The following is a 132,902-nucleotide window of genomic DNA, read 5'->3' on the forward strand; positions in this document are numbered from 1 at the left end:
GCCCTGCCTGGTTGTGGCTAGTGGGTGACTTGCTTTGGTCTGAGTTGAACACCTTGAACATCAGGGTTTCTGTTCTCTCTCCTTCATCAGACTCTTAGATTCTCGAGAGTGACAATGAAGTCTTGTTCCTCCTTTGGGGCCTCCAAGCATCCGGGGAGTGAGCTGTGGGGCGTCTGTGACTGGCAAGGCCTGGCTTCCAGTCCTGCTCCAGCCACGCTGTGGGTCCTCAGACCGGCACACCTTCCTGTCCACTCAATGGAAAGGCCAGCTTCTGCTCACCCACATGCCTTATCAGGGCTCAGGTAGAGAGATTGGGACCTGTAAAGGGCTCTGAGATCCTGAGAAGAAATAGGCAGAGAGATTCATGGCCATTTCCAGAAAGTGATCAACACCGGGGGGAAAAACTCACAAAAAACCCCGTCTTACATTTTTCTTATATTTTCACCACTCTTACGTACCTTGGTCCTTTGCCTTTGCCTTTCCCGGCCTTCCTCCCTGTGTTTTAGACATTATGTAACTGTCACACATTTAGATTTAATTGACTCAAAGTGAATTGTTCCAAAATCTTTTACTGACTAGCACATGGTTCCCTGGGCCCTGACTCTCTGCACATTGGTGGTGGTGGGAGTGAGTGAGTGTGTGTGTGTGTGTACTAGTGGAACTGAGAGAAACAAACAACCCACCTGGGCCCCGACTCTTTGCACATTGGTGGTGGTAGAGAAGTGAGAATGTGTGTGCGTGTGTTAGTGGAACTGAGAGAAAGAAACAGCCCAGCAAATGCCAACTGGCAGCCTCTCTGGATCAATAATATTAACGATTTCAGAGACTTCCAAAGAGCTATTGCCAACTCTTTTGGCTTTTTTCAAGACTATTATCACTATTACAAGGACACCCCAAGGCCCCTTTACTTAAAGCCACGACAGAATGCCCCAATGAGAGCACTGCTGATTTCTGTCGTCAGGGCTGCAGCCCCGGTGCTTCAGAGAGGTGGGTGGTGGGGGCTAGGCTTGGCCGTAATTTGAAGGTCAGGGATTCAGAGGGAGGGATGGCATAGTCTCCTGAGAGCTCGTTTTGTGCTAGTAGCCATGTGACCACTTACTCTGTCCTACCCTGAGAATTTCCACTTGCCTAGATGAAGACATTGATAAAAATCAAGGGCTTCACTAGCAAAACAAAGTCATGTTTAAGTGCCTCTGCTCTGGCAGATGTCCTGGTTGCACTCTCTGCTCTGTCATTTACTGACTGTGTCCTTCTCAAAGCCTTCCATCTCTTGGGGTCTTGTCCCCTGTGACTTGGGGTATGGGTGCGGGAGGGTTGTCTACTGGTGAATGATTGCGGAGTCTGTGGTGATCATTCATCGCAGGGGTCAGGGAGCCTGAGGGAGGGCATATGGTTCAAGGGAGAAGACAAAGGCCCGAGAAATCCATGAAAATCATTCATTCATCATTCAACATGTACTTCCTGAGGGCCCACTCTGTGTCAGGCATTATTCTAGGTTCCAGACCAATGCTGCCTAAGAGAAATTAACCTGAGCCACATATATAATTTTTAAACTTTCTAGTACCTACATTTAAAAAGGTTAAAAAAGACACAAACAGGTAAAATTAATTTTAATGATGTTTGTTAACCCAATATATCCTAGGCATTATTATTTCAACATGTAACCAATATATAAAGGACCAATGAGATATTTTATGTTCTCATGTTTATCCTGGGGCTTTGAAATCCAGTGTGCGTTTCGCATTTCCTGCACATCTTAAATAATGGCTCTGTGGGCTGTGACACCTGAGGATCTGGACTCAGAAAGAGCAGGGACGGTTAACATTTACTCAGTTCTCATTAGGAGAGAGGCATCGTGCTAAGCACTTTCCGCACATGAAGTAATTCCATCCACGACTCAGCTAATAGGTATTGCTTCACACTATTTTACGGAGAGGAGATGGAGACTCAGAAACTCGAAGTTGCTCCAAACCATATGGCTGCGAGTGGTGAGCCAGGGAACCCGGTCTGTCTGATGACATGTACTTGGGCGGATATTTACTATCCCATTTACTGTGTCCCTGTAAGCCAGTCAGCCCATCTGAAGCTGTGAACATGTGGTGGTTTCTTAGCTCTCAGGGCTGTTGCGAGGGATAAAATCAAACTGTTGTAAGTGGTATGAGCTGCCAGCTCTACCTCACTTAGGACACCAGGAACGGTCCCATCCCTTGAATCCTTCCTTTTACATTAAAGCCACCTATAAGCTAATCGGCAGTGTCCCTGGGACTTACAGAGTCCTAAAGGGGGATCTGCCTGGCTCCACAGCCACCTGCCACTGTCCCCGTGTGCCATGCAGGGCCCCGTGGAGCGCTGGGCCTCTCCCAACTGGAGCTGTTGGTTCACATCGAACTTGATCTTAGGTAAACACCCCAGGACACTACCCTCCCCAGTGTGTTCTTCAAGCCACAGTTCAGGGGCAGTGAGTGAATTTAACATTTCAAACTTTTGAGCCCAAATTAAAAAATCAAGATATTGACATAAAAATCAACATTTATAGTCTCTCTCTCTCAAAAAAAAAAGATGATAGTCTGTATTCCTACATGGCTACCCCTGAGTATCAGCTGTCCCTTTCAGAGGGGTATGTGCTACAGTGGCTGCAGTCCTCACCACTCCCTATTGCCCCTGCCACTAAAGATTAGCGTCTTCATTTGCTATCACACGTGTGCCATTGCTCTCCATTGCAGAGACCTAGCTCTCCGTTTGCATGTCTCTACCAGACAGGCTGCACAGAGACAGGCTGTGTGCTTCCTACGACCAGCAGCGTTGCTGCTTTATTTACTCATTTCTTACCTGGACCCTTGCAATACCTGCCCAGATCCCAGGCCCAGTTCTTCAGCCACATACAGAGCCATTCTCCTCTCCAAGGACTCTGTGCAAGGGCAGTCTGGCATCCACCCTGTAGCCTCTAAGCCTCCTTCCAGTTTGGAAGACCCTCTGAAATGCTAAGCATTCATTCTGTTCTCTGATGGTGCAGTCTCAATGTGTGAATGTACTTCTGAGGGGCAACCATCAGAACCCGAAGGGTCCGTTCTCTCCTGCCAGGAGCTAGGGAAAGAAACCGTGTCCCCAGAGTTGCCTTTCCTGAGGCAAGCATGTGGCAAGGTGGCTAAGAGCACAGATTCGGAAGTGGGACTAACCTAAATCTAATTTGGCTTTCACCCCTCACCGAGTGTGTGAACTTGCAACATCCACTCTGTGCCTGCCCTGTATCAGGACCCGGCGCAGTTAGTGCTGTGTAAGTGGCTGCTGTCCCTCTTATAAAAGTACATGTCAAGTTTTAGCAGCTCACGCCACTGTGCCATTTCATGGGAAAGGTTCCTCTTGGAGTTTCTGGTTTCGCAGTAGGGACTGAGGGCACCTTATCCCTTTTCCACTCCTGTAAATATTCATGATGACATACTCCAAGGAAACGGGCCCAACCAAACAGTCCCTGGTCACTCTGCTGACTGCTCGACAAAGAGGGGGATGTGTGGCCCGGAGTATAGCAGACGCCCAGGCCCTTTGCACAGGCGAGGAGGCCCACTTGAGGCAGCAGGCACGGCTCCCTGCCCATCACATCCTCAGGGTTCAGGCCACAGCAAAGGTGTCCCCCACACAAACTGTGGAAGGAGCAAAGATGGATTCTGCTCCGTAGACAAAACACAAAGGGCAGAATAAGCATAGCAGGGGACCAGGTGAACTGGACACAGGGAAGGCTGCTTTGAGTGACAGGTGAGCAGGCTGTGGAAGGGGCTTCAGGTGGAAACAAGGACAGAATAGGGGATAGGAGTCAGGATACCTGAGTCCCAGGCCCACCTGGGCTGCCGACCGGCTGAGAGACCTTAGGCAAGCTCTCCATGCCGCTGGTCCTCAGCCCCCTCAGCCAAGGAGGGGGCAGACCTGGTGGGCTTACTATCCCTTCCGGCGGTGACACTCTGTGACCATTCCCTGGCTTCTCATGCTTGAGTGGCTGTGCTTGTTACATGCTCTGTCTGACCCAGTCCTGACACAGGTCCACTGTGATCCCCCAAAGCAAGAACTGTCTATAAGATCCAGGCTCCTATAGCAGGTGCCGTTAGAACCTCAGACCTAAACTGGGCTCAATAAAAGCTTTTTTTCCCCTTCATAGTGATGGCTTCCATGCTGAGCACTCAACACTTAATATTTACTTATCCCTTCTTCCATTAATTCAACATTTATTAAACTCCTGTCACTCATAACTGGGGAGAATGAGACAGCCCAGGGCATAAAATCCAGCAGTTCACCCATAGGGGTGACCTTGGTCCTCAGAGAACTGGTGTCGAAGCATCCTGCCATGCCCCTGCTTAAGAATGCACGCCATGCCCTCCCCGCGCCACCTTAGCTTCCTGAGGCAGGTGGGTGCAGGGGGTACCAGCCGGCCAAGCCAACCTCCAGCACCATTGGAAGCACCAGGCCATCAAGGCCTCTGGCTCTGGACCGAGTCACAGTCCCCTTCCTGCTACACCTTCCTTCTCTCCTCTCAAGGCAGTACTTGGTTTGAAATCAAAGCATTTCCAGCGATTTCCCCTAAACTGCACATATCCTGGGCTCTGGAGTCAGGAGCCTCTCCCCTCTCCTCTTTTCCCAGAAGCCTAGATGGCCTCCCACTGACAGAGCCTGATAATAAATGAGTTCATTACCCAGGCTGCTGGGGCCCATGACAGCCCATCTGCTGGCGTGATTAATTAAAACTATGACTGGCAATGGAAGTGCCATCTCAGGGCAAGAAAGCAATTAATCGGAGCATCTTCCAGCCCATCTTTTCTGATGGATCCTAGAGAGGGTGACACCAGGAAGAGAGGGCAAGGGCTTCCTGGGTCAGTCCCATCGCCTTCCCTGCTTAGGTTCCCTGCAGAGTCTCCTGCCTGGGAAGCCCGCTCTAATTAAGTGGAGGCGGAGTGATGAGCCAGATCCTCAAATCCCCAAATGCAGGAGGGGAACACTTCCTTAGAAGAGGCTTTTCCATTCCTCCCAGAGAGGCAGGGAGTGTTGGGGTTCAGAAGAGCATTTCCCCCTCTCCTTTGACGCATGCTCAGGCTCAGTGAACTCCCCACTTTTCCGTGCATGCAACGTGCTCATAGTTTTCTCTGTATTGCCAGCTGTGTGTGGAGCAAGGGTGCGTGGCAATGCCTCAGAGCTCTCCAGCCGGTGTACCAGCAGCCCTGCACTTGGCCGCACATGGAATCAGCTGGGGGTCTTTAAATACTGCTGATGCCCGCTCCTGCACTCTGACCCAGTCTGCAGGGCTGTGGCCTAGGTGGCTGGAGTTTTTAAAGCTCCTTGGGTAATTCTATGTAGAGCAGTCTGTGACCGGCTGCACCAGGAGCAGGGATGTGCAGCCCTGCTGAGCCTCCCAACCAGCAGCCCCACTTCTCACCAAGTGTGCGTCCCAGGGGACAGGACAGAGCTGCAGGGTGCTCAAAGGCGGGGCCAGCACACCTGCAGCCCTGTGGTTACTTGGCTCCATGGGACACAGGCAAAGGTGGTGACACAGACAAGAGCTCAGCAGGGGCTGCAGAAAACAGGAGGTGGCAGATTGGAAGCACTTTCCTGAAAAGGGGAAAAAGAGAGGCACGGCTGGGTCAGGAGGTAGAGGGATGGGTGTGTCAAGGTGGGGCAGTGAACAGCCAGGTGTCTTGCTGTGAGCGGAGAGCACATGACCTAGACTTTGGGTACTGGTTTCCCAAGACCTAAGGGGGAGGGGAGAGACAGACTGCCCAGCACAGAACAGCTGTAGGGGGGCTGAGCTCTCGGCCACCCCTCCACTGCCCTGGTTGGACCCTCATTCTCTCCCTGCATCCTCTCTGTACATTGCTGCCAGAATAACCTTGCTGCCCATCCAACTGAATTTCTTTTCAAAACATTTTCCCCATGATAATTGCCCTCACCTTTTTGCAGTCTAACTGATCACCATTTTCTATCACACAACTTGCCCTCCAGAAAAACCAGGCCGCCTGCCCTTCCTGGCCCTGGCCTGAACTCTGTTGTCCTCTATTTGAACGGCCCTTCCGCTCTCTATTATTAGATTCCTGTTCCATTCGTGGTACATCTTAAATGCCACCAACTCCAGAAAGCGTCCCTGGTACCAAGACTGAAATTGATCTCTTCAGTGCCCCTGCAGCTCTGCGGGGGCCCGTTACAGCCTTCCTTCCCTCGTAGACTGGCTGCTTGTGAACTGAGGACTCACAGCGTTCTTCCACTCCAATCCACAGTGCCCAGCAGTGTGCTCAATGCAAGTGTACAAACTTGAACTTTATAGACAAGGAGCCTGGGACACATGTCAGGGAATGGAGGGCACATGGACCTGCTTGTGGGGCAGCTGGAACATCGAGAGGTGCCCTTCTCGCCAGCCTCAGGGTTTATGTCCCCCACAGAAGCTATGTTGACATCTAGCTCCCAGTACCTCAGGATGTGACCTCAGTAGGAAATAGGGTCATTGCTGATCTTATTACTTAAGATGAAGTCCTACTAAGTACAGTGGGCTCCTAATCCAGTAATACCAGCTCCTCATGAAAAGATACCCTCAGAAATGAATACAGCAGCCTGCAAGGGACCGTGTGCATGTGTGCACGCTGGGCACAGGAGTATGCTGACTGTGAGTGAATGTACAGGGTGGACAAAAGTAGGCTAACAGTTGTAAGTATGCAAAACACAGTTTATTCTTATATTATTATTTATTACTGTATTATTTTCCATATGAACTGTAAACCTACATATACCCCACCCCGTATGTTAGAGGGTTTGAATCTGTGTGTGCACATATATTATGCCTGTAAAGTCAACAAATTGTTTTTGCCCCTCTGCCATCACGCACCCCCCCATTCAGCCCTGAGACTTCGAGTGTCCTCCTGGCTTAGACTATTGGTAAGAACTGTGCCCTCTGCTGCCTCCCTTTGCCAGTGGGCACACGCAGTTTATGAATGGTGATTGAACCTCTAAGGACACTAATCCAAGTAACCCATAAAAGACACCCAACCCTGGTGCTGGAGAGGACCTAGGGCCCAGGGGACTAGAAACAGCGGAGAAAAATCTTTGAACAAAGGAGCTAGGTGAAGTGACTGCTATGTGACCAACCTGCTGAAGCCCCAAGACTTGAAACACATACACACGCATGCGCAAACACATACAAACAAGCTTCTGCCATCTGGAACTCCAGCTGCCTTGAGTTTTCTGAGTTTCCCTTCCTCATCTGCTCTAACATCCCTGAGAGGCAGCTGTCCATGTTGCAGGAGAAAGCCAGGCCTCCAGGAGTGGCACACCTGGATCAGGGAAAGCTACGACAAGATGGAGCTGTCTCAGAGTTGTCACTGATTAGCCAATCCACATAGGGCTAGCGGTGTCCCTTTTTAGACAGGAGAGAAGGGCATTTTAAAGCCGGACGGTACCTACAAGAAACGGATTTAGAAATTACATGGCTACTTTAGTCCTTTTTCTCCCTAGCCTGTTAAACTCATTTCGTCCTTCAGGTATTCAGATAATTAGGTAAAAATGGTTAGGGAAGCAAAAATAACCCACTACCTACAATATAAATTTAAAAAGTATCAGAAGATCTAAAGGACTAACTTGATTCAAACATTTCCTGGTTTGACAGTGCTGCTTCCAAGAGGGTATTCCCCAAATGGCCAAAGACAAGGGTGCTTCTGAGGCCCACTCACTGAACTGAGTCACACGGCTGGAAGGGCCTCCTGAGTGATGCAGAATTTTAAGGACAATGTTTTTCCTCTTGATTCTATGAACTGTCTAGGTTTTATCTAAGTCACAAACATCCCCTGGGCTTTAACTGTCGGTTGGATAGGCATCCTCACTGGGGTTGATTTGAGTGGGCACGTGTCTGTCAAGACTGACTCAAGTGTGCACAGTATCGAGGGGTGTCCCAGAGCCCAGAATGACACACTCCTCCCTCTCTCCCTTCAGCTGACTGAAAGGTGTTCTGCATGGAGATCCATGTGCAGTCAACACACAGATATCTTTAATTCTCAGCACTGGAGAACTGCCTTGCACAGGTAGTAATGGGCAGCAAGCCACAGGAGGAGCAAGTCATTTATGCCTATACTGCTGTTTGCGAAACGAAGTGAATTGGTGGCCGCTGCTGGGGGTGCTGAGGGTATGGGAGGCTGTGCTCTACAGTTTGTGACGTCCAGGAAGGAGTTAGAACGTGGGTCAGAAATGAGGTCAGGAAAAAATACGGGTTTTGCTATTTTCTTATTTTAGGGAAGGAAACATCATCCAGAGAGAAAGGGAAGGAGACTTGGACAGAGATGGGAAGGACTGGGAAAGTAAAGAAATGTTCTAACATGACCAAACTTTCTCTCGGCGAGACCTGTAAACAGCATAATGAAATGCTAAAATCCTAACTACTGTGGTGAATTTGTTTTTTGGGGGGTGTGGGTTCACTAATGTGTCAGAGGCTGAGCCAAAAGAGCATCTTTTCTTCATGAGAACACCATAACTCACTGCTTAGAATGGGTGCCCAAGGAGACTGGGCTTCCCTCCCACCTGCTTAAGGCAAAGCAACGTGGGGCTAAAAGGCAAAATAAAGAGCAATGAGTCACATGCTGCCCGTGATTTCCAAACTCAGCTTTCCGTTGTAGGAAACGAAGGGCATTGTTGATCAGTGTGAGCTGTGGCCTCTGTGAGAGGCCCAGATAATGGACTAATCTTTTGGGAAGGCTGAGAGACTCACGGATGGCCATGCCACAGTTCTGGGTGAGAGAACTTCAAGAGGGCTGCCATCCTCACCAATACGCCAGGTCAGGAGGAAATCCACTTTCCAGAAACTTCAAAGCACGTGCGTTATATACGGAGATCAATAAGACCATAAGAGAAATAATACATCCATCAGAAAATAACAATGATTCTTTATAAACTTATATGGGGTCTAAATATCCCAAATATGAGTATATATTCATTACACAAAGAATCTAGAGATTCCTTCCACGTAACCGGCAGAGACCATCTCCAGAGCTTCCGGTCCCTTGAATGGCTTTCTCCAGGCTGTTCTGTGTAGAAATCCCAGCACGAGAGTGACGGTGACTCGTGTAGATTCCCCACACGTCCAGGACCTATATCATGTCCAGCTGCAAACAGGAACAACACATTCAGAAAGGAGCCAGGCCCACTTCAGTGCCCTGCTGTTCTGCTGAGAGTTTAACAGCAGCGGGTCTCTTCGCTGGCAGCGTACATGGGTGTGCACACTTACCCACCACTAACTACTTCAGGAGTTAAGCACCAAGTGTCTCCTCACCCTGATACTAAGAACTTCTCCCAGGAAGTTTGACAGTTTTCACTGGACAGCTGCCACATGTGGCTTAAAGGCAGAAAGTTTCCACACGTGGAAGATGGATACAAAGGCCAACACTTGTTTGTGCACAACCTCCAGGCATCCAGACAGTGGACGAGGGCCAGAAATCCCCAAATGCCTATCGGCCTGTTTTGTTTTCATTAAGTGAGAACATTTAAGAATTAGGCTTTTTAAAGGCTGCTTTTTATTTGTCAGCCCACGCAAACCACATGCTGTATTGCTTACTGCGGCTGAGGGCGATTTCTGCGAATTGGGACACTCTGCTACAGTGTGTCCCAAGCTCCTGAGCTCCCTGGGCCTCCAAGGAGGAGGGTTAGCTGGGCGGACAGTACACGCAGCCACCAGGCGCAGGAACCTCCTCAGGCAAGTACCTAAGTTCATCACGGTGATCAGTGACCATGTGGGGAGCTTCTGGTGTGTGAGAAGGGAAAACACACAAGAAACGAGTCTCTGATGAGAGCCTTGGTGCTGTATCTACAGGCCAGATGCCTTTGGCCACGGGGACACCCCGCATGTGTGAAAGGACTTACTAAGTCATCCACGTCGCCTTCTTCTAAGACGGCTGCTGGGTCTTCATTTGTATTTTCTTTGGGGGCCAGAAACTGTGAACATAAAGACAGTCATGACACCAAAATGACATTTCCCCTCCTCAGGTGCAGAAACAAACCTCTGGCATGGCCACAGGCCAACCTGAGAAGACCTGCTGCCCGTGGCCCACAAAAAAAATCATCTCGACATTTGCTCCTTCATTTGTCTCTGGGTGAAAAGACTAATTTGAGGTTGAACAGTCCACGCTAACTAGTCGCAGAGAAAGTTTCCTGTGTAGAGGGAGGAAAGGACGTGGCTGGCTGAGGCAGTGACCCTGTGGAGGTCCCAAGTCAGGCACTGAAGATATCTGATGTTCCCACTTGTGCTCCCAGAGCAGACATGCGGGTCATTAGGGTTAAGAAAAGAACCAAACTCCCCAAACCAGTACATCTTGGTCTCTTCTGAAGGGATCATAAGAATGAAGGGTCAGAACTTAAAGATTATGATCAGCTATTCTTCAACTCCTCTGTGGACAAAAGGAAGAACTTCTTGTAAATGATGTAAAACAAAAAGAACGGGTAAGCTTGGAGGTTGTTCAATTCCTTTTCCGGAAATCCTTCAGTGTGTGTTAGAAGCTGTTTGAAAAGAGGTGGATGAGAAGACTCCTGGGTACCCTTCTGCTCAGCAGCTACGCCCTAGACCTGGAGCTTCCAAAGGCAGATCCACAGCAAAGCCAGGGCCTGAAGAGAAGTCTGCAAGGATCTCCAAATACAACCCAGGCTTTAAAAGGGTAATAAGTATCTTGAAAATGATCTGAACACTCCTGCTCTCATCCTGTCCCTCCAAGAGGCAGCAGGAACGACTCTTTTCCTTCAAGGCTCGTGGTAACCGCATCTAAGAGCTAGGTTTTATCAAGCATTTATCTATCCTAACATGAAAAGTGATTTTCTGGTAGCATAAGTACTTAAAATGGCAGCATAGAGAGGCCTGCAGGAATGAGTGCTTTTAAAAGGGGAGGTGGGAGGCAGGGCATGCATCTCCCCATAGCACTCCTCAAGGTCAGTGTGCATGGAACACCCCGTGTGGTGAGCAAACCCCCCAGCCCACTTCTGCTCTCCTGAAGCTGCCTCCACTCGAAAGGGAAGAATGTTGTTATACTTCCCTCACTTTTCTCATGAAAAAATGCAAGAATGGCTTTCCCTGTACGCACATTCCTGTTATTTTTATGGTGCAATGGATATAGTCGAGGTCTCTGAAACCTAAAATTTACAGACTCAAATATGTCTCTTTAACAAGTTACCCTTTAAACATTAGGTTGTGTGCAGCAAGTCTTGGGAAGCAAGTGCTGCACGTCCTTCTATTCCTCACGGGCAAAAACTCAAACACAAGGCTAACAGAGTGGCCACAGAGCAGGCTGCATGTGCAGAACAGGGCAATGTTTTTGTTAGCACTGTGGACTTGCCCATGACGGTTTGTTTTTGACACAACCTCTCTCCTGAACTTTTAATCCTCACAGCCACCACACCATTCATTCATTATCTTCTATAACTGAGAAATGAGCGATTTATATTTTTCAAAGGACATTTATAGATCTTTCCATCACCCTTTTTGACCCTAAATTGGACTGTGTTCAGTGTTAGCATCAATAGAATGAGAGACAGAAAATGCTAGCAGTAGGGGTACAGTCTGCAGCAGAGCTGTAATGCAGCTTTTGTATCATTAATTCTATTTATTTATTGTGTTTAATTATTAATAAGGACATTTGAGGGCCAAATGCAGGTAAATAAGAAATCTACATGTGAATTTACATATGGTTTATGTCGAAAGATTAAACTCTGCTCTACCCTAGAGTCCCAAATTGATCTTTATTTATGATTCTCCTAATTATTATCACTATTAAAATGATTTTTACTTTGTTTCTTTTCTCATAATCATTAACCCCATCATGATTCCCCTTGTCAGGAATACAGTGGCTAAAGGGGAAGACATCCAGGTGGGGTGAAGAGAATATAAAGTAGATCTGTTTCTTGCTGTAAATCTCTGTGTAGCCACAAATGACTGGCGCCTTCCACGCACAGACAAACTGCAGGCTGAAAGGTTCTACTGGCCACTACATCTATTACCCCTTAGTAACCTGATCCAGGTAGGTACTACTGACGAATCTAGAAAACCCCTCATGTATTCTGGCACATGCCCCTAAAAGCCCCAATTCCCATTCCATCCCCACCTGCGAAGCCCCTTTCACACTGCAATTACACGATAAATAAGGCAGGGCTGTCTGCACAGTAGGACTGTGGTCTATGTAATTAAGCACAAATGGCACATCTCTGAGACTAGGCCAAATTTCTAGGAAGAGAGGAACAGCGGCAAACAAACTTTCATTTCTATCCAGAGCTGAGCATCTGCAGCTGATTTTCCTGATAGATTTGCTCAACATTTCCGCGTAAGCAAATTATGGCTAAGAGCTGGGCTGCCGTCCATTATCCTTCCCAAAGCCCCAGGCAAGGCTGATCTTACACATATCACTCCTCCTCATCAGAGGTTTTAACTGCCAGTAATTTCCAGGCTGCATGGTGGCAGGGAGGCAAGAGAGAGAGCAGAGAATTCAAGGCTGGGCCTGCTTTCTCAATAGAAGCAACAGATTCTCTGAAGGCAGCAGAAAGGGGTAGGAGCCAACTCTCATCTCTTCTTGTGCTCTTTCTTCCTGCAAGATGCTGAAAAGGTAGAAAATAAATAGAAGGGCATGTGCGTGATGCACTTCTCCTACCTCAGACCACCATCATTCACTCGGGACTACCAAGAAAGAGCCTCCTTCGTTGGAGATCTTTAGGGAATGGATAAACTATTACTTTCCAAGTACACGGAAATACAATCCTAGCTCCCAGCAGAGAAATGGAATTGACAGCCTGTGTAGGAATTTCCAGTCCTATCCCTCCACAGAACTAGAAACTGTCAACTTCTGCTCAGACCCTTAATACTCCCCAAATTAAAGACACATGGCTTCCACTGGGCTGATTCCAACACCATCATGTGATTCCAAAAACCACCATAATCTAGATGTATAAAAACATCAGGAAGAATGAAAGGCCACTTGTGTGTATTTTGTCTAAAATGACATACATTCCAGTTTCATTAATGCCTCCTCTAGCTTATTTCATGCTATAAAGGCACTACAGTGCAGCCAAGAAATCCTGCAGCCTAGTGCGGGGAACAGAGCCACAGCCTTAGCTCCCAGATCCTCAGCATCCCTGGGCCAGCACCTAACCGTTCTATAACCATTTTCCTCAAAAATAAAATGGGAATACCACTACTTACCCTCTCTACCTCACGGGGGTGTAGTGAGTCTCAGATGAAATAAAGTATGCAAAATGCTCTTTGGTATTAAAGGTTTTATGTTTCAATTCCCAGAAATATACCCAACATATGTCCACCAAATAATATGTATAACAACAGCCCCAGCATTTTTATTTATAACTGTCAATCAAATGGTCATCATCAGGAGACTGGATGAATAAATTGTGTTATAACTATAAAAGAGACTACTACATAGCTATAATAAAGAATGAACAACTCTTAACAACATGGATGAATCATAAAAGGCATGATTCCAATTATAAGAAGGTTAAGAACAGGCAAAACTCGTCGCAAGGGACAGATGTCAGAACAGTGGTTACTTCAGGGACAGGGGAGTTCTGACTGAAAAGGTACCAAGGAGCCTTCTGGGGTGACAGAAATGTTATATATTTTTATCTGATTGGTGGGCACCAAGATATATGAATGTGTAAAAATTCATCAGGTTGCACATTTAAGATTTGTGTATTTGCTGTACGTACATTCCATCTCAATAAAAAATTAAAAATTGTATCTTGCAAGTATCAAGCTCAAAACAAACCTAAGGTAACACCGTGACATTTTCATTATTGCTTTGCTTTTACTAGCACACAGAGCAGCTACACCAGAGATGAAAGCAGAAAAGGAAAGTGGAAAGAGCCAAGGAAAATATCATGGGGCCCAACAGGGGCAAGCGCTTAGAGACAACTGTTTTCAGGAAACAATTTTTAAATTCTGATCTTACAATCAGCCCTTCACAAGACTCTGGAGGCCTTTTACACACTCACACACAAACTGGTGCACTCCTGAAGGAGGCAATGTGAGCCTCTTTTCTGTATGTAGATGTGGAGGAGGCATTCTAAGGCAGAGGCGTGAGAATGGCGCCTCAGTGGTGGTGGAAAGGGGACTGCAGTTCAGGGGTCTGGATTCTAGTCAGTCCTGCTAGCCACGAACTGTAAGTCAACTTCACCTCTCTAAACAGCATCTGTAAAATAACCAGATCACTAAGCTCTGGGGTAAAAGTAGGTTCACAGTTGTGAGTACTTGAAACACAGTTTATTCTTGTATCATTATTAATTATTGTGTTATTTTCCATACTAATAACTGTAAACCTACTTTTGCCCCACCCTGTATAATGCTAAAGTGGAAAATCAATAAATGTCTACAACAGCAGAGAAAGTTAAATTAGGCAGCTACAAGAAAAACAAGTGCTAAAAAGATGATCCCCCTTACCCCCCATAGAGCTTGTATCAAATGACTATTTAGACTAGCTCAGCCTCTTTCAATCCCAAGAGAAATAATACTCCAAAAACCATGCGGATTAACCCTCTTTCCCCTCTCTGTTCTTAATGTGGAGTAAAAAGAATGGTCCTACAATTGGATTACTGGACAGATCATTTTATTTCTCAAGACCCTAAATTTCTTCATCTATAAAATAAGGAGTTGGCACAAGATCACTATTTCTCAGGTTCTGTCCCCTGGGCACAGGTGCTCTCGATCTGCCACTCCCACTGCCGATCACCTGAGGAGCACCACCTCATAAGCTTTCAGTTTTAAAAATAAAAACTCGGCTAAGAGATCATTAGGATTCTCTCCAGCTGGACAAAATTTTATACAACATAAGCCAATGTCCTTTGCCTTAGTTAAGAATCTGGCTTGTTTGGAGTCTTCTAATCCAGGGCCTCTTGAACATTGTCATTATCAACATTTTGGGCCAGACAATCTGTTGTGGGGCTGTCCTGTGCACTGTCAGATGCTTCAAAACATCCCTGACCTCAACCCACTAGGAGTCAGTAGCACGCTCCCTGTTGTGACCACTATAAGTGACCACTGACAAGTGTCCCCTGGGGAGCAAAATCTCCTGGTTGAGAGCCACTGTTCTTAACCCTAACACAGGTTAGCGAGAAGAAACTTGAAAAAGATAAAGAAGATAAATTTCAAGCCTATCCTGACCTTTCACAAGTCACTGACTTACTGACTGTGGATTGGGGCAAAGGGTCTCCCAGTTGCTCCCAGAAGACGCCAGGATAAACAGCCACATCTTCTACCCACCACCACGCCTACAGAATAAAGTGACAGAGGAAGGGCACACTGAGCTGCACAAAGACAACCAAACATCAAGGATCAATGGTGCCCTGGCCAGTGTGGAGCAGTTGGTTGAGCATCGTCGCATGCACCAAGAGGTTGTGGTTCAGGAGGTCAGGGCACATGCCCCGGTTGTGGGCTCAATCCCCAGCAGGAGGCGTCCAGGAGGCAGCCGATTGATGTATCTCTCTCATGTTCATGTTTCTCTCTCTCTCCCTCTCTAAAATCAATAAAAAAAGAAAAGGGGGAAAAAAAAAGTCAATGGTATGTCTAAGAATAACAACCAGAAATGGAAAAAGTTAATTGAAAGAATTGACAGGTTATAATGACAAAAAAAAATGAATGTAAAAGCGGTAATATTTATGCCAAGGCTTCAAAATGCAATGAGAGGTATTGGAGCAGTTAAAAGAAAGTGACTGCCTGTATCTAAATTTATGCCATGAGGGAACTTTCTATTTCTGCAGCAGAGCTGACTTATCTATATTTCTCAGAGAATCAAAACATCCACACATTTCTAGAATACACTGGGGAAATGGTTCTCCTTCAGATGTGCAAGTGTAAAGTTAGGATTTAATTTTCATTTAAAATGGACATCCCTGGGTAATTATTTCCTCTCAAGTCATCAACACTTGACAGCAAGCATCTAACAGCTTGCCAACTTTAAATAATCTGTAAATATCTTAAAAGGGTTTAAGTGCACTGTGAGGATGGTTCTTCAATCTCTCTGATTATAGTCAAGTTTCCTTAACTGATTATTTGAGAAGTGACCAAATTTAACACTTGTTTTAAAAGCAATGTAAATGACTATTTTAGTGCACAAAGTGATCACGCTTCCTAACCTAGCTAAGAAATAGTGAAGCAGGTCTCTCCTATCAACACCACAAGAACCAGCTGCCATGAGCCAGTAATTCTCAGTAATTCTCCCTGCTATCATCCATAAATGCCCTCTCCTGTCTACAGTTCCCGCCAAACACCAACAGGTGCAACTCAAAAACGTTTCTAATACATAGGATTAAATCTTCACCCTGAAAAACAAAATGAAGGTTCACGTGACACTGAAGCAGACGCAGAAGCGTAACCTCCCAAGTCAGATAAGCCAGTGTGCGCATGGGAGTCAGACACTGGGTTCTACTCTACTGTCTACTGTGTTCTCTCTCCAAAGATGAAGTTTTCAGAACTGTCTTAAATTACAGCCAACTGAAATCAGTTTTGCTGATATTAGAATCATGTAAGGACACCACCCCAGACATAGTCATTAACTGAAATTCCTCTCTATAGCTTAACTGTCAGACATCAAAATTCCTGATGGGTAGGCTCTGTGTCCTTAAATTACACGACATCTCATGTGCAACAGGGAACAAACCCTGGACAATTTGCAAGAAGCATATTATCCTCTTTCAGGTTTCTTTCCTTTTTAATGTACTGGATTCACTTAGCTGTCACACCTCTGGGAGGAAAACTACCTTTTAGATCACTGTTTCCCTCTTCCTCCAAAAACTGTAATATGTACTCAACTCGCAGCTAGATCACAGATATTTTAATGCAATAGTGACTAAAATTAAAGTGTTTGTGTCAACTTATTTTATTTGTTTAGCAAAAACTGACTGATAAGCCTTCACCCTCTGTGGTGGTTAATTTTAAGTGTCCACTTACGGAGGCCATGGTACCCAGCTGCTGCGTCAAACATGGATCTAGATGGTGCTCTGACTGTATTCCGCAGATGTGGTTAACATTTACAATCAGCTGGCTTTAAGTAAAGGTTCCTTCAATAATGTTGGTAGGCCTTATCCAATCAGTTAAATTCTTCTTTAAGACTGTAAATAGAAATCCTGCCTAAGTTTCCAGCTTGTTGGTGTCCAACAAGTTTCAGATCTGCCAGCCTCCACAATCCTGTGAGCCAATCCCTTAAAATAAATCAGTCTCCTCCGCACCACACAGTCTACTGGTTCTGTCTCTCTGCAGAGCCCTGAATGATATAACCCAGTTCAAGGGGGAAATACTATTACGCCATTGTATAAAGTAACAGGCAGAAATAAAACGCAGCAGCTAAATTACACTATCGCACGTACTGGCAGACTCACAGTACTGATTATGGCAGAGAGGGTGCAGGCACTGCAGAACCCCTTCTGAGGCAATAATCAAAAGGCTTTTGCCAAGCAAAGTGCTTAATAAAAATTCCTGCATATTCAGACTAACTACTCTCCCAAACAATATTACAGTTTCTGCCAAATGGCTCTATAAAAATTCAAGGCATTTAAAATTTTGAATTTAGCCATAAGATGAACATTTCTAGCCTTGTTCCTGCCATTCCCGTAACAGATTCCTCCCTGCCACCCCAGACCAAGCTTTCCCTTCACATGCTCATGTGCACAGTATTTCTTCAGTCTCACTGCCTCCTTCTGCTACCTGGGAACTGATCATTTGAGTTTCTAGAGGACAGGGATGCTATCTTACCACCCAGCACCATGTCTAGCAGACAGCAGAGGATTAGTACACAACTGCCAGCGGCCAGGCGCTGTGCTAGCAGGACTGGGCCAACCAGTGACTGAAACTGAGGATGAATGCTATGAACCACATACTTAAATTAAAAGTGCTGGGGTGACACTGGTTATGAGCCATATACTTTTAAGCTGTTCAACTTAATTTCATTAAAATTTCACCAAAAACCTAGGCATAATGAAGGGTTATGGAGCAACACAGCCATATTTTTTGACAGAGCCACAGCAAAGATTCAGTACCCACACACCAAACAAGGAGACCTTGGCCTAACTATTTGTGTTGATACAACGCTCCTGGGGTCTCATACATGGTTTTTTTTACTTACTGAAAACACCAAGATGTGCCTTATGCTAAACACCAGTGTTTTGCTACCTTGCTGCACATCACAATTTGAATTACAAATTCAAAACTGTGCCTAGGATCCATCTCAGACAAAATGTACCTTGGGGAGGGGTCTGGTCATCCATATTTTTTGTAAAAAATAGCTCCCCAGGTAGACCAATGTGTGGCCCGGGTGGGAGTCATAGGGCTACATGGATCTTATAGCCTTTACTGGGGTCTAGGCTAACTTTTGTGTGCACTATGGACTTCAGGAGCTTAGAGCTACTGGAGCTGGGATCACAGGCGAATTGTAGACACATTACCACAGTCTACAAAAACTGAGTGAGATTATAATTTCTCCCACAAGGATGCTGCAGCTGAGGGAATTTGCCTGTTGGCTGAATAAAAATGGGTACACTATATTTAGTTACCCTTAAAATGTAACTTCTTCAAGCAAAAATGGGTAGCAAGAAAATAATATACTCTACAATGATTGATCTAAAGACAGGGAGTTATCAATACCTTTTTGGCTTCCTCAGTTGTGACAGAGCTTCCAGAGGCTTCATCTTTGGTGATCAGAGTAATTCCATCTAAAAAGTAATTCAGAGAGTAAAATCCAAGTACAGAATCAACCCCAATCCCACCTTCCTTTCCACTACACCTCCTCCCATTTAGAAATGGAGAGTCTTTAAACTATGATGGTGCTCTTCTCTATAAGAAATATAAAACTACAAAGGCACTTGATTCACATTGTTCCTCCCATCTTACATTATCCCTTCTCCCATTTTTGCTTGTGTAAAATAAGGGCCACATCTCAAATGCTCCATGAAGGCTTCCTTGCTTAAATCCAGATAGAAATAATCTCTTCTTTAGAATTCTCAGGTCACTTTGTTCCTGCCTTTGAAATGGCTCTCATCATACCTCACCCTGTATAACTATTTGTATAAATTTTCTCTCTCCTGCCCGGCCAGGTGTGGCTCAGCAGTTGAGCATCGACCTAGGATCCAGGAGATCGAGGTTCGATTCCCACTTGGGGCACATGCCCGGGTTGCGGGCTCCATCCCCAGTGGGGATGTGCAGGAGGCAGCCAATCAGTGACTCTCTCATCACTGATGTTTCTATCTCTCTCTCCTTCTCCCTTCCTCTCTCTGAGATCAATAAAGATATATTTAAAAAAAAATTCTCTCTCCTAATGGGACTGCACACTTTTCCCTAGGGCATGTTTATTCACCTTTACATACCCCTCAATGTAGTATCCAGCAGAAGGTCAGTAAATGATAACTTAATGACCGTATACTTTGGTCCAAACTCATTAGGTACCCAATATGGGAATCTACAGATATTTTGACTTATAGTAGCGTTACTGGCTGTTGATGAAGGGACCAGAAGGCTAAGGTCAGGAGGAAATATGCTCTTTCAACGGCACGTCTATCATTTAGCACAGTACATCAATTTTAGCTCAGTGAGAGCAAACCAAGGATAGAAAAATCTACCCTTTACTTTTCTTGTCTTCCTAAGATTTTCTCCTGCCTCAAATGGATGATGCATGAAATACTTTCAGAAAAGCACATGCATTTAACATCCATTTGTACCTAGAAGTGGCACAAGTCATGTGTATTCTCTCAATAGGATATAAGCGCTCAAAAATATGTATCTTGTGTATGTCCTGCAAGTTTCTTTTCAGCAGACAATATGCTGGAGGCATTCAATAAATACCAAAACCAATCTCCTTCACCTACCGGGTCGGCAGCAGAGACACAAGAGGGATTTGAGGAAGCCCCATTCACCACCTATTCTAATTGCTTTTGCTCCTCAGTGCAGAAGTTAAAGGGCTGAGAAATGAACTGTCAGGGAAATGGTTGGCTGTGTGATGAAAAGCTGCCCGTTAAAGCTGGATAGATGTAACTCCTTCACACAGAAATGCACATAAAGCCAGGCTGAAAATAATTCTGAGGACCTATTTCAAGTGAAAGGTTTCATACTTTTCAACATCATTGTTTTTAAAATATGTATTTTTAATAGGTAATAGCTTGTACTTGGGTTCTGGAAGAAAAAAAAAAAGTAAGTTGGCTTAAAAAAAAATGGGCAAAGGGCATGAAGAAAATGAACCATCAAGCTTAAAAAAAGTGTTATGTTGCCTTCTTTCTAGGTTTAATTTGCATTGGCCACTGTGAATAAGCGAGGAACCGAGTGGCCAAATTTGGTGCATGAAGATGCTGGCCTGCTGATATGAAAATCCCAGCAACAGGGTCATGAAGGTAGCAGGTGAGGTCAATGAAAGGGCCGTGGGTCCAGCAGGACTCAAAGTATCTAAGAATCTGAGGAAGGGGGCAGTTTTGCCCTCACAGCTTCTTTCACCCAATAGAAAGGCACAATCTTGGAAATGGGTGAGGCTGCATATAGTCATGTGAGACTATATGTTCACTTACTATTTATCACTTTGTATTTAGGCTTATTAAATAATATTTTTAGTTCATTGAATCCCGAGCAATTCCCAATCCACATCGGAAGTCATCACACAATACAATTTATATTTAGAAAAAAATAGCATAAATATTTGGAGAAAATGATAGCTTACCCTGAATGACGATTTCCCAGAAATGATTTAATTGTTTAATTTCCACTTTCTCTCGAAGGGCTTTCAGGAAATTGTTAAAGCACTGTTCTTCTGAAAACTGGGGGGGCAAGTCAGAGCAAATGTAAGAATAGTCATCCCCAGACCAAAGTACTATATATACTGAATCCATCATTCATAACATATATATACTGTCGTTATGTATATATTAATATACATACATATTTTTTATTTTTAGTATATATATAGTTCTTTGGTAAATGGAAGACTGTTATTTCCATTTTCAGCTTTGTTTGCTGGGAACCTGAGATCTTTCCACCTGTGGAAGGTTCAAAACTTCCCAGAGCCACACAGCCTTTTGCTGGCCTGGTGCTTTGTTTTTTAACTTTTAATATAGACATTCAAACAAAAAGAGAGAATAATTCATTGAACGCTCATGTACCCATCACCCAGCTTCAGCAATTGGCTTGGCCATCTTGTTTCATCTATGCCCCCACCTTCTCCCACAATTCTGTTTTGAAGCAAATGTCTATCATACTTTCATCTATAAGAATCTAAAATAGAGATTTAAAAAAATACTCATAAAATTTAACAATAATTCCTTAATAGGAGCAAATAACCAGTCAGTATTCACATTTCCCCAACTGTTGCATAAAACATTTCTTTAAAAAAAATTTACAGTTAAAAGCACCTTTGCATTAAGATTGACACCATTCTAAAGTATCTTTGATTCTCCTCCATCTCTTTTTTATTTTTCCTTTCTTTCTTTTTTTTCCCCTAAAGAAATCTGTCTTCCAGTACTGTTAAGGACAAGTGGTGGCAGGAGTGCACAGAAATGTCGCCAGACACCATCTAGCCCAGGGGGAGCGGTGTTACTTAAAAGCTGTACTTCTTCACCTAACCAAATCTTTCTCCACCTGACTGAGTACCCTGTCTCCTCTAGACTCTACTTTTCCAAAATTTTGTCTTTTATCTGTAGGGCATTTGGGTCACCTACTACTGAATCTCATATTCTATTCTAATTTTAACCATTTTCCCATTTCTTATTCTTTGCAAGTATCTAAACTATTCAAGAGTTATACTGCTCATTCATTCAGCAAATATTAATAAGCGCCCATATAAGAACTACAACTGTGGCTACTTTAAAACATATTTTCTAATTTAAACTTGCTTACTCTTGCCTAGAGATTACATATAATAGTCTAGAAATAATTTGGAAGATTTTTTGAAGTGTTTTATAAACATTTCTAATAAAATACACCTCCAACAAAAAAACCCACACAAAAGGTAGGACAGAGGTACTAATTAATTTTCAGTGTCCTTTTCCCCCTGGCATTCAAATCCCTACTCCTGTCTTCATAAAAATCCTTCTCAATAAGTATGCCGATATATATTTCCCATCAATATCCTTAAAATAGTTAGCCCATCCTTTATAATAATGAGTGGATCACCAAAAGTTACAATGGAAATTTCCTTGTTTGCCCAATAGGAGCCATACAGCCAGGGCTATAGTGTAAAAAACCACTAACTCCCGGGGATAAAACATTCCACTCATCCACCCACCCATCTTTCCTCCCCCTCAGAAATGACACTGATAGTAGGATGAGTGAGTCATCGCCACTTCTCTTGGCATACATTGCTATTCACAGTGAGAATGATCCCTCCCAAAGCCTAGGCTTATTTGTGGGTGCTGCGTGTGTCTCCCCTGTGATGATGGGCAACAGTTTAGGATGAGGAGACAGGCGAGGAGAGCATTACCTGAATGGCTTCTTCCCGGAAGACCTTGATGCAGTCCATGCTCTTCATAAAATACGGTGTTTCGTTAGTATCCAAAAACTGTTCAATGTGGTTTATTAGCTGGCAACTTGCTGGAACACAAGACAATAATTTTGTTTTTCTCTAAGTGATGCATGTTAGAGAGAATATATCCTTCTGTGTGCCTTTAAGTATGTTACGGTTCAGGAGTCTCATGGTCAGTACGCACAATACTTCTTTTCCGGGGCGGCGGGGGGTGGTGGTTTGCGGCAGGGATGAGATGCAAAATGCTGATTCCAAAAGTCTCTATTTGAAAAGTCTGGGTAGTACTTACTGATATTTTTCAAGAAATAAAATTTAATTTCTAAAATGCTTAGAATTATAGCTAAATGTTCCATTTGAGATTTCAAATACTAAGTTGTTTTTTTAAAAAATTGTTGTTTCTGCTTTTTATTTCCCTTTCCCCAGAATTTAGGGGCCATTGGGGTAATCCAAAACTGTCTTTCCTGATATATTCATACAAGATAGGTCCTCCAGTCCCTCCCCTAATTCCACTTAAGATAAATGTCAAATAGTGCAAGACAGTGAAAAATGAGGCAGGGACACCCCATCTTCTACCAATCCCAGGTCAAATTAGAAAAGACCAGCCTCATCTTAACCTAATAACATCCTTTAGAATGGGAAGTCATTGCTATATATCTTCTGCCCTCAGCTGAACCCAAATAATCTCTATGTTGCTCAGCACTCTATAAGCCATAATAAATACTTAATAAACAGTAACTGTCAGCCAGCAATGTCATAAATGCTACAGAAAGAGAAAATACATTAATGATGTTATCACTTCCAAGGCAGACTGCAACTTGGGGCTGCCTTATAAACAAACAATTCTTCAGTATAAAAGCAGAGAAAAATAGAAATATAACGTCATCAGGGAACTTAAGTTGCTGAGCAGATAAAAACCCACCCTTATGATCTGTGTAGAAGAATAAACCAAGGAGACATGCACCTTCACGGCCTAAAGGCTCACTCTCACTTGCCCCCTGAAACCACTCCCTAGCTGGCTATTCAGGGATTTATGTTAAATGGTCAAAATACTCTAAGACTGCGTGTTTGCCATGATCATGGCCTCATCTGAGCACTCTGACAGTTATGAACATGTGCATACAATACTAATGCAAACTACTTTCAAGGATCGCCTATAAGGGCCACTACCTGAATCAAAGTGACCTGAGCACTGCTTAATGCCTTATGAAAGACAGGAAACTTGGTGCCACCCATTTGTTTCCTAAGGCTCTTACATCATGTGGAAAGGATTAAAAACTGGACAAAGTATTTTCTAATACAAAAATTTCGCAGCAAGAGATAATATGCCCAGTAACCATTTCATCTCTTCTACCAGCTAGGAAATTATGATCTCCGTTATAATACAGTACTTAACAAACTTGAGGGACTAAAGAAACGCTTCCCTGCAATTTCAGAAGAAACCTTTACGAATGTATCCTGCAGCAGTAAATGAACATCCAACAATTCAAAGGAGAGAAAGAATGCTCGGATGGGTCTTTTTATACAAGGTAAACAATACAACCCTGATTAGCAGGCACAGCAGACAACCATCAACAGGAGCTCAAAGCAACACAAGCTATCTCCCTTTCACAGCTTGGGAAGGTGAAGTAAACAAACGTTTGATAGCTCCTGTACCACTTACAGCAGCCTCCTTTATCAGATAGTTTGATATAAAGTTCATTCAGTTATATATCTGGGCACAAATAAGAGCCTTTATAGGTCAATGGCAGTAATCTCTGATTCCAAGTTTCTCATTTCTTTTGAATGAGTATGAGGGATTTTTCAAGCTATAATGTAAACATTCCTCTATGCTTGATTTAGTGATCATTTTCATTAATTTAACCTGGTACGTATTTATTGTGTAAATGCTATGTATAAGACACTATGCTGTGTTCTGTGGAAGATTTAATTAAGTTGAAGACAGGATTCCTGCTTTTGAGGGGTTTGCACTCCAATAAAGGATATAGCACACATACACAAAAGGTGTAAACGTGAAGAGTGCTACGGGAATACAGCAACTGATCTGAGTTTTTAAAAATATCTGGTGATTATAAGAAAGCTTCATGAATTAACATGTTTTTTTAGCTGGGCAATGAAAAATAAAATGTAGCCGTCATATAGCAGAAAACAGAGTGAGTAAAAGTCGAAAGAACAGAGGTGGGGAAGCCCGTGCTATGTTTGAAGAAAACAAATGGTCCCCATATGTATATGGGGTCCACGGACAGGAGTACAGGGACAAACAAGAGGAATAAGAACTGGACAGGGCCCTGGCTGGGTGGCTCAGTGGCTGGAGCATCGACCTGTACACCAAAAGGTGGTAGGTTTGATTCCCAGTCAGGGTATGTGTGGGAGGCAACCAATCGATGTTTCTCTCACATCCATGTTCTCTCCCCCTCTCCCCACTCCTTTCCTCTAAGATCAATTTAAAAAAAAGAGAGAATCAGACAGGAAGAGGTTGGAAGGAAGGGAGTACCAAAAAGAAAACAACATGCGTGAGAGTCCTGAGGCAGGACAGAGCTTGGCTCTTCGGAATGTGTGGGAAATAAGGGGTTCAAGATGGAGTCTCTAAGGAACTACAGCATTTAGAGGCCGGAAAGAGGAACGGAAGCTGATGAAGGGGCTAAGAGAAAATAGTCAGGGAGGTAGATGAAAACCAGGAGGCTACGGTGTCACAGACACTAAGAGAAGAGTTGTCTGCTGTGTCATGAAGTATTACTTAAGTAATGTTACTTACTATGATAACACAAAGACTGCGAGGAAAAGGGTATAAAGAACAGAAGGGATTAAGGACTGAAACTTACTGAGTCCTTAGATCCAGGAGTCTACGCAGCAACTGAATAGGTACTGAATCGCTGTGCAAAAACAGCTTTCTGACCCATTTTATCTTGAAACATGATGGAACACACACACGCAGCTGCCATCTTACGGAGAAAAATATTCAAAAGAGACTAAAATAAAGCAAATGTAAAAGCCAACAACCCATTTGCAATAATGATAGGGGAAAGAAGGAATTCAAAGAAAAGGAAGTAGGAACGTCAATACCGTTTCTATTTAAGAATGAAGTCCTTATGTATCTATCTGTGGGCATACTCGGATTCAGTTTTGTTATTTACATATTAGACTGTTCTATGCTTTTCTCCAGAAGGTTCAGGAACACAGATGAACACAGCCAAACTTCCAACAGACCCAGTGAACACAAAGTACCAGATTTTGCCCTTCTAGGAACAATCAGTTACTTAGTCTATGTATCTGACCCATGATTCTGAATTCTGTCCGTCTCCCTAGACTATTCTGTGGTTCACTGACTATATCGAATCATTTGACACTAGTGAAAGGCTGTTATGAATGATGCTTTAATATACTGAGTATAAGAATGGGATGTGGACAAGAGACTTCCCTTCCCAAATATGGTGGCACTTCATACTTTCCCGCCACTTTAAATAAAAGTATAATACAGAAAAGGCTGACAAAAATATTTTTCCTCGGCTAGATTATGCTTTTGACTTCCCCTTCCTCCCCATCTCACATAAAGGAAATGCTGATCATCAGGGTGCTTTCTCTGCTTCTACATCAATCATAGGGCTAAAGAAGGGCCTGCCAGTTTTCATACTCAGTAAATCACATCCCCAATTACAATTCACCAAAATGTTTTTCAAAATTAGTCAAAGGCTCAGTAATATTCATTAACAGCTAATATAAAAAGTGGCCATTGCAAGGGCCATCCGTCTTAGGACAAAGGGCGGCCATTTATCTCAATGACTTCAACATCAAAATGTCAATTCTGAATTTCAAAAATGTCTGTCCTGGACTTTGAGGTTTTAAGTATGGGCATTATATATTAACCCAGCATCTTACATGAGTACAGACTGTTGATACACAAAATCATTCTCAAAACAATAATACTTTAGTGTTATATTAAGATGCCATCCAGATTCAGAAGGGTTATGTAAGAGGAAAATGGCAGTCTCTTGTTTAATCTGAAATGCATGTTCTCCCTCTCTAGAGAAAACATTCAACACCATCCAAAGGCCCATAAAACAAATCACCTCTCTTCTTGCTGCAGTCACGAGGGCTGAAGCTCCTGGGCCATGTGCTTGTTGGCCTCTGACTTTACATTAACTTCCCACTTCTGCCCTCTGCCAAGATGCTTCTAACAAAGTGAAAGGAAGTTTATTGTGGGCTTCTTCCCTCCATCAGACGGAGCCAAGAAAGCAGTAGGTTCACTCACCTGTCACAGATTACACATAAAGGACTGAAAAGCTATTTCAAATGATTGTGCTGAACCCAGGAGTCATTCAAGATGTTTCCCAATTCAATTCTTCTCACTATCTCAATGCCTCATGTGAATTTTGCTTATTAAAGAGGTGCAGATTTTGCAGACGTAAGCAGCTAAATCATTCTTAAATGTTAAGAACAGATTTACATAGCCAATTACAATGACATCTTTATAAAACAAAATGAAAAAGGGACAATAAAAATCAAGCATCTAAATCAAATAAGTAACTGGTCAGGTCAGCCATTAAGAAAATAAAAAGAAATATTATCTATCAGCAAATAAAACACTAGAAGCAAGTAGTCCAATCTGCCATTAATTAAATCTATATGTAAATTACAATCACTGTTTTAAGCCAGAAACTTACAAGAAACATTGCCTGATAAGACAATAAGTCTCTTTTAATACATGCAACTAAAACAGAAAAGGATCACAAAGAGGCTTCCTTATGTCTCTTTACTGTAGGATATAAATTGGCCATTGTGGGTAGAGGCTGTGTGTACATCAGTCAGGAGACCAGAAATGAGGAGACCAGAAATTACTGAATCTTTAACCCAGGAAATTTAATGCAGGCAACTGCTACACAGGTGATGAAAAGCTGTAATGCTGACTGAGAATGGTGCCTCAACCCAGAGATTAGGAACAGCGAGAAGCCTGCAGCACCCCTTAGCAGTGTGTGGAAGAGAAGAGAAAGAAAAAAGAAAGAGGGGTGTACCTAGGACTCAGGGACCTGGTCCTATGGGAGCCAAAACCATGGGGGCTGAAGATGCTGCCCAGCACATAAGGGAGCAAGAGAAATACCCTGGCTCCTCCCTCCCTCCTTACTTCCCACAAATCTCCCACCAGGGTCTTCCATTGGCGGAACCCAGTAGGAAACCAGCAGATGTGGAAGCCTGGGAAATGCAACCTGCTCTGCCCCACCCCGCCCCACAGACCCGGGGCACAGGGAAGGGTGAGGAGTGGATCTAGGGGCTAGAGGCACAATGTGTTATTATAAACCCACAGAGGTGGATGCCCATTTTATGCACTGGATATTTCCAGGAGATAGACACTAACAAGGTATTCTTTAAATAGTAAGGGAAGATAAAATGTATAGATTTTTTTTCTTTCCAGAGGTAGAATACAATGAAATTCAGTAAGTTATTGAGAAGGTTCACAAGCATATTTGAAGCTTTTCCCAGCCATTTAAACATTTTTAAAAACTGTACTTCTACAAAAACAGTTATGTAAAAAGTATGATTTTTCACTTCTACCTGGAAGTTTCCCTTTCCTTCAGCTTTGACATGTGAAAAACACACTGCGTGGACAGTGATGATAAACAGAGGAACTGGAAATGACAGAATCTTCCCATGGTATTTGTGCCCCTTTGGAAGTCAAATGTATTATTTCTTCTAAAAATTTAAGTACAGAAAGAAGGTATCCTAAATATTTTTCCTCTAAATGACAAAAGACATGCTGATTTATATCTTAAATATCCATTCTGCTTCCACTTCCAAAAGAGTTCAGATCTGAGATCCCAGAAAGAGTTTGCCCTGAATGTCTGTGCTCCTCAGTCTGGTATTCTTGTTTTTAGCTTTGTGGTCTTTAATGAAACAGTCTTCTTGGGAGGGGAGGGGGAGGAAGTCTGGGTGGCAACAAAAGAAACTGAGAACTAAGAAAAAAGTATATGCTTTTCAAACCCAAAAAGGATATTCAAATGTTGTCTTGTTTTTAGGCAGCTGGCCTATGAAGTAGACACAGCTCTGTCCTGCTCTTTGCCTCTTCCCTGTCCTTCCTCCTTTTACAAGTTGTTCTGTCAGACTCTGGCCCAGACTTCCTCATTACAGACAGAAGTTGCCTGCCTCCCTTTTAAGAACAGAAAAAAGTCAGTGAATCCCACTTAGAGGAGAACACCGCAGCTATAATACTATGCATGACCAGTGGCACAGGAAATTGAACTAAGGTATGCAAAGTGCTGACCACATCAGCTGTACAGATACAGCCCTGGTTGTTTTATTATTATTATTATTTTTCTTACCAATAACTAAAAAATTCAATTTAAACCTCACCATTTAAACTCCACAAGTTCAGTCACAGCCCATTTTTTTCATGCTTAACGATTTTCTCATTAAATGCAGTAATTTCTTACAAATTGCACTAATAAAAGTTAAGTCCTGCTGGGTGTTTCCCCCCTTGGTAAATGCAGCCTTTTCGTTGATGTGTTAAATTAAAACCCCAGGCACAAGGAGCAGAGTAAATGCAAAGTCTTTATTGTCAGAAGCCATTCCCATAGACTATGAGGTCTCTCTGTTTTATTTTCAGTTTTATTTGTAGCCACAGGAAGAATGATTGAAGATCTCTTGGTCTTGGCACACTTGAGAAAATAGGTGATGGTATAAATAAACAATGGAGAAACCAGAGAAGTGGCATTCAGTTAGCCTGCTGGTTGGAAGCTCCCTTCATGTAAGAGAAGATATGACAAGTCTTTTTCATTCTGGATGAGTAATATTTCTCATCTTAAATAACTTGAGTGTAAGACCAGTTCTGTTCCCAAGTCAGCAGGAAAATTTTGTTTCCTGGTCAGTGGGTTCCATGAAATTCTATGGTCTTTCATTTTTTTATTCAAAACATTCAATTTAACCATTAAAGACCTGCTGCACATATCCCACAAAACCTGAAGGTTATCAATTAATATTTACAGGGCATATAGCAGTTAACTAAAGACCAAAGAAAACCCACTCTAGTGTAACTAATTTCCTCAATCCAGAAAGGAATGCACTTAAAGTATAAAATTGGGACATGACGATGCGAAGACAAGAAAGAAACTAAAGAAAGATCTTCTCATCCAATGAGAAAGTGATTTCTTCAGCTTGTTTCTGTAACATACATGCCATATGCTTGAAAAAACGTGGTGGGGGTGGAGGCAGGGAGTGGAGAGGGCAGAGAAAGGTCTCTACAATTTTCTAAGGACCTAGAATTCTAAAACTTGGTGAATCTCACTAAAATACACTGATGTAGTAGAATTAAGAACATTACCATCTAAACCTGATCCCCTTCCAGATGGGCAGCAGAAGGAGGAAGAATGCAAGATGACAGTGTTCGGTACCGCAGCAATTTTACAGTATCTGCCTAGCTTCATACCTGAGTGGATGTCATCAAGCTAATGCAGGAAGTATGCAGAAAAAAACCAGGCAGCCATAGTAACAGTGCAGCCAAGAAGCAGCGCTCTGGAACAGGAGGCCAATCTGGCAATAGGATCCAATTAAAAGCTGGTAATTGAATGGAACTGAAATTCGTATATTAGTTGAAGAGCTACAGTGAGTGATGAGTCAGACTCCTCAGCAAGGAGAGAAGCAGGCGGCCTCTGGTTGAACGTGCTGCTGTGGACCAGAGAGGAGCGGGAGGCAGCACACAATGCTTTATGATGCCTCAGAAATTGGAGTCATTCTTTAAAGGAAATATCAAGTACCAGAAGTTTTAAAACTGTATTCCACATGGTAAATCTTTCTAAAAATTGACAAATAATTATGCCCAGTGTTTATATAGTACCCTTCCTTTAAGGACCCCTCTGGCCCTTTTTTTTTATTTCTCCTTTCACTTTTTCCTTTTTTTCAGGTTTTGTGAAGAAAGTTGTATATTGTAGAGAGCTCAAAATATAGACGTTACTTTTCTCTACTTTTTTTTGATGGGGTTAAAATTTATGAATTTATCTAAAGAACCTGAGAATTCATTCTGCTGTAATTCAAAAATTCAAATTGTTATTATTCCCAAGCACTGCTTTGTTAAAATCAACAACGGAAAACAAAACAAAAAATTACTATTAGCCAAAAGTACTTAGAACACAAAAACAAAGGGAGGTTATTTGACGGGAGACTAGCAGCAGCATCTTTGATGATGAGTCCTACTACAATAAAACTACTACTGGGCACTGGTATCCCAGGATACGTTAACTCTTCAATCACAAGCATCTCTTGAGAATGGGATTTGGGGGTGAGAAAAAGAATGGACGTGCTTTGTGGAAGGAATATCACGAGTAATAATACAGAGGCAGGAAAGCCAATGTCACAGGGGTATTAACAGGAATAGTTTGGTTTGCGTTCAGCGTTCAGGGTTCACAAAGGGGACCTGTAGAAGATGGGTCTGGAATGGCAGGGTGGGACCAGATCGTGGAAAGCCTGGAATGGGGCATTAATTTTTAAGACATGGGGAATAATAAGAAGGGCTGACCCGTAATCAAATCTGTGCTATAAGAGGCCAAATCTGTACCAACACGTAAGATGAACTGGACAAGAACAACTTCAAGTGTAATTAATTTAGAATGCTGTAACTGTCCAATGAAGTAATGAAAACCTAAATTAGAATAATGGTAATTAGGATGGAAAGGAGAGACAGATCTAGAAAATGATTAGAAATTACAAGAGAATCAGAAATGGGTCAAAGTGGTCAGAAATGATCAACAGTAAACCCAAGAGGCCAAACAACAGTAGCAACAAAAATCGCTTATTTCTGGGGAAAGTCTTGCACCCACAGCACTAGGACACCCCATCACTTAGGCTGTTGGCTCACTTGGGATATCCTTTTCTGACTCCTCTCCTATCCAGCCTTTTATGGCTCAGGTTACGCCAACCTCCTCCATGAATTCTTTCTCAAACTGGTCACCCACCTGCATCTGTGCCTTCAGTCTAATTGCCTTGGATGAACACGGACACACAGAGAGAAGTCCATGTAAAGATGAAGGTAGAGACTGGAGTGACGTGTCTACAAGCCAAGGAACACCAAGGACTGCCAGCTGTCACCAAAAGCTGAGAAAGGGACCCAGAATAGATTCTCCCTCAGACTCCTCGGATGGAACCAACCCTTCTGACACCTCGATTTTGGACTTCTAGCCTCCAAAACTGTGAAAAAATAAACTTCCATTGTTTAAGCCAGCCAGTTTGTGATGCTTTGTTACAGCAGCCCTAGGAGAGTAACGTGAGTGCTTATCACCATTTGACATATATGTTCTTTTTCACTGTCTGTGTCTTGCCACAGTGACTAGCACATAGTAAGATGCTACCCATTTGCTGAAAGGAGGAACAAATGATCTGGGCCTCACTGGTTTACTCCTCTAAAAGCCTATGAAACGAAGATGTTATTTTGTGTTCTTTGAATTAAAACCTGTACGCTGCATATTCAGTAGAGGTTATCACTAAGGGAAATGGACAGTCTAGAACATTTTTTATCACCACCCTTCACCTTAATTTTAGAGAGAAAACTGGTTAAAATAAAGCTCTATGAAATGGAAAATACATAAATAAAAAGTAACAGGCTATGTTAAGAGATGCGTGCAAGTGCATGCAAATGAGATCATTTCCAGCACTGTCATGACTATGTGCATGCAGGCATCGTTGTCGTTGCTTACCAAGTACAACTCAGCCCCACTCCATTTTCTTAGATCAAACTGTTTGATCCCAGTGGGAATGGGGTTCCCATGGCTATAACCCCAATTTACCACACCCTAAAACAACTAACCACCTTCACTAAAATACAGAGCACTAACAGAGACCAACAGGGTTGTTGCTATGAATAGAGAGTAAGAAGGCAAGGTGAGGAGTGTGGGTATCAGGAGTTTGGAAGAGGGGGACAACAAAGGAGACTTCCCCCTTTTAGCTTTATGTACAACTATATTACTATTTGTTTTTTTCCAATGAGCATAAACTTATTTTCTAATGAGGAGAAGCCACAGGAGCAATTAAATCATCTTGAGACATATAAGAGGCTATCATATAAGTAGACAATAAATAATCATTTCTATTTCTAGTGAGTCCTAAATGGAAAGACATTTTTCATGGGTTAGTATTTACTAATAGTGAAGCTCAAAATACTTCTAGTTCATTGACCTTTTTTTCTTTAATTCTTTCTGAACCACTTGCTTGTTTTCTGTTTATTACTCATATACTTAAAGGGTGGTATTGCCCGGCCGGGCCTGGCTCAGCGGTTGAGCGTCAACCTAGGATCCAGGCAATTGGGGTTCGATTCCCGGTCAGGGCACATGCCAGCGTTGTGGGCCCAATCCCCAGTCGGGGGCGTGCAGGAGGCAGCCGATCAATGACTCTCTCATCATTGATGTTTCTATCTCTCTCTCCCTCGCCTTTCCTCTCTCTGAAATCAATAAAGATATATTAAAAAAAAACAAAAAAAAGGGTGGTATTAAAAAGGAACTTAGAAATTAATTTCACCCACTGTTCTCAGATTTGTTGCAGGCAAATTTTATTTTTGGTTTGTAGATTCAACCCTCCCTATAATTAAATACACTTAAAATTCCAAGATATGAGTTTTGCTGGCTGCATTATAGCCCATCTAAGGAGTAATTAGAAATGAAACGATTACGGGACCTTAGCTATCCCACATATCTTCCTCTGTGTATCAGATAAATAATGAATCGAACAAAATAAACCTTGAGAAATGACACCAAAGAAGAAACAAATGAAAGGAGGGAACACTGAATCTATAGATTCTCCAAATCTATAAACAGTGACTTCAGACTAAAACACCTATTGTCAAAAATAAAATAAAACACCTACTGTCACTAAAACGTAATTGGCTTTCATGACTCACAACTAATCATCTCTGTGCTCTAACAAGTTCCTAAAATCTACACAATTTTTCCTGTACTGAGTAAGCTTGTCATTCACTAATGTAAATGAATTTCTCTCATGAAGCAGAGGATTCTGAAAAGCAAACATAATTTTGCAATACATGTATCTAAGTGTTGTTGTTTGTTTTTAATTCCCATGCCTGATGACCTTTATTTAAAGTACACTTTATTGCGTGAACTGACAATCTTTTCTTTATTGGTACTCTGTAGAAATTCACTTGGGTCTCTAGATTTTTGTTTAGCTAGGTGAGGCAAAATTATAAAGGTCTTACTAGCCCACAAAGCCTCAAGATGAGTAACTTTCAATACCCAAAACATCATGGAGAACAACCAGACAGAAAGGGAACAAAGATATAGATTTGAAAAAAGTAGCACCCTAACTGACCTGACAAATTCTTTTAAAGGGCATATGGAACATTTGTCAGAAAAGACTGTATGCCAAGCCATAAAACAAGTCTCAATAAATTTAAAAGGGTTGAAGTCGTTAAACTGTTTTCCAATTACAATAGATTTAATTAAAAATCAGTAACAAAAAGAAATTTGGGAAATCTCCCATATCTAGAAATTGAACAACATACTTCTAAATAATCCAAGAGTAAAAAAGTAATCACAAAAGAAATTAGAAAGTATCTGAACTCAATGAAAATACAACGAACCACAATATCACAATTTATGGTGTGCAGCTAAAGAATTGGCTAGAGGAAAATATGTAGCTTTAAATGACTATATTAGAAAAGACATGAGGTTTCAAATCAATAATCTAAGCTTCTATTTTAAGAAACTAGAAGAAGTCCAAATTAAATCTAAAGCAAGCAAAAGGAAAGGAATAATAAACGCCAGATTAGAAATCAATAAAATAAAAAAGAATGATAATGGAGAAAAATCAATAAAACTAAAACTCAGGCTCTTCTATAAAAGATAAACAAATTCAAAGTTAGTAAAGGAAACCTCAACTAAAAACAGAGTCGGGAAGGCCTGTAGAGGGAGCTCTCTCACTCAGTCAATTACAGACCCCAATGGGAAGAGACTACCTTGTATTCCCAAACAGGAAGTACAGCTACTTCACTATTCCAGCAGGAGGAAGATTTTCCTTTGGCTCAGCAACAAACTCAGCCAGTGGAAACACCACACCTCAGCCAATGAAAAGCCACTGTCACCTGAACTCTCACCTTCCTCTAATGAACTTTTTTTTCTCGTGCTGATGACTATCCTTGTTCCACCATCCTTTCTATAAAAGCCTTCTGTCTTGCATTACCCCTAGGAGTATCTCTCTGCTTGCTACATGATAAAATGCCACTGGATTCATGACTTGGTTAATAAAATAAAGTCAATTAGGTCTTCAAATTTAGTCAGTTAAATTTTGCTTTTTAACATCATAAACCTTTACTTTGACCAATTAAAAAGCTAAAATACAAATGATCAAAATCGGAAATACAAGGGAACATCACTATCAACTCACAGAACTTAATTCAGTTATTGATACATGCTACAACATGGACAAACTCCAAAAACATTGTGCTAAGTGAAAAAAGCCAGGTGCAAAAGACTGAATATTCAGTGATTCCATTTATGTGAAATTTCCAGAAAAGGCCTATCACTGAAAGTGGTCTATTGGAGTGGTAGTGGGAAAAAAATAATTGACTATATAAATGGTCATGGGCAACTTTTGGGGATGAGGGAAAAGTTCTTTAGCTGGACTATGGTGATGACTGTACAACTATAAATTTACAAATGATCACTGAATTGCATTCAGAATGAGCACATTTTATAGTAGAAAATTATACTTCAATAAATTATAAAAAATTGGCAATAAATAAGTCATTTATCTAAGAGATTTGTGGAGATTTACCAAAGACAGAAGGGAGACACTAGACGTTTCTATTTCAGAATAACTGTTAAGGCTCAGATGGTAAATCTTATCCTCAGTGCCCTAAAGAAATACTGCTAGATTCCAAGGGTAAGTGAATTATCAAAAGGTAGTTCTCATCTGAGATATGGCTCCTGACTGTAACACAACTATTCTTGAGTGTTATGTTTGCAGCTCACTATCACTGAAAGACATAAAGAAAGAAATGACAGGATTTAAGGAATTTAATAGGACAAAGGAAATGAAATGAGCCTGTATTAGTGAGTTCAGGCTCCCATAACAAAATACCACAAACTATATGGCTCCAACAATAGAAATTTATTTTCTCACAATTCTCCAGGCTAGTGCCGGCATGGTCAGGTTTTGGTGAGGGCTCTCTTCCTGGCTTATAGTCACCTTCTTACTGCGACTGTAAGCCAGGAAGAGAGCCCTTCAGATGGCAGAGAGAGAAAAGAGAGAAAGAGAAGAGACAGCACAGATTCTGGTATCTCTTTTCTTGTAAGGGCACTAATCCTATTATGAGGGCTACACTCTCCTGACTGCATCTAAACCTAATGACCTCCCAAACACCACATCTCCAAAAACAATCACATTAGGGGTCTGGGCCTTAACATATGAATTGGAGTGGGGTGGGGATTGAGTCTACAGAAGGTCCTTTAACCATAACTACTGACTAAAGATTTTTCTCCAACTGCCCATAAGAAACCACAAAATAAATCAATCAATAATAAATCAATAAATAAAGTTAACTTTTCTCCTATGTCCAAAGACATCTATGCTGTTACTATTCTCAAGTCCTGCTGAAACTGTGTTCATATCTGAACCAAACTCCCTTCCCTTTTCTGGCCAAAGAAACAAGCATACCAGTTTTTAAAGTTTTATGTAGACATGACTAACAGGACGAACCATGTCAAATTACCTTCCACTTCTTCCTATGTCAGCGTATTTTTTGCCTTGAGCTTGCAACTGAAAAGGGGAGGGCCAAAACACTGCCATTGTATTTCAGTGGGGCTCCCAGCTGTTTCTAGGCTCCTCTTAACACATTTCAGCTGCTTAGTGACTCTTTTAACAAAAGCCAAACATCCATCCCTAAACATCTTAATTGGTTAAGAGCTTCTGTTGTTTGCCACAAGCAGTCACTTTAAGTCGAAGATTAAAGCAGTTTGCACATCAGCACAATCTGAAATCAGTTTCCTTTTTCAACCAGCTGGGCTTAGGAAGCAGCCCTGAAGCTAGTCCGGTTCCAGGACCACCAAGGGCAATGCCCTGGATGACAATGATCTACCATGCAGGGAAGAACTGTAGAATCTACAGGAGGTAGAGGGAAAGGGCCATGAGTGAAAGAAGCACTTCAAGGGCCCTCTGCTTCACAAATCACTCTCATTAGCACTCGCGGGAAGGGTGAATTCCAGCAGCAAGTTGGAGAACACAGGCTTTCTCCAAAGCACCATTAATTTTGCGTTGCCATCAAAGCCCGTCATGAGCACTCGCCTTGCTGCACTGCTGGCACTGGTCATCAGTGCAAGCCGACTGGTCACCATGTTAAAAGCAGGCTGGAGCAGATTCTGTGCTTTTCTAGTTGTTTGGACGCAGAGAAAGCGTTCATATGAGTTCCACATGTTCAACCAGAGGGGAAAATATCCTTTCCATGTTTAAAATAAAAAAGGAAAACACACTCAGCAGGTTTAAGGCAAGCAACTTTACCACCTGGGATGAGAAAACATACCGGTGGGATAAAATAGGAACTGCCACATGTCACATGTAGACTTCCTCTAATGCTCTCAATAGAAATCCTAGTGTTCACTGAGGACATGACTACAGCAAACAGGTTTTATGCTTATGCTACCAGTCGGCTTTCTTTCCTAACAGATAGCCAGGCTACATTTCACAAGAGCCATACCCTGTCATTAGACATACTCTAATCCATAGGTTGACAGAAGCTTGAAAGGATTTTAGAAGGTGAATATGTATAGAAGCATTTTAGGGAGAGTTGCTGAAAACTGAAAACAGTTTATTATTTTTTTAAATCCTCACCCAAGGATATTTTTTCCATTGTTTTTCAGAAAGTGGAAGGGGGGGGAGAGAGAGAGAGAAAGAGAGAGAGGGGAACATAGATGTGAGAGACACATGGATTGGTTGCCTCCTGCACTCGCCCTGACCAGGACTGGGGATGAAGCCTGCAACTGAGGGACATGCCCCTGGCTGGAATCAAACCCGGGACCCTTCAGTCCACGGGCTAATGCTCTAACCACTGAGCAAGCCAGCTAAGGCTGAAAACACTTTAGAGTGGTTATGTATGGTGGTCTGTGGTTTCTATGTCATGTCTTTTTTATTTTTGTCTTCATTTCAGTGATCTCATTTTAATTACCTGGTTGACGAGTTTTATTATGTTAAGACACAAACTTCAGGGTGGTGGTGTGCCACCTAGTGACATGTGCTGAAGCTGAAGCCACAAGAGGCCAAGAACTGGCTCTCTGGAATCTCATCCAGGGTTTCCACACATTTGAAACAATCTGCGGGAAGTTATCTTAACTACTCTGGAACTTAGTCCACCCACGTGGAAGGTGATGAGACACTATGGGTCACTGATACATAATCACCATGTCAAAAAGTAACACATCCTTTTAGAAGGTATCCTTCATAATTCCAAATAAGCTGATTTTTGGTTTTGAATGAGACTACTTGTCACTGATAAATGAGACCTAACATAAGCCTGGATCATCAAGTCCTGGGCATTAACAATTTAAAACTAAGCAAGTCAAAAAGGAATTAAAAAAAAAAAAAAAAAAAAGGATCTGGTGACAGACAAGTAAAATGTTTAATAAAAAATATAAAGTACAGACTAAACCTCTAGAATCTGTAATCTTGTATTTTCTCCCTCGGACTAGATGCATCACTGGTATTTTGGGAAAAAAACTAAGAAAGTATGTCAAACTGTTAAAAAAAAAACAACAAAAAAAACCATTTATGGAGTTAAAAAAAAAAAAAAGGATGTTTAAAATGGAGTTACTATTTGTATTTAGTATCCTTTGAGATGTTCAAGGTAACTTACTCATTTTTTTTTAATTTACCATCTCTGTGTAAAACAACAGCTAAAGGCCATATATTTTTACCTTATTTTTATCTGGAAAGAGCTAGGATAAGTTACATAATTCATACCCAAGATTACATAAATCAGGGCCCTATAAAAAAAGAAAACACATGGGAAATTTCTCTTAGATCCCAACTCTTGAGAAACCGTCATTTAGGGCTTGATTCAATGGGAGAAAATCATATAATATATGTAAGTAAACTTCTGTGCAAATGGGACAGTGCTATACCATGCAAAAAACAGAACTGAAAAAAACTGTCTATTTGGCCTTGATGAATGATAAAATTTTATTACTAATTATACCATATTCTACCTAGTGTTGTAAGGTCTTGCAGAAGTAATACCCTTTAAAATTGAGAAGATGTTGTTTGATGAATAAGTTGGAGAACAAAGGCAAAAAGACTTGTGGATGAGATGTGATCCAAACACAGCAAGAAGAAAGATATAAGAGAGCATGAAACGCTTTAGCAGCCACAGAAACGAAGTGGCTAGACACCAAATAATCAAACAGGTATGTGCACTTTGCCGCTCACTTGTACATAACTCTAATGTTAAGTATTAACTCCACATGGGAGTCCATACCATTTCTACTTAAATTCGTATTTTTAAACACTCATGCTCCTGTCAATTCAATTTGGTGGAATGGAGCTCTGCCACCCTGTCACTACTTGGAAGCCTAATTAATATAGAACCTACAATCTAAGTGGCAAAAACGGGTCCATGGAAGAATCATCTCATGTTATAAAAAGTCACATTCCATCTTTTTGTCTCCAAATATCCATCTTTTCTGGCTCTTCTTGACACATCAGGTACACTTAAGCTACTTTACATAATATTTCATACTCAGTGGAAATCTATAAATTCAGACACATCTCAGTCACGTAGGAATCATCTGGAGGACTGAAGTAATGCGGCATTTCTTTCTCTAATTTGCTCTTCATCTTTTGACCACTTTAGCCCTCTCCCTAAGCAAAAGCAGGGAAGGGACAAAGAATTTGAAACCCACGGTGTTCTTCCTAAGAAGCCCTGCTGACCAGCTGGTGGAGGAGGGTTTTCATGTACGTGGACAACCCCAATTACAGGAGTCTGAGGACTCTGTGGACTCAGGTCCTTCCAATAACCTACAACTACAGATAACAGGGACGCTTATGAATAGTGTGTGAAGGAAACAACTCCACTTCCACCATTATTTTATATATAGCTGTGGTCAAAAATTTTTCTACTGTGAACTGCAGTGACAGAATGGCGGGGTGGGCAGGGAAGGAAGAAAGAGACCAGGAAGAGAAGGGCACCTGAGAATCAACAACAGCTTACAGGAGCTTCAGCAGCCAGAGAGCACACATTCCTGGGGCTCAGTGTTGTCTCTATGCCAATAAGCTTAGGACAGAAAACATCCCTCACACCCAAACCAGAAGATAAAATGTGTAGCTGCCTACTGTGGACACCTGATGTCAAGGGGATAGGATCACAATGCTCTCAGTATGACCTTGCTATTATTAGGCCAGGTAGGAAGAATTACACCTGTATTTTAGTTTATAGCAATAGGTGAAACAGCCAAGTTCCTAACTAAGGGTAAAACAATCTTACCATCTATTGGTCATGCTTTTGGCAACTGAATTAAAAAAATAGATATAATGGAGAAAAGGGAAGGGCTTCTCCTTCCCCTGCCCTAGACAGAGAACTCCAGGAGGGATAATGGTCAATCCAGGGAGGCCGCTTAAAGACGGAAGGAGTATTTGGGCTTACAGGGGAGGTAAGTCTTGGCTCACAAAGGGCCTCAGTAAAGACAGGCCCAAGCAGAAGAACAAAGGTAGGAAAAACAACGAGAAAACAAAATTTCTGAAGCTTGAAGCAAGAAAAGGCAGGCAAATTAGGACCACAAAAGAGATCTAGCTATTAAGCGGGTAGTCCCATTTTCCCAGAGCTCCGCAAAAAGTCTGCTTTTGTGAGGTCACTGGGGAGCTCTCACTGACCAAGTCCTAGACAGAGGCACAGAAGGACAGTCACCATCACAACCCTGGCAATGCACCAGGACTCAGACACATTCAACACCAAAGGACAGTCTACTCATCAAAAGTCTCATCTATAGATACAAGATTTAAAGTTCATGACCCTATAATGTATAAACAAAAAGCATGTAGGAAAGGATGCCATTAAGGTTAGGAGAAACAATTAGGCTAAGTAGAAAAATCTAGCATTTAAGAGAGGAATGGATTTGAATCCTTATGTGATTTGGGTGAAGTTCATCTCTTCCAGTTTTACAGTTTTTCCATTTGTAAAGTGGGGATAATAGTACCTATCTGTAACCTATATGCTACCTAGGAGTCGCTGCCCTTGATATTTTCACACATGTTTCAAATGCCCAATTCCATGGTCTCAGGGAAACATGTCTTCCTCAATGTGAAAATTCTAAGGAATTTACTTTCTCATGATCTCCAGACTCTAGCCTCCTGTGCTCTGAAGTGCTTTTTCTGCTCTGCCTGAAATAATTCAAGACCCAAAACTCTGCCTCATCAGAGAACTTAAGCCAAGCGTTCCAGTTTTACTGACCCTGGGTATCTGCAGTCATGAGCTGGGAACATATTAAATTCTGTTCCCTTACCTAGAATCTTTTACTTCCTCCCCATCTTTTATGCCTTTTCTCCTCCCCCTCCTGACTAAGCTTCAGTTTTTCTACTTCTATGATGCTAGTAGTTCCCCCCCCTCCTCTGAACCCCAGCAATGGCCAAAAACCAAGCCTGGGACAGAGTCTGTTTCTACCCTAAGCACTTACCAAAGTAGTTTCCCAATTAAAACAATTGGAGAATTTTCAGAAAATTCTGGCACCAGCTGTTAAATCTCTAACATTTTCTCCACTTGCCCATGTGGCTCTGTGGGACTGCTATGTGAGGTAGGCAACTGAGACAAAAATATATAACAAAGTGTGTACACAATGACTTGAACATAGTAGACACTAACTAGTGGCTACCTTTATAATGGTGATGATGCTGGACTGTCCCAGAAGAGATCATGCCTATACCAATCACTTCCAAAGGGAGGACCCTTGACTTCAGCCAAAGTAACTGACAACATATAATCAAAAGCTAAGAAGGCCATAATCTTTCATCAAAAACACAAGATCTCCGATTTCAAAACACAAAACACACATGCCCCACCTAAAAGAATGCACATTACCATGGTGACAGAGCTGGTCTTCCTCGGGAAATTCTCAGAGGTCTGGCCCTTGGTGTTGCTGCCAACAAGCTTTGGCCTGGTAGACTATATGCTCTCTCTGAGGCATAGCTCGTTATGACTGCCTTTGGGCAATAGGACAGCATGTCCAGGCATCTTGCTAGGATTCTCAAACTCGAAGTAGTAAGGTACCCTAGACCTATGCCTGGCACTCTATTAGATGATTAGATTAAAACGGTGTAGTATTCCAGCCTTTTAGGAGTCATTTATCCCCCCAAAATGCCAAGAAATTAGAAGAGAAAATTCTGTGCACACATTACATGAACACTCACACAGAAGGCAGCTCACAGCCAGGCCAGTCCCTGGGCAGCAATGATGAATACTGTTGTGTACACAAGCTGCAGGATTATAAGTGTTAGCTGCCACTCTTTAAGGGGTAAGTGAACAGGAATCTGAACGCAATCAAGTGTATGAATGTCAGTCCAAGACCCCCCATCCATTCCTGGAAGCTGCTTTAATATTAGCCCAAGCCTAAATGAAACTCTAGGTTTTATCTGGTAAGAAAAATGTGAGAATGTACTCTGTATTTCAGAAGGATCAAATCAAGGGGCAGCAGCAAGATCTTTCTGGATTGTAAAGGGGCTCAAATCCTTAGGCCTAGAACAAGAATATGTGTCTCAAAAAATAGGAAGGTATGATGCAAGATGTTTTATTCCAAGCTCACTCACAGTAACCCAAAGAACTTCAATGAAGTGCAACTAAAAGGTCCAAGGTCCTGGCTCACAGCTGTCTTAACAAATCAGTCCTTTGGGCAGACCTGTGCTGAGTTTATCCTCATGTGCTCATAATATTGTCTCAGTGAGCTCACTAATAAAGAACAACACAAAGACCCACAAGAAAAGAAAAAAGCTATATATAGCATTGTAACAAAAGGCTACACTTCTTAACCTAGACCTTAAATCCATTAACCTAATTAAATACCCTCCTTCAATGCAGAGCCAGTGGCTATCACTTACCTTCCTCAAAGCTGGCGTTCTTCTGCCTCACCAGAACACGGAAGTTCTCAGTAGGATTCACACTCCCAACCTAGAATACACCACAGATATTAGCCCTGCAGATCACTTCTCTTTCTGGCCGCACCCCAGGCAAGACAAGATGGCTTAATGTATCAAGTGGCCTCATAAAATAACACCAAAGACCAAGTGAAGGCCCTTTCTATTCATTTTCATTTCCAGGGTTCTGTTAAAAGCTAGCATATATAGCTCCCACCTGCTCTTTCACTTACCTCCCTTTATGCAAGCCAAATTCTTTCCAGAGAGGTCAGAAGTGCTACTACCAAGCCACCCGCCAGCCCAGCTTGAAGGCTTTCTGTGGCAGATTGCCTGTGCGTCCTGACACCCAACCAATTAGGAAGGGGAGGATTCTGCAGTGTGGGGTCAGCCCCAAATATATCTGTCCTACTAAGATTACATGAGAAATAACAGCCTGATGCTCGATTCACTGAACTGCCCCTTTCTGGGGGGAATGCTGCTGACTCTGTGGCATTGAAGTTTTGGTAGAATATGTAAACATGCCCAAACTGAAGGTGTCCCCCAACAGTAAAAGTAGATCATGTGTCAAGGTTCACTGCAGTGCTAGTTTCAAAGATGAAAATCTTTGCCACACTATATGGAACTTTCTGATCACACTTATGTCTTTAATCGTCCAGTCCCAGCCTAGATAGGGCCTAAGTACCATTCAGATCACAAGAAGGCGGCAAGGGGATTCTATTATGGCTGGTAAACTCTGACACAGAACGTACTAAAGTTTCCAGTTTGCTCTGGTAAAACAGTCAGAAAAGCTCTCAGAACAAATAAGGTCATAATTTTTTTCCTTCATTATAAAACACTGAAATAAAACCCAAATCATTTTTAAGACATTCAGTTTTTCTGAGAGCATTTCTTTTTGAGGTGGGGAAAAGGCATGCCCTAGTGCTAACTGTCCTTCCCAGTGTACCTGGCTAGTAAGGGAAAATTTTTAAGATCCACTGATTCAAAATAACACCACTGAAAATAAGGCAACATGTTCAAGTTCCCAAAACCTTCCCATTAAATAAAAAAGAAACTTGTGAAACCTGTTCTGAAGTCGTATATTAGAAAGAAGAGTTACACTCAAATTTTATATACTTGGAGATTAAGACTCATATCATTAACCTCACTTATCCTATCATTTTGACTTAAAAAAAAGCTGAAAAATAAAGCCAACAAAAAAATCTCTATAAAAAGTGCTCCCACTGCAATGTTCCATGCTCTGTGTATTATATGGTCGTTTCTGCACTGTGTATCATAAAGATAATTCTACAAGCAATTCACTGACAATAATTATTTAAAGAAGTATTGGATGCACCTTCATGGTTTATATCTTGGCAGTCTCCCCTAGCCCCAGCCTTCCTGCAAGGGGGAGAGCACGCTGGAAAAATTCTGCTCACCTTGGTGATCACGCCTTCAGCCAGGCTGGAGAGACTAAATTGGGCCTCCCCTTCCTCAGTCTTGAATTTTTTAGAGGTGGGTCCCTCCTCACGCCTGGAAAATAAATAAACAGGTTTTTTCCCCTTAAAACAGAACAAACAATACAAACCCAGAAGTACTGATACGAAAAGTTAACTTTATTTTTCAAGTGTCAAAAATAAACAGCCGCACTTTGTCCTACTTTACAAAGAGCCTGGCTCCCTCTCCCAGCCTCAGAGCTCGGTGGCCTAACAGAAGCGGCCCTGGCTATTTGACAGCAGTCCAGGGGTCACATCAGCAGTCACATCACAAAGCCCACTCAAGGGTGCAACTGCAAGCACAGGTCATGGACACTGAACATTTCAATAAGAAGCCCATTGCCCTTCAGATCGTATTTGCTGGTTTCTGTCTCAGAATTGACAGCTATTAGCTTTCCACATGCATAGAAGACCATTGTGTCTAATAACCCACCTTCCCCATCATGTATATGAGAGCTTTAGAAGCTTCCACTTACAGCTTCAAAACTTACTAGGCAATCCTTGATCAAATATGCAAGAGCTTACTCTTAGAGAAGTCACACTATAAAAAAGCACTTTCAAAAGAAAACTTTTAATTTGTTCTTTTATCAACCTAATTCTGTTCAGGAAATATGCTAACAGTCCAATAGCATCTGTGTGGTGAGGGAAAGATGACTGCAAGGAAGTGTATCAAACATCTTGCTTCAAGGAACGTTCTGGCTTTAACAGCCTGTCTTGAAGTCAGGAGGAGGTCAAGTTAATTGCAAAAAAGAAGAAAATGAAATCCAAAGGCTCTGCCCATAATCCCCCTTAAGCTACTGAACACTGAGATATCAAGATTTTCCTCCCAGACAAATAATCAATCTGGGGCTAACGCAGCTGTCAAGAAATGGCTGAATGAGAAGGGAAATTACTAGGATCTAGTATTTCTAAATGTGATGTGTTTTTGTTCAAAAGCCCAACCTTCAGACAATGAGGCATGAAGAAGAGGTTATCCTAAAAATAAAGTTAATAATAATAAGGCAGGAGCTGGCTTAGTCAATGCCATTTCAATAACGAATCTCCTCTTATAGCTACATCAATGACTACAGTAATCAGAGCCTTACAAAAACATGAGCTAAAAGTTCTATTACTTGACATCTTTCCCATTTGCCACTTGCCTTTTTCCCTTTGAGAAGCAAAGAAAATTAGAAGAGAGAGGATGAGGCCCAGGCATCATTAAAAAGGGGTGAATCATCCTGAGCTCTTTCCTTCAAACAGAACAGAAAATAAGCACACAAAGCCTTGACGGCAAAAATGGAGGAAAATACGTAAACCCAAAGAAGCATGAAATTTGAGTCCATTCAAAAAAACTCACAGCCATTTCAGTTCAACTTTGCCAGGTGTTCCCACGAGACAGACAATATGGTACTGCTGAAGATTTGTAGACAGAAGAGCTGGACTCTAGTCTCAGTGTGGACACTCCCTAGCCCTGGAATCTTACACCTTCTTAAAAATCTTGATTTTGTACTAATTTTTGTATATCTAGAGTTTAGAGTCTAGTAAGTTACTATCCTCTCTGATCTTCAGTTTCCTCCTCAGGAAAACTCTATGATAAAAAGTACCATGAGTATATCAACTATTTACCTATTCTCTTGCAAAAATACAAATTAACTTATATAGTGATATTAAGAACCATAAACATGCAAAGCACTATGCTAAGTTCTGTGAGAATACAAGGTTGAATCACATAGAGAACTTTTTTTTTTTTTTTTAAATATATCTTTATTGATTTCAGAGAGAGGAAAGGAGAGGAAGAGAGAGAGAGAGAAACATCAATGATGAGTCATTGATCGAGCCCACAACCCGGGCATGTGCCCTGATGTGGAACTGAACCCCAATCGCCTGGATCCTAGGTCGATGCACGCCCAGCCGGGCACATAGAGAAGTTCTTAAACCTTCCAAGATAAGGTGCTGGGGTAAGAAAGATAAGAAGATAGATATCACAGTTCTCCAGAACTGGGCAGGTGAAGGCACGCCCAGGAATGAGCAGAAAGTAGTGAAAATTTAATCTGATTAATATTCTCAAGATTAAATCATTTAATAGCATTATTAGGAATTCTATACATATTAAACTCAGACTATTTGAAGTGGGAAAGGGCAATGACTCTCATCCCAAATTACCTCTGAAGGAGCTGGGCACTGGAAGGTAGAAATTACCCAGACAAGAGCACAGCAGACATACACATTAAGAGCTGCTACATTTGGATGTCGGGACCATAGGTAATTCTTTCTTCTTTCTCTTTTCCTCATTTTCTTTCATAAATATGTATAAATGTCGTAATTCATTTATTTAGCCAAACATTTACCTAATACTATGTGTCAGCCACTAAGCTGGGCTCTAGACTCTAAATATACAAAAATTAATGTACAATCAACGCCTTTAAGTTCAGCAAAATAAAAAATACAAATATATAAACAGGCAATTAACAAAACATTGTGGCAAACAGCACGTCCCTGTGAGAGGACAGCAAGCAGCTGTATTGGTCTGGGGCATGAGGTGCATGTTGGGAAGAAGTGAGAGATGACAGAAAATATATAATTAGAGAAACTGGTTGTCTAGGCGGCTGCATTATGGATAAATACTTCTTTTCTTTCTGCCTATCTGAGTTTCCTCATTTGTGTAACAGAGTTTGATCTTAAGAGGTAATGGAAAGCCATTAACGTGAAGGTTTTTAATCAGGGGTCCAAGGATAGCATCAAGGAATGTGTGAACTCCCTGAAAATATATGCAAAACTTAGTATGTTAGGGAATTTTCCTGGGGAGAGGGTTCAGTTTTTTAGCAGATTATTAAAAGGGTCCATCACACACACACACACACACACACACACACACACACACGGGGGGGGGGTGGAGAGAGAGATACTAAGAATCATTACATTAAAGAATTTTAGCAAGGGGATAATATGATCAGATTCGTTTCTTAAAAAAACACTCAGGTAGCAGAATGCAGAACAGACGGGAAAGGGATAAGACTGGAATGAGGGAAATCAGTTAAGGGTTTATTTATCTCAGTAAAGCAGGCTAAGCTGAGGTCTAGATAAAAGCAATGGCTGTGGGTGATGATAATACAAGTTAACCTTTTTTAATGCTTACCATGTACTAGTTCCTATGCTAAGCATATTTAAAATATCTCAGTTAAACTTCACACCAACCCCATGAGTTAGTTATTGTTTTTACAAATGAGCAAACCAGGGTTCAGAAGGGCCTGACCTTGTCTAAAGTTAGTTAGGGGTCCACAACTAATCCTGAATTCCTAGTAACCACTCTCCTGTACAGCTTCCTGAAAGGTGGGTATCTGTTATGGCCACTGACACAGAGCACCTTGCCAGTTTTAACCACTATTAAAGGGAAATGCTTGGGTTTGATCCAAATGTATCTAATTCCAAAACCAATGCTATTAGCCACTATACCAACCTAAAGTGAAAGGAGTGGATTTGAGGTAAAACTAATACATCTTGGTAAACCAATTAGATGGAAAGCAGAAAAGTGATGACTCCCTGGAAAGTAGGTATCATTCACTAAAACAGAGGATAATAGCATATTGGGGTTTAAAAGGAGCCTGAAAGGAAAAAGAAGGTGACGGAGTCATTGCTGGACATACTAAACTTGATGTAGTATCAAACACTTAAGTAGAGAGGCTGGAAATAGTTAGGCTGAACAGATACTTCATAGTTTTTGAAGATGTGTATGTGAAGTAATCAAAGGTCTTAGAACACGTGTTGCTAAGGCAATGTGGCATAATGGGCGAGAGTGCAAGCTCTGTGGTCAGACAGCTTACTCCACCACGTACCCAGCTATTATCTTGTGCAAGTTTCTTGTCTTCTCTAAGCTTCAGTGTCCTCAGCTTTGAGATGTGGTTAATAAAGAACCTACTTCACAGGGTGGCCAAAGGATCAAAAAGGTAATACACGTCAAGCAAACACTCAGCACATACCCATGTCCAATAAATGTCAGCTCCTTCTGAGAAGAGTCCTACAGAACATGAACATTAAGGTTGGTGAGGAAAGAAAAGCAGCCTCCAGAGGAGTCTGAGCGGGAGCTGTCAAAGGTTTCGACAGAAAAACCTGGAGAGGCTGAAGTTAAAGAAGATATATGAGTTCCAAGAGGCAAAGAATAATTGACAATGTCAAGTGCTATAAAGAGGTCAAGAAAGAAAAGGGCTGCCAAGCTGAAGTCAATTTAAGCAGTTGGTGTCTTCTGGAAGAACAGTTTCAAGACGGCATTGGGGGCAGAAGCCCGAGACAATGAGTACTGGGTAAAGAAGCTGCGTAGACCAGTCTTCCAATTAGCCTGGCTGTGGAAGGAAAGATGAAGATAGGTAGCAACTAAAGGGAGGAAGCAAGAGGGTTATTTTATTTTGTTGTAGAGGAAAGAAATAAAATGTTAATGTGTAGAGGGAAAGGAGCTGGTACAAAGGGAGAAGCCGAAAATACACAGAGAGGGAAGAAATTCTACTGGACTAAGGTACCAGATAAGACAGAAGATGGCATCTCAGGACACAGGTGAAGGATTAATTTGGGGCAGGATGAGGTACCCTCTTCCACTGAGACAGGAAAGAAGGAAACAAAGGTAGAAGCAATACAAGTATGTTTTTATATAAGATGGGCCAAAAAAAACTGAGGAGTTCCTACCTAGGGGCCTCTATTTTCTCTGTAAAATTATCACTGCCGGAGTCATCAGAAATGTGCCAGGGACATGACTAGGATTTTGTAAGTCATTTCCTCACAAACACTGTATGCATATTATGTGTTAGGCACTGTGCGGGTTCTAGAACTACAACAGTGACTAGCATATATTGTTCAATTAACCCTCATGACAACTCTGAGACAGATATTCCTATTACCCCTATTGACTCGTGAGAAAATTGAAGCTTATGGAGGACAGCAACTTGTGCCTAAGATCACACTGCAGAGCAAGGGGACCAACTATGAAGTCTGACATCTTAACCAGGAACCAGGTGAGGCTGGCTGCTGTAAGTAAGTGGCAGGGAGTCTCAGGGGCTTGAAAAAGTAGAAAACTTTAGACCATCTGCATAGAGACAAGAAGAAATCAAGACCACATATGATTCAGTTGCACAAGTAGGATTAGACCTCAGATGTCCTAATTCTCATGCAAGCTACCTATTTCAAGCAACATTAAGGGAAGCAATGCTTGTATAGAAGAGTAATATTTAGTACATTTCTGGACTACAATGTCAGGTGGTGCTTACTCTTTTGAAATGAAGATATGACTTCTAACACTAGGGTTTCAACAGGTTCAGCGGGAATAGTAGATCTTCTCAAATGTTCATTGCTTTTAATAATAATGATATTATTGCTTTGGGTTTTGACTATTGCCTTCCCTCCAAATAGTTCAAAGTGCTTTAATATCTATGATTTCATTGTTACACTATCTCTTGTGATGAGGCTCTTTTTAGATGGAGAAACTCTCATAAAGGTATAATTATTTAACCAATATCAGATAGTTGAAAGCTGAAATGAAAACTAGTTATTCCAGCTCAGGGCTCTTTGTCTTGGTCTCTGACACTTCCTGAACAGCATCTGCTCACTCGCCAATCTTTGTCCCTCATCCCTACACTGGAAATATGTACCCTGGATACAGGGATGCTGAATATATGCAAGAGTATAATTAGTTGTTAGCAATTTTTTTCTCTGTAGGGAGACCACCTCTAAAAACTGGTGGGGGCCTTAGCATAAAAATTAAGGGTTTTAAGAACCTTGCAAAAGGGACTGAATCCTTCTTCTTAAATACAAGAAGTACTTGATAAATATTTGTTAAGTGTATCGTTTCTGAAGTTCTTAAAAACAAAGAAGAAAGGGTAGAGAACGGGAGTGTGAGTGGGTGTGTGTGAGCGAGAGAACTCTTTCTCTGGTCCCAGGCAGACTACCCAGCTACATTGCTGACCATGACAGGAGACAAAAACAAGCAGCCAGCACTCAAGCTTCCAGAGAGTGAGTGGTAGGATTAGAGCTGAAGGTGTCTTCACAGCCAGGATCAAGTCACAGAACAAAAGCCTCCGTGGTTTTTTAAATCAGATAATTTACATTTTAATCAATGTGAGAAGGGGAAATGATCCCTTCCTTGCCCACAACAGCAGAAGGTAATCAGGAGAATGAACTGCAGTTTTAACACAGAGAATAGCTGGATGACTGCGGTGAGGCTAAAGCAAGGCTGCCAGAGGAAGAAAAGGGCTCAATGTTTTATTAAACTGTTCTAAAATACTAATCCAGAGGGACATGGGTAGATGAGGCTAGAAGAGGGAAAGCAGACTTCCAGTGACAGCCTTCCTATGTAGAAGAAGGCATGACTAAAGAGAAACAAAAAACTCTCCACACTATTAGGAATGCACATGATAGAATCTACCAATCTCATAATTTTTTTTTTTTCAATTCTAACCTCTACAAACCCACAGAAAGCATAAAGCTTTCTATTAATCTTGGAAGATAATTATTAAACTAACAATTTACAGAATCCTGTGAAGGTTTCTGAAAATTGCTCAGTACTCTTCCAATGGGGTATTTACAAATTGTAAGTTTTACTTGTCAATAAAGATACAGCTGTGGGAAAGAAATCACAGAAAAATGTGGCCTAGAGATTAAAGATGGTGGCGGACTGAGTGGAAGCTACACTGACACTCTCCCGGGACTAAACTGGAATTACAAATAAAATATAGAAAAACCACCCTGAATAATCAACATCAACTGCAACTGAAGATGAGCTGGAGAGCACCCTCATAACCAAGGAGGAAAAGTGGAGACCACATAGAGACTGGTAGGAAGTGTGGAGGCGCAAGAGGGCTGGCTGGGCTCCCACAGGCAGCAGCTGAAGGTCCAGAGGGATATCTCAGCTGTGGGGGTTCCCACTGAGGACTCTGGGGCCTAAACCCCAAGCTGGGCTTCCCAGACAAGAGCACCAGAACTAAGAAAGGTGCCCACATAACATCTGGCTGTGAAAAGCAGCCGGGTTTCTGTCTGCCAGAAAGAGATGGCTGGAAATACAGGCCCCATCTTAAAGAGTCAATGCACAGCCCTGACTGGGTAGCTCAGCTGGTTAGAGCATCCTCCCAATAACTCAAGGTTTCAGGTTCGATCCCCAGTCAGGGCACATAAAAGAATCAACCAATGAATGCATAAATAAGTGGAACAACAAATCTACCTCTCTCTCTCAAATCAGTTCCTTTAAAAAAAAAAAAAAAAAAAAGCCTGTCATGAAGAGTCAATACACAGAGTTTTGTGTGCAGCCACTCATCTTGGGATCTGGCAGAGGGAGGATAGAGTGGACTAGAACTGTGTGAGGAGAATCTAGGGTTGTGGGCTCTGGAGATAGAGCTCAGAGGGCACCCCACTGGATTCCTGTACTTAGTCATTCCCCCATACTGCAGAGGACATCTTATGCTGGCAGACATTTACCTTCCAAGCAGCTTTTGCCCGAGGGGAAAACAATTGCCCCACCCTGCTGGAAAACCTCTCACCCTACCCTAAGGAGCTTCTATAGCCTGAGGCTCATTAAGAGAATCAGATTAATCAGCATGCAGGCAAAGGCTGAACTCAGAGTGCTTTGAGTCTCTGCCTGATCTGCTTCTGGACCTGGGCCTTGGAAAAGCAGATTTTGGTATGCACCTTGGTCCTGTCCAAAGGCACCCAGCCCCAACAGAAGGGACCTCAAGCCATGGGTTGTTGATAGCTCCAAAGAGTACTCAAGGCCAATCACAAACAGCATCTGGCATTGGCCTGCACCAGACACCCAAAAAAGACTGAGAGTCCTAGAAGGCCCACCTAAAACATAGAAACAAACCCAAATAGGCAGCCAAAATGGGGAGACAAAAAAACAAGTCCCAAGTGAAAGAACAAGAGAAGTCTCCAGAAAAAGAGCTAAAATGAAATGGAGATAAGCAATCTATCAGATATAGAATTAGAAATAATGATTTTAAGGATGCTCACAGCATGAAAAAAAATTATGGCCTAAACCTAGATCTCAGAATACAATCTAAAGAAATGAATAGATCATTTTTATCTGGGTGGAAAAGTCACTAATAACCAAACCTAAAACTGGTAAAATCAATGTTATACACCCAAATTATTCTGAATAATCAAAAACAATTTCTTATGGTTTGTGTTTTGTTTTGAATGGAAATTGATACAGATTCTGAAAAGAATTTGATGAAAGGAAAAAACCTAATAGCTACCTAGAAGCTTGATTTGATTTGAGAATTTGTACGAAAGGCATTTTGCTACCCTTAAAGTACAAACATCTCACTGATGCTATAACCAAGTACATCACTGACGCGGGGCCAGGTTTTTCACTCTCCTTTCCACTTTTCCTCCAAAAATCTCACTGACATTCTCCTGACACGTAACCTCCCAACCGAAAAACCTTACGACCTTCGCCCCTCTCACCCCCAGCACCCTACTTTAAAAAATGGTAAAGCTTAGTTTTAAATATTCAAAACTGTTTAGCCTTCATATATATATAAATATATATAATTTACCAAGAATTTGATGCTGATCAAAAAGTCAACAGCCCAGAAGATAGCTCTCCATTCCAGGTGAAGAGCAAGAATAAAAGAGCCCTACAATGGACAGACAGGAGAAACCAGTACTTGCAAGGGTCAAATATCAAAGTTTCTTCCTCCCACCATTGTGATTCCACAAACCCACATTCAGCTGTTAGTTCCAGAGCCCCAGTCTATGACTACCAGCAATCTCATGTCGTCCAATGTGAAGTGCAACCACATCAAGTACTCACTTGTCTTGGAAAATGTCCTGAGCAGTCAGTTGACCCTTTTTCTTGATGGCTTCAGTTAGAGGGAACAGGGTCTTTATTTTAGAGAGAGGAATCTCACATTTAGCTGTCACCTCAGTGGGGGGATCCAGCATATTCAAAACATGCTGCTGAATTGGGGGCAGAGGCTGCTGGGGATGGAGAGCTCTGTGCAGCAGACACTGCGGAAAAAGTATAAGCATTTTAAAACACAGGTGCAGACACCAAATACGGCTTCATTATACTTTCTGATCAGGGGTCCTCCATCTTCAGCTTGGGAGTACTATGTCATTCCCACCCTATATAAGGGAACAAAGACAGTGGGCCCAGGACCACCTTGGTTAGCAGGACATGGATGCTATCTAACACCAGCTGGGAAACAGATCCAAGCCTCCTAGCACTGTCAGCTGAGGTCCACCTGGAAGAGCCTCATCTTATAAAAAGAGGCTGGCACTTTAACTACTTGTAGAACATATGAGGTCTCCTAAAACACAAGAACCTCTGACAGTGTGAGATGATAATTTTTTGGTTATAATCCTTTTACCTCCCCCTCCCTTCAACACTGTGTTTTCTCCCTTGCTTAATCTTTCTTAGAAAACAATGTGTGGAGATGAAACAGGTGGCTAAAGGGAACCTGCCCATGCTCAGTGAGTCCCAGGAGGAAACATGTGGAAGAGATGAGAATACTGGTCTGTTCAAAGCTCGCTCGGGTGCTGAGTCTGGATTGTTCTCCACCAGTGTATTGTTCCGGCAACCTCCACTACTACCACTCTTGTTCAGGCCCCATCACCCGTCATTTGGGCTATCACAGTCACCTTCTAACTGGTCTACCTGCATCCACTTTCACTGTTCTAACTAACTAAAGTCATTTTAAAACAAGCTCCCTACCATCCTAAGGTTGCACGTAACACAGTCCCTGCACACCTCCCTTGTCACATCACCTGCCACCCTCCTCACTCACAGCAACCCTGGTGGACTAGGCTGTTCCTGTTCCACTCTTATGCCAAGCCCATTCCAGATTGTGCGGCCTGTGCTCAAAGCTCCCTCTGCCTCTTCTGCCTTCCCCTAGACCTCAACAGAGCTGGCCCTTTTATCACTCTGTTCCTCACTCAGCTATTACCTCCTCAGAGAGGCTTCCCTGACACTATACAAAGGAGTCTCTCACCCCATCCTACCTGCAGTCATGCTCTCTCAATCTTGTTTTATATTTCTTACAGAATTACCACTAACTAGAATTATCTTATCAATTTTTTAGTTTACTTGTTTATTACTCAACCTTCCCCCTTGAAATTAGACATCTTGTTTGTCTTGTTTATGGCTAAATTCCAAATATCGAAAATAGTGCCTGGTAAATAACAAACACCTAACTGATACTGATTGATGGAATGACAAGAGTGGAGCCAAGATCGAGGCCATGGAAGTTTCCCCACTGCTCACACGAGTGGAAATCTGGACAGCAAGCCACTTCCATTCAATCATCTCACTGCTTTGAGTCTACTAAGCTAGGCCTTGGCAGTACTGGCATCTACACAGAAAAGCAAATACTCTGAAAGGAGTACAAAAACGCAAGCAAAGGGAGAGGATACCATTAAGAATGAAAAAGATAAAATTAAACTCTCAATTCACTGACATTCTCCTTGAATTGCTATAGAATCAGTTCCAAGGTTAGATTGGCATTCCTACCATTCCCATCTTTAAACAACATGTACATTAGTAATTCTGAAGAAAAACCAGAGAGGTGATAAGCTCTTGCAATTTCAAAATACTGTTTCCTACCATAGGTATATGATTTCTACCACCTCATGAACTATTTTCCTACCCTGCAGAAATGGAAGCTGGAAGTCTCCACTCTAAGAAATAAAAAATACATTGGCTTAAACAGTAAATATCCTCCAAGATTCAACACCCTACAAATTCAGAAAACTTTGAGGTAGGAATTAAGTACCAATTTCCTCTACAAATTTCAAGTGCTGCTCCCTTGTTTCAGATACCAACCACAAGTCTTCCTTCTCCATAGCATATTCATTTGTTTCATTGACTTGTATTTTCCTCTTTCCTAATTACTTGACTTTCCCTTGAGCATCCATAACATCAGGCCTATTTAATGTGAAGCAAAAGGGGAAACTGAAATGATCCCAAACCCTGTGAATCTACCCCCAACCTTCTTGTGCATAATTCTTAATTCACAGTGCCCTCCCTCAGGTCATTAGCATACCTAAAACAGCGCAGAAAGCCCTTAAAGATGTAAGCAGTAATCAAACACCCAACACTGCTGACTTTTACACAACTATTTATACTTGATTACACTCAAAATACTAAAGCATTCACTGAGTTGGGCCTTTACATGTTAAGCTTCATATTTCTAATTTTAAAACAAAAGTTATCCCCCTTCCTCCACTACTTAAAGGAATTATAAGCATCAAAACAACACATTTTCTCTTGCGTAGAAGATCCCTCAAAATCACAACGGCACTAAATGTGGACCTGAGCTAGTTAAGGATACTTTGAGAAGTGGCTCAAGGGGAGCAGTCAATGGTCTCTCCATCACAGCCCTCTATCCCTCAAAAATAGGCCCTCCACTGCTCTGGGGGAAAAGTTTACCTGATAAAGCTGCTTATGATTTTTTTTCAGTTTGGGGGGTTCAGAGAAGCCTGTGTCCCGTCCTGCTGTCACCGAGTTAATCCAGGACTGGAATATTCCTTCCTCTTCAGCCCTGGCCTGTTCCTCCCCTTCCTCAGCATAAGTCAGCTCTCTTGTCAACCTCCCCAGTTCCCCTTAATCCAATCTCCACCTTCCAATTCCTTTGGCCGAAGACTCAGAAATGCCTATTTTATATTTTCCTGTATTTTAGTTACTCTTTAATAATTTCATACTATAACCTCTACCTCACCTCTCTGTTACCTTTAATTATGACATTTCTGACAAATGTGCACTGGAACACTTCCTCCCCGGTAGTGATGATTATACAGTTCATAAAACTCTACTACCAGGTACAGAAGGAGTAGAAAAGCCTGGAAAAAGCATAAAGGGAGAATCTGCTTTTTACTGAGCCCTCCTGAAAAAACAACAGCCTTTTTCCAGAAAAGAAATTAAATAGCATCCAACTTGGCTTCTTTCTTTCTGAAAGCTCAGAGTGTTTTTCTCTTTTAATGGAAAGAAGGGGACATTCTGCCATTAAACAGACAGAGCAACTGAGACCCTCAGAGGACAAAACCATTTGTTTGTGACCAGTCAATTACCCTAATTTTTCACTTGGTACTTTCATTTAAAAAAACATGATTGGTTCATCTTGCCTTTCTCACCTGAAATAATCTCTGAAATTGAGGATTTGGGATTTTGGTGGTTGGAAATAAGTCTTCAATGGTGTCCTCCTCTTCATTTTTCTTCACCAAGCTCATGGAGTCGATCAGAGCATCAACAGCACTCAGCTGTGCCTCTAAGACCAGGATAAACAAAATAGCGGAAAGCAAAAGTGACTACTTCCACTGTTTTCCCCTAAAACAAAGGCTTTCCTCTCAATGCTATTTATACAATAACAGCCACAGCTCTGCCAAAAATAGTCTCTAGGTATGCAAATCACTTATCTCAGCCAGGGTTTCCTTACTTGTAAAAAGGAGTTACTTAGAGTAGCTGGTCTCCTCAGTCCTTTCCAGCTCCATTCAGTGAGCTTTGGACAGTGGAGTATCATGTCAAAGGGAAGAGTTTGTTCCAGAGAGTGCACCACAGCCACACAAAACCCAACTGGGCATATTCAAAATATTCAGAGTTCAATGAAATAATATTAAAAAGATACTAGTAATTAGTTAAAGGAAAAAACATTTAAAAAAGAAAAAGAAACCCCCTTTGGTAATGAAGCATTAACTTTATAAGGGTTTAATATAACTTGTATCAGAACATAACTTAACAGGAAGACCACTGGACCAGAGTGAGCAGATTCCTTCACCCCCCCGCCCCGAAGGCAGAATGAACCCTTTCCTCTCACAAACCTCATGGCACTAAGCACACTTCTGCACATATGCACACCTGTGAACATGTCTTACTCAAACACTAAAGATCCCTAAGAGCAAAAGCATGACTTCCTTTTCTTTACGTCTCTCCTAATACCTAACAGAAAGCAAGTGCTCCTCAATAAAAATCTACCTGGTCAACAAAAATGACAAGGCCCAAAGCAATGTAGATGAAAGGCAACTCTCCCAGAAATGTTTCTACTTAAACCACCATGTGTCACTCTCATTCTGCTGATTCATACACACAGTTCAGCTCTTAAACGCTGAGGTGCTATTTTTGGCTCATCCACAGTCACTAGGCAAAAGGTAGAAAAGTATAAGTGGTTCCTAAAACGTCCATTATGCTTCTATTTGCCACCTTCACAAATTTCCCTTTTCAATAGCTCCTACAGAATGGAAGAGCATGCAGATATTTATCACACAACCTTTCTATCCCATTTTTGGGTTTTCTCGGGGAGGCTTCAGGCACTGGCACAGCCATCACCATTTAAGCTGACTACTACAGGATCCACCTGGCAACAGAGTAGGTGGTACCTGTATGTGAACATTCAGTGATTTTCATTTGCCATTACAAGCTAGTATCAGGCTGGATCACTCGAGCACGGCACACCCCTACATGAATGTCAACTTGGGAAATGTGCCAAACAGTTTTAATAATACATTTTTCCAATGGAGAAAACGCAAACAAAAATATGTCAACTCACAGAAAGTAAATCAACAGACAGATATTTAATGTTTTAGGTCCTGAGTGAATGGTGCATTGTCCATAATTTCTCAACATTCTGCTCATTTACAGTTTGAAATTATTAAGAGGTAGGGATAGACTACACAGGCAGCTTCTGCACATTACAGTCCGTGTCTAGCTCCACCATGATGCAGAGGCACTCATTTCTAGCTGGTAAAGACACAAGCCCCAGAAGCCCATTTGTTTCTTGGCTTTTCTATAGCACACTTCTCCCAACCATCTAATCAAAGAAACATACAGAGAGAACCCAGCTTTGAGACTCACCTCAAAATTCCCTAATCCTACACTGACACAGGTGCAAACTTGTGAACTAAAACATCTACTCATCGTTTTGTGTCCTTTGTGGTATGTTCTCTACACTGGGCCCACCATTATATTTTATTACAACTGTCCTAAACTGTGAGCTCTCTGGAAGACGGGATCTGCGCCTGTGAGATCATTCTGTGTGCATCCTGACATTTGCAGCAGATGCTTAATAAAGACCTTTCCTCATCAAGCTTAAACTCCTGGAAATGAGGAACACTGCAACTTAGACTGTTACTGTGAACTTCAAAGAAAGGGCAAAGAGAAAAGGTAATCGCCAGCACTATCACATTTCAATATATTTTATGTAGGGCACTAAAGTCTCAGGTTTAATACTACATGTCAACTCCAGCAGAGGGCAAACCTTGTGCTCACAACTAGAGAACATACATCCATTTCTAGCAAGCTGCTTCCTAGATACAAGCCCTAAGTCAGAAGCGGGAACCTTGAGAGTGCTCGGACAGTTTGGGGCAAACTTATCCCTGCTACTGGAAAAACACATGATGAACCACCTTCATCATTACTGTGTATGATGTGACTTGGATCGGACTAATTCCACCCTGTGGAACCTTGGCCCCAGCCAATGGTTGCAGACAGGTGATTTCCCAAGAACAGTTTGCATTCAGAGCCAATTAGTGAGCAAAATGGAGATACACTCACCCGTGGGAGTGCATTTCTTATTATTTTTCAAGGATGAAAACAGGTATTGCCTCAAGTCTTCCATGAAAGGCAGCTGCACATACACTAAACACTGATGAGAAAGAAAGGAGGTAAAAGCAAAAACAACCGAATTAATGAAAAAATATAAAACTGGTCCCAACACTGTGAAAGTGGCACACAAACCAAAAGGACTTCGAAAATCAGACGACCCAATGCTGGTACATGGCAAGTAAAGTGTTTTGATTTCCGTTATTACCTGTAAACAGCTGCAAAGAGTACAGAGAGTATTAAACATGAAAGACATGCTTCAAAGAAAGACTATCAAAGACTACCTGCAAAATGCATGACCAACACAACAAATGAGAAGAGAGGGTGACGGGAAGGCAGATGGGCAAGCCAAGTTATTTGCTCTTTTTCAGTTCTGCCCCAGTAAGTTCTTTGAGAAACAGGAAATGGTAAGAATAAAGACTTATATTTTAAATAGGAGAGCCCTAAAAAAACTGAAATACACAAGGATCACAACAAAATCACAGCCTCAACCTTTAACCATAGTAAATGGGTAGTGATCCATAGTAAGGGCTGTTGTAAAAAACAGAAGTAATCTCTTCCCATTAGGTTCTGAGACATCAAAAAGGATGCGAACCAGGAGGCCACTGGGCTGGGCAAACAGAGGCTCATGCTTAACCTTTCCTAATTGATAAGATGGTCCTTTACATGTTTATATTAATTTATGTTCTTTCATTGCAAATGAAAGTGTAGTTCACAGGCCAGCAACAGCGACATTACTTGGGCGTTTGTGAGAAATGCAGAATCCCAGGCCCCTCTGACACTTCCAGAATCAGAATCTTCACTTTAACAAGCCCCCCAAGCAATTCCCACGCACATTAATCATTGAGAAGCACTGTTTAAAATAAAGAAACTGAAGGGAAAAAACATGAATAAAAGCCCTCTGGGTTATACCTCATAGGTGTCCTTGATGTGAGGAAAAGCCACGCCAACTTGAGGGTTAGCTCTTTTGTCATAAATGTAGCGAACTATGGCCACCATGGCTAATTCATCCAAAGCATGAATCAGTGAGGAAAGGGCCACCGCTGCTGCCTAGTAAGAAAGACGCAGCATTAACACATATGCAACACAGGAGACTTTTCACAACAGAGCCTCATACCCCTAACACTGCGTTCTACTTTCTTCCTGTTTCACATTTTCTAAAAAGGGCTCCTCAACCTACTTCAAGGAGACACTGTAGCCATTGGCATTTGATAACGTTTACTACACCTCTTCTGGAAATCTGCTTCGTTATCCTGTTCCTCTTATCCCTTCAGTCTTCCTTACCCTCTGAATTCATACCCTCGCCCTCTTTTTTCTTTTATTTTTATTTGTTTATTTTTTAATTTTTTTATATGTCTTTATTGATTTCAGAGAGAGGAAAGGAGAGGGAGAGAAAGCTAGAAACATCAATGATGAAAGAGTCACTGATCGGCTGCCTCCTGCACACCCCCGACTGGGGATCGAGCCCGCAACCCGGGCATGTGCCCTGACCGGGAATCGAACCCTGATCGCCTGGATCCTAGGTCGATGCTCAACCGCTGAGCCACGCCCGGCCGGGCCATACCCTCGCCCTCTTAATAAACTCCAGTCAGCCTTCCTAAACAAAATCTTTCTTTGTCCCCTCTCTCCATAAATTACTATCTGTATCTTTCTTCCCTTTTACCTCTAAATTCCACAAAATCATCTTGCTGTTGTCACTGCTTAGAACACAATTATTCCTCAATCTAATCCAGCTACTGACCTCAGTGTCTTACTGAAATTATCCTCTGAAGTCACTCATGGTCATGTCACTCCCATAAAAACCTCCAACAATTCCTCTGTTCCAGCCACAGTGAGCTGACCATTATTCCTGAAGGTCTTGTACTTCCCCTCCAACTTTTTATTCATACAATTTCTTTTTAGTTAGAATGCCCTCTCCAAACCTCTGGCTCTCTAGCTTTCGATCCATTTTCAAGGCTCAGTAAACTGATACCCTCTCCATTTCAGATTTGCTTCAGCCAGCTCTCTCCCTCTCAATAACTCCCCAAACACCTTGTCTGTACTTTTCTCAGTATTATGGCTAACCCTATGGAAGTTATCTCTGCATATTCCCATGTCCTCCACTAAAAACCTATGACCTCGATACCATCTTCAAAATCCTCTACAGATTTCATTACAGATGCATTACCCTTTCAGTTCAATTCAAGGAGTATTTACTTAGTGCCTACTCTTTGCTAGGCACTGTCTTAGGGCCTGTAAGAAAACAAAGATAAGTCCCTGATCTCACTGAGCTACTTACTACACTCTTTACTAGCAGACGTGAGATATGTACCAAATAACGTCCCATAAGAGAGGCCAGAGAAGCACAATAGGGGTCTGAGGAAGAGACTACTTGCAATTTGTTTGCAAGCTTTTGTTTGGATGTCTTTGACAGGACCAACTGGGATATTTAAAGTAAGGAGGAATGGGGTATTGAATGACTGCTACATTGTAACACAATACTACACCTGTGGGAAACCTAATCGGAACCCCATTTCCTTTCCTTTCTCTCCTCCTCTTTTCTTCCACACACAGTGCAAATCAGCACAAAAAAGTGTAGATACTCCATACGATAAAATAATTATATGCTAATGACCAGAGAAAACATTTTTTAAAAGGAATTTTTCACAGAATTTTCAAATACTCATAGAGTATTTGAGTTGAAAAACAATAGTACTCATCTAGTTTAACAACCCACATCATGAAGGAATTTCCTCCCCAAATCTGAGTGGTGGTAGTAAAGACTTTGCCGGGGAACTAGTGGGAGTGCAGATCTGACCACCTCACAAGGAACCAATCCATTTGCAGATAGTAACCCTTATTGACAAAATAATTCATCTTGAACAAAACCACCAACTGTTGGTTCCAATTTACCCTCTGGGAGGAAGCATAGTTTAATTTCTATTTCATATAATAATTCTCTAGATGTATGAAGAAGGCATTATGTCTGTCATCCCTCCTACTCCCCTACCTTCCTACACAAGTCTTCCCCATGCAATCTTTTACTGGAAGTACTCATATGACATAGTTTTCTTACTCCTCTGCTTCTCTAAGCTCCCATTAGTTAATATTATTCTTTAACTATGACATCAAGAACTGACACCAAAACGTAGCCCTTTCCCATTGGTAGATAATTTTTTTTTCTCGAGTGAACTCAAAGTGACCTGGTGATCTACAGAGCCTGTATGAGGCTGGATGTGAACTGGGCCAGCCATGAGGCTGCCCTAGCAAGCCGAGGTAACGACAGTTTTGTGATTTGATATTCTTCACTGTATACCCAGCAGTCACATGAAGTGATCAGAATTTTCCTTGCCTAAAGGGAAAGTGAGGAGTTAAAACTTGAACAGAAGTTAGAAGTGCAGTTCAGATGCGTTGACTATGTACCGGAACTGCATGATTACCAACAGGATCTGATTCAGGAGAAGCCCGTGAACTAGGATTTTCAAATGGAGGATTCACACACGCCTGGTGCGCTCTAATGAGTTTGAGTGGTACAGAGTGGTAGCCAAGTGTTTCCTTCTCCTAACTGTAACTGTTCTGATAGAACACTGGCACATCCATTCACAGATCTGTAGCCAGCCACCCTTCAGAAGTGCCGATAAAAAGAGGGTTAAGAGGACTAGATCCCCCGATACCATCACCGCGCCCTCACCCCAAACAAGCCTTCCACGTGCAGTTTAGTAATTTTAAACGCAAATACTTCCAGGATTGGAGGCCAGCTCTGGTAGTCTCAAAAAGACATTAGATTCTAATCTTCCAGTTTAGATAAACATCTCCAAGGAAGTAAGTTCTGTGACTTAGAGGCTACACAGAAAATATTTACAGAGAGTGTGAGTGTAGGATGCAAGAGTCATGGGTGGTTAGCCAGGCAGAAACCAGCCTGAAAACAGAATCTCTCAGGAAGGTAGGAAAAGAGTGCAGAGAGGGAGGGATTGGAAAAGACAAACTTCTCAGTGACAGAAGTAATCTAGTGAGTCATTGAAGCTCATCTCCAGGATGCTAGAGCCAGCACTAAATGGTCAATGCCCATGACAATGAAAATGTCAACCTGACCCCAATTTTCCCAAACCATGAGATCCCCACACTAAAGGCATGTGTTCAAATGTTTTTGTTTTTAACACTTACCTGCTGTCCGATTGCAGGACTATGTCCTTAGGCCTTGTGCTCATGCCATGACAAATTCATTAATCATTTCTTCATTTTCAGAGTTAAAGGACAATGAATTTCCCCACTGCTGTTGCAATAATTAATGTCACTTTAAACTATAAACGTCCCAAACAGCTCACTTAAAATGACAATTCAATTCTGTGGCACTACCTCAAAGACCCACTGTCAACTCACCTCATCATCTTTTGCTGCAAAGACTTTTAGAACTTGATTTCCCATAAAATATTTCCTGTGGACCTACAAGAGGAAAGAATTGACTTTGATCCAAAATAAGTAACACATAAAACCATAATGCACATGTTACTAAGAAATCCTATTCAAAATGTTCTTACATGTTCTGAATGTTCATGAAATGAATGTTCTGAAAAACATTCACAGGTACTAGAAACATATTACTTGAGGTTCAATTCAACACTAAATATCTGAGCACCTAATGTGCATCAAACATTGTTCTGAACAGCATACAGATTGTCCTGAGGAGCTTAGATAAATACTAAATGAACTCCAGTGCAGTTCTAACACACATACAGCACTACAAGAACTCAAGAGTACAATCTTATCATACTGAACTATAGTTTGGTGTTACAAGAGCACATGAGAAGGGCATCTACTTTGATCACGAGGGGTCAGGGAAAGCTTCTGCAAATGGTGACACCTAAGTTAAGATTTAAAGGATGTGTAGGAACTAAGATAAAAAGTCTGGGCGCAAGTGTCCTGAGCAGAGATAATAGTGTAAGTCTACAGTGACATAAAAAACACAAGTACATTTGGGGAACTGCTTCTGGAGTAGTACAGTGCCACAGTGCAAGGGGAAAGGGGAAATTAGATTATCAACATTAGCAACTATCAGTCACAAAGTCTCTTATCAGCAAAATTAAGTGGTTTGGACTTCATCCTAAGAGCAATGGTGAACTGCAAAGAGACCAGAACAAAGATCTAAATAGTAGGGCAGGACTAGAGGAAGGGTAACTAAAGCAAAAATGAATACCATATGTCCTTTTTCCCCCTTTAAGTTACTCATCTATCACAGTATCAGAGAGGTCAAAGGTCAGAAAATGAACATTGAAGAGATCCCAAAATCATAACCACCTGCACCTACTGAACAAGATCAACTTCTCTCTGATCTGTGTGATCTTGAGCCTGAGGCTCATTTATAAGAACATGCATATACTGTATGTGGCAATGCTTCTACAATGTTTTTGGGTTTTTTTGTTCTCCCATCTCTAAAGCCAAGAAATTATGAGCACTTTCATAGAAACAGTAGCTAAGACTAAGTCTCAAAAGTGTGGGTTGAGGCCCATGTAATTCAAATACCCTCCATCTCCATTTCCATTCCCCACTTGAGAACCATTATTTAAAGAAATATGAGAATAATCCTATATTTTTAGTTTGTAACATTTATATAGATTTGCCCTCCTATCAGAATTTGTAATAGTTCTTGATTGATTAAAGAAGACTTAATGATAGCTCTTCTTAAGGCACCTAAATGGCTTTTCAAAAGATAGCCAGACATTTGGGGGAAGTTCTGGCTAAATTCTTACCCATCCTATAATTAGATACCAGAACACTGAGAACTTAGAGAAAGACAAATTGAAAGGACTCTTGAAATTTTAAAAAGTAATTCACATTTCAAAAACAGAAAAAAATACCCCAAACCCCAAATACCATTTTATAAAATGAGAAGTTTCACATCAATTCAATCCAGAAATGTTAGTTTCCCTCACTTTAAGGGAGTTTGAAAAACTATGTGATTTTATTAAAGATAATTACTCATCTGCTACAAGGTGCATGCTTATTACTTTATCTTAGTTGATATGGAAAACACCTTGCTCTTAACATGATGTGTATGCATTTGTTAAGACAATACATGAAAGTGGGTATGTAAAAATTAGACTGTTCAAAAATGAGGCTGTTCATCTGGTGGGCAGATCACAACTGATCAATGGCATAGGCTTTGAAGTCAGTGAGACCTGGTTCAAAACCCACCCCTACCACCTTCTAGCTAGGTAGCCTTGGACTAGTTATTTAACAGCTCTGAAGCTTAATTTCCTAATGTATAAAATAGGTATCATGGTACCTACCTAAGAGTGTCATAAAAGAATTAAATGGGAATTTATATAAAATGCTCAGTATATTGACTGGAATATTATAATCACTCAATAAACGGTAGCTATTATGATTATTTTCATTGTACCTGTCTGAGATTGTACTTAAAATAAAAATAATTTAGAGCTTAAAAACAAAAAGTTGATTTAGAAAAATAATTCATGACTTAAAAGTTAATTTCAAGTTAATAAAAATCTTTTTAAAAGGTGAAGGAATTAAGCAAACACACACACACAAAAACCTAAAAAAAAAATTAAAGACACAGACAACAGTATAGTGATTCCCGGCGGGAAAGGGAGGTGGAGGTAGAAGAGGGTAAATGGTGATGGAAGGGACTTGACTTGGGGTGGTGAACACACACTACAATGTACAGATGATGCATTATAGATCTGTACACCTGAAACCTATATAATTTTATTAATCAATGTCACCCCAATAAACTCATTAAAAAAATTTAAAACATGGAAAACGTACTTTTTGTTCAGCTCACTCCTTCTTGCTTTGCCATTCAACTCTATAGGCCCCGCTCCCAGCCAGGCACAGGTGATTTCAATTTTCTGAGTTCTGAATTACACCTGCAGGTGTCTGAATAGGTCTTTTCTGCCTGTCTGGAATTAGGAAGACCCCCTTCCCAACAGGCCAGCTTCTATAAACAGGTGTGATTAAAGGTTCTGTTTCACTGCAAAGACTCAGAAGCACTGCCATTAATAACCATAAATTTTAAGTTTACATACCTGTCAAAGTGAGTAATTTAATTTTGAAACAGGCATATTTAGTGTAATTTGTTAGAAAATTGTTAGAGACTCTCAACTTCCAAAAAGTATTTATTCTCACCATTAAAATCTCATTGACTTTAAGTAAATCCTACCAATTTTCAGCTTATGAGTCTTAAATATGTATCTAACAGCTTGAGCATATAATTAAAAACATTCTCCCCAACCTCACTGGACTAGTCTAACACTGAGTTACACAGGGACTATCTGCTTAAGCAACATGAAGAAGTGCAAACCCAGTATATTGGGTAATATTTATTTTTATTATAACCCTCAATTGAGTGCATTTAGAATCAACAAAAATCTTTTCATCCCTATAGAGCCTGAAGATACATTTTATACTTACTGATTCTCTTTGGTTGCCCCACCTCACAAATAACTTCATCTACGATCTCCGGGAATCCTTAATAACCCTCTCTAGGACAGTATATGGTATCTCCCATGGCCTTCAGTGAATTACTGCATTTCCCACTGTGTCTATTTTGTGTATCTCTGCATTGGTATCTAAAAAACATATGACATATGAACAAGTTTCACGTCTTAAACCTCTCTGCTGGGCACTGAAATGAGTGGTGAATGGCATAAATCAATGATACTCTAAGAGGTCTGTGGTCATTCAACCCAGCTGGACCTCCAAACCTGTAAAAGACTCTGTTATACATAACAGTTTTGAAAAAGCAATACAACAACAAAGAACTAGATACTGTTTCTTTAAGGTTCCTATGAGCTATGACTGACAAAGCTGAAAGGTGACTTTTAATTGAATTTGGTCTTCTGACTTTTCTACATCTTGCTCTTTCTCTTCAAAAAAAAAAAAAAAAAAGACAGTGACACTAACTCCCAGACTACATTTTAGAAAAAAAACTAAGTGAAATAAACATTATAAATAAAAGGACCAATCAAAATCGCACTATCTCAGACAATAACAAGAGAAAGTTCCTTATTTTGTTCACAATTACAGCGCTGTACCTGAGAAGCTCTACAAAACCCCAGGACGGAGAAGCACTTCCCCTCTGACTTGTACTCCATCTGCTCCTGGTCCACTCTGGAGAAAGGGATGATGTCGCTCCCGTAGCGGAACCCTGGGGAACAGGAGGGCACCTGGTGAGCACAGGGAGCCTCCTTTCTACCAGCTAAATCAGTCCTCCGCACATGTTAACTACACGCACCCTCCTGGTCAAGCCTCCACATACTGTTCCCTAAACCAAACTTCTGCCCCTTGTGATGAATGGGGACAAGAGGCAGCAGACACACAAACACATACAGTACAGAGCCAATTAAAATTTAATTATATTTTAAAATACACATTCTGCTATCTGGTTACCTTAGTGATTATCCAGCCTAGAGGAAAGGATACAGCAAATGTAACGAACTAGTTATTCTCTAAAGATAAACCATGTTGACTAGAGTACAATCATGATTTGTAAACATAACAACAGGAACACATTTATTCAGGAGCCTGGAGAACCACAGAGAGAAATGCCCACAGGAAATTCTCAAAACAAAATGTTCTCAAAAATGTATATTGGAGACACACAAGTGCCCCATGGAAGAAGCCAAAACTCTTCTTTTTAGAAACATTCAATTGGTAAGCTAAATATTTTTCTACATTTAAATGTATTTTATTTCTGGGATTGGACTATTTTTTTCAATTACTTAGGTTACTTATATAAATATAGGCTCTTGGTTTCTTATAAAGCAACTCCCACTCTGTCACAGGGCCCCTGCTCTACGGAAGGTCACACCCTTTCAATATACAGCCTTACACATGTTGTGGAAAGAAGGGTCATCAAAACCCAAGGATCATGGCTTTGGGTAAAAGGAAAAGTACATGCACCTTTGCACCAAGAAACAAAGAAACCTGTGTGTTTCAGACAGAGTCAGTGGTCCCCTATTTATTTGTTCCTGTTAATTTGTTGATATCATGTATTTAATTTAAAAAAAATTTCTACTTTTATATATGCTTTCTTTTTTAAATTCCAACAAAGTTAACAGGGAAATGTATGGCACATGATTAAGAGTGGTATCGAAACCAAATGTTTTTTCTAACTCTTCTGTCATCAGACATCTTCTTATTTGAATTGTTTAATAGTAACTTGAAAATTCTAATGAAAACTGTCCTGAGTTTTTAGTTCATCTATCTAAAGGGTAAATCAATAATTCTAACTTTTGTACATGGCAAAAAGTATAGAATAGACTACAACCTATGACCATATTCCTTTGCCCACACATACTAGTCCCTCTGTCTAAGAAAGAGAACTCTGCACATTAGGGGGTAGAGAGTGACAGTCAGGCAAAGGGGATATGTGAGTAACTGCAAAAGATTTAAGAGAGAAAAATTGCACGTCTATGCTCTTTGAACTCAAACCATTTTTAACTATTCCATCTCCATTCCTCAATCAATAAATTTCCCTTTTGCCTAAGATACTCAGAGCTGCTTTTTTTGCTTGCAACCAAAAGAACTGGCACCCTCAACTCTAGTCTCTTCTCCTTCCAATCTATCCTACACCCAGCTATCATATTAATCTTCCTAAAACACAACCCAATGACACCCTGCTCCTCAAAACTATAAATGACTCCATGTTGCTTTGAAAATTAAGGATAAACTCTTCAGCCTATCATTCAAACCCCTTCCCAACTCAGAATAGCATGTAACTACACAGACTGACGGACGACAGCCCTGAGTTCAAGTTCTTCTAGTTGCTAGCTGTATGACTTTGAATATACTAATGAAAGTATTTCAGCCACAATTCCCTTACCTATAAAATGAAAGTAACAAGAGTGCCTGCTTCATTAGGTTGTTGTAAAGATTAAAATAGAAAATACAGATAATCTATGAGATACTACCCTCCCATACTAATCTATATGTGCCCAATACACCAACCCAACTACCTGAAATCCCTGAGGAGGCCCCTCTACTCTCCCAGTCTTACACCTTTCATCAAACTATTCTTCCTACTGTGGGCGGGTCATTACACTAGGATTAAACGATTCACAAGTGATGGAGCCATAATTCTAACCTGGTCTGACTCCAAAATTCATGATCTTAAGTGCACTATACTACTGCATGGAATTAAAGAATGCTAATCACATTCTACACATAATCCATCAGAAGAAAGAACCAGAACCGCCACCACCACCTTTACACATTTCTCCCATCACCCCTATAACATAAACAAATATCCAAAAACACCATAATACCACGCCACAGGTGAAAGGCACTCTTTTAAGGCTTGTGAACTAAAACTATGCTGTGCGGCACATAGTCTGGCAAGAAATCTATATAAAGGCCCTGGTTTCTAACTTAAAACATCATTTTTTATCTTCTAGTCTCAGCTCCTGAACACTAAGACACTCTCAGCTAGTGTCTAAGCACCCTGGGTAGAGATGTCATCTAGGCATGCTACACAGATCAAATGGGTATAACGTAAAAAGGACAACTGTAAAGAGCCTAGTAAACATAAAGCAATCCAACACACAAATCATTTTTCTTATCTCCTAAGTTACTTGAAGGAGTATATCTGGCACTTAAAAATAACCTAAAATTGGCACTCAGGAAAATGATCACCGTGGAAATAAAAAATAAAATAGAGTATATAAAAAAACTTCCTTTGGTCACACTGATATAAGCATTTTCCTAGCTAGTAAGTTTCAAACTTTAAAACAAAGCCAAGTATTAAGTCCTGTCATGTTAGACTTTTAGGCTCAAGGAATGGAATACCCAAGTGCACTCCTGGGAACCGTGCTGCCTCGCACCCAACAGATGAGCTAAAGTAGCTATGTCCGTGATCCCCTCAAAGAGCTGTCTCTAGAACTGAGAAATATCTCTAGACAAATAATAATAATACGAATTCCAGCCTGCCTCATATCACCTTGAAGAACATTTCTTTTAGGCAAAAGTGGAAACTCTTACTAGCATACCTTGAATAGTATCTTCTTTTGGAACTTCAGTTTCATCATCGTCATTCAAGCAATAAACGGTTTCCTTTTGTATGTCTTCCTTTCTTAGGGTTCTTGCATCCACAACTGTCCAAGACTTTTTAACTTTCTCCTGTAGAATCTTATTTCAAATAAATAAATAGATAAATAGATAAATAGAAAACAGAGAAAGTTAGGATTCCAACTGACAAAAGGTGAAAATCTGATATGCTCTCTACTTTACAGAAAAACATCCAGAACAATTCATCTAGCTGCACTGTTTTGTTTGCTCTCGTTTACTGTGGAAATTTTAGTTTATTTCATAATTCTTTCTACACTTATTCTTTCCCCCAGGGTAATCCACAGATAAATATTAATGTTTGTGTATATTCAAACACTTTCTATATAAACCCTCAGACCACCCAATAAAAGAGGACCATACATCTTGTTACCACAGTTTTCATAAAGAGAGGGAGAGAAGTCTATCAGTAGTCAGAAATCAGTAAGAAAATTTGAAAGAAGAAAAAAAAATAGAAAAAATAAAGAGCGGAGACTTTTGTCAATTCCCAGGAACACTATTCCAGGCCTTGACAGAACAAGAAATAATGAAGTGCCTGCAAAATCTCAACATAATAAAGGCCATATATGACAAACCCACAGACAACATCACACCTGAGAGGCAAAAACTGGAAGTGTTTCCCTTGAGATCAGGAACAAGACAGGGATGTCCGCTTTCACCACTCTAATTCAACCTAGTACTGGAAGTCCTAGCCAAAGCAATCAGAGAAAGGGAAGAAATAAAAGGCAAATTGGAAAGGAAGAAGTAAAGTTCTCATTATGTGCAGATGACATGATACTGTATAGAGAACCCTAAGGATTGTACCAAAAAAACTACTAGAACTGATAAATGAATTCAGTAAAGTAGCAGAATACAAAATTAATATTCAAAAATCAGTTGCATTTTTATACACCAATAATGAACTATCAGAGAGGAAAACTACGAAAACAATCCCATTTCCAACAGCAACAAAAGAAAATGCCTAGGAATAAATTTAATCAAGGAGGTAAAAGACCTGTACTCAGAAACTGCAAGGCACTGAAGAAAGAAAGAAAAAAAGATACAAATAAATGGAGGCATATACCATGTTCATGGACAGGAAGAATTAACATCATTAAAATGTCCATACCACCCAAAGCAATCTATAGATTCAAGTCAATCCCTGTCAAAATACCAATGGCATATTTTGCTGAACTAGAACAAACAATCCAAATATTTATATGGAACCACAAAAAACCCCAAATAGCCTCAGAAACCTTGAGAAAGAAGAACAAAGTTGGAGGAACACACTACCTGATATCAAACTATAATGCAATTCTATAGTAATCAAAACATCATGGTACTGGCATAAAAACATATATATATATCAACGGAACAGAACAGAGAGCTCAGAAATAAACTCACGTCTATGTGGTCAATTTGACAAAAGAGGTGAAACATACAATGGGGTAAAGACAGTCTATACAATAAATGGTGCTGGGAAAATTGGACAAATAGATGCAAAAAAATGAAACAATACCACCTCCTTACACCAAACACAAGAATAAACTCAAAATGGATTAAAGACTTAAATGTAAGTTATAAAACCATAAAAATCCTAGAAGAAAACATAAGCAATAAAATCTCAGACATTTCTGGTAGCAATATTTTTTCTGATGCATCTCCTCAGGCAAAGGAAACAAAAGAAAAAATAAACAAATGGGACTACATCAAACTTAAAAGGTTTTACACAGCAAAGGAAACTAGCAAAAAAATGAAGAGAAAACCCACTAAATAGGAGAACATATTCTCCAGTGATACATCTGATAAGGGGTTAATATCCAAAATTTATAAAGAACTCATACTACTCAACACCAATAAAACAAACAATCAAATTAAAAAATGGGCAGAGGATCTGAACAGACACTTCTCCAAAGAGGACATACAGATGGCAAACAGACATATGAAAAGATGCTCAACATCACTAATTGTCAGGGAAATGCAAATTAAAACCACAAGTAGATATCACTTCACACTTGTCAGTTTGACTATCCTCAATAAACCCACAAATGACAGCATTAGAGAGGATGTGGAGAAAAGGGAACCCTCGTGCACTATTTGTGGGGATGCCGACTGGTACAGCCACTGTGGAAAATAGTATGGAGCTTCCTCATAAGATTAAAAGTGGACCTGCCTTATGACCCAGAAGTGATTCCACTTCTGGAGGATTTATCTGAAGAAACCCAAAACACTAATTCAAAGAAGAGATGCACCCCTATGTTCATTGTAGTGTTATTTACAATTGCCAAGTTATGGAAGCAACCCAAGTGCCCATCAATAGATGAGTGGATAACAAACCTGTAGTACATTACACAATGGAATATTAGTCATAAAAAAGAATGAAATCTTACCATTTGCAACAGCATGGCTAGACCTAGAGTGTACTATGCTCACTGAAATAAGTCAGTCAGAGAAAGACAAATACCATCTGATTTCACTTATATGTGGAATCTAAAGAACAAAATAAACGAACAAGCAAAACTGAAACAGACTCATAGATAAAGAGAGAGAACTAGTGATTGCCAGACAGGAGGGGGGGTTGGAGCACTGGGTGAAAGAAGCACAAATTGGAAGTTACAAAATAGTCATGGGGAAGTAAGTAAAGCATAGGAGATATAGTTAATAATATTGTGATACCTATGTATGGTGCCAGTTAGGGTACTGGAAATATTGAGGCGAACTCTATGTAAAGTATATGATTGTCTAACCACTAAGCTATACACCCAAAACCAATACCTGAAAAAGAAAAAAGAAACAAAGAAGTACTTGCAAAGATTTCATGGATTTGAATTGTGTTTTGGAATTAAGTCCCTGAATATACAAAAAAATGCTTGAATATATAAAAACATGTTTTTGTATATTTTGTATATTTAAATGTTTTTATATAATTATTTGGTACATTGAAATAAAAAAGGCAGAGAAGGTTGTGTGGAGGCAAGAATCAGAGACGCATACTCTAACTGGAATTTCAACAAATAATTAGCAAAAGCAACTCATTTTGGAAAGTATGCTATTAAGTACAAACATACACATATTACAAAAGGCAATTTCATACCAAGTCAACACGATTTCATATTTCATAGATACTGTTACTATCAGATCATTAATGACGGAACCAGGTATAACTGAGTTTTCAAAACTCTAACTTCTTAACTGATGTATATCCTGTATTTCTGCTATGATACTACAATGATACAACTTAATGCATTCCAGAAAAAGGCAGGCCTGGAACTCGTGATTAACAATTAATCATCAATGGAGAGAAAGAAAGAGGAGGGAATCCATCTCCATTAGAGGTAATTCATAAAGTTTCCTCTTCTAGTATGCCTTTCCCTAAAAGAAAGATAGAGATGATACAAACAGGGAGAGCATTCAGAGAAGCAGTAATTATGGCACTGAAAACTCACATGAATTGTCAGTTCCTTATGTAAGCATATTTGTCTGCCAGGTAACATTTCTTTAAAAAAATGTGTACCAACCACTTACTGATTTATAAGCCAAAATCTTTATAGACAAATTGGAGCCAATGGTCAGTTGACAGGGCCAGGGCATGGAAGTCCTCTCAATTTTCTTAAAGGCACACAGTTGTCTCAGACTCTCGCTTAAAAAAAAAAAAAAAAGGAACAATTTTAAGATGTTAATTGTGCTGAAATGATGCGATTAGTTTTCTAGAATGAGAAGTGAACTGTTGTTGATCATAAAGAGGGGAACAGCAGGAGACAGAGGAATGTGACAATCACAAGTTGGAAGAAAGCCAGGTACAACTGAGTTGGCTTAGTGACAGGTGAAAATGAACATCTCTATCTCCCCCCTCCTCAATCTTTTCTTTCAACTCAGCCAGTTGTTCTTAACATTTTTTTTCAGGACCAAGGACATTTTGAGGATATGATAAAAAGCACATTAATAAATGAGTTTCCACACAATATAAAGGGTTCCCCAAACTCCCTGAAAACCAAAAACTTGAGAATAAGAACCCCTCTCTAGGATATCATGAGGTGGACACCATCTTATAACATCCTTGCTCACAACTTTACAATTCTTATTTAATTCCAATTTTTGTAAATAAAAGGCACATGTATCTGCAAATAATGGAGAGAGTTAAATACTCTCCAGGGGATAAAGGAACTTCGAAGTCCGTATTTTAGTCTTAAGGCAAAGCAGATAGAAAACTCTAGGTTTCTTACTGGGGAGGGAAGAAGAAACTTGAGGGGTAGCAAACACAATGTAAAGTGTTACTTCATTTGAACATAAGTCCAGATCAATTCTACTTTTATCTGGCCCCCAATCAAACACAACAGATGACAGGAGATATTTGGAATCTGTGGTATTTACTAAAATAAGGAACAAAGGAATTAATGACCAAACACATTCAAAGCATACAGTCTAGACTATGATTGATCCCCTCAGTACAGATGAAAAACATCTAGAAAGAGCTAAAGAGAATCCTGTGACATTATCCGGAGTTTAAATTTCCAGTACATTAGGGACTAATGTACCATTTCTTTAATGAAAATCAGAATATTTATTAAAGAATAACTGCTTAGTCAAGAGTGGCCCAGAAAAAGAAAAACATTAGGAAGCCCTCTGATCAAGAGAGAAATTTATATAGGTACAACTGAAAATTGTAACCAAGGTTTTCACTTCTCACCTGAAAGAATAAACTTCATCCAGCCCATCTTCACCTTCTAAAGACATCATCACCCTTTTCACCATCCGGATACCTTCCTTTTGCTGCTCAGTAATTCCTTTTAAAGGAAAGGAGGGCCCGTGGTTGTCCAAGGGAAAGTTGCCATCTCCTCTGTCCCCAGTTCCATCTTCCTTGCCAATTGGGAAAGGCAAACTATCAGGAAAAGATCAGCAGTAGTTAAGAAGATAAGCTCTGAAGCCAGGTAATAAACTGGGTTCCAATCCTGTGACTATCTCACTAGCTATGAGAAAATGGGCATGTCAGTCAACTTCTCTGAGCTTTAAATTTCTCATCTGCCAAATGGCACTATCTCTTAGCCAATATTCTATCATTGTTTTTAAATTTTATTATTATTTACTGATTTTAGAGAGAGAGAAAGAGAGAGAGAAATACTGATTTGTTGTTCCACCCATTCATGTATTCATGACAGGGGATTGAACCTGCAACCTTGGCACATTGGGACAATGCTCTAACCAACTGAGCTACCCACCTGGGGCTCTCAGTTTCCAGTAGCCGAAGCCTCTTTAATTTGGTAAAAACAGGAAGTTTATTGGCTTACATAACCAAATAATTGAAAAGGCAGAGTTGTACAGGGCCTCAGGATGATTAGTCTCAAACACTGTGCAGGTTATCTGACCCTCTCGCTCTCTATCTCCATATTTAGTCTTCATTTGCTTTCAAGCTGGCTTCACTTCCTCAGACTGGCTTTCCCAGCTGAACACATTCAGGCTCACATGACCCAGCTCTACTACCAAAGAGCAACTGAGTGTTTAACACTCTACTCTCAAATTAAAAACCAACCAACAGGAATCACTGGAGCCTGAGGAGCAGATCTAGAAGATGTCAGCCCTCATTCCCACTAGGCTAAAGTTTAAGAAGAAATGTTACCTAGAAAAAGGCTGGGTGACCATCTAGGCAGACATAAATAAATAAATAAATACCTATTAATTAATGATCCCTCAAGGTTATTAAAGATTAGAGGATGTGTACAAAATACTTAAAACTCAAATAATGTTATCATTAATATTATAGAGCATTCCTATACAAAAATCAAGTAATTGCTAGAAATAAGGAAAATCAATTTTGTTCTTGTGTTTCAGTCCAGTGGTTTGGCTGAAAAGAGACTAAAACTAGATTGGGATTCAATAATCAATACACAAATAGAAAATTAAATCAACTGAAAACATTTTATAATATTCTATATGGCACTTTACAAATGCTTTCATGTGAACAAGCTCATTTTACCCTTATATATTAGGTAGAGATTTCTACCTCTTATTTTCTGAAAAGAAACTGAAGCTACAGAAATGAAATAATTTGACGAAAGCCACACAGCTAGTAAGTGATGGAACAAAGACTTAGTCATGTGATTGAAAGGGTAACATTCTTTCTATGTAGCATATCACCTTACTTTGCCCCTGGAAACCTAAACAACTGAATTCAATAATCTTTTCAGTTCACTAAACATTACCTGTGGGTCACCCTTCGTGGATGGTTATTTTTAAGATGACTTCTCTATAGTTTTATTTGCTATAATTAAAATAGGGCTTCCTGTTTTTATTTTTCTGTGTACAATTAGCACAACATATTTGCATATCCTGTATTACCTATCAGATAAAGAGCTTCCAGGGAGCAGGGTGTGGAACGTAGAGTTTGCATCAGACTACTGCCGTTTCCATAACATCAGGCAGAAAAAAGGGAAGAATGACATGAAAATGAAGAGTCAGGGAGTTATTCAGGAAAAAGAAATTACAATAACAGTTCTTTCTACCCTGCACTAACCCAGAAATAAACCTCCTCAGTAGTCATTAGGAGAATCTAAAAACTAGGTCCAAGGAACAGTTCTGCTCAGAACACGATGCTTCTTTGACCTGCCAGTATTTTTTTAGTCCACCTAGAATAACCAAACATACACAGGATGCACCAAACAATAAAACCAAAACTCTACTTTGTATGCTGGAGGTTTGTAGCACAGGAAGAAAGCATATTACTTCCCACCACCACCACCACCAAAAAAACCCCACACAACTGGTCAAATAGCAAGCAAGTAGAAGAAAAGGCTGTTTGTTTCCCTCTTCAGCATGCTTTACAGTATTGCTCATACAAAATAAGTCAGAGAAAGATAAGTACCATATGATTTCACTCATATGTGGACTCTAGTGAACAAAATGTACTAACAAGCAAAACAGAGACAGACTCATAGACAGAGAGAGCAGGCTGACAGCTGTCGGGGGGACACTGGGGAGCTAGGTTAGGGGAGAGGGATTGAGAAAAAAAGAAAGAGAGAAAAAACTCATGGCCACAAACAACAGTGTGGTGAATGCTTGGGGGAGGAGAAGGGTATAGGAGGGATAAATGGTGATGGAAAGAGACTTGACTTGGGGTGAACACACAATACAGTGTAAAGATGATGTGTTGTGGAATTGTGCACCTGAAATCTGTATACTTTTCTTGACCAGTGTCACCCCAACAAATTCAATAAAAAGGAAAAATAAAAATAAATAAAGGTGCAGTATGCTTTAGCCATGCAAAGGCATCCTGAGATTATGAACAGGGAAGAGAAGCAGAGCTGGGCTTTTGAAATGTTGAAAAAACCTCAACTCCATAAGAGAAGTGTCACTTTAAAAGCACTTAATTTCTGTGAAGTACCATTTTAACAAGTATCAGTATGATGGGTTATTCTGAACTATTTTTCTACCAAAAGGAGATGCCCCTCAGCAGTTCTAAGAGGTACATACACGCAAGAGAGGTGCTTAATTCCCCACGGCAGGCATTTTAAAGCCAAAGGCTCACCACTCTGAGCTGGAGGCTTCTTAGTATAGCTCTCAGTCTGAAAAATGAGTGTCCCCAGAAGCCCAATAATTCAACATCCTATACTATTACTCTGCTTTCACCAAAAATAGGACAAGAAAAAATAGGTTTCAGACACAGCAGGAAGGATAAGTGTAGTCAAAAGAACTTTCACAGAAGAAAGGAAATGCCTGGAGGGGAAATTCAAGTTACTGGGGAGGGATTCTCTCTCAACAAACTGTAAAATGTATTTCCCCCCTCTATTTGTATACCTCATCTCTATATACATACAAGCCAATTACATTCTATATATGTGGGTGTATCCTTTAGATCTGAAAAAAAGTTAAAAATAAGCACTTATATATGTTTACAATGATTCCCAAGTTGACATTTACCTCTACCCCAAAAACATCTACTGTAAGGCAGTTCTCTAGGGCTGTTTAAGAAAAGACTCCATCAATCTGGTCATTGTTTGGGAAAAGTCCTCTAAGTAGGCAGGGGATAAACTGAATATCCTCAAAAAATTCCTTTAATTCCTCAATTCTTTGAGACTAAGAACAGTGAACAAACAATCTGCTACTAAGCTAAATTCCTATGTTTCATTGTGATTTTCATCCCCTTGTCACCAAAACTCAGAAGAGTTCCTGGAACATAGAAAGTAATCAGTGAACATTTGCTGAGGTCAGTCATCTGACAGATTCCAAGTCAGAGCAGAACAAAGACTCCTGGAAACCAAGGGCTCTATAATGGGGCCCACCCACTACGTGTGAGAGCACAGGATTTGTCTACAAGTATTATTCTTGAAGTCTTACAAGAACTGCAGGGAGATACTGGATTTCCTCAAGTTATGAATTATAGTGTCCAGCTGATCTTTGCTGAATGGGCTGCTGAGGTCAGTGAACACTTCAATATGCCTCTTCTCGAACTTCTTTCCTCTACAAGAGAGAGTTATCACATTAAGAAATCATTCTCCTGAATGAGTTCCTACAGATTCAAATGCGCTTGTTCACTAAGCAGAAAGAGGCTAAGGAATGAATCTAGATTCAATTAACAAATGTCATTACCTTCTAGAAGTCCATGTACTATTGATACTCAGTTAAGTTTCTACCAAACACATTATCACCTGGTTATAACTCATACTTTTAACATCTTACGCAAAATTTCTGAGCATTATGGAAATATTATGTCCCTTATTTCCTAACTCTAACTTCAGGTAAAGATGTGGTCATTATGATTAAAAAGGATCCCTTTCCAGCCTCCACACAGGCAAAAGGTAAACAAGGAGCTCTCCTAGGGTACTACAACCTCAACCTTGCAAGGATTCACTTGCCAAACACCCTGGTTTGATTCCACTCACAGGGCTAGTAGCAGGATTTTGCTAAGAATGTATAGAGATTGAGAAATTATAATACAAATTTAGGTGTGAGGTTTCTGTGCAAATCATTTTTCCTAACAGTCAAGAAATGTGTTTGTGTGTGTATGCAAAGACACATCTTTTAAAGACATGGTAATTAAAAAGTAATGAATTAGGAAGCTGGCCAGAGTTACTATGCATCTAATTTCAATAATATATGGACTATACTACTTAGCATTTTTAAAAATTTATGGTAATTAGTTTAAGTCAAATAGGAAGGAACCTGAAATAAGACAAATATTTATTCCTCCCTGAGAAATTCCCACCCAGTATATCCCTTCCTCCTTTTAAGCATTTATGAAAGGGGCTGACCCGAGCCACTGAATTCTATCAAATGTTTCTTTAGTCACACAAATATGCTGCCTGATTAACAATGAATCACATAGCGCACTGCATATATCAACCCATACAATTTTTGCAGGAAGGTTCATTTCCAACTCTCCAGCTGAGACACTTACACGGTTTCTTGTTGGATCACATCCATGCACACAATAAGTGCATCCAGGACTCAGCTAGTTAAGGGCAGAAGATGCAACCAAAGAGTCCCTTTATCCCAAGAACACGCAACTTTCTTCTAATAAAGTCCACGGTGTTGGAAATTGTAGACACTGGGCTGTGTGATTTAAAAGTACTTGCCCAATGGTCCTTTTTCCAAAGTTTATTTCACTAATATATATTCATATATGCTATATATCAAAGTATACATCCTGAAACACATAACCAGGAAAAGTATAATAAACCAAAAGGTAATCTAACATATTTCATTCATTTAACCAAAAATTATAATGCCATTTTATGGTGACTACAACCCATTCTTTGTGATTAACAATCCATTCTTAAATACTAAGTAAGCCATAATGTAGCATTTGTAAGTCGCTCCCAGCACAGCAGCACCTTCTCATGATCAGGGATAGCACTACTAACTGTTAGAAAAATAAGAGTAACCCCTTTAAATCAGGGCACCTGTGGAAGAAACTGGAAATCTCATAGTTTGGCTATCAGTCTGATTTTTGGCACAAAAATATCCTCCATCCAGGAAAGCATGGAGAACGTTAATGTTATACTCTTCTAGAAATACCTTCTCTACGTCCAAACATTTCTGACCATCACCACCACCAAACCCTTTGTACATGGTCAATACACACATATACCCCCTGGTATCTTCCCCTTCCTATACCTCCCAACCTCTCAATATCACCAGTGCAAAGAGGGGCAAGATTCTATTCTGGAGGACCTGGAATCCAGGTACCCAATCCAATCTCATTAATTCCCCGTTAAATCCTAACACACATCACCTCCATGTCCTCATTGCCAAAAATCTCCATATAGTCAGAGCTGGGAATCTTAGAGAACCTCACCAAACTAGATTATGATTCCTCAGATTAAAGGAAAGTTCTTATGAATCTTCTTTGGCTGAAAAAGGATACAGTCAGCTTGTTGAGAACCTGGTTGGATTTTGCTTTCAATGTCCTCCAGCAAGTCAAAATCTGGTAGCATCAGATGTCTGTGCACTGTGATGTTCTGATACTGATCCTCACTAGCAAGGGCATTCTTAGTGCCATCTGTACCAAAAAGGACTAATGCGATTTCATCCTTGTTCTCAGCAAACACCTAGAGAAGAATGTTAGAAGGCTGAAAACCATACAGTAGCATGTGGAAGCCATTAGATACCTATCCTTCAGGGAGCAAGACAACCACACCTCCCTTATGGCAGGTTCATAGGACCATTGTCAGCAATAGAACATTGGGCTGAATGGCCCATGAGACTATGACAATTCTGAGGTTCTACAGAGACTTTTTCATGGACTATAGGTCCCACATTTCATTTCAGCACAATTTAGGGTGGGGAAATAGTAGGGTGGTAACTGCTCTTGGAGAATTCTAGTAAAATCAGATTCTAAGTTCTCAAAGAAAACTAATTATGGATAATTTGAAAAGATTTTAGTCTGTCTTTCTGGAATGACTATTCAAGGTTTAAATTTTCCAGAGATTAAAAAAATTGTTGCTGGTTCATACCCTATAGCCCAGGAATTTCATTCATAGGTGCATATACCATAGAGAAATTCTTACACATGTATACAAGGACACATTGAGCAAGAAAGTTCACTTCAGCACTGTTTATAACAAACAGGGCAAAACTGGGAACAAACCAACTACCCATCAGCAAGAAAGTGCAAAAACACATTGCAAAATATTTGAACAATGGAATACTACCACCCAGTAAAAAAGTGAATAAATTTGTGCAATGTTTATCAACAAGAATAAATCTCAACAACATAGGTGGAGAAAAAAATAAGCTGTAAAATGACATGTACCATATAATAACATCACATACTTTTGAGAACTTTACACAGAACTAAGTATTATTAATGAATATACTTATGTCCAAAAGTATAAAATATGCATGGTAATAACAATGCAAATTCTGAGAAGAGGGAAAAGGAAGGAAAGAAGAGGATTGGAAACAGATACACAAGGGGCTTCCCATTTATCTGTAACATTTTATTTTTTAAGAAAAAAAAGAAATTGAACAAATATGGCAAAACTTTAGTATTGTATATTGATAGACAATGGAAAAATAGATTTCTGTATTATTCTCTGCATTTGCCTCTTTTATGAAACATTTCATAATCAAACAAAAAATAGTATCTGACACAGCAGGCAGTCCTGTTCCCACCTATGATTAAGCCTTTCACATCAGTGGGGAGAATGCATGTGGAGAGAATGAAATTCTGTCCTTCATTTTTGTTCGGTCTCTTAAACTCCCCAGCCTCTTAACAACTCCAGTTATAATCCCTAGTTGTACATGGAGAAAAAGTCCCAGCTGCTGAGGTTCAAACATGTCCAGCACACCAGTGGGACAGGACAGCTAGAATTCTATCTGCCTCCTGGACAAGAACCCACCTTCAAGCACAGTAATCTTGCTCAACAACAAAACCTCAGCCAGGAGAGGGGAAGAAACTTTGAGTGCAGCTTGAGGCTGCACCAGGTTTTGTCTCCCAGCCTTCCAGATTCATTCACCCTCCCATGGAAGGGGCAGAGCCAAAAAGAAAACCTGAAAGCACTGCTTCTCTTAAAAAAAAAAAAAATCTATACTGCACTGGGGCACAGAGGCACTACTTAAATACAACCAACGCAAATATTATAGCCAATAATGGGATTACAGGCATTCTCTTCTTTGACACAGTAAGGACTCCAGGTCATCAGAATTTGTTAAAATCTAGGATGACAGGTGGGAGACAGTAGTGCCTAGTGGAAAGGGCAAAAACTCACAAGAAACAACACAGGTGTCCAGGAGGAGCATCAGTACCCAGGGAATGAAGCAGAGCTTCATGGACTTTACAGTCATTCCAAGTAGAAGGGGCAGAAATCAACAGAAGAGACTAATATGCCCCCTCCCCACTCTGACTGAGAGCTGGCTTTAGTGACTACTTGACTAAGAGAAAGCTAGGTCATAAAAAGCCACATAGGCAGGTCCCTTAGAATACCCACTCTTGGGATATGCCTTCTTAGAACCAGCTGCTGTACTATAATAAGGAGAGACCACATGTAAAGGTTCTGATGGACAGCCCCAACTGAGTTCACAACCGCCAGAAGGCATAACTACCAGCTGTGGGACTGGGACATCTTGGATATCTGGCCCAGTTTAGCTTTCAGACAACTCAGCCCCAGTGACCGATCATCTGAGTGCACCTGTACAAGAGGCCTCAAGAGACAATCACCCAACTGAGCCACCCAGTCATCCATAGAACTATGAGAGATAATTTTTTAAAAGATATCATTTAAGATATTAAGTTTTGGGATAGTATGTTACCAGCAAAAGGTAACTGGAATACGCACAAAGTAGTTGGACTTGTTCAAGATCACAAGATTAGTAAATGACATGGCAGAGTAAGGATTCAAACTCATGCCATCTGGCTCTAGAGACTGTACTTTTAAACATGACTTGACATTGCCTCTTGTTTCTGGTAAAAAAAACAAACCTGTAATAACCAGTGGAGGGGACAAAAACAACAGAAGAAAAAATATCAGGCTCTAATGATAGTTGAACTTCCACGGGAGAATATGTAATAAAGCTCCTCAGATCTCCAAACACTGCGGCTGGACACTGTAAACAGGCTGGTATCTTGCATTATTAAAGTGGAGGCAACAAACAGCTAAAACATGAGTTAAAAGCTTAACGCCAATCTGACACTTACCTGTCTCTGCACAAACATGGTCATCACCTTCTTTGCTAGTTCAAATGGAGATTCTTCACCAGGAAAGGAGTTACTCATGGCAAAGCCCACATCCATACAGAGCACAACAGCTGCCTGGAAACAAAGTCCCAAAAAATATTTGAAAAATGTTAATAGTCATAAAAAAATCAATAAAGAGATATGTCCTTTCTTTATTTCACCCACAGAACCTGTACTGATCTTTAGGGGACGCATGATAAATAGAGGGGAAGTGTTCTACTTAGAGAATATATATAAGACATATAAGTTTTTACTATAGAGAAACTTTAAATAGTCCTAATATTTTCTAAAAGCTAGAAAGTATTTGCCAGGCAGGAGTATGCTCCAGGTAGGTGCTGCTCCTTTGGCCTGAGCCCAAGAATAAACCAAGGGGAAGCAGACCTGCAAACAACCTGCAAGCTAGAGCCAAAGCTAGCCCAGCTGAGCGCAAAATACATCAAACTGCAGCTGACCTGCAGACCCATAAGCATGAGAACTGATGTTTTTGTTGTAAGCCACTGACTCAGGGTATAGTTTCTTATAAAGCATTTTTGTGGCAATAGGTGACTACTACAATCTATACATGCGGAAATGACACACCACAACAATTTGAATTGGTTTATAAACTGGGGACCTAAAATAAAGACCAAGACATCAAATCTACTCTAGTAGGGGACAAATACACATAAACAAATAATACCAGCATAATGTTCCACGACAGAGGTATGTAGTGGGCACTAAAAGAGCACACGAGGGGCATCTACCCAAGACTGGTGGAGGAGATAGGAGGCAGAAAAAGCTGCCTGGATATGAAACCTGGGTGAGTGTTAATGAATGAATAGGAGTCAGTCGTGTGAACAAGGGGAGCTACAGATAGAGGGAACCACATAAATAAAGACACCTAGCCATTAGATAGTAATCATGTATGTAGGGGACTAAGAAAACAGGGAAAACATAAACTAAAAGGGATACGTGTGAAATTCTATATTTGGCATCTAATACTTAACTGAATATCAGTTGGAAGAGACCTGAACAAAGAGCAATAATTTCAGAATGGATTATAAAAGGAGTCACCAGTATGACACAGCTACAGCAATACATTCCCCACATCTATCTCATTTCACCCTCCAAAATATTTTAAGTTGTGTCAATGGCTTATTGAATTCAACTAAGGAAAAGAAAGGGCTTATGGTGAAAAAAAGACTAGATTAGCAATCTCGAGACCTGAGATCCTATCCCATTTTATTATCAATTAGCTCTGAGTCCTTGGGAATGTCACTTAGCCTCACTGCTAATTCTTGGAGGCAGAAAGCAATTGTTGGACCAGATGAGATCTAAGGTCTTTTCCAGAGTTAACATTCTTTGACACTGACAGCCTCACCTATGCTTTGTACTGATCAGATCACATTTGACAAACTGCGAACAGTTCTGCGCATCACATCTTATGAGAAAGACTATTAAAACTGAACATGAAATGAGCAGGTTAAAGAAGGATCTGAAGAACATGTGAAGTGAGGAACAGTTTTAAAAAAATAGATATTTAAGCCAGATGAGAAGATTTAGGTGAACATGACAGTTCCTCCCAAATATTTGACAGCTGTGTTATAAAAGGATTGGTCTTAGAGAGAGATAGTCAGATCAAGCAGATGGAAGTTACAGGGAGATTGGTTTGACTCCATACAAGGAGAAAAAAAAATAACATTTAGAAGTGATCAGTAAAAGAACCAGTTTTCTGAAGCAATGATCTCCTGACCTGACCCTAGAAGTGTTTGAAAAACCTGGCTGAGCTCCTATCAGGGAAGTTATACATGATTTCTAAATTTGGTCATATCTCAGGCAACACATGGAAAAGGAAGACTATTTAAGTTTTTACCTAGTTTACAAAGAATTAAACTTAATGCACTAATATTAAGAGATTTCTGGAGTAAAGATAGCATGTTTGGAGAAAAGGTGGTAATAAACTACAAAATTTCTCTGAAAACAATAAAATTTACATCCCATAGTTTCAATGCCTTGAGTATAAAAATCTTAAAAAACTTAAGAGTCCCCAAAATATGCTGCTGCATTTATTTAATACATGTTCATAAAAACGACTTTTAAATGAGAAAACCCTAAGCCTTTTGTTAGGAATCAGGGACCCCAAAAAATACCATCAAAGGGTTTCACAATATAGAACGTCTTGTATGGAAGGAGAAGAACAGTCCATGTAATATTTTGAGTTCATTTCTGGCAGCAGTAAGAATACCAGGAAAGAGAAGCTGGGCAGCGCAGAAACTTGGTTCATTTATACACCAAAGCAATACAGGCTGTTAAGAGTTTTGCTGCAAGCCCACCTGCCATAAACAGCTGCTCCACTAAAGCTGCAAAGTTTTCAGCAGCTGAAAGAAGAGGTACAAAAGAGGTGAGTGGTAACACATATATGTTCATAATTATTTTAATCAACGTTTCTCAACAGAAAATTGAGGGGCCTGGGGATCAGTTGCTCAAACTGCTACCTTGTTTCTCTGTGTATCAGATGCCTCTAAGGCCTTGCCTTTGGGTGAGTGAGCGACTTCCTGGAACACACCTCCCTCTAGTGACCCTTCCACACAACTACCACTCTCCACCTATGTTGAAGAAGTCATTTAAAAAATCATTTTAATATCCGTTGTTAATTTGGGACACTGAAGGACATAGATTCCTAGCAACACAAATTCTCCAGGGCTCTGAAACCAGACTGCCTGGGTTCAAATCCGAGTTTCACCGCTTACAGACTGGGTGACCTGGGACAATCACTTTACATTTTTCATGCCTGTACGCTGAGGTTACTAGTTTTCACTTTATGGGCTTGCTGTTGAAATGAAATAGGAATACAGCCTTCATTCAGATCAGTACCTCACACAGAGTAAGCTTTCAATAAATGTGAAATATTAGATTATTATAGAGGTAATAATATGGCATTCAAGTTCCTATACTCACAATACCTCTGAAGTTTCACAAGTCTGTGGGGTGGGTGGTTACCAAGGCTAACTTCCATTCTCATACAGATTTTCTAAACCCAGGCTCAGAAGTAATGGAGAAGGGATTAGGGGGTGCACTGGGATGGAGGGGTAGTGAGCGGTGGCCGACTGGAGAGGGAGGTGGGATGAGGAGGGGAGGGAGAAGGAGTGAGAGGATGGGAGGGCAGAGGAAGGGGTAGGGAGCAGGCGAGACTCAAATTCTGGTCTTAAGAGTCCAAATCCCCAGCGTTTCTCCCAGCGCATCCCTAGAGCCAGGCCCTCCTGACCCGGCCCTTGACCCGGCCCTTGACCCCACGGTCTCCCCTCTCCCCTTCTTGGCACCGCCTTCATCCCATGATTCCTGCTTCTGAACCGCCCTCTCCATCCGCAGCAAGGGCGTCCAAGCCCGAGCTCCCTCTACCTTGCTCCCCGACCGCGCCATGTTGCCGCTCAGCCGGCGCCTGGGCCGCCTCTTCCGGGCGCTTCCCGCCGCTCGGAGCCCCGCGGACCTGGGGGCTGGAAGGGGCGGGGCAACTGCGCGGCGCCCTGAGCATGCGCAGACGCCCTGCGCGCCGCCGCGGCGCGAGCGCCTGCGGTCGCCGGGTTGCTCCAGTCCCTAAACGGGAGTCGCGCACCTGGAAGACTCACTTCCGTTTCCCCTCGCCGGGATTCACACGCGCGGCGCTTAGCGCCGGATCTCTCGGTAGATTTCCTTGAGGAGGAGTGTGAATTCAGACGGACACTTCTCAAAGTGTTTTTCCTAAAAAGGGGGATAATGAAAGTCTTCGCGGATGCGATGGCTTTGGAACCACCTCCTGAAGGAAGAGCAGTTTTACAATCAAAAGCGGGAAGAACAGTCTTTGCAGAGGAAATGGGATGCGCAGAGGCCTGGAGGCGTGAAACAGCGTCTGCTGAGGATCTCCCAATAGTCTGGAGTGTCGCTAGCTTGGACGGGGGGAGAAACGGAGCCCTGTGTTCTATAAGTGGCGGCTGTCAATCACCCAACTTGCAGCCCCTGCCCCCTTGGAGGAAGAATTGCCCAGGCTGAACCTTGCACAGAAAGAGCTTTTTTTCTATACCTAATGACCCGCACGCTGACAGATGAATGGACAAAATGTCCAGCAACCAACATAGTATCTGCAAACCTCTGCCCACACTGGAAAATCAAATCCATCCAGATGCTCTCCCTCTTGACAATTGGACCTGGACAAGCAGAGACTAAAGCTGGGAAGATGTGGAGAGGCCATGAGGAGAGAGTGGTCCTGAGAGAGCCGAAGTTATAAGTGCACTGAAGCCAGGAGAGTGAGATATTTTCAGACTGGGCTCATGGAGCCCAGGAAGTTTTTCAAGCTTTTGATTCAAACTCAAGGAGTTCTTTGAAAACTCAAGTATTATTTTTAAAACTTTTTATGACACATAAGTAGAATTACTGGAGACTCACTGTGGTGAAAGAAATTTGCATGTTTTATGTCCATAATTTTATCTATTATGTAGTCTCTCCTTCCTTTCTCTTTTCTCTCTCCCTTCCCCCCTCTCACACCGACACACCCTCCAATACAGGTTTGTTTCCTGGAAGAAATAAAAGAGATTCTAGTACCTGTATTTATTTGCATCTTAGCCATCCTTAGGAAAGTCTTTAGAATCACCTACTTCCAGGCAGCGAGGCAGTTGTGGTGCTGAGAATGAATATGGACTTTAAGCACTGCTTTCACTGGCAAAAGGCCTCCATTAATCAAGAGTGAAGAGACAGATCTTATTATTGTGAAGATAAATATGGCTATTCCTTTCTTCATAACAAAAGGATTCTGGCTTTGTTTGTTCCATTTCTGTCAGTTCAGGATCTGTTTGGATTTGAATGATACGGAATTGGGTGGAAAGAGGGAGGACAAGAGGTTGATGGGCTATGGCTGGTAGAGGAAAAAGGGCATTTGTGCATAGAGAGATGCGTGCGAGCTACAGTTGCATATGAGGAAAATGGATGCAATGAGAAAAGGAGAATGACATCATTATTTGGGTGCACCCCCCATAAGACATGCCTCCCAATTTGGCTAAGTTTTCCCTTCAACTAGTATAGGCTTTATGTACCTTATCCTATATCTTTCACTAGGTGGCAATCCCAATTAGGGTGAGGGCCATGTCAACTTCATCTAGGTGTCCCTTGGGCCTCATCCTCACCTCACGCTCCTCCATTAAAGTATGGCCTCCTTACTCTTGTCCTGATTATAACTTTTTGGCCTTGGCCATTGATTTTCCTAACCCCAGAAAAGCATGACAAAAGTGTTTGCAACTTCCTAATGTAGACTTAAGTAAATATGTGACCGTGGAAACAGTCCATCTAAATGAAATCTCCATGAATAAGTGGTACATGGAAAGAGTCGAGGCATAAGGATTTAGATTAAGATTATTGTACATGTATACGACAGCCACCATAGTCACCCTTTTCTGCAAAGTGTAGCATTCAGATCAGTCCCGGAGAAACACAAAGACAAAGTAAACATGTTAATTATATTTCACTTTTATTTTGTTTTCATTTCAATTGTTTATGTTTCTGCAAAAGTGAAACTGGGGAAATGACCTGCAGCCTTCAGCTGCCTGCCACCACGAAAGCCAATACTCATGAGACAGGTATGGTAAATAAGAAAAGAGGTTTATTCAGGTGCTGGTGACCTAAGAAGATGGAGGACTTTAAAAACAATCCTTAAAAACAATCTTAACATCTGAGTGCAAGAAGGGGTTTTTATGAGGAGGGAAAGGAAAACAGAACAAAGAGATCAAGGGGAGGGGGTTGAAAAGTTCTCTACATGCAGACCAGCACAGTCCATTCTGATAAGAATCTTGAAACTAGTCAAGCAATGGTCTGATGTGAATCATTCTGGTTTTATGGTCGAAGGCCAGCAAATATTCTGGAGATGGAATCCCTGAAGGTCAGTCATTCCTCAGTGTGAATCAGCCAGACATCTGCAGGTTTTTTGCGGTGTCAGTGTACCTTACTCCTGAAATAGGCTGTTCAATTTTTATGAGAACTTGGCCAGAGGTAAAAGCACATATACTTTGATTTGTTACAGAATACATAACTTTAATCACTAGATTGGTAATATTAAATCATGGTTACAAAAGCACCAATGAGCACCAAGTTTATCTTAAAAAATGCTGAACAGAATTTTTTGTCAAACTAATAATAGTTAATTAAAAGGTGGAGGTGTCACCCTTGCCAGGTGGCTCAGTTGATTAGAGGTTCAAAAGGTTGCAGGTTTGATTCCAGTGAGAGCACACACTTAGGTTGCAGGTTCAATTCTGGTCAGGGCACATACAGGAGGCAGCAGATCAATGTTTCTCTCTAACATCAATGTTTCTCTCTCTGTCTCCTTTCCTCTCTCTATCAATAAAAACATATCCTCAGGTGAGGATATAATAATAATAATTATAATTATAATAATACCAAAGGGGGGTTGTCTTCTGAGGGTGGATTTCAGCACCAACATTAGGCAAATGTCCCTGGCCTTCTGTGGGAGAGCATGCCCAACCAGTCTGGTTTGCTTCACAGCAGTTCTTTCAACTTCTTCATGAGACATGAGTAAGAAACGAGTACCAGGTATTCTTATAAGGTCCCAAACCTCCAAAAACTGCTTGACCTGTGATGATCCAATTTTCTAAAAAATTAGAAATACACCTTCAGGAATGAATTTTTTTTTTAGGTTCAGAATCAATTAATCTAGATTCATCTGGTTTATACCTCCCAGTGACCAGGAAGACAGTCTTCTCAGCACAGCAAAGACTGTGTTTGTTGTTAAATTCCAGAAAGGTCTGAATAAGTGAGGCTCTGAGTGAGGTTTTGCCAAAAAACAGAAAGCTAACACTGTCTTATTCCTGCTTAGGGCGACCAATCCCTGTTGAGGGAAGGGGGGTGGGCAGTGGGGAGTGACAGATGCAATCCCTCCCTTCACAGTCTTTAACCTATAGAGTAAATTAAATAACACCACCCAGTCCCACCTTCACTACCAGGAAAAAAAGTATGCTACTATTATGTAGTTGTACTCAACTGTTTACTCTTCCCTTCTAAAAAACCCTGAAACCACATGACATTACAGACATTTAATTGCAAAGCACATGAGTTACTAATATCTATGTATAGTATATACATAGTATATATAGCTAGTATCTATATATAAAATCTCTGTGTAAGATTTAGGCCTAAATAAATAAATAGCTAAAACTATAGTAGCAGTTTGGGATCTGAATATTCTTAAATAATTACTGAGATTCTTATTTGCCTACCAAAATAGCCATTCTTCTTTTTCCTCTTAAATTTGCATAACCCCGATATTTAGCCCAGTGTATAACTACCCAAAAGACTATATTTTGCAGCCTCTTTTGCTTGTGAGGTCATGTGACAAAGGTCTGGCCAAACAGATATAAGAAGTGTTGAGTGAGACTTCTGGGAAGCCTCCTTGGGTACAGAGAATGTGCTTTTCTTTGCCCTTTCCTCTATTCTGCCAGAAATATGGATGAGATGGGTGCAGATGTAGTCAGCACCAGGATGTTGAAGATACAGGTGATGAGGGTCACATCACACTAATGGCAGGGGAATAAAGGAAGCCTGGACCTCAGTGACTCCATCAGGCTCCTTGATGGTCTGCCTCCAGATGAAAGAAACTTCTACCTTGTTTAAACCACTCATATTTTGGGATATCAGTTATATGTAGCTAAATAAAACTCTAAGTGCTGCGCACAAATCTTTACATTCTGCTACACTGTGGTAAGCCTGCTTCCTAAATGTTTCACTCCATCACTATCTATTATTTTATTGGTCCTCCCAGAGCCTTCTTATTGTCCCTGTCACATTTACTCACATACTCCCCTGGGTTCCAGGCACCAGTAACACCTTCAGTCTTCTGAATTGGTATGCGACTGAGCTCTTTGTCCCAGATAAATGGTCATTTTAGGGCAAGAAATGAAGAAGGGTTTTTCCATTGTATGGACAACTTTTGTGTAAATTGATTTTCTGTTCCCTGTCCTCCTAGATCCATCAAGATGGTAGGGTAGATCACTGTGGCCTGGCATTTTCCAGAAGAACTATGAGAGGGAGGGGAATTGGAAGATGATACACAGGCTACTGGGACGAGAGGAGGAAATAAAGTGTTGGGAGTTTAGACAGTGGAAGTTTCTACTTCCTGGATGGGGTCCTTGTTGGAGAGATTGCCTGAAATATTGTCAGATTCAAGCAACTCCACAATGCTGTAGGGAGAACAGTCCTCCAGACCCAGCTTACTACAGAGCCAGCCACAGAAGCCTTTCTCCATGTCCCGGGCAGCTTGCCACCATGCTCCCCAGGACCAGGAGAGCTGAACCACAGCAGCATAGAGGCCCAGGGAAGAGGCCATAGCCATGATCAGCACTGGATAGAAGAGAATGAGGCAGGGGCAACATGAGATCTTGTGCCAGAAGGTCCTCTCCTCATTGTACACAAGGAAGATATTGTACCAAGTGATAGTGCCATAGTAGAAAGAGACAACGAAAGAGAGAACAAAAACCACAGGCAGGCAGACCAGTGTCCAGAGGACCACATGGGGCCCACGGTCTGCTGACATCTGGCAGACCTTTCTGCCTTCAGTTGTTGTCTCTTTCAATGTCTCTTTAGGCTTGGTCAATTCTTGCAGCTCCTTCTCTGTCAACGTGACGTGGATGTCCACCATCTGACCCTTTTTCTTCCCTCGTGTGATGGTCCCAGTTAATGTGACATAGCGGCTGTCCAAAGGCATGTTCCACATACCTGCAGGGCATAAAAAAGGTGAAGCTGAGATGATAAGAGTGGACATTTCATCACAGTGTTGTCCCTGAGGCTAGGGCTAATGACAGCAGTGCCCACTTTTAAAAAGATATATGTTTAATTGATTTAGAGAGAGGGGAAGGGGGGCAGAGAGAGAGAGATGTGGTTAAAGCAGATTCCACTTCCACTTGAGGTGTATGAGCGTATGTGCACTTCCTCACATTGATGTTATATTTTACCCAATTTTTGGTCATCTTAAATGTGAGGGAATATTATAACTCATTGTTATAATTTGCATTTTCCTGATTATGATGAAAGTCAACAATATGTTTCTTTATCTTACATGTATTAAGTGATTAGCACAGTATGCTTTTAATTTTTGTGTATAAATCAGTCTCTGTCATTACACTAGGAGTTCCCAAAGGGTGGAGATCTCCTCCATATCACCTAGAAGAGAACATAATAAATGCTCAGTAAATACTGTTGATTCATTGAGTGAAGTCTGCAACACTGTGAGGAGAAAAGTATCAACAAGAAAATACAGGTCAGTGATCAAATGCCTGTCTGTGTTCTGGAGGATCCTCAGTTGGCTTCCTTCTCATCGCTTTAAGCAAGTGGCCCAAGGGAGACTTACCATCATCAGCGGGATAGTCTAGGAAGTCTTCTCCTTCCTCTTTAGGCTGGTCACCACCTTCTGATTCCCCAGGCTCCTCATCCACCTTCTCACTCTCTGACCGGTAGATGATGATAGATTCTGGGCGAGACTCTTTCTTCCTCTTTTTCCTGTGGCCCATTGTGGATTCCCCATCCAGGGCCAGGGCAGCAGCCACGGCCTTCCTCAGAGAGCCCTGGTGGGGGCTTGGGAGCTGGCCCTGGCTTTCCACTGGTGCCAGCTCTTCCATCCTAGCCCTCACGTCTGATTCCTTGTGAAGAGTCCAGTTTGCTTGGGCAAATTTACTACCCACACATCCCAGAGCTTCCTCCTAGATGGGGATATGCAAAGATGTCCCAACAGTGAGTTCAACATGGAAGATAGGAAAGCAAAGCCATCAACGGGGTAGGGAACGGGGTGAGCTGGAAAGGGGTTTGTGAAATGATCCTCGACTTGGCAGAAGTCTTCGCCTCCCTTTACTTCTCATAACATTTTGTTTCTACATTTTCAGTGCTGCAGAAATACTTTTACAAGAATGGATTGTAGTGAATAAAATGTGATGTGTTGCAATGATATGTTTGTCATTTACACAAACACAAAATATGTAAACACCATCAATTTCGCCAACTATAAGGAAATTGGGTGAGGAAGCCTTACAGATGAATGGGGGCTAAGAACCATTCTTACTCCCAGCATAGATGGAGATTCAGATGGCTGTTGACCAGTACTCCAGGCTTCTGGCTATCAAGTTATACACTGCAATTGTACTCAAATGGATAAATGTAACTTTCAGTGAGGCACCCAAAGATGGCACCACTTCGCCAACCATACATACCCTGATATTCTACAAAGGACACCTGTTACTTGGCTTCTTATTGGCCTAAGATCCAAGAAAGTTCCTGGGACCTGCCCTATCACATGCTGGAAAAACAGTGGAGAGGATGCATACCTTTTACTCTTGACATTTTTTCTTCTTCTTTTGTTTATCAGGTAAAGAGAGTTTGCAGGGTGGATTATAAAATTTTAGAAATCAGAAACTGTCTTACACTTCCTCATCGCCAGTGGAAAGACCCCAGGGCTCAACATGTAGCGATGCTTAGTGTGTATTCGTTGACTTGATAAGACAGAGGAGAAGGGAAAATACCTACTTAAAAATAATATATGAACAACTGTTAAGAGAGGAAGGCTTAATTACCTCCCCTATTTTTGCACACTTTATTATGCTATTAGTATTATATTTGGGAAACAAGTTCTAAACATTTCTCCTTTCTTTTAGATTTCATAAGACAGAGGGTAGAAAGAATTTCCCGTTTCCAAGACTTTAACCTGTATAATTAAGAGAAGAGAAGGGACTTTGCTCTTTTCTCTGGAAGTTAGGCTTCACCCATCCTCCCTCTCCATTCCCAGTTCAAAGATGATCAGTGAATGTCATGCTGCACTGTCATGTCTCCTCTACTGGGCTATAAGCTCTACAAAGTGGTACCATACAAATAGGCCAACAAATAGGTTCTCAATAAAATAGTTTAAGTGACTGTGTTAATGATTTGGGGGTGACATGGTAGCGATTAAGGACTAGCCTGATTTTGTCAAAGACTGAGAATGAAGAAAAGTTTAATACAGAGACATTAATAAGCTCCTTTAAGTTTAATAAGCTCAATTATGGCACAGTTGTTAAGTGCTACACCTATATCTATTTTCTTCTTTAATAATGGAGATTTTTAGGTGGTCACATGACTTCCCTGGTAAAGAAAAGGTTTCCCAGCATCTCTTGCAGATAAGTGTGATCGTGACTAGACTTTAGCCAATGGGATGTGAGCAGATGTGACGTGTGGGACTTCCACACCTGCACCTCTTCTTCCTCTTTTCACCTTCCTGAGGGCTGGAATGTGAACTTGATGAGCCATCGCCAGCCATGCAGATAAGGGAGAGCCCCTAGAGATGGCGAAGGAATGAGACAGAAGGAATAAGAGCCACCCTCACAGCCACAAACCATCTTCCTCTGAACTGTAATATGAGGGGAAAAAAATCTATTTGGTTTTAGTTCAGGGTTATTTTGGTCTCTTAAGGCAACCACACAGAGATCTTACCCAATGCACTGGGACTGTACAACGTTATTTTAGGTCCCAACCCCTCTGCTGTATTCCAGTTCATCAACCCTGGGACATAAACAGATTTTGATAATGCATTTCAAAGTTAGATCATAAAAATGGCATCATCCCTGATAATAGGTAGTTCAAACAGTTTTGATTCTCCTGGATGGGCCAGGAATTGTGAAACCAAAGGATACTACACTGATGCTGGCTCAAGTCCCACCAGGAGTCCACTGGAGAGCTCAATGCACTATATGATACTGTTATGGACTGAATATTTGTTATCACTCCAAAATTCATATGCTGAGATCTTAACCCCCAGTGATGGTATTAGAAAGTGGAGTTTTTGGGAGGTGATTAGGTTATGAGTGTGCAGCACTCATGAATGAAATCAGTGCCCTTATAATAGAGACTGCCAAGAGCTTTCTTGCTTTTTCTACCATGTGAGGTCACAGCAAGAAGCTGGTGACCTATGAACCAAGATGTCTACTAACCAGGCTCTCCAGTGTCTCTCAGACACTAGATATGCCAGCACCTTGAGAAAAAAATTTCTCAGCCTCAGACTATGAGAAACAATTTTTTTTTGTTATTTAAGCTACCCAGTACATGGCATTTTTGTTATAGCAGCCTGAACACACTGAGGCAGAGATTATTCTCTGCTTTTAATGAGCTGGCCAACAGTGGTTTCACAGAGAAAGGTAGGTTCATTTGGTATGGGTTGTCTGAAATTTCATGTGAAAATTCCTGATTTTAATTGCTGCAATTAGTCCAAATTTAAATAAATTACCAAGTGGACAACCAACCAAAACAAAACACAAATGGGTTGCTATTTGGCCACCTCTGGCTTATAAAGCTTCCAATCAGGGTGGACTGCTTAGATGGTTTAAGGACAGTCAGGAGTTGATTTTTTGTACTTTGACCCACATGGATACATCTCCCTCTATCAAGTAACCTGGGGCTGGAAGGGGGGAGTATCATCATTTTCAAGTTAATTTACTACTACAGTGAACTGTGTCTTGCTCCAGCCCACTACTCTTTCAGTTCTTTTCTGATTTGTGTATGTGTCACCCAAAGGGCCACATATTATCTGTCTGGGGTGGCCAGACTCTCCCAACAGCATCTTGATTTACCACCATTAGATGTACTAGGCCAACTAGGAAATAAAAGGTTTATCATTTTACCATTGAAAATTACCATTAGCCCCTCTCAGGGAGACAGCCTCACCAATGTAAAAATGAAAGGCAATTTGGCTCAGATGGGTGTCAAGTGACTAGATCGATGATGGAACAGCAACTTAAAACTCCCAGCCTCCAGCCAGTTGCTGTGAATTGGCCATGAGCACAGTCAGGCTGCAGCCTGTTACTTTGTGGTCCTGTGGCAGGATTTCTCTTGCCATTGCCAACCTACCTGGTTCTGAGAGGCTCTCACACTGAGACAGGTTCATCATGTAGGGAGGATCTGACTATCTACAGAGGAAACAGTTCCTGGCAGCAAAGGTAGTTGGTTACAAGGAGCCTGAGCATCTTATTATAAGATCTGATCTTCACTATCTCACCTGTTGTTTGTTTATTGCTTTACCTCTTGTGGTACACACACCCTCTCCACCTCCCACTCCTGCTCCCACCATACATACATGCTAGAATATAAACTCTGCAAAGGCAGGGACACCTAAATGTCTTCTCCTTTGTACTGTATCCCCCATACCTAGAACAGCACCTGGCACATGGCTGGTGCTCAATAAATATTGGCTGGTTAAGAGTCTTATATAAGTTGGGCTCTTACTTCAAGGCTGGGTGGGGCTAGAGGCCTCATTGACATTCCTTCCCCACAGAGATTCTGTGAGTCTGAATGTTGAGAATCCCACAGGCCCGCCAGTCTGAGCCAGCAGCTGCTTTGCAGAGGGTAGAAAATGAAGTTACCATGCAGATGGGGCGGGGGAAGGGTGGGAAGATAAGTGAGAGAGAATCTAGAAGACGAAGGGAGCTAGTGTTGATGCAGTATGACAGGGTGGGAGTGTGGAAGGATCATGGCCGTGAGGATGCCTTTTTCACCAGGACAAAGGGGGCAGCGATGCAGAGTGCAAGGAAGGGCAGGACTTGATTCACCAAGGGAGCAGTCAGCAGGGCCTGGCATGGTTGCCCTGAGACGAGATGGCTTAATCAGGAGCCAGAGTTGAAACCTGGAAACAAAGAGCCTCCAAAAGACAGAACCACTGCTAGGCCCTCAGGCCTTATGGGATTAGCAGACTCTCAAACCCTGGCTGAGGTCAGGGGCAGCAAAGACATGCTTCTTTTTTTTTTTTAATTGTTCAAAATATCACAGATGTCCCCTTTTATCCCCATTGACCCCTTCCACCCCACACCCACCTCTTTATTTTTAACAAAAGACCTCTCAAAGAGACCCCATCTCTCTTCATCACAGTCTCTCTCTGGACTGGAAAACAGCTCTCTGATTGCTCGTGCTGCGACTTCCTTGCTGCTGAGCAATGGTTCCTCACCATCCTCACAGTCAAAGCTGGCTTGAAGCCAGTCCAGCCACCTTTTCACAGGGGGACTGCAGAGCCCCTCTCTTAGTCCACTCAGCCACCACACAGGGGCTGTGCTACAGCCAGGCCCACACTGACCCACCCCGGCAGAGCTCCGTGAGTCCACAGGTGTAATCCAGTCACAAACCACAGGAAATTGTACCTCTATCAAGTTATCTTTAAAAGAAATTTCAAGTGTTCCTCCTTCCCAAGAAAGAAAGCCTGGAATTTTCTGGAATAAGAAACTCCTCAGAATGGAGTCAATATTTCTCCTCCTGCTAAAAAAATATTTTGTCACCCTGGCAGGTGTGGCTAAGTGGTTAGAGCATCATGGGTTCGATTACCCGTCAAGGGCACCTACCTGGGCTGCAAGTTCGATCCCTGGTTGGGTCGGGGTACATGCAGGAGGCAGTGTGTGCTCTCTCACATCAATATTTCTCTCTCTTTCTCTCTCCTGGCCCCCTCCCTTCCACTCTCTCTAAAAATCAATGGAAAAATATCCTCAAGTGAGGATTAACAAAAAAATTTTTTTTAAACATTTTGTCATTGGAATTAAAGCACCAGGAATTATATTTTTCTGCAACAATACTTTGAATTTTACTATATAAATTTAATTCTTTGTTAAGAAGTAAATTTGGTCATAACTACATAACTGACTTAATAGATGTTATTCCTAGATAAACTATCTAGCAAATGGGAAGAGGAAGAGCTTTCTTCCCTTTGGAATGAGTGTAGATTGGAATCTGTCAGGAACAGAGACTGAGAGAGGCAAGTGTGTCTTAAAGGAGGTCAGATAAGGGCAGGGGATGGAGGAACAGAAAGGAAGATGTTTGATTCCACTCTCAATCATTTCCAGTTTGCTTTATGAATAACTATGAGCTGGGCCCAACCAAAGAATAATGGCATTTGTCTGCTTTTACACTATTTGAATGCCCAGCAGGGGAAAATACAATACTCTGATAACAGTCTTAGAAATAGCATCCTGCCTGGATTGTTAAGACCACACAGCACCTGACACAACCCCTAGCTCTGCCAAGTTCTCAGGCAAAGTCTCACCAGGCCAGTCCAGGTGTCATCTGGTGGGCTGACAGAGGGATGCAAGATGAGCAGTAAGGAGAATCTGAATAATAAATCACTATGACTGGGCACCCAAACACCCAAATGAGGACTCCCCCCTCCCCCAAGCAGGCTAGCTCCCGGGCCTACGGAATGAACTGGAGGACAGGCTCTCGAGCACCCCCTACTGACGCCTTCCTGCAGCAAGCACGCAAGCATCCTTCAGGGGCCCATCGATTTATGCAGCCAGGCTGAAACGGCTCGGACCTCGAGCCTCGTGACGGGTGCTTTTTCCTTTCATTCCTGAGAGGAAGACGAGGTGGAGATGGGCTCGAGTTTATTTTGTAAATCATTTGTCTTGCGTCAGTGGGTAACTGCAACGGTACCCCCCCCCCCCCGCCACTACCCCTCCCCAGGGTCCCTTCCAGAGGATGAAAGGATCTGCAAACGGATTTCTTTCCCGCATCAGTGCCAGCCCCCTCTCTTCCCAGCCAGCCGCACACAGCTGCGGGGCCAAGCTGCAGCCTCTCAGTGCCCAGATGCCCTGGAGATTTAATTTTAATTAACTGTGAGCTATAGCATTGAGGATGGAATTTTTCAAAATACAGCACGCTCCCGCCTTTTGTCTGCTTCCCTTCTGCCACCCACCCCCAGCACCCTCCCTGGCATCGAAATGAACAAGCAAACAAAAACGAACGCGGGGTCTCACCTGCACGTGCGAGGGACGGCGACCGGCGGGGATGCCGCGGTCCGGAAGCCGCCGCCGGGGGCGGTCCTTCCCTCGGAGAGCCGCAGCCGCCGCGGGGCGCGCGCGGGGCGGGGCTCTGGCGGTCACGCGGGCTCTGGGCTCGCGGGCGTCCGAGGTCGCGGGGCCTAGCGGGCGCAGTCGGCAGCCTCCGAGCGCCTGCGAGTCCGGCGAGGATGAGTGGTCTGGCCGTTCGCACTAGCTGCCTGGCGGCCGGCTTGCTGCAGAACCGAGTGGCTGTCGTCACCGGCGGGGGCACGGGCATCGGAAAAGCCATCGCGACCGAGCTCTTGCTGTTGGGTGCGTGAGCACGGCCCCGGGCCAGGGGACCCAGAGCGGGGGGTCCACAGAAAGCCCGGCTGGCATAAGCTGGGGTCGGAGCCAGGGGGCACTAGGCCGGGTTGGGCAAGTGTGGAGTTGCAAAGCAAAGGGGCATAGATGTGGGCGGGATCAGAGCCGCGCGGTGCCCCGGGTGAGGAACAACTGCGCAGACGTGCGAGGGAATTGACCGTGGAAAGGGAGTGATTTTCTGCAGATGCCTAATGAGCGATTAGGAAACGGGAGGCTTCGGTTAGCTGGGAAAGGCGGTCACGTGCTGAGAGGCCCCCGTCCTGTGATCGTGCATAAATAACCTTTACTGTAGGGAGTGAAGGGAGGACTTTGTAAGAACAGGAGCAAGGAAGGAAACCATGGAGAACCCTGATACATTTACCCACATGAAAATGTAAATTGTCACTGAATTAGAAAAACAGTGTAAGGTGCCCTGGCCGGTGTGGCTCAGGGCTCAGAGCATCGGCCTGCGCACTGCAGGGTCCTGGGCTTGATTCCCTGTCAAGAGCAGGTACCTGAGTTAAAGGCTGGATCCCTGGGCACATGTGGGAGGCAACCAATCGCTGTGTCTCTCCATCATCGACTTCTCTCTCTCTCACCCTCCCACTCTCTCTAAAAACCAGTGAGAAGAAATATCCTCAGGTGAGGATTAACAAAATAAACACACATACACACACACAAAATGTAAGGAAATTTTAAAGGCACATAAAGAAAAACATTTACATGAAGAAAAAAAGGGAATCAAAAGAGAGATCAAATGTATTTTGAGTCAAATGAAAGTGCAGCAAACCAAAACTTATGGATGTAGTAAAAGCAGCTCTAAGAGGGAAGTTTATAGAATAAACACCTACATTAAGAAAAAAGAAAGATTTCAAACAACCCAAATTCAAAACTCGAACTAGAAAAAGGAGACCTAAGCCCAAAATTAGTCGAAGGAAGGAAATAACAAAGGTCAGAGCAGGAATAAATGAAATAGAGACTAAAAATAGAGTGGAAAAGATCAACGAAACTAAATGCTGGGTGTTTTGGGTTTTTTTAAAAAAGATAAACAAAATAGACAAACTTTTAGCTAGACTTACCAAAAAAAAAAGAAAAAAGAGGATTCAAATAAGTAAAATTAGAAATGAATTGGAGACATTACCACTGAAACCACACAAATACTAAGGACCATAAGAAACTACTATGAACATTTATGCACTAATTTGACAAACAGGTAAATTTCTAGAACTATACAGCCTACCAAGACTGAATTATGATGAAATACAAAATCTGAATAGACCAATTACTACTAATGAGATTTAATCATAAACAAAAATCTCCCAACAAAGTTCAGGATCAGATTACTCCGCTGGCGAATTATACCAAACAATTCTTTTCAAACTCTTCCAAAAAATTGAAGTCAGGAACATTTCCAAAACTGTAGGCCAATATCCCTGATGAACATAGATGCAAAAATCTTCAACAAAATATTAACCTAGCAAACTCGACAATGCATTCAAAGGACCATACACCATGATCAAGGAACTTGTGATGAATCTCTTCAATATTTGCTTTGTAAAGCTCTCCTATTACCAGTCAGAATTTGCAAAGGTGTCTCCATTTGGAGATTATTAAATTATAACCTCAATTTGATACATAGTTTTTTAAAAGTGCCATATTTTAATATGCAGAAGCTATCCTATCTTATAGAACTGAAATAGTTCTGGCCAAATGGAGAGCCATTTTATTTTTTGCCTTTATAAACTTCATTAATTCCGTATGTTACTCTTAAGTAAACAGATAATTACAGTATGGGCTTTAATGCTCTATTAGAGGGATGACAGGGATATAGGAGCATGTAGAAGGAGCTGCCAGCCTTGGCTTGTTGAGAGGGAGAAGGGTTATCAGTATAGTCGTGATGATCAGTGTAGTTGAATTTAAATCTGTCATTTATCTCTTGACTTCCCAGAAGCGGTGATACTCCCCTTTTTCTCTGCTTCACTTACCCTGGCAAGTATTTCTGCTTCCTATATTTGTATATGAAAAGAAGGAAGGTTCAGGATTCTTTAGTATATTTCACCCTTCCTCGCCGTCATGCTGCTGTTTTTCATGTATTTTATTTTTACGTATATTATAAATCCCACAATACATTGTTATCATTTTTACTTTAAACAATCACCACTTTTTAAAGAGATTTGACTAGAAAGAAGAAAAGTATTTGCTACCATAATTGCCATTTCTGGTTCTATTCTGTAGACTTAGATTTCTACCTGGTATTACTGTCTTTCTGGATTGAAGGGCTTCCTCTAATCTTTTTTGTAGTGCAGGTCTGCTTTAAGGAGGTCTTCTAGCTAGTATTTATGTGAGCAAGTCTTTATTTTGGCATTGTTTTTGAAAGCTGTTTTCACTGGGTCAATATTTCCAGGTGCATAATCCTCCCTTACCCCCCACTCCTGGCCCAGAAGTACTTTTGTATTTGAGCACCTTACGCGTTTAATGCCCCTGGTATTTTTTGCAGCTAGAATTAAATAATTTAATTCTTAATTAGGATATAGGTATAGGCTTTAACTAAATGTTTTGTTTTGGTTGTCACGTAGCTTATAGTCAAAGATTAAGAAAGTATGTTTGTCATGTTCTGAAGGACTGCCTGTAAAGCAGATCCTGGGAGAAATGTTTAAAAGACACTTTGCTTCCTGGTTGGCGTAGCTCAGGGGTTGAGCAATGACCTAGGGTCCAGGAGATCCTACTTTGATTCCTGGTCAGGGCACACACCCAAGTTGTGGTCTCAATTCCCAGTATGGGGCGTGCAGGAGGCAGCCAATCAGTGATTCTCATCACTGATGTTTCTGTCTCTCTCTCTCCCCCTCCTTTCCTCTCTCTGAAATCAATAAAGACATATTTAAAAAATAAAGTAAAATAAAAGACACTTTGCTTGAGATAATAGAAAAATATAGCTAGTTAAGGACAAAACAATGATGGCATAAATAATGGCTATAGTCACAAGGTATCTAGTTTCTACTTTTTGCTTTAAAGATAAGGTCTCTGGTGCACAATTATGAGATATTTTACAGAATCTTGGTTTTTCAATCCAGCCCCTCTTGTTCTCACAATATAACTTTGTGTTGCTAATGTACCGTTTCTTTGTCAAGCAGGAGAAGATAATTCCAGGGCCATAAGGAGTCTAATGTGAAAAAGTGTTATCTGTGTTTAAAAAAACTTGGATTTCTCTCTCAGTTCCTTGAAACTCCCCTTCCCTTCCTAGCCGTGTAAAAACTCCCTACTTTTGCTTGTAGAGAGATCTTACTCTTCTGTCCTCTCACTTTGGCCAAATCAAATAAACCTTTCTGTATCTCCAAGCACCGCTGTCTCAGTGCTTTGGCCTGCTAGCGCGTAGGGGACACGAACCTGAATTTCACTCTCTTCTGGCTTGCATTCTTTCTGAAAAGAAGTCTTCTGTCTTTTTTGTCTCTTGTTTTGTACTTATGTGTTCTTGTTTCTCTGGCTTTTAAAATTTTTTTCTTTATCAGTGGCTTATTTAATTATATCATCGCTGTCCTTTCTGGGTATATTTTTATTCATTGACTTTTCTCCTCCTGATGGCTTGTGTTTTCCTGTTCCTTTGCATGCCTGGCAGTTTTTTGTTGCATGCCAGACGTCTTGAATTTTATCTTGTTGGATACTTGTTCTTTTTATATTCTTATAAATATTCTTGAGCTTTGTTCTGTGATGCAGTTTAAGTTACTTGAAGACAGTTTGATACTTTAAAAGAGGCTTGCTTAATGTTAAACTTTCGCCTAACCTTCAGTCTAGGGCTAATTTTGCTTCATGACTGAGGTCATATCCTTCTGAGTTCTTTACCCCAATGCCCTGTGAAAGGCTTTTTCTGGTGGGAACACTATTTCCAGTGCTGTATGAGTGCCAGGGTATGTTCCTTCTGCTCATTTGGGGTAATTTGTTGCCCATTCTCAGAGAGTTTCCTTACTCACAGGTTCTGATCAGTGTGCAGCTGAAGATTTGAGGGAACTCTCTACAGATCTCTGAAGTTCCTTCCCAGCTCTTTTCTGTCTCTGCCCCGTGTAATCTATTCATCTGGGCCTCCCCAAACTTCTAGCTTCATCTCTTCCACCCACGAGTTTGCTGGGCTCTGAATGGGCTCCTCCTCATTCTGCAGCCAAGCTCTCGCTGGCCAGCAAGCTAGAATAATCATAGAGCTCACATTGCTTGTTTCTGCTCTCTGAGATCACTAGCCAGTGCTACCTCATGTCCAGTGCCTGAAAACCATTGTTTTATATAGTTTGTCCAGATTTTTAGTGGTTTGGGGCTGGAGAGTAAACTCAGCTTCTGTTACTCCACCTTGACCAGAAGCAGAAGTCCTAATGCATAATTTTTACAGGAACACATGAAATATTTGCTAAACATTATTTGTGGGATTTGGGCAACTTGTTCTTTGGCTGTTTTTCCTCAGGCTGTAATGTGGTCATTGCATCCCGTAAGTTTGATGTGCTAAAATCTACTGCAGATGAACTGAAGACCACCCTACCTCTCACCCACCAGTCTCAAGTCACTCCCATAAAATGCAACATCCGTAAAGAAGAGGAGGTAATGGAAATATATCCATATCATTTATTCATTTTTAATATAGTAGTGGTTCCTCAACTTGACTATGCTTCAGGTTTTCCTATGTTACCTGTCTTAGATGGGGTTCAAGAGAAGCAGAACCTGTGAAGTAGATTCTTCTGCTAATGATTTATTGAGTAAGTTGCCTCAGGAGAAGGAGAGGAAGGGAAGCAAAATTATACATTTAGCTTTATGACCTGTGGCTATTGTGCTGTTCGAAGTTACAGTTCATGGTGAGAGACTGTAAGCTCTCCTAGAGCAAACCATCAGTCCAAGTAGCAAACTAGGTTATTAACCAATTTACTTTTAATGTTTTTCTTTAGGTAAATAATTTGGTCAAATCCACCTTAGATTGTTATGGTAAAATTGATTTCTTGGTAAACAATGGAGGAGGCCAGTTCATATCTGCTGCTGCAAACATCAGTTCAAAGGGATGGAATGCTGTGATTGAAACCAACCTATCGGGCACCTTCTACATGTGCAAAGCAGGCGAGTATTGTCAATAACCCCCAAATTCAAGGTGTCTTTGTTTAAAGATCATAGAGAATTCTGAAAGAGAAATCGTTAGGGGCTCAGAAAGCTTCATGTTGTCAACATTTACTGCCTGATTTACTCACATACAGAACAGGATTGTAAGTTGCTACATTTCTGGATAGTAATTTGGCAATATTTATAAAATATGGATATCTTTTGAACTTATAATTTTATTTTTAGAAATTTATCATGAGAAAATTATTAAGGATCTGTACAAAGATATAGCTACATAGTTGTTTATAAAATTAAAGAAAACTCTCACATTTACTTTGTTTTTAATAAATAAGTCTATTATAAGGACCTGTTAATTCAGTAAGGTCCTTAGGGAGAATACCAGACAGAGTCCACATTCTAACAACTAATTAGCATGGCATAGCCTTTGGATTACAGGTTAAATTTCAGTCATTAAAATGTCCATACTACCCAAAGAAATCTATAGACTTAATGTGATTCCTATCAAAATACCAGTGGCATATTTCACAGGACTCGAACAAATAATCTAAAATTTATATGGGACCACAAAAGACCCTGAATAGCCTCAACAATCTTGAGAAAAGAGAACAAAGTTGGAGGTTTTATGCTACCTGATATCAAACTATACTATAACTCTATAGTAATCAAAACAGCATGGCACTGGTATAAAAAAGAAACATAGATCGATGGAACAGAATAGAGAGCCCAGAAATAAACTCACACCTAAATGGTCAATTAATATATATCAAAGGAGGCAAAAACATACATTGGGGTAAAGACAGTCTATACAATAAATGGTGTTGGGAAAATTGGACAGATATATGCAAAAAAAAAAGAAAATGAAACTAGACCAACTTTTTACATATTGAAGAATACTCTCAAAATGGATTAAAGACTTAAATGTAAGGCTCAAAACCACAAAACTCCTAGAAGAAAACATAGGCAGTAAAATCTCTGATAATGCTCTTAGTCATATTTTTTTCTGATATATCTCCTAAGGCAAAAGAAACAAAGAAAAAATAAACAAATGGGATTACATAAAACTAAAAAGTTTTTTTTTTTTAATATATCTTTATTGATTTCAGAGAGAGGAAAGGAGAGGGAGAGCGAGAGATAGAAACATCAATGATGAGAGAGTCATTGATCGAGCCCACAACCCAGGCATATGCCCTGACCAGGAATCAAACCCCGATCGCCTGGATCCTAGGTCGATGCTCAACCACTGAGCCACGCCTGGCCAGGCAAAACTAAAAAGTTTTGCACAGCAGTGGAAACCATCAACAAAATGAAAAGACAACCCACTGAATGGGAGAATATATTCGCCAATGATAATCTGATAAGGGCTTAATATCCAAAATTTATAAAGATCTCAACTCAAAGACAAAAAAACAAACAATCCAATTAAAAAATTGGCAGAGGACCTGAATAGACAGTTATCTAAAGAGAGCAAACAGATGGCCAATAGGCATATGAAAAGATGCTCCATATCACTTATCATCAGAGAAATGCAAATTAAAACCACAATGAGTTATCACCTCATACCTGCCAGAATATCTATCATCGATAAATCCACAAATAATAAGTGTTGGCAAAGGTGTGAAGAGAAGGGAACCCTTGTGCACTGTTGGTGGGAATGCAGATTAGTGCAACCACTGTGGAAAGCAGTATACAGTTACCTCAAAAAATTAAAAATGTTGCTGCCTTATGATCTAGCAAATCCATACAATGGAGTACTATTCAACAATAAAAAGGAACTTTTGATATGTGTTACAACATGGATGAAACTCGCAAACATTATTCTAAGAAGCTAGACATAAAAGATCACATATTGTGTGATTCCATTTATGTGAAATGTTCAGAAGAGGCAAATCTACAGAAACAGAAAGTAAATGAGTATTTGCCAAGGGATGGGTTTGGCTGCAAATGGGCACAGAGGAACTTTTTGGGTGATGGAAATGTAAGACTGGATTGTGTTGATGGTTGCACAACTCTGTATATATACTTTTAAATATTTTTATTGATCTTTTAGAGAGAAAGGGAGGGAGAGGGAGAGGGAGAAAGAGAAACATTGATGTGAGAGCAGAACATTGGTCAGCTGTCTCCTGCATACACCCTACCAGGAATCGAGCCCGCTACCCTGGCATGTGCCCTGACTGGGAATAGAACCAGCAACCTTTTGGAGCATGGGACAATGCTCCAACCATCTGAGCCATACCAGCCAGGGAAACACTCTATTTTATTATTTATTGATTGGTTCATTTAATTAATTAATTAATTAATTTTTTGTTATTGTTGAAAGTATTACAGATGTCCCCATTTTTACCCCATTGATCCCCTCCACCCCACATCCACCCCACCCCCAGGCTTTCCCCATACCAATGTCTGTGTCCATGGGTTATGCTTATAAACATATAATTTCTTTGATTAATCTCTCCCCACCCACTCCTCCATCCCCACCTTCCCTCTGAGATCCCTCAGTCTGTTCCATGCTTCTATGTTTTTGGGTCTATTTTGTTTATCAGTTTATTTTGTTTACTACATGGGTCTCTTGTAGACAGCATATATTTGGGTCATGTTTTTTTTTTTTCTTTTTTAAAATATATCTTTATTGATTTCAGAGAGAGGAAAGGAGAGGGAGAGAGAGAGATAGAAACATCAATGATGAGAGAGTCATTGATCGAGCCCACAACCCGGGCATGTTCCCTGACCGGGAATCGAACCCTGATCGCCTGGATCCTAGGTCGACGCTCAACTGCTGAGCCACACCCGGACAGGTTGGGTCATGTTTTCTTATCCATTCAACCACCCTGTGGCTTTTTATTGGCGCATTTAATCCATTTACTCTTAAGGTTATTATTGATAGATACTTATCTGTTGCCATTTTAATTCTTTTTTTTTAATATTTATTTTTATTGACTTCAGGGAGAGGAAGAGAAAGGGAGAGAGAGATAGAAACATCAATGATGAGAGAGAGTCATTGATCGGGTGCCTCCTGCACATCCCCTGCTGGGGATCGAGCTCGCAACCTGGGCATGTGCCCTGACAGGGAATTCAACCTCGATCTCCTGGATCACAGGTCGATGCTCAACCGCTGAGCCACACCAGATGGGTGCCATAATAATTCTTTATGCCTATGGTTTTTTCTCTCTCTATTTCTGCTTCTAATTACAGCAGTTCCTTTCACACTTGCTGCAATGCTGGTTTGGTGGTGATAAACTCCTTTAGCCTTTTTTTGTCTGGGAAGCTCTTTATTTTACCATCTATCTTGAGTGATAATCTTGCTGGATAGAGTAGTCTTGGTTTCAGATCCTTGTTTTGTATTATCTTGAATGCTTCATGCCATTCCCTTCTGGCCTGTAGAGTTTCTGATGAGAAGTCAGCTGACAGCCTTATGGGAGCTCCTTTGTAGGTAACAGGTTGCTTTTCTCTAGCTCCCTTTAAAATTCTCTCTTTGTCTTGAATTATTGGCATTTTAATTATGATGTGTCTGGGCGTGGGCCTCTTTGGATTCTTCTTGCTTGAGACTCTCTGTGCCTCCTCAACTTGTGTGTCTTTTTTCTTCACCAGGTTAGAGAAGTTTTCTGCCATTATTTCTTCAAACAGGTTCTTTAACCCTTGCTTACTTTCGACCTCTTCTGGTATTCCTATAAGGCGAATATTGTTACATTTCATGTTGTCCCACAGCTCCCTTAGACTGTCCTCCTGTTTTTTTCTTTTTGGATCTCTGATTGAGTGATATTTTTCTACCTTGTCTTCTAATTCACTGATCTGATCCTCAGCTTCCTCTACTCTGCTGTTTATTCCTTCCAATGTATTCCTTTATTTATATATATATATATATATATATATATATATATATATATATATATATATATCTTTATTGCTTTCAGAGAGAGGAAGAGAGAGGGAGAGAGATAGTAACATCAATGATAACAGAGTCATTGATTGGCTGCAGCCCACAACCTGGGCATGTGCCCTGGCCGGGAATCAAACCCCGATCTCCTGGATCCCAGGTCGATGCTCAACCACTGAGCCACTCCCAGCTGGGCCCAATATATTCTTTATTTCTGCTATGTCATTCTTAATTTCCTTCATAGTTTCCATATCTTTTTTCACCCTTACAATCAATATTCTGAACTCTATATCTGATAGATTGCTTATCTCCATTTCATTTAGCTCTTTTTCTTGGAGACTTCTCTTGTTCTTTCACTTGGGGCTTGTTTTTTTGTCTGCCCATTTTGACTGCCTGATTGAGTTTGTTTCTATGTATTAGGTAGATGTGCTAGGACTCTCAGTCTTTTTGGAGGGTCTCTGGTACAGGCCAATGTCAGACGCATTTGTGACTTGCCCTGAGTACCCAGTTTGGAGCTATCAACAACCCTCAGCTTGAGGTCTCCTCTGCTGGGTCTGGGTGCAGTTGGACAGGACCAAAATGCACATACAAGTCTGCTTTTCCAAGGCCCAGGTCCAGAAGCAGATCAGGCAAAGACTCAAAGTACTCTGAGTTCAGCCTGCAGGCTGATTAATCTGATTCTCTTAATGAGCCTCAGGCTGTAGAAGCTCCTTAGGGTAGGGTGAGAGGTTTTCCAGCAGGGTGGGGCAATTGTTTTCCCCTCGGGCAAAAGCTGCTTGGAGGTAAATATCTGCCAGCATAAGATGTCCTCTGCAGTATGGGGGAATGACTAAGTACAGGAATCCAATGGGGTGCCCAGTGTACTCTGCCCTCCCTCTACTGGAGCTCAAGGGGAGTGGCTGTACACAAAACTTTGTGCGTTAAGATGGTGCCTGCAGTTCCAGCCATCTCTCTCTGGAAGACAGAAACCTGGCTGCTTTTCACAGCCAGATGTTATGTGGGCACCTTTCTCAGTTCTGGTGCTCTAGGCTGGGGAGCCCAGCGTGGGGTTTAGGCCCCAGAGTCCTCAGCGGGAACCCCCCACACCTTAGATATCCCTCTGGACCTTCTGCTGCTGCCTGTGGAAGGAGCCCTCTCGCATGCTCCTCCGCACTTCCTACCAGTCCCTGTGTGGTCTCCACTTTTCCTCCTTGGTTATGGGGATGCTCTCCAGCTCATCTTCAGTTGCAGTTGATTATTCAGGATGGTTTTTCTATATTTTAATTGTAATTCCAGTTTGGTCCCAGGAGAGTGTCAGTGTAGCTTCCACTCAGTGTGCCCCCATCTTTATCTCTCATGATGTTCTCTCTATTTTTTCAGTTATTACATTGTACACATAAAGTAGATACATTTTATGATGTGTGAATTGTACCTTAGCCAGGCTTTTTATTAAAAAAAACAAATGTAAATATAAGTTTAAAATGTATCACAAAAGCAGCATGCTGGAGCAGAACACAGAATGCTCAGGACACTGTAATATGATTGTCATCTGTCTGTTTCCTTCAGTTTACAACTCTTGGATGAGAGAGCATGGAGGATCTATTGTCAATATCGTTATGCTTACTAAAAATGGATATCCAGGATTTGCGTAAGCATTTTTATATATTTTTTTCCTATGTGTCAAAGGTTCAGAAATAGCCAAAGTAAAACAAAAAATATCACTGAAATAGTAATCAGTAAACATTTACTGTACACACACCAAAAAGACTTGTAACAACCACACTTGTAACCCTCAAATTACCAATTTATTTTCCGCCATAATAAAAAAATTCTTCATAATATTCCTCTTAGGTTCATGTGAATTGGGGGAATCTTATGTGAGCCTACAGAATATGAGATTTGTTTGACTATCAAATAGCTGTGGTTTGGCTTTAATATGGGAGCACCCAGTTCTTTCCCATTGTTCAGACAGAGCTTCATGACAACAGTGTTCTGGTGGGGCTCTGACAGGTCATTGACACATCTGTCAGTTTAGTTAATGAGAGAAATATTCATCAAAAGCTAGTTATAATGTTTATATTTTTTGTCTTTTAAAGGCATAGTGCAGCTGCCAGAGAAGCTGTTAACAACCTCACCAAAACCTTGGCACTGGAATGGGCCAGCAGTGGAGTCAGGATCAACTGTGTTGCCCCTGTATGTAAATAAGTGCTCTTCTGATTCCATTTATGCTTTTGATAGAGGTTTTTGTCACTATGCGAGTATACTATGCGTGTATGCTAGGCTTCTGAAAATAGATGAGAGGTATTCTTTGATTTACAAGTATTTTTTTATTTGATTATTAAGGTTAGATTGAGCCAATGATTCTCAATCCTAGCTGTATATTAGAATTATCTGTGAAATGTTTAAAAAATAGTGATGTATAAGCTTGGATCCAAACTATGGAATCTAGACATCAGTATTTTTAAAAGGCACCCAGGAAATTCAAATGCACAGTGAAGGCTGAAAAATCTGTGTTAAGGAATGAATTTTTTGGATTATTTTATTTCTTGGTTTATCATCAATCCTTTACTAGGAGAGAGAGAAACTTAAAGTCAAAGTGTTAGGAAGAAACTCCCAGTTAAAGATCAACTAGAAGTTACGAGAAAATTTCTCTGAAACCTAATGTAAGTGATGGGGGAAAAAAATCACAGTCTGTTCAACTTCAGAAACTATCATTTTTGTGTGAAGTAAGATATAGCTTAAGCTTCCTTGAGTATTACATATTGGCCATGTATCGAGACATTAAATGAAACATTTCACTCATCCTGCAAAACTCAGCTCAAATCCACTTCTCTGTGATGTTTCCTGGCCATTGCTAAAATATAGGAATCATCCCTCAATCTGAAACTCTGTAATATCTGTGGATATTATCTATAACTCTCTAAATGCTATTTATAGATATTGTTATCCATGCTTCCTAGTGAGAACTAAGCATGAACTGACTTGTTGATGTTAGTAGAAAATCTCTTATTTAACAAATTGCAGGCTCCTAGCCAGAAACTTCATTTCCCTTCAGTCCTTCATATCTGACATTACCTTACTCATATTGCTTGCAAATATTTATAGGATAAATTAAATATAGTTCCATTCTTAATGCTGATACCTTGGAATACTGGGCTCTAAAAGTGCATTTCTTGAAAATCTTTAGTGGGATGTGGGAAACATTACTGAAATCACGTTTCTCCCCTGAGATGTTTTTAGGTTTAATGTCTAAACCTTAATAGTTCTAGAAGATGTCATCTTCTTTAAACAAAAGGTTACAAATTGTTTGATTGGAAACCAGGATATCACCCCAGTATCACTTGGAGTAATACCATGAAATTCCACCTTTTATACCTCCTATTTCCTCTCCTCCTCCCCACAGCCTCTGTTGTAGTTTTGAGCCAGTAACAAATAGCTTTATCCTGTTATACAGTTTTTAAGTAATTTTCTTGACTTTATAAACCCATGAAAGCCACATAAAAGAATTCTTAAAAAATTAAAATTTTAGTTTATTTATATTGGATTCAAATGCTTTGTAATTTTGCTTTAGGTGAAAAGCTATGAAAATATTGCATTTTCTAAGTCTCACATAACCATGGCCCAGCCTTGTGTTGTACAACAGAGAAGCCCAGTGGAAGATAAAATAGACTCCCCTGTCTCAAGCCTCACTAATCTACTCATATAATTATGCTTTCGGAAACCAAGTGTTTTATAAACAAAACCCAGGGCTTGACTGGTTATTAAGGAAGGGGAGGTCATAAAATGAGCATTCAGATGATCCATTTGTAGTAGTGGTTGAGTGTATTTTTTACAGTATTGAGGAAATTTAATATTAGAAATGTTAACTTTTTTATTAAACTTAAACCACTTAATTTTTGGTATTGGTTGATAGACTGCCTTGATGTCTTTACAATTAAAATGTAGTCTTACGTACTTTATTGTATTCCTGTTTTATATCTAAACATAGGGAATCATTTATTCCCAGACTGCTTTTGACAACTATGGTAATTTTATAGAAGACTTTCTTGGAAGGTGCTTTCAGGGAATCCCAGCTAAAAGACTTGGAGTTCCTGAGGAGGTAATGTATATTTCCAACATTGATTAGAATTGCTTTATTTCATACTTTGGAATTTAGTAACATTTTCATGTTCTTTTTATGTAGTGTGGTTGGCTGATAGAGATAACTCACACTCCCACCAAACCGTTTCCCTGGGCTTCCTGGCTCTGGGGGAATATCCTGGCTGTTCTTTGAATACTCACAGCAGTCTTTATTCAGGAGTAAGTGCAGTGTGAATTTAGAAGAGCTCGTTTTCATTGCTTTATTGCACTTTTCAGCTACGTAATTTTATTACGTGACATTTATTGGCATACAGGACCTTGAGCAAGTCAGATGATTATGACTAAATGACATTCCATACACAACTTCTGTAGAGTGGCCAGGTTTAAATATGAAAAAATCAGTAGCTTTCTTAAATGCTAGTTATATCAGTCTTAAAATGTAATGGAAAATAAAAGGATATCATTTCCACAATAATAATGAAAACTAAACTACCTGCAGTCAACTTAGCTTTGAATGAAAAATATTTTATTACCAAAAACCAGGAAAAAAAAGACCAGAATAGAGAGAGATGTTATTTTCCTCAATGGAAAAAGTCAGTTTTATTAAAATCAAGTTTTTCTAAACTAATGTATAAATTTAATATATTTTTGGAATTTAACACACTGATTTTGAAGTTTGTCTAGAAAAATATTTATGCAAAAACAGCCATAAATTTGTTGAAAAAGAATAATGGGGGGATTTGATCTTCCTGATATCAAAACATACTCTAATGCTGTACTTATTTACAACATCTGGTGCTGGTACTGGAATAGATTAAAATTAGTGGAATAAAATAGACTCTTGTGTCAGTATCATGTATATATGGGAGTTTATAGGATAAAAGTAGCATTTCAAATCTATAGGGAAAGAATGGACAATTCAGTAAAAGTCTTGCAGCATTGCACTCTTCATTTAGAAATAAATTAGACCGCCCTAGCCAGTTTTGCTCAGTGGTTAGAGCATCGGCCCACAGACTGAAGGGTCCTGGGTTTGATCCCGGCCAAGAGCACACACCTTGGTTGCAGGCTCGTCCTGCTGGGGCAAGTGCTGGAGGCAACCAATTGATGTGTCTCTCTCACATCGATGTTTCTCTCTCTCTCTCCCTCCTTTCCATTCTCTCTGAAAAGCAATGGAAAAATATCCTCAAGTGAGGATTTAAAAAAAAAGAAAGAAATTAGACCCCCTCTTTCAAATCAAATACATACAAAATAATTTTCAGATATATTGAAGTGCTAAATATGAAAGCAAAACCATAAAACTTCTGAAGAAAATATGTTCTAATTCCTAGAACTACCTTTCATTATCAGTTTGATGTATATCTTTCAAGAAATTTACTGTACATACACAAAAATATCTATTTATTGACTTATTTTTTAAAAATATAAGGTCCTACGCTATGTTCTTTTCTATAACTTGCTATGAATATGCCATAATATATGTAATTAGACCCAGTTGTTGCACATTTAGATTTTATTTATATTTTTGAAATTGCAGTGATTCTGCTGTGAACATCCTTGAATGTAGTCAAGCACTCTTGTGTGAGGGGATGACATTGTAGGAGTGGAATTCTTATACTAAAAGAGATCTGTATATTAAATTTTAGAAGATACTGTTAAATCAACTTAATGAACTATTTTAAGCAAGGTATTTGGATATTTATTCTGAAAACTAAGAGGGGGTTTTTAAAGGATTTTAATCAAAGGAATGATAGGATTAAATTTTTATTTTGGACAAAACACTCCTTTTGTTTATGTGAATAACATCTATTATTTTACTGTATCAGAAATCGAAATTGAGAAATTTAAGAAATATTTATCAATTTATTTTAAATTAATAGTAATAAAGGCATAAAGTGTTAATATAAGTAATCTTTTTAATGAAAAAGAGCTAATTTTCAAAAACAAAAGAAAAATTTTTTTTGGCGTTTGTTTTACATTTTTGCAAATCTCTTTAATGTATGGCTTACTAGAATGCAGCTGGACTGTCACATCCACCTCTGCATCTAATCTGTTGCAATACGTTGTTTTGGTTAAAGCATGTGAAGAAAATCTGGCTTCATGCACATGTACAGTTGGAAACAGAGGAGCATTTTAATAGCCTGTTCAGATAACTGTGAATATTCTTCTTTACTCCTCAAAAAGTGGCCGTTTTTAAAGATTAGCTGCAGTGTGGAACCTGGAACCATGTCAGTGAACTTTCTGTACTGTGTTACATTAAAATCCATTGGTCTTTCTTACAGTTTGTCTGGGTCTTTGACCCGTAGATGATTTTGTCACATCTGGCATTGATCTTTTGGAAAATATTGGTTCACTGAGTTATGCATATCTTCCAAATGTTGACATACAGTTCTAAGTGTTGATGTACAATATCAAAAGGTCACATTTGTTAACATCACCACTGATCTCTTCAGAAAAATCTTTAAGTATCAGAAAATTGTCAAGCTCACAGTGACAAGTGTAGGTTTTCCAAAATTCTGATTTTCAACTGAAAGCTCAGATCTCATCATGGATAACAAATACTGTCAGTCGTTTCCCTTTGAAGTGACAGCCTCGCTGTGTTCATTTTTGAGTAATGTCTGCCCAGTATTCAAGTATCAATAACTGTACTTTGCTCTTTCGAGTAAAAAATGGTGTTTCGTGGAAAACATGATTAGTTCAGTTTGCAACTCAACCACACATTCTTTTCCTTGGGGCAACCATTATACTTCTGTATGCAGCAGAAGAGCTTAATGTGTAATTCCTATTTTATCATGCAGGATATTAAAAAGATGAGGTCGAGATTAATACAATTAATAACTTCACTGCTTCACCAAGGACATCTAATGTGAAACAGGCTTTTCCCCTTCCCCCATGAGTACTTGCTGGTGAGGGTATAATGACTGTTGGGCAGTTTTGTGTTCCTGCCATGGCTCATGCTGATGTTGCAAGTCTTTCCCGTCATTGCTTTGGCACCATCAGTACAAATGTCAACAAAGTGAAAAAGGCAAATAAGGACTTAGTATTACTTAGAAACTAAGTTTTGACTTTGCGAATCCCCTGTAAAGGTCTTAGGTACACCCAGGGTTTTGCTGCTCATGCTTTAACTAATAATGTAGGTATTGCCTTCAAAAGGTTTGCTTGTGAAGGGAAGCAGAGATGATGGTAGCTGCCCTGAGATGCAGACTAAGGAGAGAGTTTTAGCTTTTGCCTGATTATGTCCTAGCATCCCTAGGTCATATTTCCAAGATATTCTGATTGCCCCAGTTAATCACCAGTGTCTCATTTGAGGTAGAATTTTCACATCAGGCCATTGGCCCAACTGCTTAACATTGAGTTGCCTTCTTTTAAGTAATGGTCCTTGGGGTAGTCAGGAGGGTCAAAACGTAGCTGTAGTTTCAAAAGGAACTGCCTTGACCTCTCCTGGTATCTGTCAATATCTCTTGAAAAGGGGATGCAGCACATGGCAGACCCTTCAATTGGCTTGTGAGATCCTGTACACTTATTTTTACAAATTATGTAACTAAGGGCCAGTGAGGTTCGGTAATTAGCCTAAGGCCATGCGGACGTCATGGTACTGACATTCAAATCCAAGCTTATTTAAAACCCTCATGATATGATCTGAATGTAAATAGATAACTGAGCTAAAAGAAGTGTTGCCCACATAGGTAAAGTTCATGCAAATTGCTAACCTCTATTAGTGTTTATTGATTGGTAAAACTATGGTGAATGGCTTAGTACTTCAAGTCCATCCATCAAATGGATTCCATTAAAATGAAAGTTAAGAAGACTTCATCTGAAGATACTATAATAATGTCCAGTTAATTTGATAATTATCAAAATTTTATTGGTTCAGTTTACCTCCATGTTGAGCTCCATGTAAAAAGCAAAGCAGGCGTCATGAATAGTTACCTGTCTGCCGGAGCCCGCCAGCAGAGTCTAACGGTCCTGAGGAAGGGGTGAGGATGGAGAAAAGATAGACACAAAAAAGATGGGATCGGGAGGACTGCAGCTCGTAACTGCCGCAGCCCGGAGTTTATTTTCTCAACTCAATATATACAGGCACTGTTGATTGTGCTGAATAGCACCCCGCCCCGCATTTCTTCCCTTTGCCCGATACAAAGTAATTCCTCCAAGGCCCTACAAATGCTTTTTCAGAGTAAATACCCTGCCTCCTGCAGGAGCTCAGGCCTTGGAAAGTATCTTTATCTCGGCTTCTAATGGGAACTTTTGGGGAGGATTGAGTCCTTGGCTTGGTATGTGGCTTAACTATCCTTTAACCCTTCAGGCCGGGGCCAGCTTCCTAATTAGCCTTTCTAGAATTTAGTATTGCTTTGGTGCCTCAAGGACTGGGTCAGGGAGCAGGAGAGCACCTCTGCAGCTCACCCAGGCAGCTCCTCTGTGCCTGGGGCCACAGCAGCTCACCCACATCTCCCCGGGAGCAGGGGAGCACTTCTGCAGCTCACCCAGGCAGCTCCTCTGTGCCTAGGGCCACAACGGCTCCCCATACCTGTCTTTTACCGAGCAGGTAGCTTCCATTCGGTTTGGTATTATTGAATGGCGCCTACTCTGTAGGCGAAGACTGTATTAGGAGCTAGGCAATGCAACATCCCGTCATTTGGGGGGAAGAGATGCATAAAGATTCCTTCATTCTGTATATATTTATTAAGTACTTATTTTATGCAAAACACTGTCAGAGGATGGACTCACCACTCAATATTTGAAACAAAATTCAGTAAAAAGCCACATTTATTAGGTGGCACAGTCACTCTGAGCAGAGTTGACTGTGGGTCTCCTACTCTTTCTGGGGGGAAATATAGTTTCAGATATTTGGAGTCTTCCAAAGGTCATGGTTATTTGTGGGAGCGGGTTATCTTTTGACTGGATTTAGAAAGGAACTTAGTGGAGAGAGTCTTCCTAACTGGCTGACTTTCAGAATTGAGGAGCTTTCATTGGTTGGTTGACTATCAAAACATATTCTCAAGGGGAGTTGTCATTGATTGATTAAACAGGGTAAATAGAATCTGGTGATTAACTTGTTACCATGGCTCAGATCTCTCTACCCTCTCCCAAGAATGTGGGATCTTGTAAATGATTAATTCTAAAATAAATGTAAAAACAGAAATAATAATAATAGTCACATATTTAATTTTAAGCTTCCTAGTAGCCACATTAAGAAAAGTAAAAGGAAGTGAACTTAGTTTTAATAATATATTTTATTTAATCTATTTAAAACATCATTTTAACATATAATCTACATAAAAACTATTAATGAGGTATTTTACAGTCTTCTTTTCATATCAAGTCTTCAAAATCTGGTGTGTTTTACACTTATAGCCCATCTCAATTCAGACTAGCCATATGAAAAGTGTTTAGGTAGTGTCCTATGGCTAGTGGCCTCCATTACAAACAGTTCATTTCTATACTAGCTGCTGGGAGCACAAGGGTGGAGAGCAAGCTGTGCCTGCCCTCCAGGGTCTCAGGGTCTCCAGGAGGCCTAGCAGGTAAACAAACATGGCAACCATGCTAAGTACAGAATCAGAACTAGAGCGAGACAAGCTAGCCACAGGCACAAAATTTAAGAACGTACTCACTCTAAGGGTTGTGCAAGTGTAGGGTCCGCTGCAAAAATGAGCTACGCCCAAACTCCTCATTAGCTTCACCCAAGTCCCAGCCCTGCTTGGGAGCCTGAAAAGTGGTAGATTCTGGGGCCCCAACCCCAAAGCTTACATATCAGAAGCTCTCACCTAGGGTCTAGGAATCTGGAGTTGAATAAGCACCCCTAAGAATTCCAGCACGGGTGCTTAGGGTCACCGTTTGAGGAACCCAGCCTGTGCCAACAGCCTCACATGAGAGTTTCTTTACATACAGGGGAGTAATTTCTCTCTGTCTGGTTTTGGGAGTAGATGTTGCTGAACTCGTCAGTGAACTAGCTGAATTTCCAGGGGGTGCACTGGGATTCTGAAGTCCCTCCGGCAAAAGGCACCTGTAGACCGGATTGCTGGGCTTTTGGCCTGCAGGACCGTGGACTGAACAGACAAGCATGCCATGTTGTTGTTTCACAGGCACACTGACTTTCAGGGACACAAATATAAAAGGACATGGGGACGATGAGAAGAAGGGTTGTGTTAGGTGATGCAAGGAGTAGAAGGAACTGAGTTGTTTGAAATGGAAAAGAGCCCAAATTAAGCCCTGTGTTTACTTTGGCTTCCTCATGTTGTGTAGCTTATTTGACACCGTTAGATGCTCTGTCCTATCTTGCTGTGTTCACCCTAATCTTTTACCTGATTTTCATGATGCTCAAATAAAAAAAGGCAGTTGTCTATGTACTGTCAGATTATGGTACATGTAAACCTTAGAATTCACGTTTAGTCAGGAGTGGTAAGCAGGCAAAAATGAGACATGTCTTTCCTGTGTGCATATGTGTGTTTCTATTTCCAGATTTCCCCCTTGGTGTGCTTTCTGCTCTCCCCAGCAGCTTCCTTCATCACTGGACAGTTAGTGTGTGTGGATGGGGGCCAGTCTCTGTATAATCACATGTTTGACATACCAGGTGAGCAGTCAAGCAGTGAGTAGTCACTAACTTTATGCCTTTTCACGTTCACATTTTCAAAATGTCTTAAGTAGTTACTTAAGAGAGAAGAGTTTTCTCTTATAGCACATCAAAGTGTGTAAAATGTTTACATTCATGATACTATTTTTAAAGGAAATGTTCCTTGTGACAAAAATATCTAAATATCTTTATTTAAAGAACTTAGCTTTATATATATTTTTTAAAAGGGTTTTGTGTGTGTGTGTAAGTTGGTAGAATTTGAATCTTGAAAAATATTCTCAATATGAGTATATATGTATAAGGAGTGTAGAAAAAAAGGCAAGTAGTTGCCATATTTTTTTAGATTGAATTCCTCTTTGTTTTCCGGTAAGTGGCTTCTATATCTGAGCAGAACAATCAGACCTCTTAGGTGGAGAGGGGTTATGATACTATTTTACACTATCTTTGGGATATATATTGAATGAAACCATATGAATTTTTTGTATTCATTTTTGATGTACAAAACAGTAGTTTTATAAGGCTCAACTCAATGTAAATATTACACACAAATTGTGTGTGTGTGTGTGTGTGTGTGTGTATCTCGTGGCTAGCCCAGAGAACTTTGGGGTTGAAAGGGTCCTAAAAAACACCAGTCCAATACCCTAATTTTACAAATGACAAAGCAAACATATGGAAATTCAAAGGCACATCCAACCTCTTCTCTCGCAAAATATAGAAAAATATATAAAATTCAGATGTATTCAAATTGTTGCTCAGGATAGCTGATTAAGTGACTATTAGCAAATTAAAGTGTGGTTGATGTAATGCATGTGTCTTTGAATTTCATAGCAGGGACTCAGGTTCAACCTGCTCTTTCATGAGCTAACAGTCTAATCAAGGCTAAGGACCTTTGCATTAATAAATGATTAGTATGGAACTGTAATATCTAAATATCTTTATTTAAAGAACTTAGCTTTATATATATTTTTAAAAAGGGTTATTATTTTCCCCTCCCATATATATTTCTTTACTGGTAACATCAATGGTGATGGACATAAGATACTTTGATTTTAAGGATCTCAGTTGTAAACAGAAATGCCTACATGGTTATGCAGTGTTGTTTTCTGATAGTATTTAAAGTAGCAAGAGTGGGTGAGAATCTTTCTACTTCCCTCACCAGTAGAGCTGAATGAGTAGTATTTGTTAAGGTGAGTTGCACTGTTTTTCCTTTATAAAGACAAAGAAACTCCAGGTGGCTGCTTCTCCAGGCCTCCAGTGAAATTATTTTCTTTTGTAATTCTAACACTGTTTTTATCAGTACAAAAACATTTTTTAAAACATTTTTAAGGAAAGCAGCCACATCTATTTTTTATGAGTATACTCCCCTAAAATTATGAATATTCAGCCTTCCCTTGTAGTGTTTCTTTGATTGCCAGCCCTGGAGTGTGAATGCCTGCGATGGAAACCCAGCTATAGCCTCATTAGCTGTATGACCTTGGGAAAATTAATGTCTGTATGCCTCCATTTTCTTTTCTATCAAGTGGGTTCACTTATAGTATTGATTTTGTAAGCTGCTGGGAAGATCAAATTAGATCATACACATTTAAAGCCCTGGATCAGTTAGGATGCTTTCAGATGCAATTCAAACTGGCTTGAACCATAAAGAAATATGGTGCCTTGAATAACTGAAAGGCAGGTGGGACTTGACTCAGCAGCTCAGTGATCTCACCAAGGACATTTTTTCCTCTTAATTTTGTTTTTGCTTCTACGATGTTGGCTTTAAGACTAACTCTCCTGGTTGCAGGATGGCTGTGTGCCGCTCCTATAGCTATGCTTATTTGTTCGCATTCACCTGTACAGAGAGAGAGAGAGGGGAGGGGAATGACTTTTTTCCAACACTTCTAACAAAATTCTGAGATCTACTCTGCTTTGAACCAGTTTATGCAAATGACCATCCCAACCAATAACCACGGTCAGGGGAATGGAGTGCATTGATTGACTTAGATCAGTCAATCATCAGTCAGTGGTTTAAGTGAGGTCACTTCCCCAGAACCCCATGGAACTGTAAGTGCAAGCAGACTATTGGAAGGAGGAGATGAGGGACTGGATGCTGGGGAGGCAACTAGATGTGCCTGGTACAAAGTAAGCATGTTATTTTAAAATCATTATTATTAATGAAGTAGTATTTATTGAATGTCTACAGTATGCCAAGTGCTGTACATAGGGTGTCACATTTACTTCTCACAACTTTAAAAGATAAATGTGGTTATCCCCTTTGATACATGAGAAAACAGGCTCAGGATTTTCTCAAAACCTGTGCTATTTGTCCTAATAATTTCTTTTTTCTTTCAGAGAAAAGGGGTGAACCAGGGAAAATAACAACAGGGTTTGGTGGAAACTGGGAGGACTTATAAGGTTAATAGATTTGCAAGTGACATGAGGTTTTCCACTTACTTAACAGATCATGACAACTGGCCGGAGGGAAAAGGGGACCTTTCTGCTGTCAAAAAGATGAAGGAGGCTTTAAAGCTTAAAGCCAGTCTCTAAATGAAGGAAAGAAGGAGGTGTCTTTTGTCCCCAAATGCCTTAACATCTAAAGAATGTACTTCTGTACTTCATAGGAGCTTATAATATGTATGGAAAAATTACTTTGTGCTTTTTTAATGTTTCCAATTTTGTCTGTGCAAAAGCTATTCCTGAAATAAATGCATTTTTAAGTCCCAACCAATACCTTTTAGCATGTAGTTTTAAAAGAAATTTTAAGAATGGAAATTATGAGTATACTTTTTAATTCTAAGAAAGGTGTTTGAAAAGTGATATGATTTCTAATTAATAATAGAGGTATCATGATCTCTCAAAAGGTCTAATTGTAATGGTAGGCAATAAATCTATATTGTGGCACCATTACGATTCTGACAACTGGAGTTATACAGTCACTCATTTTACCTGGCAAGTACTTTTGGATCAATAAAGCTTCATGGTAATTATCGACATGTGGTTTGTTTTGTTCATTAGGTTGGATTTGTATAAACCCTCTTAATTCAAAAGATTGGCTAATAGGAAGTAAAGAGAACTTTAAAGAACATGGAAATAGCAGTTATGAGGAACAGCTACTGATCTATTGGGACTGAGATGAAAAACCCTACTCTCCCCCACCCCAGCTCCCGGCTCCCTTCCAGACCTTGTGGAAGGATATGGCCTGGCTCATTGATGACTGGGCAGTCACTGTGGTGCTCTGCTGGTGGAACTTGCTAGAAGTCTGCCCTCTCTGGAACTTACCCGAGATAATCTTTGGTCTAGGTACCAGGGGAAACTGCATGGGAGGTGTCTCACCAGAGGGCTCTGCTACACAACTGCCTGAAGGAGATGCCAGGGACACTGCTGCTGCTGCTGGCCACCCAGCATGACCACCACCACAGCCTGCATGACTGGAGTCTGCAAACAAAAGCCTTGACCTCCTGCAGTGTCTCTCCATCACCCTCCCCGACAAAGCTCAGTGCCAGCTGGCAAAGGAAAAACTAAAGGGCCCAGATCCATTTTCAGAACTGAGAAGCAATGAACCTATAACCCGCCTACTTGTGGCCTTGGCATCAAGCAGCCTGCGGCTTTGTTAAGGAACAGTGCCGTATCTGGGCTCAGTGCTGGTCTGTGTGGACAGGGTGCACAGTCAGAGGCAGCTCCAACTACACCGGCTTTGGTTAAGGAGGAGCCCGTGATTGTGGGTCCATTTGCCGTTTTCCTTCTTTCTTGTGCCCATATGCCAGTTCAGATGATGAGGGCCAGGGAACACCAACTGACAGAGTCATCTGGCCTCCTTGGTGTTCTGTGCCTCTTCCATAATGATGCTTTCTGGGGGGCATGAATGCGTGAGACAAAAATAGCACTTTGTGCCCACTCCTTGATGTTTGTCCACATGCTTCTGGCCCAGACCTCCTGCTTCCCAACCTTTCTGTTCTTTTCCTTTTAGGTGCCTGGCTAAAAGACCAGGCTGTGGGCCATCAGTACATATTCTCACTTTGGGCTATTTTTCTTTCCAGTGTGAACACAGGTTGCACCGCCTACAGATAGCCTATTAGAAAGATTTTCCCATTCCACTGAATGAGGCTGTAATGTTCCAACAACTGCGAAGGAGAGAGAGAGGGAAACATTTCAGACCACAGCACAGCCCAAGAAAGGGTCAACCAGGCTGATGGGAAGTCCTTGAGCCAGTCACCCATTGGTGTGGCCCCAGGACTCACAGGAATAGGCCTGAATTAACAGCTTGGCTGTGTTCAGTCTTTGGCTGGGAACATCCTGAGGGCGAGTGCACTGGTGGATCCAGAGCTGTCAATTAACTATGTTCCCCATAGCAGAGATCTGAGCTGTGTGTTTTCATGGCTGCCGTATGACTTCATCCTGGAACTATTTTGGCCCCATTTATTTTTAACATCACCCAGGGACTTGGCACAAAAAAAGTGTCACCTTGTGTCTGGGCAATACCTACTTGGGATTCTAAGACTTGGCTGCAAAACTTCAACTTGAGCTTTCGTTTCTGCTCTTTGTTCTGCTTCTGCGCCCTTTGCTTACAAGAATTTCACTTCACTGAAGTAGCTGCCTGAAATAAGGTCAACTAGCAGGAAGATTCAAAACCATATTCAAGAAAGCTATTTAATCAAAAGCTAGAGATTATCTAGCCCTTGCTTTAAGACCGTTATCTAAAGGGATATTTTGAATCTTGTTTTGGGGACAGTGCTAGTTATGGTTTGTACGATAACCAAGGTTCTCTGTTGGTTAGTGGCAGCTTTCACCCACCACATAGAGTGAGAGGCATTTGCCCTAGTGGGAGTCAGATTGCGGGGACCTGCCAAGTGCTGATGCTGTCAGTGTCAACACTACATTCCTGGGGGTCTTCTTACTCCCAGCATCTAGCTAGGCCCTCTGACCTGTTTCCATCTGTAGCCTCCAAACTTGCTGTCTTTGAAGCTGTCAGTTCCCTGCAAGGACACACCTTGAAAACTTCTGATTGAGACCACTTTGCAGAGGTTACTAACAACCTTTCTGCTCTTGCTTCCTTGCGTCCTGTTCCCCTGCTTGTTTTGGCCGTCTCTGTCCATTTATACAGAGCTTTTGGTGGACTTTCTTGTTCCATGAGTTACGGATTTTAGAGTCTGCTGCCTGGGTTCAAATCCCAGCTTCTACCACTTACTTGCTTTTGTAACAGCTTTGAGATCATTGAGGAATTTAAATATGGATTGGGTATGAGTAAATACTATTAAAAAATTACTGGTCATTTTGTTTGACGTGATAATAACATGGCAGTTACTTTTTAAAAAATGTCCTTACCCATTAAGGTAGACATGTTGGTATTTGTGATTTGCTTTCAAACACTGTGGTTTACAAAACAAGCTGGGGAGAGGAAGGGAGCAAGTGAACTGAGATTGGAAGCATGGTAATAGTTGTTTAAGTGGCAGGACATCCGTCATACATTATATGGTTAATTCTACTATTCTCTCTACCTTTGGGTAAGTTTGGAAATTCCCCAAGTAAAAAATTATAAAATTAAAATGGTCTTGTCAATTACTTAGATAGAGTGTAACATGGGGAAAAGTTAGCTGATTATAAATAAAAGTTATTTGGGAGAAACCAGAGTGAGTTTGTATTGGACATCAATGGTTTTGGGGGGTACATGGGTGTGGCAGAGGGAGTGGGAGACGAGGTTCCAAATGGAATATGCATTTGGTGGTGATACTGTTGTAATTAGCTAGTTATTAATAATTGGAAAGGAGCAAAGGGGGAAGCCAGACATTATAAGCATGGCCATTTGGGAAGCTTCACTAGGAAGCTGCAATTTCACACTCCCCAGGGAACCATTGGCTCATTCTCCATAGATCACTGGGGAAGGGATTCAACAAAGGGGAGATAAATGCATGTGCAGTGAAGTTGGGGTGACTTGGGAAGATATCTGTCAATCAAAGCTGGGAACAGAAATCTTTGGCTAGAAGAGGTAGAGCTAATGCAAGCCTGAGAAAATTTGGGGATATATAATCCCCCAAACAAAGGAGTTTGCTCTCTTAGCTCTTGGCTCATGGCTCTCAGCTCTCTGGGTCCTTTAGCTGTGCTCCTGCCCATGTTCCCTCCGTAGCCACATAGTCATATGGTCATGCAGACCCCACATGCAATGGGCTGATGGACTGCAATGGGCTGATGGACTGCAGTGGGAAACAAACTAAACTAGCCAGATGCTGGATTGGACTATGCGCTAACATGGAACAGAAACTCTGGACACTGGCTTTTATTTTAGCCCTATTAAAGCCACAGCTACACTTCTTCCTTGGTCCAACAAAGGGAAATGGGAATTTGGAAATTCAGGGATTTAATTCCATGCAAATAAAAATCACTTGTTCTTCCATGCAAGTCTCACAAAATTCTTTTTCTTGTGATTTTGCAAGAAGCCCACACCCACGAGCAACAGGTGGGGTGAGGACCTCTTCCCAGTGATAACAGTGGTACAAAGCTATTGCCTTTTGACCTGAATTTTGCCCTGTAGGCACTGGGCATAACCCATGTGCTCCTAGCAAACCTCCCACACTGGATTAGTTATCATTACCAGTTAGTCAGATTCAACATAATCCAGTTAGGTAGAAATGTAAAGTTGCAAGGAGCGGACAGTAGTCCTATTATTCTGGTAGCATAAGTGTATCTGAGTTTGTAAATTTGAATGGGGAAATGATATCCAATTGGCAAATCTGGAAAAACTCAAATAAATCAGTAAGGTAAAAACAATATTTCTTGTTTTTCTTGAATATTTTGGACCATTAAGCTTCTGTTGTCATCTGTCTAGACTGAGTCACAAATTTGGAGTTTGTGGTTCTAAGTGTGACTCAGCAGAATCACCTTTTTTCTTTTCTTTTTTTTTTTAATTTATCTTTCTTGTTGAAAGTATTACAGGTGTTCCATTTTTCCCCCCCAATTGATCCCCTCCACCTCGCTCCCACCCTCTCCCCAGGCCTTCACCTCGTTATTGACTGTGTCCATGGGTTATGCATATATGCTTATAACTTCTTTGGTTAACCTCTTTCTACCCTCCACCCCCTTTCCCTCTTTCCTCTGAAATATGATCGTCTGTTGCATGCGTCAGTGTCTGTGGATCTATTTAGTTCGTCAGATTCTTTTGTCCATTAGCTTCTTTTTAAAGAAGACCCTTCAACATTTCCTGTAGCGCTGGTCTGGTGGTGATGAACTCCTTTAGCTTTTTCTTATCTGTGAAGCTCTTTATTTGACCTTCAGTTCTAAATGATAGCTTTGCTGGGTAAAGTAATCTTGGTTGTAGGTTCTTGTTTTTCATCACTTTGAATATTTCTTGCCACTCCCTTCTGGCCTGCAAAGTTTCTGTTGAGAAATCAGCTGACAGTCATATGGATGCTCCCTTGTAGGTAACGAATTGCTTTTCTCTTGCTTCTTTTAAGATCCTCTCTTTGTCTTTAATCTTTGGCATTTTAATTATGATGTGTCCTTCTGTGGGCCTCTTGTTTGGAACCAACTGTGCTTCCTGGACTTGCAAGTCTACTTCTTTCCCCAGGTAGGGGAAATTTTTTGTAATTATTTTTTCAAATAGGTTTTCGATTTCTTGGTCTCTTTCTTCTCCTCTGGCACCCCAATAATATGAATGTTGGGCCTCTTGAAATTATCCCAGAGGCTCCTTATACTATCTTCATATCTCTGGATTCTTTTTTCTTTTTGCTCTTCTGGTTGGGTGTTTTTGTTTCCTCATATTCCAAATTGCTGATTTGATTCTCAGTGTCCTCTACTGTTGATTCCATGTTAATTATTCTTCATTTCAGTTCATGTAGCCTTCATTTCAAATTGGGACTTTATTATGTCATCAATGGTCTCAGTTGTTTTCGTAATAGTCTTACTAATATCCTTGAGCATCCTTATAAACAGAACTCTGAACTCTGCATCTGTTAGCTTGCTTGGATCTATTTCATTTAGTTCCTTTTCTAGAGATTTCTTCTGTTCTTTCCTTTGTGACATGTTTCTTTGCCTCCACATTTTGGCTGCTTCCAGGTGTTTGTTTCTATGTATTAGGAGGAGCTGCTATGTCTCCTGGAATATGTAGAGTGGCTTTGTGTAGTAGGTGTCCTGTAGGGCCCAGCGGCTCAGCCTCCCCAGTCACCTGAGCTGGGCCTTCTAGGTGCTTCCCTGTGTGGGCTGTGTGCTCTGACCTATTGTAGTTGAGCCTTGGTTGCTGTTGGTGTCACTGGGAGGAATTGACCCCCGGGCCAATTGGCTATGAGGACCAGCTGCAACTACAGCCAAAGAGCTGCTGTGCTGGAGACACCTCTATGGAACAGGATTTACTTCAGTGAAGCTTGGGTGTTCACCAAGTTTGCCCCTTGAGTGTGTCACTTGTGGATGTGGAAGGGTTGTAATCCAGTGTGGTCGAGTCTGACCACCAGGTGCACTGTCTCTGGGGCCTCCCGGGAGGTGCAAAGTCAGCCTGTGCCAGTGCCTTGCCCAGAGCCACCCAGCATGAGCTACACAGCAAACCATAATTGGCTGCTACTTGTGCTGGGCTTGGAGGTGCCCAGGAGAGGCCAAGCTATGAGCCAGTGCAGGCTGCCACTAGTGCCAGGCCTGGGGCCACTTATCAAGCCGTATGGGGCCCGCTGCTGCTTGTTTGAGAAACTTTAGGAAAGTCCTAAGCATGAGGCTCGAGAGGCCACTTCAGAAAAGCCCCTGGAAATGGCCTGGATGAGCTGCAGGTGGGGAGGGGCGGGGCCTCCGGGAATCACGGGGCGGGGCCAAAGGTGTGAGTCAGGTGCTGGCCATTCAAATATGGTGCTTGCCTGCCGGCTGTGTTCGGGGAGGACTCGCCACAGGAACCGTGGCCTCTGCCAGCCCTTCTGCCTGGGAGGAAGCCGCCCCTCCCCCTCTCACCCCGATTCCAGGCAGGTCAGTTCCTCCCCAAGTGTCCCAGGTCCTTTCAGGCCGCTGCCCGGCGCTGGGCTCAGAGGGAGCGTCCGAGTGAGTCCGTGCCGGGCCCTTTAGGAGGAGCTGCTGGGGCTCCCGCAGCCTCCGTGACCCTCAGGGACAGTCCCCGCTGGTTTCACAGCCCGAAGGTGTGGGGACGTCTCTTCCCGGCCCTGGAGCCCTGGGCTGGGGGCCTGTTGTGGGGCTGGGACCCCTCCCTCTTCCGGGAAACCTCCACCACTGAGATTCCCTCCCGGGTTTAATCCGAGGCACCGGGTGTGGGCCCACAGCCGCGTCTCCGGGATCCAGCCCCATCTGCCGGCGTCTCCGCCCCTCCTCCCGGTCTCGGTGCTGCTTCAGTTCCCTGGGTGTGGGGCTTCTGTGCAGCCAGATCTCAGGAGGCTCTGAGGGGTGGGGGGTCTGTGGTTTAGTTGTGATTTTGATGCAGTTGCGGGAGGCGGGGGGTGCAGCTGCTACCTACGCCGCCATCTTGTTTCCTCTCCACCTTTTTTCAAATGTTAATAACTATCTTGGACTTAGCAAAGGTTTAAAATAATCATTTTTATGGGTGATTCAGAATAGATGTAAATCAGAATTCCTTACCCTATAGTTTTAACCTGCTGAAGCTATATACGAAAAAGCTATATACCAAAGCTTATTTTGTTAGGCTTCTTCAACTTCTTGTTTTCAGATAAACCAAGAAGAGAGATATAGTCTATTTTTTCCTGAGGGAAGGTACAACTGTGGGACATTGAGTCTGAATTTGGGGATAGAGGGCTTGACAGTGGAGGGGAGGGAGAAGAGCCTGAGAAACCAGTTCTCCTCTATATTATTGGGCTGGAGATTAGGGGATTTGGGGAGGGTAGATGCCTCTATCTGATTTTTGTAATTAAATTTTACTATTTTACTTGGAGGAATGAAACTAAAGATATTTCAATGAGATACAGAGAACATTTTGATGAGCAAACAGTGTGTGTCTGTGTGTGTAGGAAGGGGCTTGTAGTTGTAAGTTCAAATTGGAGAGCAGAAATACCTTGCCCAGAGAGGTAAACCATAGGATCAATGCATGTTGCATAACAATAGCTTGCATTTATTGAGTGATTATCTGCCAGACACTGTCAAGCACTTTCCATACATGATCTCATTTTAACTTTACAAAAACCCTGTGCGGTAGGTTTCATTAGTACATAAAAACATTTTATAATTGAGGAAACTGGCACAAACAGGTCGTTATTTGTTCAAGATTGCAGTTAGCAAATGGCAGAAGCGGCATTCAAATTAAGAGTTTAGCTTTAGAGCCTGTGACCAATGCAATACACTGAGAGAGAAGGACAAGCACTGAGAAATCAAGAGATGATTAAAAGAAAATTTTGTTTTTAGCTATTCACACACACGAAAGAGAATAGTATATAGTAATACTTCCCATTACCCAGCCTTAATAATTATCTGTATTTTTCCAAATTTGTTTTGTCTCCCCTCCTTGATTTTTAAGTATTTTAGAGCAATTTCCAAATATCCTTTCATTTCACAGCAAGAATTAACCTGATTGAAAATATTAATGTGAACAGAAAAAGATGTGCCTATAAAAGAAAGATAGTGATGGACCACGGTAGTCTAAGAAAAGGCCATGTGACCATCACTAGCAGTGTCCACCTACCTCTGGGCATAAGAAACAAGCTCCATATGAGGGCTACAAACATTTGGTTTGCATGGTGTGTCTATCCCTCTTTTGGGGAAGGATGCTTCAGATTCTCAGAGCTAAATTCATCAAACCATCTCCCTTTCCTCTGAAACCATGTCTAAAAAGAATCGAAAAATTCGATTTTCTGTGCAGCTTTCCCTAAAGGGAAAAAATGGGCTTGACTTGCTCATAGGAATTTTCAGCCAGTCTGAGAGTTTTGTATACGTCTAGACCATGTACTTCAATTTTTGGTGAGTTTGTGAGCATGACTCATCTTTGAATTTTGAGAAGTCTGGAGAGAGGGATAACAAGTTTGAGTTTCTAAGTCTGCAAACACGAGAGTCGGCCTGAGGGCTGACTTTCTTTCAGACACAGCTCATCACTGATGCTCTCCTGACACCAGCCTCCCTCATTCCTGCTGTGTCTTCTCTGTTCCAGCTTCTCCCCATTCCCTGCTCCTGGCACCAACTCCTACTCCGCCTCCATTGCTATGCAGAACAAACTAGTTCTCTTTTCCTCCCTCTTATGGCCCATTTACAAGAGGGAATTTTCACCAAAGACAGTTCTCTCTGGGGAATTATGCTTCCACCTTTTAATTTATGTCATCAAGCTGCTTCCAAGACAGGTTTATTTAAGTAGATAAAAAACAAAATAATAAAATTTAAAGATAAAAACTCTTCCATTTAAATTACTTATTTAGATTAGTCTTTTACATAAGTTAAGAAGTATATGTAATGTCTTATGCACTTTTCCATGGATTTTAAGCTAATAAATCAAGTAGCAATGCTTAATTAGGTAGAATGAAAGAGTAAAATGATAATTACGTTGTACCAGCTAGCCAAGAGAAAAGAGGACTTTCACTTATTGCTCAATTTAGCAGTGCCCTAACAGGTTAAGTGTAGCCTAGAGCCGGTTTAAACCTTCCATTTGAATATAGTGATAGCCCTTTAAGATCTAAGTCTGCACAGGCATTGCAGTTGCAACCACTTTCTCTCTGTTGAGTGACAGCTTTCTAACCCTGGTCAGATCTCTGAAGAAACTGCAGTTCATTTACAATGGAGGCCCACGAGGTGGCGGCATGGCTAACCACAGGAGGGTATGCTATACCCTTTACGGGCAGCTTTACCTGGAGTTTTGGTTGTGTAGAAAGTTACAGGGTTCGGGCTTGTTTATGTCTCTCTGCGAGTGTTATGGAGAAAGAAATGATATAAATAAATGGAAAATAAAACACCTAATGGCATACATTTGGTTATCTATTAACACTGAGATTGGTAGATCTGGGCTTAAAGTTGGGGCAAACCTTTGGGGACCTTTCACAGCTAATATGAACAGTGTTTGTGTGTTCCCCAATATTGTTGTTTTTGGTTCATGTCTTCTATTTTATAACTTGGTATCACCTTGCATATAGCAGGAGTTTAATAACGTATATTAAGTAGAGTTTAATTGAGTTAGGAACAAGTGTGCCACAATCAATGGGTCCAGGCTTGTGTTTAATTTTAGGTATAATATGGAGAGACTTTGGAGAGTGTACAATACTTGAGAGTGTAGGAAGGTGGGAAAAGGTCAGGTTCCAGGTCACATCAGAGGGGCTGTTCTGGACATCTGAAAAATGTTTGTTAAAGTATGATAGTTAGCTATGACAATAGAGTTAGATATAGGCATATAGTTAGATGTGGGAATATTGTTAGATAGAGCAGTAAAATTAGCTATGAGAGTATAGTTAAATATGGCAGGGTAGTTAGCTATGGGAGTATAGATAGATATGGCAGGATAGTTAAACATGGGAAAGTCTGGGTGAGGTAAATAAGGGCACACTGTAGGAATCAAAAGAATGGGTGCCTTGGGGCAGATTAATACAGAACATTTCAGTATTATAATTTCCTAGTTTTTGCTCTGGGTAGTACAATGAAGATGAGTGCTGTGTTTTTTCGTCTTTGTATTCCACAAGAGGTTGAGCACAGTGCCATGCTTATAAAGTTGACACTCAATAAATATTTGCTGACCTGAATAACTTTAAATGGTCACAACTGGCTATGTAAGGCAATGGGGTAGAGTCTGACTAAAGTATGTATACGTCATTAACAACAATAATTGTAGCTAACATTTACAAAGCGCGTCCTAGTTTCCATGAAATTGTACTAAGTGCTTTCTGTGTGTATGATTTCACTTAAACCTGACCACAACCACATGGGGGCAGTGTGATCCCAGAGCCCATGCTCTTAACCACCTTGCCAATGGTTCTCAAACTTGGTATATGCATTAGTTGGCTGCCAGTTGGTGGCGTAAGCAACAGAAATTTATTTTCTCTTAGTTCTGGAGGCTATGTGTCAGCAGGGTTGATTTCATTCTGAGGCCTCTCTCCTTGTCTTCCCTCTGTATCTGTGTCCTAAACTCCTCTTCTTATAAGGAGACCAGTCATGTTGGGTTAATGACCTCATTTAACATTAATTACCTCTTTAAAGGCCCTATCCTCAAATATAGTTACATGCTGAGGTACTGGAGGTTAGGACTCGAACATATGAACTTCGGAGGGGACACAGTTCAGTCCATCACAGGGTGCCTCAGAATTCCCAAACCTCTGGACTAGGCCAGGATTAGGGCAAGGAAGGCAAGGGGCCTGGGTTGCAACATTTAAGGACATGCTCATTCTTAGGGTTGTGCAAGTACAGGGTTTGACCCAAGAGTGAGTGCTGCACCCTAAACTCCTCGTTAGCCTCACCCAAGTCCCAGCCCTGCTTGGGAGCCTTATAAAATGGTAGGTTTTGGGGCTGTAACCCCAGAGCTTACATTTTAGAAGCTCTCATGTAGGTCTAGGAATCTGGAGTTTCAATAAGCGTCCCTAAGAATTCCAGTGCAGGTGCTTAGGATCACTCTTTGAGGAACTTGGCCTGTGCCAACCTCATCACATGAGAGTTCCTCTACATCCAGTGGAGTAATTTCTCTCTTTCTCTCTGTTTTTGGGAGTAGATGTTGCTGAACTCATCAGTGAACTAGCTGAATTTATAGGGCATGCACTGGGATTCTGAAGTCCCTTTTTCAGAGGCTCCTGTAATCTGAGTTGCTGGGCATTAGACCTGCTAGAACCATGGGCTGGAGTCCCTTCTGTCCATTCCAGATGGCAGGAGCTCCTTGGACACACACAGTGCATTTGAGCCAGTGCACCAGCAGCTACCATCACTGAGTGTAGCGGACATTGCTGTTTTTGCCTTGCCAGCATCCATTCCCTATTTTTGTGTGGCTCCAGTTGATTTTCCTTAGGAAACTCTCCCACTCTTAGTCCAACTGGCTTAGTTTTCCTGTCTCCTTGTTCTTCCTCACTTGAGCACTACAAGGGTATGTGTGAGACTCAAGCCAGCTCAGTAGGTGCATTTCCTCCTTCTGAAAGAGCAGTTGGTTCCTTGTCAGGCCAAGGAAGACATGCGTAAGGAAGATTTTTTCCTACTGGATTTAGGCAGCTCATAAATAGATTCTTTAGAAATTAAATATAACTTTTCATGCAAACTCTGGGTTCACTAAATAGTCCTTTTTCTGTTTTCATACATTTATTCAACACATTTTTAAAGTGCCTACTATGTGCCTGCACTGCTGTAGGTGCTGGGGATATTGCAAAGAACAAAACAAAGCCCCCGTCTTCATGGATGGAACCTACATTCTAGCTCATCATTGCACCTCCAGTACCTGGCTCAGTAAATATTTCTTGAATGAATAGCTGAATGACACCAGCGTGTGCTATGTTGCTGTAAGCATAGCTCTTCTGTGGAATGCATGAATGATGCTCTGGAGCTAAGTATTTTG

General features: G+C 41.2%; 3 protein-coding genes across 7 annotated transcripts; 1 reads left to right on the forward strand and 2 right to left on the reverse strand.

The window, feature by feature from the left end:
• Nucleotides 1-8,873: 8,873 nt before the first annotated feature.
• XRCC5 (X-ray repair cross complementing 5) lies at nucleotides 8,874-86,364 on the reverse strand. 2 transcript variants are annotated; one of them, XM_081142938.1, is made up of 22 exons: nucleotides 86,170-86,225; nucleotides 85,104-85,148; nucleotides 82,753-82,866; nucleotides 79,981-80,164; nucleotides 79,012-79,060; nucleotides 77,952-78,074; nucleotides 74,311-74,502; nucleotides 73,149-73,263; nucleotides 69,569-69,707; nucleotides 66,617-66,729; nucleotides 62,943-63,005; nucleotides 59,496-59,633; nucleotides 58,536-58,626; nucleotides 56,123-56,256; nucleotides 52,806-53,002; nucleotides 43,982-44,075; nucleotides 42,531-42,600; nucleotides 22,437-22,546; nucleotides 20,682-20,778; nucleotides 18,626-18,693; nucleotides 9,871-9,942; nucleotides 8,874-9,116 (listed from the first exon to the last, which is right to left on the reverse strand). In XM_081142938.1, exons 3-22 carry the CDS (start codon nucleotides 82,846-82,848, stop codon nucleotides 9,102-9,104), a joined length of 2,160 nt encoding a protein of 719 aa, XP_080999064.1. In that variant the 5' UTR covers nucleotides 82,849-82,866; nucleotides 85,104-85,148; nucleotides 86,170-86,225; the 3' UTR covers nucleotides 8,874-9,101. The 2 variants fall into 2 exon arrangements, with proteins under 2 accessions (XP_080999064.1, XP_080999063.1); XM_081142937.1 differs by lacking the exon at nucleotides 85,104-85,148 and having other exon boundaries at nucleotides 86,170-86,364.
• Nucleotides 86,365-89,775: 3,411 nt separating this feature from the next.
• On the reverse strand, nucleotides 89,776-98,651 carry TMEM169 (transmembrane protein 169). The gene is made up of 3 exons (XM_081142367.1): nucleotides 98,547-98,651; nucleotides 92,150-92,498; nucleotides 89,776-91,518 (listed from the first exon to the last, which is right to left on the reverse strand). The coding sequence occupies exons 2-3, from the start codon at nucleotides 92,415-92,417 to the stop codon at nucleotides 90,896-90,898; spliced, it is 891 nt and encodes a 296-aa protein (XP_080998493.1). The 5' UTR covers nucleotides 92,418-92,498; nucleotides 98,547-98,651; the 3' UTR covers nucleotides 89,776-90,895.
• PECR (peroxisomal trans-2-enoyl-CoA reductase) lies at nucleotides 98,646-121,204 on the forward strand. Of its 4 annotated transcripts, none has more exons than XM_081142363.1 (8): nucleotides 98,646-98,882; nucleotides 103,357-103,490; nucleotides 103,832-103,997; nucleotides 109,414-109,495; nucleotides 109,944-110,040; nucleotides 111,836-111,946; nucleotides 118,384-118,495; nucleotides 120,936-121,204. In XM_081142363.1, exons 1-8 carry the CDS (start codon nucleotides 98,759-98,761, stop codon nucleotides 121,019-121,021), a joined length of 912 nt encoding a protein of 303 aa, XP_080998489.1. In that variant the 5' UTR covers nucleotides 98,646-98,758; the 3' UTR covers nucleotides 121,022-121,204. The 4 variants fall into 4 exon arrangements, with proteins under 4 accessions (XP_080998489.1, XP_080998491.1, XP_080998490.1 ...); XM_081142364.1 differs by having other exon boundaries at nucleotides 98,651-98,882; nucleotides 111,854-111,946; XM_081142365.1 differs by lacking the exons at nucleotides 103,357-103,490; nucleotides 103,832-103,997.
• Nucleotides 121,205-132,902: the final 11,698 nt, after the last annotated feature.

This window comes from Miniopterus schreibersii (genome assembly GCF_964146895.1).
Source record: "Miniopterus schreibersii genome assembly, chromosome: 7".
Taxonomy (NCBI): domain Eukaryota; kingdom Metazoa; phylum Chordata; class Mammalia; order Chiroptera; family Miniopteridae; genus Miniopterus; species Miniopterus schreibersii.

What these genes read in the sequence shown, in the direction of transcription:
- XRCC5 (XM_081142937.1), bottom strand. Translation starts at nt 86,190, where the DNA reads ATGGCGCGGTCGGGGAGCAAG. An exon ending in AGGTTCTCAACAAGCTGACT is followed by an intron (nt 79,061 to 79,980) that starts GTATCCTTTTTC and finishes TAACTAGCTGAG; the next exon opens with TCCTGGATGCACTTATTGTG. An exon ending in GATGAAGTTTATTCTTTCAG is followed by an intron (nt 73,264 to 74,310) that starts GTGAGAAGTGAA and finishes TTTTTTTTTAAG; the next exon opens with CGAGAGTCTGAGACAACTGT.
- TMEM169 (XM_081142367.1), bottom strand. Translation starts at nt 92,417, where the DNA reads ATGGAAGAGCTGGCACCAGTGGAAAGCCAGGGCCAGCTCCCAAGCCCC. An exon ending in AGACTATCCCGCTGATGATG is followed by an intron (nt 91,519 to 92,149) that starts GTAAGTCTCCCT and finishes TATGCCCTGCAG; the next exon opens with GTATGTGGAACATGCCTTTG.
- PECR (XM_081142363.1), top strand. Translation starts at nt 98,759, where the DNA reads ATGAGTGGTCTGGCCGTTCGCACTAGCTGCCTGGCGGCCGGCTTGCTG. An exon ending in ACATCCGTAAAGAAGAGGAG is followed by an intron (nt 103,491 to 103,831) that starts GTAATGGAAATA and finishes GTTTTTCTTTAG; the next exon opens with GTAAATAATTTGGTCAAATC. An exon ending in GACTTGGAGTTCCTGAGGAG is followed by an intron (nt 111,947 to 118,383) that starts GTAATGTATATT and finishes TTCTATTTCCAG; the next exon opens with ATTTCCCCCTTGGTGTGCTT.